Source organism: Macaca mulatta, chromosome 14 (genome assembly GCF_049350105.2).
Source record: "Macaca mulatta isolate MMU2019108-1 chromosome 14, T2T-MMU8v2.0, whole genome shotgun sequence".
Taxonomy (NCBI): domain Eukaryota; kingdom Metazoa; phylum Chordata; class Mammalia; order Primates; family Cercopithecidae; genus Macaca; species Macaca mulatta.
In genome coordinates, this window is record NC_133419.1 from 90587738 (window position 1) to 90731916 (window position 144179).

The 144179-nt window shown below is 38.4% G+C and overlaps 5 protein-coding genes and 2 pseudogenes across 5 annotated transcripts; 4 read left to right on the forward strand and 3 right to left on the reverse strand.

Annotated features, from left to right (window-relative positions):
• The first annotated feature begins 12619 nt into the window (after positions 1-12619).
• On the forward strand, positions 12620-19686 carry LOC144334541 (tripartite motif-containing protein 51-like). Its single transcript, XM_077964784.1, has 6 exons — positions 12620-13742; positions 14024-14119; positions 15922-16152; positions 16865-16887; positions 17835-17932; positions 19009-19686. The coding sequence occupies exons 1-6, from the start codon at positions 13302-13304 to the stop codon at positions 19506-19508; spliced, it is 1389 nt and encodes a 462-aa protein (XP_077820910.1). The 5' UTR covers positions 12620-13301; the 3' UTR covers positions 19509-19686.
• A 10122-nt stretch (positions 19687-29808) lies between these two features.
• Positions 29809-35237, reverse strand: LOC144334542 (tripartite motif-containing protein 64C-like). The gene is made up of 6 exons (XM_077964786.1): positions 34830-35237; positions 34196-34291; positions 33270-33500; positions 32473-32495; positions 31396-31493; positions 29809-30302 (listed from the first exon to the last, which is right to left on the reverse strand). The coding sequence occupies exons 1-6, from the start codon at positions 35235-35237 to the stop codon at positions 29809-29811; spliced, it is 1350 nt and encodes a 449-aa protein (XP_077820912.1).
• A 24749-nt stretch (positions 35238-59986) lies between these two features.
• Positions 59987-61914, forward strand: LOC718749 (tripartite motif-containing protein 43B). The gene is made up of 2 exons (XM_015115519.3): positions 59987-60117; positions 61227-61914. The coding sequence occupies exons 1-2, from the start codon at positions 60042-60044 to the stop codon at positions 61706-61708; spliced, it is 558 nt and encodes a 185-aa protein (XP_014971005.3). The 5' UTR covers positions 59987-60041; the 3' UTR covers positions 61709-61914.
• Positions 61915-72688: 10774 nt separating this feature from the next.
• LOC693283 (putative tripartite motif-containing protein 49B) lies at positions 72689-82968 on the forward strand. The gene is made up of 9 exons (XM_001081987.5): positions 72689-72821; positions 73074-73078; positions 73986-74171; positions 76753-77167; positions 77436-77531; positions 79250-79480; positions 79929-79951; positions 80810-80907; positions 81990-82968. Exons 4-9 carry the CDS (start codon positions 76757-76759, stop codon positions 82487-82489), a joined length of 1359 nt encoding a protein of 452 aa, XP_001081987.3. The 5' UTR covers positions 72689-72821; positions 73074-73078; positions 73986-74171; positions 76753-76756; the 3' UTR covers positions 82490-82968.
• A 19854-nt stretch (positions 82969-102822) lies between these two features.
• LOC100423662 (ankyrin repeat domain-containing protein 33B pseudogene) lies at positions 102823-106613 on the reverse strand (annotated as a pseudogene).
• Positions 106614-108139: 1526 nt separating this feature from the next.
• LOC693602 (tripartite motif-containing protein 64B-like) lies at positions 108140-113842 on the reverse strand. Its single transcript, XM_001082316.4, has 6 exons — positions 113435-113842; positions 112800-112895; positions 111868-112098; positions 111070-111092; positions 109726-109823; positions 108140-108633 (listed from the first exon to the last, which is right to left on the reverse strand). The coding sequence occupies exons 1-6, from the start codon at positions 113840-113842 to the stop codon at positions 108140-108142; spliced, it is 1350 nt and encodes a 449-aa protein (XP_001082316.3).
• Positions 113843-134609: 20767 nt separating this feature from the next.
• On the forward strand, positions 134610-137055 carry LOC106993439 (tripartite motif-containing protein 43-like; annotated as a pseudogene).
• The last annotated feature ends 7124 nt before the right edge of the window (positions 137056-144179 follow it).

The window sequence follows — 144179 nt, forward strand, 5'->3', positions numbered from 1 at the left end:
CAGTTGCTTAAGGAGTTTAGCTGATAAATAAATTTTCGTGGGTTTGAATTCTACCAATCTAGTAAGGGCTTAGTTTAATTCAAGTGGTTGATTTGCGTTCAATTGATGCAGAATAGAGTCTTGCAGTCGTTAGATCTGTTACAGAAATTGGGCGTAATTTATTTAGTAAGGGCTTTGAAGGCTCTTGGTCTTATTTAAACTAAATTTCTAGATGATATTTAGTATTAATGGAGACATGGGTAAGAGGAGGATGGAAAAAATGGTAAGTGGAGGGAGGAGTAGCGTGGGTTTTGCTTTTTTCAACTGTCATTTTATTTTCATGTTATTCAATGTGGGGAATATTGTCACTGAGATGGAATAAATTAAGCATATATAAAAGTATAGGTTGAGTAGAGTTATAATAGCAATAATGGTTGGGGCAATAAGACTATTGTTTTTTGTAGATTCTTGAATAATTAGTCATTAGGCTGGAAACCTGTTAATGGAGGTAAACTTCCTAGGGATAGTAGAATTAGTGGGATTATGGGTGTTAATCATGTTCATTTCTTTCAGGCATGAGACAGTGACAGGGAAGTGGTGCTGATATTCAGTTTGAGTGCTAGAAATGCTGTAATTATTAAATTAAGTAATCAGGTTTAGTATAGTAATATTTGGATTACAAATTAACACCGCTATTATTCAACCTATGTGAGTAATTGAGGAGTAGGCTAGAATTTTTTGGAGTTGTGTTTAAGTCCTCCCCAATGGCCCACTATAATGGATAGGAATGTGATAGATAGGAGGATGTTTGGGTTTATTGATGGAGAAATTTGAAACATAATTGAGAGAGGGGCTAGTTTTTGTCATGTGAGGAGAAGTATACCAGACATTAGGGAGGTTCCCTGAGTTACCTCTAGGATTCAAAAGTGAAAGGAGTTACTCCTAGTTTTATCACTAGGGCCATTATCATTATTAAGGAAGAAAACTGATTAATAATGTTTATTATTGTTCATTGCCCAGAGAACAGATTATTGAAGAGAACACCTATTATGAGAACTATAGATGTAATTGCTTGTGTAAGCAAATATTTGATGGCTGCTTCTGTAGAGTGGGGATTTATTTTGTTTTAATTAAAATCAGGGGAAAGAGCTAACATATTTATTTCCAAGCATGTTCAGATGAGAAATCAGTGTGAGCCTAGCATTGCGATAAGAGTTCCTGTGAAAATAGTGGTTCTAGAGTAGGTAGAACCATAAGAGGCGCTAGTCTTACTTTCTGCTCTATTCCTGAAACTTTTTAAACCCAACACTCATTAGTTCATAACCTGGAATCCAATGGAGGGAAACGGGTAAGATTATGAGCCGTTTTAGAATATCTACGGTTAGATTGGCAGAGGCTAGGAAATAAGATGGGAACTCTACTTCACATTACTCATTACACTATTCTGTGCTATGAAACATAACAGTTAAATTGAAAACAAGCATTCAAATTTAGCAGTAGGCTGTGTAAGAAAGGGGTACTAAGTCAGATATGGGAAGAAAAAAAGACATTAATCTTCTGCCTACTGAATTTAGACATTAGCATAGAAGAAAATGTTCTGTTAAATCTGCTATGAAAATATTTTGGGCCGGAAATGTTGGATTACAGCTGTAATCCCACTGCTTTGGGAGGTAAAGTCGGGAAGATGTTTTGAATCTAGGAGTTGGAGACCAGCCTGGGTGGCATAGGAAGGCCATGTCTCTACAAAAAATAGAAATAAATAAAAATAAACAAAAACAAAAACAAAAACAAAAAAACAGAGTGGTAGTTCCTGCCAGTTGTTCTTTCTACTCAGGAGGCAGAGATGGAGGATGGCTTGACCCCAGGAAGTTGAGGCTGTTGTGAGCTAGGAACCACCCACTGCACTATAGCCTGGGTGACACAGCCAGACCATGTCTCTAAGAAAATAAATAAGAAAAGAAAAAAAAAGTCTTTCAAATCGAACATCTATGGTACTGTTTGCAATTGCTGCCTTCATTATTTCCTTAAGGAATATAATCTATTTGATTCTGATTTATTTTATAATAATAAATTTAATACATTCTTACATTTAAAGGCATAACACTTGTAGCATAAAAGCTATGGTAGCATAAAGGAAGACATGTTGAATTGTTGTGTTATTTGATTCTGATTTTTACAGGCTTCTATCATGTTAAAGTGTTCAACAACTGAATGCTTTATTCATAAGATAAATAAACCTCGAAATGTAGGCTGAAAATCAGATGGACAAACACAAAAGGAATCCTACATGTTTCTGTGGTTCTAGATAAGGCAATACATTGAAATATTTGAGGATTTATGGAGTTGGTGACATGAGACTGATTCCTGACTCCCTCCCCTACGAGAAACAGGACAGAAAAGAGATTGCTTACCCTTCATGTGTTCGTATATGAAGTTGGGACAATGGGATACATATTCTACATTTCCTGTTGGGATTATGGAAGGTGTGTTTAGGGAAATAGCAAAGTATGTGGTACATCAAAGCCCATGGAGTACATTGTTCCCTTCCTTATTCTAACATATTTATCTTAACAGAAATAAATAAGGGGTTTGAAGAGAATATGACTGGGGTTTCCAGAAGAATATCTAATAAACGGGGATTTCAAAGAAAGAAATTTAAAAGATTTTTTAAAAGTCTTGGACATTCAGAGTTCACAAAGCAAAATATAATTTATTATTAAATTAATGAATTTTCATTAGCATGGATAAAATTGTGCACAGGTTTCTCCATGTGAGCAAATAAAACAAAGTAGCAATTACAATTTCAATGGAATTATAACTGTTGAATTTTGAATAATATGCTATAATAGAATTTATTGAATTTTCATTAAAAAATTAACATTTCCAAAGTAAAATAAATTCAGGTTTCTATGCATATTGAGAAAGCAGAAATAGATCCCCAACTCCTGTATGAAAATTTTGTAATGAGTTATGAAACCCAGATGAGGAAGAGAGTCTCTTACTGGTTCTCAAAATTAGAATGGTAAATCAATAGAAATCTTTGTTGTAGAGGAAGGTTTCAGATGCTAGAATGGAAACAGACTCTCAGGTCCGAAAAAGAGGCTTTTGTATTGAAAGGGGATGTAGTGGAAAATGAGGAAGTGTACAAAATTGGTTCGAGTGCTCTTTGTCCACATCATATATTGTTCTTGCCCATACACACATCTCTAATGCCCACACCCATCTCTAATCCCGCTTCTGGCTTGGTTAGGACTTTTAGAACCTACAAAATGTCAACTCTAAAGGGTCTTACATTCTCATATTTGTTTCATGGTTTGAAATTCATGTAGGAAAATAAGTTGTTTCATTAATAAGGCCAGAGTAGACAGAAATAGGTCTAGAATTGAGAGCTCCTGATTTCCAGGGCTCTAGACTTCATCTGCCTAAAGTTGACTGTTGTGATGAGTAAGTTATGTGTTGCAAAAAGTTGTTGAAATTAAATTAGAAGTTACCCTTTTTCCTTTCTCTCCTTGCCCCAACTCTTTCCTGATACACATAGTCATCAGACCTTGTGATGGAATACCAGAGCCCCACCAGGAAGCCACTGAATCTCAGCAGAGAATGTCTGCAGGGTCCAGTCCATGAACTGAGGTCTCAAAGGCTTCCCACTCTTGAGTGCAGGGCTGAGCCTCCAGTACCCTCCATGCACCCGGGGCTGATCTCATCTCTGTGTGGACACTTGGATTACCTCAATGTATTGAGTCACAGAATGTATAACTCAGGGTTTTCAGTCTGTTGGTGGTCTTCACAGTAAACTTAGGAACATGGAATCTTATTTTCTCTTTCTTAAATTTATGGCATATAACCTCTTAATGATTTGCTCCATGTGTCAAGTTGGCTAGCTTTAACTACAAGGAGGGAAATGACAGCAGCAACCATTTTGTAGCATATGCACACCTCCTTCTTATTCAATGAAATGCTAACCTAGGCCCGGCTGGGAAAGCAGTTTTCAGATGTAAATAAAAGTTCTAATTCTGGGACTAGGAAGTTTACCCCAGTAAGTCTGACTTTACCAGTGAAAGTCCTCTGAAGGAAGACTTAGACATTCCTTGGACAAGACTAAAGTGTGAAGGATCTCTGTTGTTTCGGTTGCTCCCAAATGCCAGCTTTATTCCATCACCATTGGGATCCAAACAGCAGATTGTTTTTTCCTGATTGACTGTACCAGAGACCTTATACTTCCTGCATCAGCCCCCCAATTGAGTAACCCAATTCCATGTACTAAGTCCATATATGAATCTCCCTAAGTGTACATATATCTTAAGAGTTCTGCTTTTGTCTTTGAACCTTGACTGATATAAGGCTGATAGATATGTTTTCACAGTTCTGTCAGTCTTGACCATAAATCTTGTGAGTCACTGGCAAATAATTCCTCTGTAAGAAGATATTTGGGTGTCCCCTTCTGGAATCTTTTCCTTCTTTTGGAGTTTCATCTCACAAAACAAACTTTGGAATAGAAAAAAGCCTACATAGTCTTTCCCCATCATCTGGATTCTGTAATCGTGAATTTGCCCACATCCTAATAGATATTTATAATCCCAAAATCAATACTCATGGTACTTTTCTAGCCATTCTAGGATATTATGCACTATGTGGAGGAAAGTAGTTAAAAGAATAACTCGTGTTTTACCCACTAGATTGGCAAAACTTTTGAAAATTTGACAAGAGGCTAAATTATTATTTGGGGTTATTTGATTAATTAGTGAATACTCTTAGAGTGCTAAAAAACAAAAATGGAAATTTTACTTCCTTTTGGCCTACTCTGAGAATACCATGTAGATAAAGGAGGCTTTATGACTGGGTGATGTGGCTCATCTTGTATTATCATCGTTTGGGGAGGCTGAAGTCAGAGGATAACTTGAAGGCGGGAATTAGAGACGAGACTGGGCAACATAGCCATATCCTATCTCTAAGAAAATGAATAAATAAAAAATTAGCTATGTGCAATGGCATAAAACTCTAGTCCTTATTACTTTGAACGCTAAAGTGAGAGGATTACTTGAGCCCTGGAATTCAAGGCTGCAGTGAGCTAAGATTGTACCACTGCACACCACAAGGAGAACCTTTCTCTAGAATAAACATGAATTAAGTGCTCTTAGAGGAAAGCCTGTGCCATGGAAGAAACTCAAGAAACAGTATAAATTAATCTTAGTTAATTTCTGGCATATGTTTACCCTGATAAGATTGATGATAGGTATGCCTCATTCAAGCAGTGGTTTTTACAATGATAGTGTGATGCTAATTTAATCAGTGATGAAAAGGTGTGTACTAAATATTGCATAAACCTAATCAACTCTGTCTCCACCTTTCTTTTTTTTTTATTATTATTATTATTATACTTTAAGTTCCAGGGTACATGTGCATAACGTGCAGGTTTGTTACATATGTATACTTGTGCCATGTTGCTGTGCTGCACCCATCAACTCGTCAGCACCCAACTACTCGTCATTTACATCAGGTATAACTCCCAATGCAATCCCTCCCCCCTCCCGCCTCCCCATAATAGGCCCCAGTGTGTGATGTCCCCCTTCCCGAGTCCAAGTGATCTCATTGTTCAGTTGCCACCTATGAGTGAGAACATGTGGTGTTTGGTTTTCTGTTCTTGTGATAGTTTGCTAAGAATGATGGTTTCCAGCTGCATCCATGTCCCTACAAAGGACACAAACTCATCCTTTTTGATGGCTGCATAGTATTCCATGGTGTATATGTGCCACATTTTCTTAATCCAGTCTGTCACTGATGGACATTTGGGTTGATTCCAAGTCTTTGCTATTGTGAATAGTGCCGCAATGAACATACGTGTGCATGTGTCTTTATAGCAGCATGATTTATAATCCTTTGGGTATATACCCAGTAATGGGATGGCTGGGTCATATGGTACATCTAGTTCTAGATCCTTGAGGAATCGCCATACTGTTTTCCATAATGGTTGAACTAGTTTACAATCCCACCAACAGTGTAAAAGTGTTCCTATTTCTCCACATCCTCTCCAGCACCTGTTGTTTCCTGACTTTTTAATGATTGCCATTCTAACTGGTGTGAGATGGTATCTCATTGTGGTTTTGATTTGCATTTCTCTGATGGCCAGTGATGATGAGCATTTTTTCATGTGTCTGTTGGCTGTATGAATGTCTTCTTTTGAGAAATGTCTGTTCATATCCTTTGCCCACTTTTTGATGGGGTTGTTTGTTTTTTTCTTGTAAATTTGTTTGAGTTCTTTGTAAGTTCTGGATATTAGCCCTTTGTCAGATGAGTAGATTGCAAAAATTTCCTCCCATTCTGTAGGTTGCCTGTTCACTCTGATGGTAGTTTCTTTTGCTGTGCAGAAGCTTTTTAGTTTAATGAGATCCCATTTGTCAATTTTGGCTTTTGCTGCCATTGCTTTTGGTGTTTTAGACATGAAGTCTTTGCCCATGCCTATGTCCTGAATGGTACTACCTAGGTTTTCCTCTAGGGTTTTTATGGTATTAGGTCTAACATTTAAGTCTCTAATCCATCTTGAATTAATTTTCATATAAGGAGTAAGGAAAGGATCCAGTTTCAGCTTTCTACTTATGGCTAGCCAATTTTCCCAGCACCATTTATTAAATAGGGAATCCTTTCCCCATTTCTTGTTTCTCTCAGGTTTGTCAAAGATCAGATGGCTGTAGATGTGTGGTATGATTTCTGAGGACTCTGTTCTGTTCCATTGGTCTATATCTCTGTTTTGGTTCCAGTACCATGCTGTTTTGGTTACTGTAGCCTTGTAGTATAGTTTGAAGTCAGGTAGTGTGATGCCTCCAGCTTTGTTCTTTTGACTTAGGATTGTCTTGGCAATGCGGGGTCTTTTTTTTTTTGGTCCCATATGAACTTTAAAGCAGTTCTTTCCAATTCTGTGAAGAAACTCATTGGTAGCTTGATGGGGATGGCATTGAATCTATAAATAACCTTGGGCAGTATGGCCATTTTCACGATATTGATTCTTCCTATCCATGAGCATGGTATGTTCTTCCACTTGTTTGTGTCCTCTTTAATTTCACTGAGCAGTGGTTTGTAGTTCTCCTTGAAGAGGTCCTTTACATCCCTTGTAAGTTGGATTCCTAGGTATTTTCTTCTCTTTGAAGCAATTGTGAATGGAAGTTCATTCCTGATTTGGCTCTCTGTTTGTCTGTTACTGGTGTATAAGAATGCTTGTGATTTTTGCACATTAATTTTGTATCCTGAGACTTTGCTGAAGTTGCTTATCAGCTTAAGGAGATTTTGGGCTGAGACGATGGGGTTTTCTAAATATACAATCATGTCATCTGCAAAGAGGGACAATTTGACTTCTTCTTTCCCTAACTGAATACCCTTGATTTCTTTCTCTTGCCTGATTGCCCTAGCCAGAACTTCCAACACTATGTTGAATAGGAGTGGTGAGAGAGGGCATCCCTGTCTTGTGCCAGTTTTCAAAGGGAATTTTTCCAGTTTTTGCCCATTCAATATGATATTGGCTGTGGGTTTGTCATAAATAGCTCTCATTATTTTGAGGTACGTTCCATCAATACCGAATTTATTGAGCGTTTTTAGCATGAAGGGCTGTTGAATTTTGTCAAAAGCCTTTTCTGCATCTATTGAGATAATCATGTGGTTCTTGTCTTTGGTTCTGTTTATATGCTGGATTATGTTTATTGATTTGCGAATGTTGAACCAGCCTTGCATCCCAGGGATGAAGCCCACTTGATCATGGTGGATAAGCTTTTGGATGTGTTGCTGAATCCGGTTTGCCAGTATTTTATTGAGGATTTTTGCATGGATGTTCATCAGGGATATTGGTCTAAAATTCTCTTTTTTTGTTGTGTCTCTGCCAGGCTTTGGTATCAGGATGATGTTGGCCTCATAAAATGAGTTAGGGAGGATTCCCTCTTTTTCTATTGATTGGAATAGTTTCAGAAGGAATGGTACCAGCTCCTCCTTATACCTCTGGTAGAATTCAGCTGTGAATCCATCTGGTCCTGGACTTTTTTTCGTTGGTAGGCTATTAATTATTGCCTCAATTTCAGAGCCTGCTATTGGTCTATTCAGGGATTCAGCTTCTTTCTGGTTTAGTCTTGGAAGAGTGTAAGTGTCCAGGAAATTATCCATTTCTTCTAGATTTTCCAGTTTATTTGCGTAGACGTGTTTATAGTATTCTCTGATGATAGTTTGTATTTCTGTGGGGTCGGTGGTGATATCCCCTTTATCATTTTTTATTGCGTCTATTTGATTCTTCTCTCTTTTCTTCTTTATTAGTCTTGCTAGCGGTCTGTCAATTTTGTTGATCTTTTCAAAAAACCAACTCCTGTATTCATTGATTTTTTGGAGGGTTTTTTGTGTCTCTATCTCCTTCAGTTCTGCTCTGATCTTAGTTATTTCTTGCCTTCTGCTAGCTTTGGAATGTGTTTGCTCTTGCTTCTCTAGTTCTTTTAATTGTGATGTTAGAGTGTCAATTTTAGATCTTTCCTGCTTTCTCTTGTGGGCATTTAGTGCTATAAATTTCCCCCTACACACTGCTTTAAATGTGTCCCAGAGATTCTGGTATGTTGTATCTTTGTTCTCATTGGTTTCAAAGAACATCTTTATTTCTGCCTTCATTTCGTTATGTACCCAGTAGTCATTCAGGAGCAGGTTGTTCAGTTTCCATGTAGTTGAGTGGTTTTGATTGAGTTTCTTAGTCCTGAGTTCTAGTTTGATTGCACTGTGGTCTGAGAGACAGTTTGTTATAATTTCTGTTCTTGTACATTTGCTGAGGAGTGCTTTACTTCCAATTACGTGGTCAATTTTGGAATAAGTGCGATGTGGTGCTGAGAAGAATGTATATTCTGTTGATTTGGGGTGGAGAGTTCTATAGATGTCTATTAGGTCTGCTTGCTGCAGAGATGAGTTCAATTCCTGGATATCCTTGTTAACTTTCTGTCTCGTTGATCTGTCTAATGTTGACAGTGGAGTGCTGAAGTCTCCCATTATTATTGTATGGGAGTCTAAGTCTCTTTGTAAGTCTCTAAGGACTTGCTTTATGAATCTGGGTGCTCCTGTATTGGGTGCATATATATTTAGGATAGTTAGTTCTTCCTGTTGAATTGATCCCTTTACCATTATGTAATGGCCTTCTTTGTCTCTTTTGATCTTTGATGGTTTAAAGTCTATTTTATCAGAGACTAGTATTGCAACCCCTGCTTTCTTTTGTTCTCCATTTGCTTGGTAAATCTTCCTCCATCCCTTTATTTTGAGCCTATGTATGTCTCTGCATGTGAGATGGGTCTCCTGAATACAGCAGACTGATGGGTCTTGACACTTTATCCAGTTTGCCAGTCTATGTCTTTTATTTGGAGCATTTAGTCCATTTACATTTAAGGTTAAGATTGTTATGTGTGAACTTGATCCTGCCATTATGATATTAACTGGTTATTTTGCTCGTTAGTTGATGCAGTTTCTTCCTAGCCTCAACGGTCTTTACATTTTGGCATGTTTTTGCAATGGCTGGTACTGGTTGTTCCTTTCCATGTTGAGTGCTTCCTTCAGGGTCTCTTGTAAGGCAGGCCTAGTGGTGACAAAATCTCTAAGCATTTGCTTATCTGTAAAGGATTTTATTTCTCCTTCACTTATGAAACTTAGTTTGGCTGGATATGAAATTCTGGGTTGAAAATTCTTTTCTTTAAGAATGTTGAATATTGGCCCCCACTCTCTTCTGGCTTGGAGAGTTTCTGCCGAGAGATCTGCTGTTAGTGTGATGGGCTTCCCTTTGTGGGTAACCCGACCTTTCTCTCTGGCTGCCCTTACGATTTTTTCCTTCATTTCAACTTTGGTGAATCTGGCAATTATGTGTCTTGGAGTTGCTCTTCTCGAGGAGTATCTTTGTGGCGTTCTCTGTATTTCCTGGATTTGAATGTTGGCCTGCCCTACTAGGTTGGGGAAGTTCTCCTGGATGATATCCTGAAGAGTGTTTTCCAACTTGGTTCCATTTTCTCCCTCACTTTCAGGCACCCCAATCAGACGTAGATTTGGTCTTTTCACATAATCCCATACTTCTTGCAGGCTTTGTTCATTTCTTTTTCTTCTTTTTTCTTTTGGTTTCTCTTCTCGCTTCATTTCATTCATTTGATCCTCAATCGCTGATACTCTTTCTTCCAGTTGATCGAGTCGGTTACTGAAGCTTGTGCATTTGTCACGTATTTCTCGTGTCATGGTTTTCATCTCTTTCATTTCGTTTATGACCTTCTCTGCATTAATTACTCTAGCCATCAATTCTTCCACTGTTTTTTCAAGATTTTTAGTTTCTTTGCGCTGGGTACGTAATTCCTCCTTTAGCTCTGAGAAGTTTGATGGACTGAAGCCTTCTTCTCTCATCTCGTCGAAGTCATTCTCCATCAAGCTTTGATCTGTTGCTGGCGATGAGCTGCGCTCCTTTGCCGGGGGAGATGCACTCTTATTTTTTGAATTTCCAGCTTTTCTGCCCTGCTTTTTCCCCATCTTTGTGGTTTTATCTGCCTCTGGTCTTTGATGATGGTGATGTACTGATGGGGTTTTGGTGTAGGTGTCCTTCCTGTTTGATAGTTTTCCTTCTAACAGTCAGGACCCTCAGCTGTAGGTCTGTTGGAGATTGCTTGAGGTCCACTCCAGACCCTGTTTGCCTGGGTGTCAGCAGCAGAGGCTGCAGAAGATAGAATATTGCTGAACAGCGAGTGTACCTGTCTGATTCTTGCTTTGGAGGCTTCCTCTCAGGGGTATACTCCACCCTGTGAGGTGTGGGGTGTCAGACTGCCCCTAGTGGGGGATGTCTCCCAGTTAGGCTACTCAGGGGTCAGGGACCCACTTGAGCAGGCAGTCTGTCCCTTCTCAGATCTCAACCTCCGTTTTGGGAGATCCACTGCTCTCTTCAAAGCTGTCAGACAGAGTCGTTTGCGTCTCCAGAGGTTTCTGCTGCTTTTGTTGTTATCTGTGCCCTGTCCCCAGAGGTGTAGTCTACAGAGACAGGCAGGTTTCCTTGAGCTGCTGTGAGCTCCACCCAGTTCTAGCTTCCCAGCTGGTTTGTTTACCTACTTAAGCCTCAGCAATGGCGGGCGCCCCTCCCCCAGCCTGGCTGCTGCCTTGCCACGAGATCACAGACTGCTGTGCTAGCAATGAGGGAGGCTCTGTGGGTGTGGGACCCTCCCGGCCAGGTGTGGGATATTATCTCCAGGTGTGCCTGTTTGCTTAAAGCACAGTATTGGGGTGGGAGTTACCCGATTTAGCAGGTGTTGTGTGTCTCAGTTCCCCTGGCTAGGAAAAGGGATTCCCTTTCCCCTTGCGCTTCCCAGGTGAGGCGATGCCTCGCCCTGCTTCAGCTCTCCCTGGTCGGGCTGCAGCAGCTGACCAGCACTGATTGTCCGGCACACCCTAGTGAGATGAACCCAGTACCTCAGTTGAAAATGCAGAAATCACCGGTCTTCTGTGTCGCTCGCGGTGGGAATTGGAGACTGGAGCTGTTCCTATTCGGCCATCTTGCTCCGCACCCCCTCCACCTTCCTTAATATGCTAAATACCACTAAAGAGGTGGGTGTGGTCTTCAAAGATTCATATAAAAGGATGTAGAAGAGAGAAGCTCATTTTGCTCCAGAGGAGGACAGCACTTAGAGTTACCTGCATTCAGGCGGCCTCAGAAAGTCAGCTCTGCAGGGAAGGAGCTCCTGATCTTGGCGAGTACTTAAAAGAACTTTTTTTTGGAAAAATAACTGCAGAAAACATTCTTAGAGCCCTGGGGTGAGTGCAACTTATTACCAAATAGTAAATTACAATGATAAAAATATCTACCTGTCTTAAACCTACTTAATGTTATTATATGTAACTCATAATATTACTACTCATTTTATGACATGAGGTATTAATTGTTGTTATTGGCTCAGATGACCTCTGAAAAATATTTGCATTTTTTGCTTTTTTTTTTTTTTTTTTTTTGGAGATGGAATCTTGCTCTGCCGCCCAGGCTGGAGTGCAATGGCATGATCTTGGCTCTTGGCTCACTGCAACCACCACCACCTGGATTCAAGTGATTCTACTGTCTCAGCCTCCCGAGTAGTGGGGATTACAGGCGCCCATCACTATACCCGGCTAAATTTTGTATTTTTAGTAGAGACGGGGTTTCAGCATATTAGTCAGGCTGGTCTCGAACTCCTGACCTCAGATGGTCCACCTGTCTCAGCCTCCCAAAGTGCTGGCATCACAGGCGTGAGCCACCGTGCCAGGCCTAAATATTTGCAATTCTAAAATTTTCACTTTTGGCACTTAAATTCAACACTGCTTAGTAAAAGACAGTAAGGTAAATGCCTTCAAACTGCCAAAGCAAAGATTTGGAGGTCAGGGATCTCCAGAGAGACAGAACCGTAGGATGTATACATAACTATAACTATAACTATATATAAATTGTGTGTGTGAAAGCAAATGGCCTTCTCTCTGCCCTTTTTTTCGGTCTGAGCTCCCAGCTGATTGGATGGTGTCCACTCACATTGAGGGCTGCTGTTCCCCACTCAGATCACCAACTCACATGTCACTCTGGAAACACCTTCACAGACTCACCCAGAAATAATGCTTCACCAATTCTCCATATATTACTTAATCCAGTCAAGTCAACACCTAAATATAACAATAATGCCATAGTAATATAATTGTACATATTTCAGTTTTAAAAAAACTGATAATATTTGAGTTCATAGTTTGAGTAGCCCAAGGAGGAAGTTAATTTAAGCCACAAGAAAAATAACTCAATATCTTTCATTATTTATTTTCTCTCTTAGTGAACATAGACTGGTTTAGTTGTTGTCTTTTTGTTTATCTGGTCGGTTGGTTGGTTTTGGGGTTGCTTTTGTTTCAAAGAGCCGGGCTTCTGGGTCCCTCTTTCTGAAAATATGCCATAGAGCCCTCTGACCATCTTCTCGTGTTTTCTTACCCAGTGTAGGTTTTCTACTCCTCTCCCATAGTCATTCAGTAGTTACTTGAAAGAGGAATAGGGACAAACATGATTTATTCTAGACCACTTAAGACTAAAACCCAAGTTTCGTATCAATCCCAGGGAATAGGTTATTGAATAGATTTGCATTATGTTATGGGCAGGAACTAGGAGTGGAAAAGGTTGTGAGTCATCTAGTTAGTGGTGTCTGCTCTAAAGCCTGAAGACTCTCCTTGTGTATGAATTTTTCATTTTTGTTGCAGAGGAAATAGTTTGTTTCACTTTAATGAGCACTGTTGAGAAGAAAATATTCCTATCACATATCACCACATGTTGACAGATTTTCACCAACCCAGACCCCAAAATGACGTGCTGCTCTTTCTTCCTCAGAAACATGAATTCTGGAATCCTGCAAGTTTTCCAGAGGGAACTCACCTGCCCCATCTGCATGAACTACTTCATAGACCCAGTCACCATAGACTGTGGGCACAGCTTTTGCAGGCCCTGTTTCTACCTCAACTGGCAAGACATCACGGTTCTTGCTCAGTGCTCTAAATGCAAGAAGACAACACGGCAGAGAAACCTGAAAACTAACATTCGCTTGAAGAATATGGCTTCCATTGCCAGAGAAGCCAGTCTCAGGCAATTCCTTAGCTCTGAGGAGCAGATATGTGGGACTCACAGAGAGATAAAGAAGATGTTCTGTGAAGTGGACAAGAGCCTGCTCTGTTTGCTGTGCTCCAACTCTCAGGAGCACCGAGACCACAAACACTGTCCCGTTGAGTGGGCTGCTGAGGAACACCGGGTAAGTGATGCCTCTGAAGATCTATTTCTATAAAGGACACATGAAATTCTTGTAAGTCTATTTCCTTGGAGATTGGATGATGCCATCTCTGTGTCCCTTTAAGCATGTCTGTTATGAGCTTCCTTGGCTTCACGCCTGTCACATTTGACAAACATTTGGAGAAACAAAGCAAACTATTTTCTATGGACCAATTTGTCTCTCATTTGGGGTCCTTCGTATATCAGAGAGTGAATGATACTTTAGTGTCTTCATTTGTGCTTCAATTCATGGCTCTTTTGCAGGAGAAACTCCTGAAGAAAATGCAGTCTTTATGGGAAAAAGCTTGTGAAAATCACAGAAACCTGAACATGGAAACCACCAGAACCAGATGCTGGAAGGTTAGTACCATGTTACTCTACCTTCTCCAGTAACTTATGGTGAACAAATGGGTGACTCTTAAAATAGGAACTTGATCTCAATCCATAATATTTCTGGAATTCAATAAAAAAGGAAAACATACTTGAGAAAAAAATACCCTAATTTTTTATATAAGATAGTGTGACACTTTGGTAGGATTTCTAACCAGACGACAGATGTTACCCACGCATGCTCATCTGTCTCCATACAAACCTATAGCAATACACCAGCAAATACAAGAAACTGGGCCATTTCACAGCATTCTCAATGGGCTGCCTGGATAACTTCTGGGCACAAGCGTTATTTGGCCATCATGGAAATTTCAAGTAAACCTTCTAAGGCTGAGTCAGCATGAATTTGAATCCTGGTGGGCAAATATATTTGAAATGTGAGTTAAATATCAGGCAGAAGGAGCGAGAGTGCAAATTTAGAGGAAGCATGAAATTAAGTATCAGAATTAATTAATATTGAATAAGTCATAACACGTAATGGAAAAAGGGGTGAGAAATGTACACTCATGTCTTGAAGACACAAATATGTGAGAAATATGGGAACTAGTGTTTAATATAAGGAGAACTTTAAGGACTTGAGAAGAATTCTAGAAATGATTTTGTCTTTGTGGACGTTTATCTTGAGGGTATGATATCTAATATTAATTCATTAATTCATTCTAATATAAATTCATTGAAAAATATTTTATGAATACCTAGTGTATGTCAAATATCAACTTAGAAAATTAAGTAGTAAAGAAGAAAGAAAACACAAAAATCTTGCAATTGAAATGAGAGAAGCAAATGGTCACCATGCAGATATGTGAAGTACATGATGTGTTAGAGTGTAGTAGTGTCTTTGGAGAATAATCAAGCAGGAAAGTAGAAAAGAAGCACAGAGGTTAGGGACTGGGGATGAGGGTTTGGGTTTTAATTAGTGTGGTCAGAAAAAAGGCTCATGGAAAAATTCACACTGAAACAAAATATCAATCAAGAGGAAATATAGATATCCTCCTGTTTGCCTTCCCCTTCCTCATAAATGTAGGAATATATATGAGTACCTGGGTGAGGGTGTGTGTATATATATATGTGGATATATATGAGGAATATATATACACACACAGATACACATAGATATTCCTCATATATCCATATATAGCTATATATGAGAAATATATATATGAGTACATATATGAGAAATATGTATATATATGAAAATAATTCTAGATATAGGAAACAGCATGTGCAGTAATATTTCATTTGCATTTATTTGGGGGGTTGAGGAACCACAAAGAAATCCATGTTGCAGATTAGGGTGAGTTTGGATGAGAATAAATGAAACCTAATTAGACTATGTGGTGCTGGGTGAAATGCATTGAGTTGACAATGCTAGTCTGTGGTCATTGCATAATTTCTCATATAATGGGTTTACATAAATTGCCCCAATTCTCCAAAATAGAAAGAATGGTTTCCTATCTAGCCAATATTGCTTGATAGTTTAATTCTTAAGCAAGAACTGTGTTTTCTTTCTATAAATGTGTGTTGGAAGAGAGAAATCCATTTTTATATAACGATCTTGGAAAACATTTTATCATTAATCAAGTAAACATAACTGGGCAGAAACACCTATGTTGATATTAATGCAGAAAAAAGGAGAGGAATAAAATGTTGTGGAATCTGAGAATTGACAAGACTGAGGGTTAAAATATTGGATGTTCAGAATGCTAAGAGGAATCAGTGAACTTCAAGAGAAGATGGATACAACATTTCTATTTTGACTCTTGTCACTGCAGGATTATGTGAGTTTAAGGAGAGAAGCAATCAGAGCTGAATATCAGAAGATGCCTGCATTTCTCCATGAAGAAGAGCAACATCACTTGGAGAGGCTGCAAAAGGAGGGCGAGGACATTTTTCAGCAACTCAATGACAGCAAAGCCAGAATGGAACATTCGAGGGAGCTTTTAAGAGGAATGTATGAGGATCTGAAGCAAATGTGCCATAAAGCAGATGTGGAGCTACTCCAGGTACGGGCTGACCATGGGGTATCAGGATGTAGAACTTTCACATACATGGGTGTTTTTCCTCTCTCCTGAAATCCAACCCCACTTTACTTCCATGATTTGTTTCTAAAAACACGTTTCTATAACTAATGCTACTCAGTTGGGAGGTTATAGCCTCTCCTATGGATTCTACCAACCGAAGGTCCCTCCTACTTTATCCACCAGCAACAAAACTTTGTGGAATGACCAAGGTAACAGCCCCAAGGAATATTTCCCATCAAAAGTCAATGATATATTTAGGATTTTTGAAAGTGGATAAAATGAGAAGTGATTCATTTGCACTTAGGTTAATTTGGAGACACGGCATGATGGAGAAGTTGGGGAATCTAGGATCACATTAATATTATTTTGGGATGCACTCATTTTGGTAACAGGGCTTAGGGAAGATGACTGAGTAGCTTCTTTATGGTTACAGCAGAGCACAGACTCTGGGGGCCTCCTCTTCCTTCACTTGGAAAGAGAATGTCTTCAAGACTGAGACTTTATAAGGACATTAATTCATGACATATGACAGACTGGGATTTTCATGAGAAAAGAAACAAAAAATGCTTTCCAGGAGGGAAAATTGTAGGAAAATAATATCTTCAGAAACTGCCTCCAAATCTCACAGTGAACTTAGTGGAAATCGCATCATGTGGAAAGCACTAAGCCTTTCTTTTTCTTTTTTATCTTACAGGCTTTTGAAGACATATTACACAGGTGAGTGCATACCAAGATTTTAGGAGCTGCTCTATCAGTTTCCACAAAAACCAAGCAGGAACTTTGACACTGAAGGAATAATTGATTCAGATATTGACGTTACCTTGTGCTGGTTGTACTTTCTCCATCCCCCACCCCATGTTGTCTTCTATTTTGTGGCTATACTCAGTGATTTTATTAGGCAGTTCAATGAAAGTCATGCAAAACCAAAAAACAGACAAAATATAAAAATAAAAAAGAAAGAAAACAAAAAATCGGTGAAAGAAGAATAAGAATGTGAGCATCTCTATTACTAATTTCCTTTTTATTGCTCAAAAACCTGCATATTTGAAAGAGAAAATGTTACATTTACTACATGGCTACAAAGTCAACCAGGGGAAGCCAGGGAGAAAAAGGGAAAGTATTTTAGCAGTGAAAAGTGTTGATGATTTCTAGTTCATATTTAAATATATAATTCTGAAAAACAGATGAGACGAACTATTTGGAATGTTTGAACTCTGTAGGCCTCCAGAGAACCTCAGTTATAAAAGGCAGATTTCCCTGCCTGGAGCATATTTCAACACCCTGGCCTTGAGAAGGAAGCAACAGATGCAGCAGTCTTAAAAATAAACCCACCTTTCCAGATGGTGATATCAGGAAATTCTGGTGAAGTCTGGAACCCAGAATTTTATTTTTGAATATTCCCTTGGTCTTAAGATTAATGATCCTTACTAATTTGGAAAATGAGAAGAAAGACCCAAATGAATTCTCACTCAGACAGATTTTTCTATCATGCTTGAAAATCAGGAACTGTGAATAAGAATGAATCTGAAACAGAAAATGATAATTTTGGAATTAGCAAATGTGTGGGTTAAAGGGAGTCTCATGAAATGTCTTTTAAATAAAAGTAGTTGATTTTTATGTACCTTTTGGCTGTAGATGTGGTAACTGCATCTTTCTCCTTGCAGGTATGAGTCCCTGCTGCTGCAAGTGCCCGAGCCTGCGAATCCAGAGCTCAGTGCAGGGCCCATCACTGGACTGCTGGACAGGCTCAATGGATTCAGAGGTGAGTGTCAGCCCATTGGCAGAATTCCCACAGTGTATCACTTCTTGTTAGAATCATGGGGGTAATATTTTACCCTTCATCAAATCGTTATTTCATTTCAGAAGGAAGTGAGCGATATGACTATGCAACCCTATTATATCTGTGTTTCTATTTATAGTCCAATTTATAACATGAAGAGTAAAACATAGTGAAAAACAAATACGTTCTGGACTCACATGGATAGAGCTATGTTTTGGGTAAATGGAATGACATAAGAAATAAAAAATTGAATAAATGGAACAATGCTCAGAAGGAAGCTTAATAATCCAAAGTTACATAAAAATTTTACATTTCTTTACTGTATTTCACTTGCATTGTTAAAAAACAGTTTTTTGGGGAATAGAGTTCACAGCAGTTTGTTGGAGTATTTGTATTTTCTTACAGTAGATGTGTATTATTGATACAATGTGAAAATTTGACTTACTATGTAAAAAGAAAGAAGAAATTATTTTGTAAATAGAAAGTCAAAATAGAAATGATAATTTCAGTTCAGTTACAACATGAAGACCTACGTGTAAAATCTAAAATTCAGTTTCAATCTAGAGCTAGCAGGGAAGTCCACAGAGTGACTGGTGAAATATTTTGCAAAAATCTGCATTAAGTTACCACTTATAATGTGAACATATGGACTTTTATCCAGTTATCTAGAGCAGTGCTTGAATAAACTAAAATCTTCCCATTCTTGTCAAAAGTATATCACTAGTATTTAAGAACAAGAAATATTTTAATAATGACCTTGATAGCTGAAGGGCATTCGGGGCATATAACATTTCACTTTCACATTGGAAATTGGATTAAAACAGGCTGGTTTTATATTCAACTCTCAATTTTTGAGTTTTCAATACATTTTCAATGTCTGTTTTTAGGATGTTGTTTTTCCTATAGAGAATATTAATCATCCTTATACTTGATTAACTGTTGTAATCAAAATTCTCCTGTCCTTGTAACTTCAAATTTCTTGGTAGAACAAATTTTCCCTCAAGAATTCTAATTTCTATTATTTACATGTAGCTATACTTTTTTTGTTATTTCTGCAGTTGATTTTACTCTGCAGCCTGAAAGAGCCAATAGTCATATCTTCCTGTATGGAGATTTGAGAAGCATGAATGTTGGATGTGACCCTCAGGATGATCCCCACATCACTGCAAAATCTGAATGTTTTCTTGTATGGGGTGCTCAGACTTTCACATCTGGCAAATATTATTGGGAGGTTCATGTGGGGGACTCTTGGAATTGGGCTGTTGGTGTCTATAACAATTATTGGAAAGAGAAGAGACAGAATGATAAGATAGATGGAGAGGAGGGACTCTTTCTTCTTGGATGTGTTAAGGAGGACGCTCACAGCAGTCTCTTTACCACCTCCCCACTTGTGGTGCAATATGTTCCAAGACCTACCAGTCGGGTAGGATTATTCCTGGATTGTGAAGGTAGAACCATGACCTTTGTTGATGTTGATCAAAGTTCCCTGATATACACCATCCCTAATTGCTCCTTCTCACCTCCTCTCAGGCCTATCTTTTGCTGTAGTCACTTCTGATCAGAGACAAGTCAGAAATGTGTCTATATGCTGTGGGAACCCATTTGTCACAGAAAGCCCTCATTTCTGCACCTCATCAAACAGGACAAATAAGTTATATTCAATGTCTTTAGTTGCATTCTAATGTCATCAAACCTCATTTATAGTGTTTCTATTAAATATGGTGAAAACTTTAAAACCACGTGTATTGGTTCTTTGTTTAATCGTTTTTGGAAAATCATTACCCATGATGTATGGAATAGAATATATACTCTGGTTTTTCATTATTTCTGAATGTCACAAAGTGAAATAATAGATGACAGAGTTGTCTAAACGAAGTTAAAATCAAAGGAACAAAGTAGGGATCTTGGGCTTCATGAAAAAACTTGGAGGCAAAAGACTCAATGGTAACCTGGCAATATTTTCTGCCTCTTCATCTAATATTTTCTGTCTCTTCATACTTATCCATGTGTTTTATTTATGAATCTATACTTTGAGGTCATCTTATTTGACCTCCTATGCTGTGCTGATCTTTCTAAATCTCATATACACAAATGCTCATACATTATTAGAGTGTTTTTCTACAGTGAAATTTACAAGGTGATCAGGACAATGCTGGATCAATTAAATATTCAAATGGACATAACTGAATACGGACCCCTACCTCAAACCATACACAGTTCATTTCCACATGGATTCACGTTCTGAAGGTGAAGGGAACACAATAAAATATTCTCACAGAGAAAGATTTCCTAACCAAGACAAAAATGTAACAATTAAGAAGGAAAATTTAGTGAGTTTATATCAAAAATGATGACTTCTGCGTTTCAAAATATACCACCCAAGAATTAAAATGCAAAGGAAGAGTGGAGAAAAATATTTAACCCAACATATATGCAATAAAATACAATACATGTGATTAAGGAATGTAATCAATAAAAGAAAATGAACCCAATATAAAATTGGGAAAATATTTGAACAGGCACTTCATAAAATTGGAGGCATAAATAACTGGACAAATATGTAAAAGGGATTACTTGTATTAGTCCTCAGAATAATAAAAATTAATCCAGAAGTTGAACTACAGGCGTCCATAAAAATTAGCAAAATTTAAAGACACATAATATTGTGTTGTTGTGAAAGACAAAGAATCAGTGAAAGTTATTCATGGCTGGAGGGATGTAAACTGAAATACTTCTCGGCAAACTGACTATGAGCATTCCTTATCGGCTAGATATTCTAACTCTAAAATAGATTCCACAGGTTGCCTATGTGTATTTCAAGATAAACACAGTGTTGATCATTGCATCAATTTTTATAGTAGCTCCAAATTGGAGACAAAATAAATACTAATCAACAGTAGAATTGCTAAATAAATTGTGATCTCATCATAAAAAATAATTCTGTAAAACAAAGATAAGATGAAAATGCAATAAATTAATGAATCTCAATGAGAAGAAGAAGAATTGAAACACACAAATGTTATATTATAAATAAATATATTTAGATAAATTGTGAACTCCATTAATTGATACTAGAAGTTAGAATATTGAATAATATTTTGGGAGGTAATCGTTAGGAAACTTAAAAATTAACCAGGATGAGATACAGGAATCATTTCAATCAAAGAGAGAAACTAAGTATTTTTCAGGCAGAAGAAAATTATATACATATATAAAATATTTTAATGTATAAAATAAGAAGCTTGAAATAAATGAATTTGATGTTATGCCTAATTTTTCAAATGCATATATATGTATATATATATACACACACACATAATTTAATTTATGGTAAGTTAACATTAAGACATAAACTTTTTTTATTATTATACTTTAAGTTCTGGGGACATGTGCAGAACCTTCAGGTTTGTTACATAGGTATACCTGTGCCATGGTGGTTTGCTGCACCCATCAACCCATCATCTGCATTAGGTATTTAGCCCTGTGATATCCCTGCCCTGCCCCCCACCCCCCAACAGGCCCTGGTGTGTGATGTTCCCCTCGCTGTGTACATGTGTTCTCAGTGTTCAACTCCCACTTATGAGTGAGAACATGCAGTGTTCACTTTTCTATTCTTGTGTTAGCTTCCTGAGAATAATGGTTTCCAGCTTCATCCATGTCCCTGCAAAGGACAAGAACTCATCCTTTTTTATGGCTGCATAGTTTTCCATGGTGTATATGTGCCACATACATTTGTTTTACAGTCTGTGAAGAGATTCACAGAATATCACATTTTAAGATCTGTATTTACCTCCCCATCTCTCCCGTGTGACACTGCCCAGAGCAGTGCCTTGAGAACTTTTGCAGCAGGGAAAGCGGCTTGGAGAAGCGTGCCTGGGAGACGATGTGGCACTGCCTAGCTGGGTCCTCGGCTGACATAGGTGAGGGTAGGGCTCATGGGGACTTGGTAATGCTGTGAATTATGTATGTGTGGCAGGAAGGTGCCACAATGCCAAGGTCCCACGTCTTTGAAATTCCATGAGGTCCGCATGAAGTTGAAATAAACACCAAGGGCAGTCCTCAAGGGAAAAATAAAAGAAACACCCACATAATGGACTCTTTGGAACTGAGTCTGGAAGACAGGGGTGCCTGGTCCACTCCAGGAGAATTTGCCTAAAAGAAGTTTGCTTCCCATTGCATTCTCTTTGCTTGTTCTAAATATCACCTCCTCCCCATTCCTGTAATTTGCATCATTCTGGGCTCCTTACTTTTGCTGCATCCTTTTTTTACATTTTAAGGACGCCTGGATTCGATTTACTTAGGAGCACATAAAGGCTTAATTTTGTATTTCTGGTAATCATTTATTATATTTCCCCCATTTTATCAAATGACACGTTTTTCTCATGTCTATTTTTAATATGTTAAAAATTTTGTATCCAGTTTATCTAAAACTCCTTGCTTAAAATGAGTTTAATTCTAGCAAGCTATACATGCTTATCGCTGCATTGTTTTATAATTTGATGATAAATGTTTTCCCCCAATATATGACTGTATGGATACTTTTTAAAAAGATACAATAAAATCCGATCTCTCTGTCTCACTTGATTAAGTGGCTGAACGAGTCAATCCCTCCATCAAATAGAAATATCCGGCATCACTTAACCTAATTAATAAGAACATCCAGTGTGCACGTGCACCCACGATGAGAAGACCAAAGCAAACAGCCAAAGAGGAGAGAATCCCATGATTTCTGTGTAAACTCCTACAGATAACATAAATATTTATTGCTAGAAACAGTATTTTAAATAAAAGGTTTTCAGGCAAGTGTATTAAAACTGCCTTGGATACAAGGGCCCTATCACTTGTAAAACTTAGCAAATCGGATGACGATTAAAAATACAAAATTACACAGAAAATACCCTTCAATAAATTGATTTTTTTTTTTTTTTTTAATTGAGACGGAGTTTGCCTCTTGTTGCCCAGGCTGGAGTGTAATGGCGTGATCTTGGCTCACTGCCACTTCTTCCTCCGGGTTCAAGCGACTCTCCTGACTCAGCCTCCGGAGTAGCTGGGATTACAGGCATGTGCCACCATTCTCTGCTAATTTTGTATTTTTAGTAGAGATGGGGTTTCTCAATTTTGTTCAGGCTAGTCTCAAACTCCCAACCTCAGGTCATCCGCCAGCCTCGGCCTCCCAGAGGGCTGGGATTACAGGCGTGAGCCACCGCGCCCGGCCTAATAAATCGATCTTTAAAAAAATCTTCATTGAGGTATTCTAAAGGGAGTCTTTAAGGCCACATGCCCGCTAGGTGTACTGATTCCTAGGGTGGTTGGTGTCAGGCGAATCAATGTGGCTCCCCCAGCCCCTTCCTGGGAGCATCCTAGAGAGACAGCGTGGAAACGCACGCGGCCGGGTGGTCCCGGGAGCGGCCATGGTGCCCAGCCCCGCGGCCTCCCCCTGCCCTCGAACCCCACGTCAAGCACCCGCGGACTCTCACGTCCTCTTCTTACAGGGCGGCGGGCGCTTTTCCTGCACCTTGGTCTAGCACTTCTTCTAGGCCTCCTCCGCTTCTCGTTTCTCCTCCTTGGTCACCTTGTAAGGCCACTTTGGTATCCGCAGGTGGCTGCTGTCCTTTGTGCTGCCCTTCCGCGCCGACCTCTCGGGGCTGGAAGGTGGGCGCCGGCTCCATGCTGAGGCTGACCTGGGGCACCACCACGCCGGCCACAAGCTGCTCCGCTGAAAGCCCTGCAGGGGCAGAGGCTGGCCTTCAGCGGGGCGGGGGTAGCGGAGCCCCAGGACCCCTGTAGCGGGGCAGGTGGGAGGCCGGCTCTTGCGGAGCCCTCCTGGGAGCCCGCGGCCGCTGGGCCGGGCCGCTTGGGCTGCTCTGCGCCCTCCGCTTCCCTGCCTCCTGCGCCCGCCCCCTCCCCCAACCCCTCGCCGCGCGGCCAGAATTTCCTGCAGAGCCAGGATTTCCTGCAGAGCCAGGATTTCCTGCAGCGCCAGCCGCCTCTTCCGCACGCACAGATTGCTCTCGGGGGACAGTGTCTGGCACGCGATGGCCACGGCGGGGCTGTTAGAGGCTCGTGGTCATCCTGACCATGTGATCCAGGGCGCCCAGATCCTCCTGGCCGCGCACGGAGCGCAGCGTCAGCGCGGACAGCTAGCAGTCCTTGAGCTTCTGCAGGCGGTTCTTGGAGAACTCGGGCTTCCGCGCCCTCTAGAGGAGCGGAGACAGCTGAAGCTGCTACTTTTCCCTGAACTGCTACCCGCAGGGGCGCTCCTGGAGCCTCTGCATGAAGCCAACTTGTAAATGGCCACTCCTCTGGCGACATCCCACGACGGGGGCCCTCGGGTGGAAACTCGCCCCTGCCAGCTCAGGGCTGGGATGCGATCGACCAGGCATGGCGGCTTTCAACCCGAGCGCGTCCCTCCTTCAAGGTCAAGACCCGGGACATAGTTCAACAAGTAGTTGGTGATTGATGATAGCGTGCCCTGACTGGGCCAGAACAGCCCCTTTAGTAAAACAGCGCAGGAAAGTGATGAAACAGATGCTCAGCTCCTTTCTTGATTTTCACTTTAATTCCGTGATGCCTCTGTGTCCCTCTGACGACATTTCTCCTGGGATCTGTGACTCTGCGGGTCTTCAGTGCCTACCAGGAAGGGTTCCTGGCCCTCATCAGGCATGAAAACCTTAAAGCCCTCTGTCCTCAACGTGGGATCCCTGGGCCAGCGGCATCAGCCTCACCAGGAAACCTGTTCTTCTGCTCATTCTTGGGCCCCACCCCAGGCCCATTCAAAGAAAGACTCCAGGGGCAGGGCCTGGCAGCCTGTGTTTCCACCAGATCTGTGTTAAAGCGCAAATGAACCCGCCCAGGTGATGCTGACGCAAGAAGCCCAGGCTGAGAGGCAGTGTCTAAGGCAACTGTGCCCATGGGGCCAGGGGCAGCTCCTGCCTGTGCAGCTATGATTAGGGCTGTGTTCCCCTCCCTGTCCTGTCAGTTGACCTCAATGTGGGAGCACTCAGCTAAGGCCACCAGGGTCTACCCACAAAGCCGTGATAGCAGGCGACATTAAGGCCGGTCCAGCCATTGTGGTCAGTCTCCTGCGCCTTCTCAACGGTCACCCCACGCTGCACCAGCGTCCACAGCAGCCCCACGCCTCCGGGACGACCTCCGGGGCGCTCACCACGCTCTCGACGCCGTGCTCCTACCCCTCCTGGAAAGGATAATTGTCCGACCAGGCGCGGTGGCTCACGCCTGTAATCCCAGCACTTTGGAAGGCCAAGGCGGGCGGATCACGAGGTCAGGCGAGCATCCTGGCTAACACAGTGAAACCCTGTCTCTACTAAAAATACAAAAAATTAGCCAGGCGTGGTGGCGGGCCCCTGTAGTCCCAGCTACTAGGGAGGCTAAGGCAGGAGAATGGCATGAACCCAGGAGGCAGAGCTTGCAGTGAGCAGAGATCATGCCACTGCACTACAGACTGGGTGACAGAGCAAGACTCCCTCAAAAAAAAAAAAAATGTCCTCAGAGGCGATGCTGCGGGTGGGTGTCGGGCAGACTGGAGAAGTCCTGGAACTCTTTGTAGTAAGCCCGATCCTCCTCGACCTGTGCGCCTAGGGGTGGGGACGGCATGCAGAGCGCCTTACCACCCTGCGGCCAGGTCCCAGCCAGCAGCACCATGCAGGCTGCGGGAGGCGTGGGAGGGGGTCCAGGGCAACATCAGGGAGAGCCAGTCGAGCACGCCAAGCTCCCTGCTTCTGGCTTCTGCATCCCCAGAGAAGCCCTAGCTCTACCTCATATAGCTGGCCTAGACATATGCAGATTTATTAATTGTAGAAGAAGGAAGTATACCTTTCAGGTAAAATGGCTACATAAAATAATGAGTTGCTGTTTTTGAGACAAATTCTCACTCTGTCACCCAGGCTGGAGTGCAATAGCACAATCAGAACTCACTGCAGTCTTATACTCCTGGACTCAAGCTATCGTCCCAACTCAGCCTCCTGAGTAGCTGGGACAACTGGTGCACACCACCATGAAAGGCTAATTTTCTTTTTACTTTTTGGTAGAGATAAGGTCTTACTATGTTGCCCAGACTGATCTCAAACTTCTGGCCTCAAGTGATTTTTCTGTCCTGGCCTTCCAAAGCCCTGGGATTATAAGTATGGCCACTGTCACAAGCCTTATATCAATTTTTATTTTTTTTATTACAGATAACTTCAAAACGAAAAGTATTTTATTAGACTTCTCTTAAGTTAGCAAAGCAGTGTTATTACTGACCCAGTCTTCCCTTATTTTCAGCTTACGTACAATAACAAAATTACCTTTATTTTTTAATTTGTTTTATTTTATATTTTCAAGGTGCACAATATGTTGTTTTGAGATACATATACATAATGAAATGATTACTATAATGAAGAAAATTAACAAATCTATCATATCACTTAGCTGTGATTCTTTTTTATGATAAGAACATCAAAAATCTAGTCCCTTAGACTATTTCCCTAAAACAATACAAGATTATCGAATATACCTACAGGTTGTGCATCAGATTCATTTATTCTACATTACTGCGCCTTTACAACTTTTGCCCTTCGTTTACTTATTTTATTCCCATCAATGTAACCACCTTTTTTAAAGTATTGAGCTTTTAAAAATGGATTTCAAATATGAGTGGGGCCATGAAGTGTTTTTCTCTGTGTGTCTGTCTTATTTCACTGAAGAAAACTGCCATTTACATGTCTCCTAAATTTAGTACAGAAATAGAGTGCTAATCAAGAATGTGTCTCAGTTTTGTTAGATTTTTTCCAAGTTATCCTCTTCATCAATTTTTACTTTTTGTACTAGAAAAGAGTCAAAATTATTGTATTAAAAAACTCTGTAACCAGGCTATTGATAAATAACTTTTTTTTTTTTTTTTTGAGACAGTGTCTTTCTCTGTGGCCCAGGCTGGTGTGCAGTGGCATGATCTCTGCTCACTGCAAGCTCCACCTACCAGGTTCGTGCCATTCTCCTGCCTCAGCCTACCCAGTAGCTGGGACTACAGGCACCTGCCACCAGGCCTGGCTAATTTTTTTGTATTTTTAGTAGACATGGGGTTTCACCATGTTGGCCAGGATGGTCTCGATCTCCTGACCTCATGATCCGTCTACCTTGGCTTCCCAAAGTGCTGGAATTACAGGCGTGAGGCACCGCGCCTGGCAGATAAATAACTTCTTTTAGGGATAAACAACTCAGGAAGTTCAAGATTTCTGGATTAATGATTGACAATGATCTTAGTGGTCTCTCTTTGATTTATTTCAATTGTAAGTAATTCTTGGTGATAGTCTAACATAAATTCTGACAGGTGAAGAGAATAAATAAAGTATTTCTGGGAGAATCAATAGAATAAGATTATCTTGGTTAAATGTCTAAGAAAATATGCTAAATAGACACAAACACTTTTTCGTCTTCCAAAATCAGAGTCAAATACTAAACGATCGTAAAGTAGCTAATTCTGTCTTTTTGCAAAAGTGAATCTGAGCTAAATTAGAAGAATGTCGGGAATAAATTTTTCCTTGAAAACTAGGAACAACTAATGTAATTAAATTATGAGGCATTGACTGTAGCGTAGAGTTTTAGCATCAACAGAAAAGCTCACAAACATACGTGAAAATAAAAAAGGAGTGCTGGGTTGGAGCCCTAAGGTGAATAATTTTATCTTCTCAGATCACTTGGAAAAAAGCAGTGAGTCCAAAAGATGCGGGTGAGAAGCTTTCTCTTTGCTAACCCCTAATGTTCTGCAATAAACATGTGGAGGCAGAAGAGAGAGAGATTATTACAGAGTCTGTGTGGTATAGAGTGAAGAAATAAGAGAACATTTCTGATAAGTATTTTCAAAATTTGGAGAATCATTCCTATCTAAATCATTCATTTGAGGGACTAAAATACAAGTAAGATGTTTCTTGCCACATAACCCTCAGCTAGCCAGGCTCTAAAAAGGACAACACTGGACACTTTGACAGTGGTAAAAAGCAGGGTTTACTCACTCTGGAATACTAAGGACTGGTGATAACCTTAGGCAGCACCTTATCTCTTTGGTTGAGGTTCTGCTTTGTTTCATTGAACAAATCTCTTGGGTTATTTTCTGTTGTGCCAGTCATTTAATTTGTTTTCTGAATCAAATGATAAGAATAAATATTGTTTTGAATGTTAACAGCATTACCAGATATATCTTACATCTTGGTGTGCCATCTGCCTAATTTTGAACCTATAGGATGGGAATCAAAGCATTGTGAAGAACACCAGGTGATTTCCTTATAGCCAAATACTCTTGTCCCTCCTACTTTTCTTTTGGCTTTCCTGCTGCATGGGTCATGGCAATAAATGGGAGTTTTCTGCACACAGAGAAAAAATTCACTTGTTGAAGATGTTAGTCTTCTTCTTGACCAACTCTTATATTGGTACAAACATCTGAGAGCAATGCACCTTCTGAATCATGTCAAATGTATGGTCTTTGTTAAAGCAGGTAAGCTGGTGCCTTAGGAGACGTAGCTATCACATTCTACTATAGAATTTTCCATTCTGTATCATCTGGATTCTTATTTAAAATTTAAACTAATTTTGTTCTTCCTACTGCATAAGAATGTTTATACCACTTTATGCTTAGTAAGTGATTAAAAGTATATGTCAGTTAAAATCAGGACAGTCTCCTTTATTCTAAGTCCTGTTCCTGTTCCCCATCATCTTATATAGGAACCTTCCTCTTTCAATGGTTTATATTAAAAAACCAAAGACAATTGAAATCAACCCTATAAAAAATTATGCTACAATTATCTTAAACCCTAACATAACAGTATTGTCTTTGATATGAATCTGAAAATCAATGTATTTCTTACTTTTTGATTAGATATTCATTAGTATGTTCTATCTTATTTTGCTACTTATATTTTGGAAAGTTTCTTAATGTTAGAATAGTATTACATAACTCCTCTACTTATCCATTTATTCATTTTATTTATTGTGTAATCTATTCTAAAAATTGCATTAGCAAAGAAGACAAATAGTGCCATTACCCCCTTGGAATTTTCAATCTGGTAGAAATAAGAGTTTTCAGAATATTATAATCTGATATAATATACTCAGAGAATATGTAATAGCAGAGCAACCCAGCACTGAGAAACTGTTGTATGAGCTGAAATGTGATTAATAACTAGGATGCTGATAAATAATAAAGTCTGTGAGGTCAACTTAACTTGGTCAGACTTAAATAAAATAAGCACTCTTTATTCTTTGTAAGATAAGATATATACCACTTCATTTTTCTACCCCAACCTGTTCAAATATACAAGTAAAACAAATGGTTTACAGTGTGTAAAAACTGAAAACATAATCTCTGAAAAAGAAATCAGATTTAAAAAAACTTATATTGTATGATTTTATTTACCTGAATGCAAAAACATAAAAAGTAGATTAAGTGTTGTGAAGGAATGGGGGAGGGTGAATGGAGAATAAATGTTAATGGGTATTGGGATTCTTCTGGAAATGATAAAAGTGCCCAGGCAGTAGAGAGTTCTGATGGCTGCACACGTGTGATATACTAACATTCTCTGAATTAAATACATTAGAACATGACTTTCACGGTAAGTGAATGAATCTCAACAAAACTTGCACAAGAAAAGCCATTATTGATGTTCTAGTAAAGATTCCACAATAATTTATTATTTAAAATAACTTAATTAACAAATGTACACATTCAAGGTGGTTATACCATGTATAACCACAAAGTAGTTACATTCCATGAAGTTACAAGGAGCTCACAGGCTCTCACACATAAGGTCTCAGGACACTATTTACATCATATATGGGAGGTCACAATAAATCATCATGAAACCAACTTTTCATGTACAACCAAAGCAAAAGAAAGGTCTCAGAGGGGAAGAGAAGGAGGAAAGAGGAAAACCATAGATAATAGAACCTTTAGAAACATCAAAAAAACTCACAGATCCATTATCATAATCCAGAAACACCCCAACCCGACCCAGAGGCCTTTGCACATGCTGAATCAAAGGTGGAGAGTTGGTGGAGAGACTATAACCATTGCTCCTCTTTGAGGAAATTAACAAAAATGTTTCATCAGAATCAATAAGGATACCGCTATCTGCTGTCGTGGAATCTCTACAGACTCCCAGAATCCAGGTGGAGGAGTGGGTCACATCCACTTCCCAGTAATGCCTGCCAGAGTTGAACGCTTGCGCTCCCCACACAGCAAAGCTCTCCACTCCCTGGGGATCCATGGGTGCACTGCGATGGTCGTCTCCAAATATCACACGTCTCACATCCTCAGAAAGGCTTATATAGCAAGGAGTCATTTCCGTGCTCAGAGCATTATCCACTGACAAGGAAAAAGTACTATATTAGCGAGTGCTATGAGGGACAGAGGCTCTGTGGCCCAATTATTCACTTCAGTTGCTTTTCTTCCAAGAAAATACAGAAAAGAGGAAGCCAAGAGAGTTCAGCGCCATGCATCCATGAAGATGAAATGTCATTAAAACTCTACAGCACATACAATTATATACTATTCCTTAAATAATAGAGAAAAAATGTGACCATATCACTGGGCGAAGTAATGATTTAATGTCTACCTCTGCATAGTTTTTTTCAGGACATATATAAAATGGTTTTTTTTTTCTTTAATAGAAAATCTTCTTGTATTATTTGTCTTTAAGATCATCAACAGGTAGACATCACTTTGCCATGATGTGAGTATTTATTGGAATGTAAGTTATGCCTGTTATAGTCTCAAACCTCAAAACTTTGGTAGAAATTGACACATGTAAAGTTTATAAGTTTCTGAAAGGAATACTCTGGCTTTACAATATCTCTTTAGCTCCTGATTCAATCTACTCTGCATTCCTGCCCTCTGCTACCTAGACCTGCCCTCTTGAATGGAGGTAACATGCTTAGGCCATGTTCACAGATCCCTCACCTTTCAGTTGTTACGTATATGATGGCATTAAAATTGTCCTGATTATGGATATTTTAGTCATTTTTTTATCAAAATGCTCTGATTTTGTAACTAATAAAGGTTACTTGAAGAATGCATGTAAATGCACATGGAATAGAGCCAATTAAAAACCATTATGCCAAATCTAACCCTCAAAATTGAATTAAATTGAACTAACACGAAATACTGATGCCACCGTGACAACTAGTGTCTTCATAACTACATGACCTGAATACTCTTTGTCCTCTTATTCTGCAGACAAAGTATGTACCTTGCTTTACATTTTCATCAAACTCTAGCTCAGGAAATTGAGTTTTGATCTTTGTAGTATTACTATGCAGGTAGAGAAGATGCACATGCTTTGGAAAACTATGTATTACCTACATGTCAAAAATAATACAACTTAAATGGGAAAAGCCTCGACCAAGGGACGCAATAAGCAAATGATTTGAGGCTGGACTGCTAAGCAGCTGGATCTTACCTCTGAAGTTGTTGAGCATGTCTAGGACTCCAGTTATGCGCCATGAAGTAAGCTCTGGGTACACTGGCTGGGGCTTTTGCATCTGTGCCAAATCAGCCCTGCAAAAAAAATGGCCTCAGCTATATGTCCAGGCCCAGAGCTAATCATACCATCATACAAAGATATCATATTTTCATATAACATGTTTCCTCAGAATTCTGAAAACATGAATTCTGAGGAATTCATGTTTTGGTTAACTGCATGCACATTTTATTCCACACTCCAAGGGCCAGAAGAGGTTGCTTTTTCTGATTTTTTTTTTTTTTGCATAAAAACCCAATTTCCCCACATATGTTGTTTTCAGACATTACACAACTTCTAAAGTCATTAAAAGACATTGCGTCCCTCTCCGCATCATACCCCCTGAGGGTATGCAAAAATCTTGGAAACATTTCAGAGAGCAAAAAACTCAAACAAAAATCTTTGGGACCTGAGCCTGTAGCTGTCACTAATGCTAGTCACTGTCTAACATAGAATATTCACTGAGACAAAAAGCTTTCATCTTTTGTGCAAAACAAAAGAGAATAATTCCAGCCTGAACACCCTGCTGCTGAGGGTCCCGAGGCAACCATTTTCCTGAGGTCTTTCCTAGAACTGGGTGTATTGTGATGGAGTAGGTCTAGGTCATTGACACTTTTAGGAACAAAACCTTCCTCCTCAGGACACCCAGAGGGAATCTCTCTCCTCCCTCAGTCTTTTTTTTTTTTTTTTTTTAATCTCCTACCCCTCCAGAGTAGAAGACACCTCTATGATTCCTCAAAGTAATTTTGTATTAAGATCTGTGGGGTAGGGCTGGACAGGATGGATGGACTGGGAAGAACAAACTTCAGAATGGCAAACTGTTTTTACATATATTTGAATTCATACAAATTTTAAGATGAAAACTTTCCAGACCAAAGAGAAGACCTCAGGCTCTCTTTTCAAACAAAAATGGAAATAGCCACTGAGAATGATATTAGTACCTCAAAATGTATACACCCCGTTCATTCACAAGAGAATGAACTTCTCAGAAAAAGCATTTTTTTAGTGTAAACTCACCTTGCTGATACATTTTCCACATCCTGCAAAAAATAAAAGACAATGTTAATTATGAGAGATTTTTCCTTCTGCATCTTTTCTCATACTCTTTTTTCTTTCTGTTTTAGTGTTTTAAAAATGTGTATCTCTCTTCATTCCCCTCTAAGTAATCATTCAAGGCTACGTTAATAACAGAACCTCAACTAAATAATGGAAAGCATCATCAGTGGGCATGAAGAAGAAAGGAGCTGAGCAAGAGATGGTAGAGTAAAGCAAAGATATCTAGGTTTCCAGTGTCATTAATTTCCTAATCTTATTTCCAAGGAAAGGTCTGACCACTCATGACAACTGGTAAAAAACAGAGCAGAACCATATGAGAAACAGAGTACACGGACATTGATGAGCAACTTTCACAAACCTCGCCCAGGCAAGGGGAAACCCCTCAATGGCTTTAGCAAATCACTGTTGTATGGGACATCAGAGAGTGAGGAGGAACTAGGGCATATAAATGGAGTATTACTAACCTTCCCCTAGCCTCAAGTTCTAATGATTTTAGATGATCTCTCTGTGTGGATAGTACTCTAAATTATGTTGAAGAGAATTTTGTTATATGTGATCTCCTAAAATGGCAAAAATTTCCCAAAGATTACCAAAGTATCCAGTAATAAGTGACTGGACAGATGTACTATAATGGTGGGAGTCAGACAGCATGTGTCACTTAGCTTAGAGCAGTGACATATGCAGGTGACATTTGCATGTCCTGGCAGCAATGTCCAGCAAGGACTTCCTGTCTCTGAGGATGGACCCTCCCTCCTCACCTGGAGCAGCTCCACGACAGGCATATGGCACGTCTCCCACAGCTCTCTGTACATGTCTTTCATCCTTTCTAAATGTTGGGTCATTCTCACTTGACTGTCTTGTAGTTGTTGGAAAAGCTCTTTTGCTTCTCTTTCCAGTGCCTGCAGATGCAGTTGCTCCTCCTCATCGAGAAGTAGATGCATCTTTTGATATTGAATAGTGGTTATCACCTTCCTTATTGACACATAGTCCTGCAGAGATGTTTGGTTAAAAGAATTACATGTTCTCATTCTCAATAGAAAAGTTCAAATAATTATATGCTGGGTGTAATCAAGCAATTTGTAAACTTTCTGCCTCACTCTTGCAAAGAGTCTTGAATATTTGGTGTTTTTTTCTGTCCATCTTTTTCAATATTCCTATTCTCTCTCCCTTTTTAAATTAAAACCTATATAAAGACTCCTGGTTTCTGTCACTGTGATCCTTTTTTACAGTTCTTACTGAGTCAATTATTGCCTCTATTAATCTCTCTTTTAGGATTTTTCCATGTCTGATTTGCTAAATGTTAAAGAACAATTAGCCATACATCATATTATACGGTTTTTTTTTTTTTACTTTTACTTACTCTATATACTATTCTATTTCTTTCCTTTTCCTCACACCCAATCTTAGTGAAATGTTGCCTCATCTCCAGTGTCAGAAAAAGTTTATATTAACCTTCAAATTTGAACTAGAATACATATCATGCCATTTATCCAATATACTAGAATTAATTTGGCTAGCTTGTGTGGGCTTCTGTATTTGCGATTCCTATTGTATCAGTTGAAATCACTACATTTTCTTGGGATGAAATCACTATCTTTTAACTGGTAATTTGAATTTAGCTAAAAAGTATAAGCCAACATTGTCTTTATTTGCGTAAAAATAAAGGAAATATTTTCATTCTTACCACTAACGAACGAAATTTTCTAGTTTCCTGATTTAGATGGTTTTGTGTCTCTTGATTGATTCTCCACAAATAGTCCATCTCTTTTATAAGTTTCTCCTGCAAAAGAAGCAAGAAGCTTAGCAAAAATGGAGACAGTATACTAGATTTCATCCCCTTATCAATCAAATAAAAAGGCTGTAATTGAAAGAAACACAAATTCAAGTTAGAGTGGAGTGGTCAGATTTTTCCAAGTTAAACAAATTTGGTTCTATTAATTTGGATATGAAAAGTCATAGAAATATAATAGAGAGTTTTAAGGGACCCTTCAGATAATATCATCAATTTTCTGAGAAACTGGCTTTTATATAACATGACTTTGAAAAGTGTTCTTGGTGCTGGTCACCTGTTCCACAGCTCCATTCTACACGTTTGAACAATGTTTCTAAGGAAACCTCCTTTAGTGAAGTCTCAACACAGCTATGATTAGAGTGCTAAATTAGTCAGCAACATTGAAAGGACACGTTTATGTGTTATGATTGACATGGAATAATCACCACCTCCACCATCTGCATTCTCATCACCATCGTTGCATTGGCCCTCACCATTCTTATTTGGGACTCTATACATATCAAACTGCCTTAGAGGCATCACATACCCTGCATTCCTCAGCAGCCCATCCTATTGGACTGTGGCTGTGAGCCATGTGCTCTGGTGACTCAGAGCAGGGCCCACAGAGCAATCTCTTGTCAACCTCACAGAAGAGCTCCTTAGTCTCTTCATGGAGCACACAGATACTGTGTGAGTTGTTGATGTTCTGAGGTCTGGTCTGTCTGGCTAGGGAAGCCAGCTTTTTCAGTACAACATTGGTGTTGAAGTCGGGCTTCACTGAGATTTCTCTGCACTCAGGGCAGCGCATTGGTGCTCTGCCTTCTTCCCAGCAGAAGTAGAGGCAGGGCCTGCAAAAGCTGTGCCCACAGTCAATGGTGACCGGGTCTATGAAGTAGTTCATGCAAATGGAGCAAATGAGCTGATTCTGGAAGGCTTGCAGGGTGTCTGAATCCATATCTCTGAAAATTTAAAAAAAAAGTGAGAATTTCTTTCTCTTATTTTTATTTGCCCCGATGAAAAGGAAAAAAAAAAGCCAGTGGACAATTTTCCTTGTCTACTTGAGTCTGTCCAATATGTCTAATAAGTTAGCTCCAGTGTAAACTGAGACATAGTAAATGCAAACATGCTGTATTTATAAAGTTTTCCCTCAATAGCCATTGAAAATTGGGGTCCAGGAATCCCTGAGATACCAAGATCCTTAGATGTTCCAGGCTCTTATTAGTAAATGGTGTGGGATTTGCATGTAACCTAAACCTATCCTCCTGAATACTTTATGTCTAGATTACTTTGAATGTCTAATACAATGTAAATGCTGTATAAATACTTGTAATGCCATACTGTTTAGGAACAGCAAGAAGATTGTTAAAAATATGTATATGTTTGGCAGGACGCAGTTGCCCACACCTGTAATCCCAGCACTTCGGAAGGCCGAGATGGGAAGATCACGAGGTCAGGAGACCCAGACCATCCTGGCTAACATGGTGAAACCCTGTTTCTATTAAAAATAGAAAAAATTAGCCGGGGGTGGTGGCATGTGCCTGTAGTCCCAGCTATTCAGGAGGCTGAGGCAGGAGAATTGCCTGAACCCAGGAGGTGGAGGTTGTAGTGAGCCGAGATGATGCCACTGCACTCCAGCATGGGTAATAGAGTGAGACTCTGTCTCAAAAAAAAAAAAAAAAAAAAAAAAAGGACATGTTCAGTACAGTTGCTTTTTCCTTCTTCCTGTACATATTTTTTTCTGAGATTAGTTGAATCCACAGTTCTGAAACTTATGAATATGAACAAGCACCTGTGATTCAAATGAGAAAATGAGATGAGAGCCCTCATGATATTTTTGTTAAACAAGCCATATTCTCAATCAATCCCAGTTACTTAGCAAGCTTAAAGCCTGGGTAGACGGTAAAAGCTGAGGCGATTTCTCAGTCACTTATATAAGCTGATTCTTAATTCTTAGTCTCATTCTTAACCACATTCTTAATCTCGTTCTATGTCTGTCATTCTCTCTCAACGATTCCATGATGATAATATATGAAAGACACTTAGTATCTATGCTATTATTCTGTACTCCCTGCCTCCAAACTCACCTATGAAGTTTGCTCACACAATTATAAATGAAGTAGGTTTTATCTAAGATTGATTAATCAGAGTGGACTATCAACTCCTAAAATTATCAATCATTAAATTTGTCCTTTTAACTTTAATATCAAAACTTTTCCTTTCACTACATTAATCATAAATCATATCTATTATTTTTAATTTAGAAAATTTTTTCCCATATTCAATTCAGATGATTAGAGAGAACACTTTCACATTCTGAAATAGTGAATATTTAAACTATAATAATTTACAAGAATTAATCAACAATTAATTATCTTCTAAAATAACAATAAAAGTGAAGATATGTATTAGGTTTTCCACTCTACACTAGAAAATCCAGAAATGCAGTTAATGGAAGCATGGCCACCAATTCACCATTCCTTTTAGTGACTTGGGATTTGCAGCCTCTTGGGAGTCCTTGTCAGAGGGTTACATCTATTTTTTTTACTTCTTTCTTTCTTTCCCTTTTATTTATTTATTTATTTATTTATTTATTTATTTATTTATTGTTGTTGTTGAGATGCAGTCTCACTCTGTCACCCGGGCTGGAATGCAGTGGCGTGATCTCAGCTTACTGCAACATCCGCCTCCCAGGTTCAAGCAATTCTCCTGCCACAGCCTCCCGAGTAGCTGATACTACAGGCACCCGCCACCATGCTATGATAATTTTTTTGTATTTTAAGTAAAAACGTGGTTTCGCCATGTTTGTCAGGCTGGTTTCTAACTCTAGACCTCAAGCGATCTGCCTGCCTTGGCCTCTCAAAGTGCTAGGCTGCAAACATGAGCCATCGTGCCTGGCCAATTAAAACTATTTTCAACAGCTTTCAAATCTAGTCTACAAACTGCAAATTTTGAAGACACAGCAAATAAGACCTTTGCAATAAGAAGTTACAAAGTAATTCAACATTTTTAACATTGACTTTGGTGTACATTATAACCATTACTACATGCCAACATTCTAGGGAACATTTTAGGTATTTTATGGGTTCTATCATTGCATGAAACTATCGAAATATACCTTTTCACACTTAAAAAAAAATCTAACAATACAGAAAATAGTCACATAAGAAGAATCAAATAGCAAGGCACACAAACCAGATGTTACAAATTGAAGATACTTTACATTGATTTTCTGTAAAATCATGAAGACAGTTACTTGTTTGCTTAGAAAAGACCCAAGCATGCTGCTGGGTAAATTTAAAGTATTTTTAAGAGAAAAAGTGAGCATGATGAGTTTACTGCAGATTTTATACTCACAAGGCTATTATGAATGGTCTCAGTCTAGAAGCTCTGTAGATATCGAGATTAGAAGTAACTCCTGGTGCTCCAAAGCCCAGCAGTCACAAATGCAGTGGGTCCTCACTGAAGGAGAGAGAAGTCTCTGGACAAGCATCTTTTTAAAGGGTATGGGCCCAGGAAAGACCACACCCACTTCTTGAGATTGATTAGATTGCACAGAAAGGGGTAAATTGACTGATTAGGTTTATTAAGTATTAAAAACCACACTTGGGGGCCCAAAGCTCAACAGACAAGTTTGGAATGAGAGGCAAGAAAGTTGACTTAACACAGGTTACTCAAAGAAATATTTTAACTGTAACAATTATTTCATTAAATATTGTCACATGCTAATTGCTTTTTTTTGTTTTTTGTTTTCTTTTGAGATGGTATCTCACTCTGTAGCCCAGGCTGGAGTGGAATGGCTCGGTCTCAGCTCACTGCAACCTCTGCCTCTTGAGTTCAAGTGATTCTCCTGCCTCAGCCTCCCAAGTAGCTGGGATTACAGGCACCCACCACTAAACCCAGCTAATTTTTGTACTTTTAGTAGAGACGGGGTTTCACCATGTTGCTCAGGCTGATCTTGAACTCCTGACCTCAGGTGATCTGCCCACCTCTGCCTCCCAAAGTGCTGGGATGACAAGCGTGAGCCACTGCACCGGGCCACATGCTAACTTTAAAATTTTGTTTCTCACTGTTTTAAAATTATAATTCCTTAAGTGCCTAGCCGTTATTTATCTGAATATGTTCAAAGATAAAACATTAACTGGGATTACCAGCACATCTGTACTGTGTAACTCTCTTGTTTAAAAATGTACAGCAAGGAACTCAATTGTGTTTCACATAATTGTATATATAATGGTTGATGGAATTAGTTGTAGCAGCCTGTTTTTCTTATTTTTACTATTTTATGACTATTTCTGTGTTATATGAAAATAAAATCTGTTTTTTATTAATTCACCTTTTTCAATAATTTTAAAACTGATAATTTACACATATATGTACATAACTATCTATATCAATGTTATGTATTCATATTTTTAAAATTATGTAGTAATTATTGACACAATAATAATAATTATTATTACTTTTTTTTGAGATGTTGTCTCCCTCTGTCACCTAGGCTGGAGTGCAATGGCATGATCTTGGCTCACTGCAACCTCTGTCTCCCAGGTTCAAATGATTCTCCTGCCTCAGACTCCCGAGTAGCTGGGATGACAGGTGTCTGCCACCATGACTGGCTAATTTGGGTATTTTTAGTCAAGATAAGGTTTCACCAAGTTGGCCAGGCTGGCCTCAAACTCCGGACATGAGGTGATCCGCCCATCTCAGCCTCCCAAAGTGCTGATATTACAGGCATGCGCCTTGGCACCTGGCTGCTATTTACACAATAATGATGTGCATAATTATCTTTAACAGTGCATGAAAGTTATTTTTAACACAGTTGCCATGCTAATAGATTTTGTTGTCGTTTACCATGATTTAATAAATTCACAAATTATCTAATGTTTGGGGATTTAGGTCATTTCTATAAACTGAAAATTACAAACCTTGCTAGAAGTTGAAAAAGTAAAAATCTATATGAAAATCACCATTTATCTATTAATGGACATTTAAAAAATTATAAAATTTATAAAAACCAACATATCCTAGGAAAAGATGAAGTGGCTGTCTTTTTCATCAGTCCATGGCATTGCAAATTAGTATGTTTTCTGAAGTGTCATTTGATCAGCATTATGCTTCAAAAAATACATCCAATAAAGTTAAGAAAAGGTAATCATAGATACTTACGTACAGACTTTTCCAGAAATGTCGTTCTTTGAAAACTGCTTCAAACACTTCTTAAAATGTTGCATATTATCTAGCTAAGTGTAGAGAAGAAAGACTTTCTAGCATTCTCACTTCTCAGTAAAAATTCAATTCTATATTTTGTAGACTGCCCTGTATTAGACAGAAATAAACAATAAGCAACTTATGAGATGCAAATAAAAGAATACAAAATAATTGCAAATTTTAGTGTTAGTAACTGAAAAAGTTATTATGTATTTTACTACAACTGTGTTACCATGCAGGATAGGTAAGAGGGAAAAAGCAGTATTTCCTTGCCTAATTAAAAAATACCCTGTCATTCAAGTGAAAATATCAGACATTTATTGATTACCAACTCTGTGATAAAAACTGTTCTGAGTGCTTTACATGTTCTAACTTACTTAATTCCTACAACAACCCCATGAGATAAATAATATGTTATACTGATTTAAAGATTAAGAAATGTGAGAACAGGAAACTTCAATAATTTGCCCAAAGACATATTCTAATGAAGTAGGAGAGCTAGGGTTTGAAACCAGGCAGTCTCTGAAAACAGCTTTCCTTTCAGTGACATGACATACGTTGCCAAAGTATGTTCCTAAGCCACCAAATTACATACAATATTTTTGGGGGATGCTTCTTGCATGCTGGCAGAATTGATTAAAAGTTCACAAATCTTTCAAGCATTGTGCAGGTTTTAGTCCTTTCTTTTGAATACTAATATGCACACTGTCCTACATCTACCATATTGTCCAACTCTCTATCAATGACATGACAAAAAGCCTGTGAGCATGCTCAGCTAAACCCCATAACAAAGGCATTGTGGAAATCCTAGTGTGCAGTGCAACTCTTCTTTTCAAAGCACAGAATGTCTCAGAGGGTCTCTTATGTGCACTATTCTGATCACTCACAAAATGAGTGTCTACTGTGAACTCTCCTTACTGGTAAGGATTCGAGCCAAAATAGTAACAAACCTGCACATTCTGCATATGTATCCTGAAAATTAAAGTAAATTTTTAAAAAGTGTAAATAAAAAACAAGACTAAGTCCTTAAGGAGCTCATGGTCTAGTAGTTGATGGAAAGGAAGGGACAGTCATCCTAAAAGTCTTCCTAAAAGAAACAATACCTAAGCTAAAAGCCAAAGGATGAGCGTAGTCTTATCTTTTCTGATAGTAAAGTCTATGTGAGAGCAGTGGTCATGAGAAAAGATTTCGGGACGTGGCATGGTGGCTCATGCCTGTAATCCCAGCACTTTGGGAGGCCTAGGTGGTTTGACCAGTCAAGCTGAGAAGTTTAAGGTCAGCCTAGGCAACATTGGAAACTCCATCTCCACAAAAAATAGAAAAATTAGACAGGCATGATGGTGCACGCCTGTAATCTCAGCTACTTGGGAATCTTAGTCTGGACGATTGCCTGAGCCCAGCAGGCAGAATTTGCATTGAGCCGGGCTTGTGCCACTGACTCTCGCCTGGGGGACAGAGTGAGATCCTGTCTCATACACACGAGAGAATATTAGTTCTGTCCTCTTGCTGGTGATATCCTCCAATTGCATCTAGGCCAGAATGCTTGCTGAAATGCAAATGTGCCTATATTCCTACCTGCTTAACCTCATTATGGGATTTTGATAAACTACAAGAAAGTAGTTACACTCCTCTCGATGTCTTCCAAAATGTACTTAATGTATTTGGTGCTCAGTGTACAAATTGTTCTTCCCACAAATGCCTTGGATTCTATTAAGGGTGAGTTCTTTGTATTTCTTTAACTTGCCACAATCATCCATACTTCTATTATTTTGTATAACATGATTACCTTGTCAGTGGAAATATAAATAAGTGAAAGTAGTTTGAATCGCTGTGGCATTGCCCAGTAGAATTGATGATCCACAAATTATATAACCCAGACATTCCACCTATCAGAAGATACTGTCAGGAATGAGAATCTATTGAGTGTTTGCATTAGGAGACATGTTCACAAAAATCAATATACAAAAATCATTCCAAATGTACAACAGTAGAAAATGAATAAATACATTTTGTGATGCACCGTTTATCCAACTTTGGGTTATCCACTACAAACTCACTCTTGCTTGTTTACATAAATAGATCTGGATCCTTCAAATACTTTTCCTTTGCCATGTGTTATGATGTCAGTCTTTGTGAGTAGAAAGCTTTGGAGAGAAATAACAAAAAAGTGCTTCCAATCTGCTTTGGAAATGACACCTCCAGTGTCTGGCCTGGAGGACATACAGGGATACACCAATGCCCAGATTGTGTATTTCAGGCTGCTGCTATAGCACCCACTTCCTGAAGTTCACTGGGGCCCATGAGAACTCAGCAGCCACGAGCTTCTCCTGATACTACCCTTTTCCATATTTGCAGTGGAGCCCGTCTGGCATGACATTTCTTCCTAAACAGCTTCACCAGTGGCCCAGAAGGCAAGTCTCTGGGGAGCTCTGAAGTGTGGATTTAAAGCAAGTTTTTCAAGAGCAACAATACAGCAACTTCTAAACATTCAGTGAGGCCAAGGGGTGAGAGGACTCTCCATTGACTACTCCAGCTTCACCCTGGAAACAACGGCAATTCCTTATATGTGTCATCACGTATTATTTAGACTTCTCCTTACATTCTACTAGACAATATTTCCTTGCTCAGCTGCTGTTATAATTAATCATTCTATACATTAACTTTCCCTATTCACATTATTATATGTTTTCTCTTTCGTGACGGACCATGAATCTTACTTTCATTTGAATAAATGCTATCCATCTATCTATCTACTTACCTATCTATCTATCTGAACACTTAAAGACCAGTGAAAAAAAATCAAGTACCATAAAACTATACATGGTATGATTTTATTTAAAAATTTCAAAACTACCTAAAGTCAAGCCATGAAACATGTAAATAATATAGCCTTGTGTGATAAAATTATAAAGAATACCACAGGAAATAAAGGTAAACAGAAAATTCAAGAAAGTGAAAAAACACAACTGTCATTAGTGCATGGGGAACCCAAAGATATTGGAAATGTTATTTTCTTAATATGGTTAGTAAGTTCACAGATATTCATTTCATTATTATTTTTCTCTATACTTCTATGTTCCATGATAGTCTTTTATATAAATAAAATATTTTCAATTAAAAAATAATGCTATCCTATGCTATAGAAAGATTACATTTACTAAAAGTGTAATTTAACCAGTGTCCCAACTAGTGTGCTGAGATCGTGATCCTCTCAGCCTTGGGGGCCCCAGGCAGGGCGTGAGAACTCTGGCTTGGAGTAGTTGTGCATATTCTGCACTGTGCTGTATGACAAACTGATGTTTTCCCATGTATGAAGAGACATGAACACGTTAGACTTGATTCCCCGATAATGCCAGATGAGAGTTTTATGATATTTGTCTATTCCCCTTGGATTTAATACTGAGTTTGATTCTTCCACTTCAGAATAACCTTGTATGATTATAAATTTTAATTTTTAAATTTTTTAATCCATTACAAGACAATAAAAGAAAACACATATGCAAACATATATATGGACACTCACATAACTGTATATAATATCCAGCTTTATGTCTAATATGCTAATTTAAAAATTCATCAGTAAAACCTATCATGGTTCTTTCTGAGTGATATACCACACAAATTCTATATAGGTTCTCTAAAGAATCCCCATAGGCTACTTGTTTCAAAGACTCTGAAACTGCCTGCACTGTGAAGGCTGCAACAGAAATTTTTCTCTTCACTTCTCCCCTAGCCTTGCAAGGGTCCACTTTGCTTTTCATTTCAAACAGAGCATTAGAAATTCCTGGAAATGACTCCCCTGAATACTTGCTGTGGCTGCTTGGAGCATAGGTGACATGCCTGTTGATAAAACAACATGCTGTTTACTAGTTTCCCAAATTATATAGAGGAGAAACGCAAGAGCACTCTACAATTCTAACATTGACTATTTCTAATTTAACAATTTGAATCAGCCACTTGTCAACAGAACTTCCACATTCAATCATCTCTAAAGACTCCTGTGGCCGAGTGCAGTGGCTCAAGCCTGCATGCCCAGCAATTTGGGAGGCCGAGGTGGGCGGATCGTGAGGTCAAGAGTTCAGGACTAGCCTGGACAGCATGGTGAAACCGCGTCTCTACTAAAAATACAAAATAATTAGCCAGGCACAGTGGCACGTGCCTGTAATCCCAGCTACTCAGGAGGCTGAGGCAGGAGAATTGCTTGAACCTGGCAGGCGAAGGTTGCAGTGAGCCGAGATGGTGCCACTGCACTCGAGCCTGGGCTCCAGAGCGAGACTCTGTCTCAAAAACAAAACAAAACAAAACAAACAAAAACAACCAACAAAACAAACAAAAATGTAAAGTGGTAAGTGGTTCTATGCTACAATAGTAGCAACGATATAGTAACCACAGCAATCACGCTCGGTATTAAAGTGATTACTGACGATTTTTCTAATTCTTTAAAATAAGCTACATACAGTTGATATTAGTATTTCACAGAGGAGGAAACTGAGGTCTGAGAAATCAAGTGACTAAATGATTTGTCCCAAGGCACATTACAAGTAAGTGCTGAATTTTTATTATATTACAATAAATTATAGCACAACTGTGATCATCAAAGTCTTGTGATTAGCCAAACTTCTATTGTGTTTTTTGTCCTTTTTAAAAACATCACAGTACTATGTTAGAATATTTAACATAAAACATGAAGAATCATCAAAAACAATTTTGTATTGTTTCACATGACCACGGCAGAAGAATGTTTATAGAATGGGGGCTAAGACGGTTCACACAACAGACCTAGAAAGGAAGGACAAATGAAAGTAAAGAGAGAAGGCCAGGAGCTGTGGCTCATGCCTGTAATCTCATAAATTTGGGAGGCTGGGCTGGGAGGATTGCTTGAGGCCTGGAATTGTAGACCATCCTGGGCAACATAGGGATACTCTGTCTCGACAAATCTAAGAACAAATATTAGTTGGGCATTGTGGCACGTGACTGTAGTCCTAGTGATTTTGGAGGTTGAGGTGGAAAGATTGATCAAGCTCAGGAGTTTGAGGCTGCAGTGAGCTGAGATTGCACCACTGAACTCCAGTTTGGGAGACAGTGTGAGACCCTGTCTCTTAAGAACAACAACAACATAAGTGGGGGCGATGGGTAAGTTAAAAAATATGTTGCCATTGGACAACCAATCAAACTGTTTCAAACATGCTCTTACTCCCGATCCTGACCCTTTGATAATCCCTGGACAGAAAGATGGAGCCTTTTCTGGCTGTCCAATGACCTAACACCTTCGACAATATATATAAGATCAACCTGGGGATAGTCAATGTTTGGCAGAAAAAAATTGCAATAGTCAACATTTAGGGGGGATAAAAACCTCTAAATATAAAAAATGGGAAAAAGAATAAATAAATATATATTTCTTATATAAATTATATGTGGAGAGATTTACTCAGTTTTCTGTATACATAAACAAAAATATATTTAAAATAGTAAAGGGACTAGAATTATACACACAAGAATATAACCATGACTTTATATTTTTCTGATGGAATTAGGGAGATATTTCTTTTCTGTTGTTGCTTTCTTGATCTTTACATTTTCTAAAATAAACATATATTCTTTTAAAAGAAGAAACAAAAAGATACTGAAAATAAAGCTATGCAAAATTATATTACATTGTTTGAGAAAATATGATATTTATCATTTACTACATATATTTTGAAATTTTCTATTGGATTGTAAGAAATCAACTATGATATTTATCCACAGTCCAAAGAAAAAGAAAAAGTGATATTATAAGAGGGAGTCATTTTTTATTTTCCTACCTATAAAAATCCCTATCTGGTAACCCTAAGGATCAATAAATGCTCGTTACAGAAATATCGGTTGATCATTCATAATTCTTAATAATATTGGAATGAGAAATGAACATAGTTATAACTTCATGGAAATGTATCTCTACACACAAAATAAAAATTTCAGAATAAAACTGAATTTAATCAGTCATCTCTGGGAATTGGTTCCAAGACCCTGATAGATATCAAAATTTGTGCATACTTAAGTCCTGCAGAAAAGACACGTATATATGAAAAGTTAACCCTTCTCTTCTGTGGAATTAACAAGCTGAATGTGTACAAACAACTAAACAAATCAAATTGATCTATCAGAATAATAATCCAGATTTTAGTATAAATTATTTACTATTTCATCTTTTCAAGTGATTTTCAGAATAATGTAAGTACAGCATTCTCAGAGTCTGATAAGACTTTCTGGATTACCTTGCTCTGCCTCAGTGAGGAAAGGTAGCTGTGTATGTGGGATCTGAAGTCACATCTGACCTCCCTTGCATTAACTGGCCATAATGTAACTCTCACCACATGCTTAATGCCCTTTGACATCCTGGTCTTCATATTGTTAAGACAGTGAAGTAGGCAATAATATAAAACAGAAAATATTTCTGAAATACATGGTTAAGAGTCCAAATGGAATGTAACAGTTTTGTTTTATTTACTTTTGTTTTTTAGAAAAGCATTCATAATTCTCTTACTTTACATTATTCATTAGTTCTTTATTAGCCACATCTGAGGTTCTCAGATTCAAGCTCATGTAATGAGTGTCATTCTTTGATAAAAGTTCTAATATATCAAAGCTAAAGGAAAAATAATTGTTGAGATTTATTCCATAGAAATAAATTTATTCGCTTAAAAGCCTTTTTTCTGGATTTATGTCCTTCCTACTTTGTGATATTTTTAACAAAATCATTTACTGTATGCAATACTAATATTTGAAAATATAAGTTTGAAAACAAAAAAAAATTTGGCAAAATAAAGTTTATCATCTTTAAAAATAAAAAGTTGGCCCCCATATGTGTGGGTTTCTTTCCTTCAGTACTGTATTTTATTTCATTTTCTGAAGAAATGGAGTCTCACTCTTTCATCGGGCTGGAGTGCAGTGGCTTGATCATACCTCACTAAAGCCTCAAACTCCAGGGCTCAAGCAATCCTCCTTTCTCAGCTTCCTAAGTACCTGGGATTACAGTGAATAAAACTGTATTTTCTATCCACCTTTGCCTGCTGATGTGAAATCTACAGATAGAAAGGGCTGACTATATTTTTTTTTAAAAAATTGTGGCACGGGCGTGGTGGCTCACTCCTGTAATTCCGGTATTTTGGGAGGCCAAGGCGGGCAGATCACTTGAGGTCTGGAGTTTGAGACCAGTCTGACCAACATGGAGAAACCCCGTCTCTACTAAAAATACAAAAAATTAGCCAGGCATGGTGGCGCATGCCTGTAATCCCAGCTACTTGGGAGGCTGAGGCAGAAGAATCGCTTGAACCCGGGAGGCAGAGGTTGCAGTGAGCCGAGATTGCACCACTGCACTGCAGCCTGAAACTCCGTCTCAAAAAACAAAAACAAACAAACAAAAAAATTGTTCTTAAGTAGACCTGTGCATTTCAAATCAGTTTTGTTGAAGCATGAAATGCCTATTTTAAATTTCTATAATATGCAAATTAAAAACAATAGCATACATAGCTACCATATTTTTAAATCTTATAAAATACATTCTGCTGAGGCTTACGAAAGCACAGAAACAGCTGCATGTGCCAATGGGAAAAATGGTAGTGATTTTTATTTACATTGGAAAAATAATTCACTGATAAACCCAGATATATAAATATAGGCAAGACTTTCTTCACCTTAGGTATCCTAGTAATCTACTCACAGAAGTAATATCAACATTAAAATAAGATAATCTACTAATGTTTAGCAAGATGCCTGGCAAATTATAAATATTTGCCAAGTAATAACTAACAATATTCTTATTTTTAAAGCTAAACCTATTAGGAAAACAAAACATGGTGTTTATTTCAGTCTTTCTACAATATCTGAATGCCTGCTATATATCAGACACTCCCGGCTTTCACAGAACTTACATTCCAAAAGGAGTGATGAGGTTGCTATTGCAATAAGAATGATTCAATCTAATTGAAAGTGTATCATGTATCCATAAGCTATGAGTAGAAGAATAATGAGTCACTGAATTCAATATACCAATTCTGTCACAATGTAGTTAACTAATGAGAAACAATTATTACATTAAGAAAGCATTAATTATTATATTCATTACTTTATCTCTACTTTTTTATAATTTGGTTTTACTATCAGTTAGCATTTAGAACTGGCTGATGGCTTCCTATGTGCCAATTGCTGTTTTGTATGTCTATACAATAACGTGATTTTTAATCTTCAGAGCAATTCTGCAAGTTGGACAGGGTAGTGGCCCCATTTCACAGATGAGATAACGATGGGTCGGGAGTTAAATAACTTGCCTAAATTCACACTGAAATGGGAGGCCCATATTGTTCTTTCCACTGCACCCCGTTGACAAAAGAAAAACAGGAATAACATATAATAGGAAAACTTCTATAATTTGGATTTCAGTTGTATTCAACATTTATGAATTTAACATCATGAACTCAGATTTTGTAATAGTGTATGATAAGTGAAACCCAGAATACCTGTTAGCAGCTCCCATAAACAGATAAGACAATCAAATGAAACATAATTTCAATAAAATGCTATGGGTTTCTGAATCAAATTCACAAGGCATTTCTACAAATACAAAAATTGATGTGGCTACACATACGTAAATGCACACACACACACACACACAAACACACACTTCTCTTTCTCTGTATCCTGTGTTAACACCCTGTGTCCTTTGATACAGGGGAAAGAAGTCACACAAGAAAAGCAAGATGAAGACATGTCTCTTCATTAGATTTCAAAGTTTTGGTTGAGAAATTCAACATTCAGCTGAATTTACTTAGTGAGAAATTACTATTATTATGTCCAACGCACTGCTTAGGTGTTTCAGGAATTGTTAACATCATATAGAGACACAGACGTAATCTTTACTATCATTTGGAGAAAACGAACCAAATATAGAGAAATTCAAGGAAGAAAAAGCTGTGTGTCCTTAACAAACCATGATTCAAATGATGAGGCATTTTTCAGGGAGAGAAAACATCACTTTTCTTTTAAAGATAGAAAAGCAGCTTCATGGAATATGCCGTGTTTGAAGTCTGCTTAAATTTTCGTACTCATTGCTGACTTTTTACCCACATAAAAAAATTGGAAAGAATTGTTAAGCATAAGAAAACAATTCTGCCAATATTTATCTGAAGATAACACAATTATTATACTAATTGATTAACTCCCTTTAAGTTGTTCCTATATTTGTTAAATGAAATTAATCAAATTATATTTACAATTTTACATCCTTTCTACTTACTTCATATTTTGTTATAAATATCTTCTTATATTGTATTTTTGATAATCTTTTTTTTTTTTTTTTTTGAGACAGAATCTCACTATGTAGCTCAGGCTGGAGTGCAGTGGCGGGACCTTAGCTCCCTTCAACCTCTGCCTCTAGAGCTTAAGCCATTCTCTTATCTCAGCCTCCTGAGTAGCTGGGATTACAGGTGCCTGCCACTGCACCCAGCTAGTTTTTAATTTTTGTTTGTTTATTTGTTTATTTATTGTATTTTTTAGTAGAGATGGGGTTTCGCCATGCTTGCTAGACCGGTTTCAAACTCCTGACCTCGGGTGATCTGCCCACCTCGGCCTCCCAAAGTGCTGGGATTACAGGCATGAGTCACCGTGCCAGGCCTCTAATGAATCAATTCTAATGATTATAAAATGTTCAAATTGGTGAATATCAACTTATTTAATATGTCTGTCTCTTAGGAATAGGTTATTTTGAAATACTTGCTATTATTTTACAACTCAAATCTTTTTCAAAGCACTCTTTCTTTTCCAAAATTGAGACTTTTTCTTAAGAAATAATTCAAGAAATGAAAATACTACAATAAAGTACAGAATTTGTGACAGCTCTTGCACACTTTAGCAATACATAACTATCACTTTCAGAAAGGTTAATATAATTCACAATATTATCAGAAAAACCTGGGTACCAAGCCTGGGTATCATGCTTCAGTGTACCAACTAGAGCAATGGGCACTACCAAGGTACAAATTATTATGCTACTGTGAGCAGCAGAACGATAGCAAAAGGGTTCCATCTAATCATTTCAACATGGAAGCAAACTTTTCATTGGGATTTATTGCTAATATCAACATATTCAGCTAAAATATTTTTCGTTTCCTGGGGAATGATATAAAATATTAATAGGTATGAGAAAATACACTACCACTATGGAATGCAATAATTATTGCATGAGATAAACACAGGGTTTCACAGAAAGATAAAGTCTTTGAGTGTTCACAAAGAGATTCTCAGATTATCTGAATGATAAAAAAAAAATTTAATAAACTTAGAGTTGACCCTTGAACAACTTGGTGGTTGGAGTGCCACGATCCCATGAAGTCAGAAATCAGCATGTAACGTTTGACTTCCTCAAAACTTTGGTATCAATAGCCTTCTGTTGACTAGAAGCCTTACTGATAATGTTAACAGTTGATTAATGCATAATTTATATGTTATATGTATACTGTATTTTTACAATAAGGATAGCTAAAGGAAAGAAAATGTTATCAAGAAAATCAAAAGAAAAATATATTTACTATTCATTAATGCAACAGTGAATACAATTAGTAGAAGCGTATCATTATAAAGGTTTTCATCTTCATCATCTTAATATTGAGTAAGCTGACAAGGAGGAGAAAAAGGAGGGGTTTCTGTCTCAGGGGTGGCAAAAACAGAAGAAACTCCAATTATAAGTGACTCACATAGTTCCAACCAGTGTTATTCAAGGATCAAGAGTATATGTAAGTCTAAAGTTTTAAAACTATATTCTCTTTCGTTTTCTAAATAAAATTAAACTACATTACAAAAAAAAAAAAAAAAAAAGGAAATTCCTGAGAATTTCAGGCAGGTAAACTGGGGAGGAGGGGTTGGCAACTATATACACAATCCATCATAGTATTGGAATTCCATAGAGTTCACGTATGCGATTTACAGATATATCATGAGAGAGGCAGTGCTTAGAGATGTAGCAGAAAATAGGGTAGTTCAAGATGGGGCCTAAATGCATGGCTGAAGAATTTGTATTGATTATTTATTGATTCAAACATAAAATGAATACTGCTAAGAGAAAAGATGAAATGAAAGTACATATGCATTCTGAAAGGAGTACAGATTTCCTGATGGAAAAGTAAAAACAAACAATGTATTTTTTTTTTGAAAGGAGTCTCACTCTGTCGCCCAGGCTGGAGTGCAGTGGCGTGATCCCGGCTCACTGCAAGCTCCGCCTCCCGGGTACACGCCATTCTCCTGCCTCAGCTTCCTGAGTAGCTGAGACTACAGGCGCCCCACACCCTGACTGGCTAATTTTTTGTATTTTTTTTTTAGTAGAGACGGGGTTTCACCATGTTAGCCAGGATGGTCTCGATCTCCTGACCTTGCAATCTGCCCGCCTGAGTCTCCCAAAGTGCTGGGATTACAGGCATGAACCATCGTGCCTGGACAAAAACAAATGCTATTAAAGAGTCTTCTAAGCACTAAGAAAGAAATCCAGTGGCTCTTTGTGAACACTTCTAAGTACTAAGAAATAAATCAAATAGCTCTGTCTGAAAGACAGAGAGAGAGATCATCAGCTTAATTATTCGTAAGTCATCCTGATTATTTAAAGGTGGTATCTTTAAGGATATTACTTACTTTTTTCTTCAATATATCAAGTGCCTACTGTGTCTTAATAAGCATTCTAAGCCAATGCAGAAATGAAAAAAGGAGACAGATTTTCTTGCACCTAAAGAGCTAGTGAGGTTGTAGGGTGAGAAACACAAGTCAACAAGTCAAAATATAACATTCAAAAAGTGAAGCTGGCACAGTGACTCTGGCATGTAATACCAGCACTTCAGGATTCTGAAGCAGTAGGATCATTTGTGCTTAGGAGTTAGTTAGAGACCAGCCTCAGCAACAAAGTGAGAGCCCATCTCTAAGAAAAGATAAATAAAATTAGCTGGGTGTTTTGGCAAGTTCTGTGGTCTCCAATACCGGTTTAGGTGAAAGGATTGCTTGAACCTGGGAAGTCAAGGCTGCAGTGAGCTGATATTTCACCACACTTAGGCCTGGGTGATAGAGCAAGACCCCGTCTAGAAAAAAACAAAAAAACAAACAAACAAAAAAATTTTTTTAATAAATTGGCACATTGTGATAAGTGCTTTAGGGAAAAATACAGCAGGAAAGGAAAAGAAAGAAAGTAGCATAGACAAAACTGAACTTTTAATATCTTATTCAGAAAAGATATAATATAGAATACCTGTCGGCAGATACCGAAGGGATACTAGAAACTAAAGCAGGTGGCTATTTCATGTATTTTGGCTTTTTCCTAGCTTTTTAGGAAGTGATAACTACATTAAAAATATCTAAATCCAAACTGATTATTTCTCCACACCATATTTGTCCCCATTGTCTATTATGAAGCTTCTGATATGAAGGAGAAGGAATGAGAATAGAGAAAATTTAAGCCAGGCCTCAAGGCTGAGAGTAACTTATTTATGATCAGTAAAGTCTCATTATATGTATGGCAATTTAAACATGGTAGGTGAGTTTTATTCTGTGTGAAATGAATCAAAATCTTACTCTTAATACTGCAAGTAAATATGACAAGTGTATATGGAGACCAGAGACAAGTGCTCTGCTGCCTTTGGCACAGAACACAAGCAACACTTTTAAGTTTCATTTCTTGTTTCTGAATATAAGAGGAGGGGAGAATGTCTGTCTATTGACTTTGACAGTGCCCTCCTGCAAATACTCATCCCTCATTTCCCTTGTCTTAGAATTCTCTTGACCTGCCCCTCCTTCATTTGATTGGCTCTGTGTACTTATGTTAGAATGAGAAGATCTGGGGGAACTATGGCTTCTAAACATGTACACTAGACTCTACCCATATGCAGTCCTGTGACCTTATAAACCTGCTCAACTGAATTTTCCTCCCTTGGAAACTCTCTTCCCACTGAGTTTCTCTCCTCTGCTCCTAGAACCAAATGGCATCTCCTGTCCTATCCCTGGATGGTTTAACCCAGGAAAACTCCTGGATGCCAGAAGAGTCAGACAAAGAAACAGGAGCCTTGTGGGTCCTGAGATTCTCAAAGATATAAAGGGGACATCCTGAAATCTAGAGTTTCTTCCTTGCCTTTTCCCTCCCTTACAGCTTCTGCTGCTCCTGAGAGCTTTACTCTATCTCTCATCCAGCTCAGACTGTTGCTGGACCTGATAGTTTTTGCATAGCCAAGGTGGTTCTAGAAGAACTCTTGTCTGCATGAGGTCTGAGCTGCTTTTCTGCAATCTGAAGCATGGTTTTCCACGACTACATGAAGATCTGGAGCCACTGGTAACTAGGCAGAGAATGTTCTCATGTGTCCAAATGGCATGTCACTCCTCTCCATAAGCAGTGGAATAAACGCATTCAGATGAAGCCCTGTCATCATTACTTTGTCAAGTAGAAATACATTTCTATTTGTAGCAGGACGAGCCGCAGACAAAACTCCTCAGACACCGGATTAAAGAAGGAAGAGGTTTTTTATTTGGTCGGGAGCATCGGCAGACTCGCGTCTTAAGAGCCGAGCTCCTCGAGAAAGAAATACTTGGCCTTTTTAAAGGCTTACAACTTTAAGGGGTCCACATGAAAGGGTCGTGATAAATCGAGCAAGCGTGGGAAACGTGACTGGGGGCTACATGCCTCAGCTAACACAAAGTTTTACAATGCTTTTTTCATACAGTGTCTGGAATTTACAGATAACACAAGTAGTTTAGGCCAGGGGTTGATGTTATTATTATTACTTTGTTTAACTCCTAGGGCCGCGTGGTGGTGCCAAGGTTGTCTGGCTATTTATCTTACTTTTGTTTCTTTCTCACTTTCCTCCTGTCTTGTGAACTAGGCAAGGTAGGGGGAGGAGGGCAGCAGGAGTAGTAGTGGTCTCCTTCCTTAAATTTACCTTGGAGCAACATGTCCTACACTATCTTGGCCCAGGGACGTCCCTGAGATGGAGCTTTCTAGACTTTCACTCCATTACCCCTTGAGTTGAGTTGGGCAGTGCCAGGTAATATAGGAGGGAATCCTCCATCCTGTGGTTGTTGAGAGACCCTTGGAAGGCTTCATCCGGAGCATGAGGAGCAGGAGAAATATCCCTTCTGGAATGGAGGCCAACGGTGTTCTTAGATTAAATTTTTACGTTACAATAAAAAATCAATTGGCTGGGTGTGGTGGCTCACGCCTGTAATCCCAGCACTTTTGTAGGCTGAGGCGGGCGGATCACTTGAGGTCAGGAGTTCCAGACGCATCTGGCAAACATGGTGAAACCCCCTCTCGACTAAAACTGAAAAAACAAACAAACAAACAAACAAACAAAAAATTAGCCAGTAACAGAGCCAGAATCCTTTCAAAATATATATATATAAATAAAAATAAAATTTCTATTTTGAAGAAACTTAATCATCTATGTTAATACCCACCTACGCCCTGTGAAATGCAATCAATTGGAAGAAAGGGGTGTGGTCTTCAGAGATTCATAAAAGGATACTTCAGGAGCCAAGCTCATTCTTCTCCAGAGCCCACAGAGCAACTTTGCAACTGGCCTTGGAGACTTCCAAAAGCTACCGACTCTGCACTGTGAGACTCTCATCCCTGAGTGGAATCCATCATATTCGACAGCAAGCTTTGGTGAGAACATAGATACATTTCTGAGGTAAGTACACAAATTCCAGAGTAGGAGCTACTATTAGCTTACAAACCAAAACAAAATTTGGGGACTTTATCTGCAAACTTAGATTATTTTTAATGCAATGATCTCATTTTCTGAGTTTTAAAAATGGTTCCATTTCTTTTTTAAAATTATATTAAACATAATCCATAGGTTTATGGATTAAACGTGGGCCACCATGTTCAGCTATTTATCTATTTTAATTAATTAATTAATTAATCTATTTTGAGATGGAATCATGCTCTATTGCCAGGCTGGAGTGCAGTGGCGCCATCTCGGCTCACTGCAACCTCTGCCTTCCAGGTTCAAATGATTCTTCAGCCTCAGCCTCCAGAGTAGCTGGGACTCTAGGCGCCTGCCACCACGCCCATCTAATTTTTGTATTTTTTTTAGTAGAGACGGGGTTTCTTTATGTTGGCCAGGATGGTCTCGATCTCTTGATCTTGTGATCTGCCCACCTCTGCCTTCTAAAGTGCTAGGGTTACAGGCGTGAGCGACGGCGCTGGGCCTATTTTTTAAAATTTATATAAGTATTTTTAGAGACAGAATGATCTAGACATTTTGCTTTGTCGCCAGTCTAGAGCTCCTGAGCTCAAAAAACCTGCCTGACTTGGCCTCCCAAAATTCTGGGATTACAGGCTGGAGTCACTTTGCCTGGCCTAGGTTTTTATTTTTATTTTAGCAAAACATACATTCATTTAAAACGCTGAGTTATTGTCTAGTGCCAATGTTTTATTGTTATTATTTTCTTTTTGGAGACGGAGTCTTGCTCTGTCGCCCAGGCTGGAGTGCTGTGGCGCCACCTTGGCTCACTGCAAGCTCCGCCTCCCGGGTTCACGCCATTCTCCCTCCTCAGCCTCCTGAGTAGCTGGGACTACAGCTACTGGTGCCCGCTACCACTCCTGGCTAATTTTTTGTATTTTTTAGAAGAGACAGGATTTCACCATGTGAGCCTGGATGGTCTCCATCTCCTGATCTCGTGATCTACCCGCCTCGGCCGTCTCGGCCTCCCAAAGTGCTCGGAATACAGGCGTGAGCCACCGTGCCGGGCCTCTAGCGCCTATTATTATTGCATGATACTTACTGTTTTTCTGACTGTGTGAAAGAATAATGATAATGCTTCAATTATCATTATCTTTCTGTAAATTTAATTATCTGTCTTTTAAGGATGTTGTAATATTAACCAGTATATCCCCAAATTAACAGACAGTGCAGGAACAGTAAACATGCCAGAAAGTTTTTGTTGATTGAATTAACATAGCAGCCTAGAAGAACAATGATTCTTAGCTTTAGATTGGAGAGGTACCTTACCTTGATTTGACTGTTTTACCTTGGAGAGTAAAGGCTAGCTTTTTCTGATTTGGAGAAAGGTGTGAGTTCTGCTCTAACATTTTCAAGCAGGGTCCTTCTGGAAAAGTCATTATAGATGGTTGTTGTAGTTAAAGAAAATAATGAGAGTAGAAGAGCTTAGTGAGCTTTCCTTCTCTAAACCAATCACTGGCAATTAAGAGTGTTACTGATTTTCAGATTATTCAGACTCACCTCTTGAGAGTATAGGTTAATGAAACCCTTGAACCCTAAGCAATTTGGTGGACACTAACACCTCAGAAAATCTGACATTCTTCTATGCAAGAAAGTAGAGTTTGGAAAGCTGGACATGTGTCGATTGGAGAACAGTTGTTTTTTCTAGAGGTTGATGTCTCTTTGTGCCTTAGTTTTCCATTTTTCCTATTTCTGTCATTGCAAATTAAAGCCTATACTTCTCTAGAAAAAAAGGATATTATTCAATCACAACCTGATTCAAACTTTGCTTGGATCTTTGTCTCTTCAGGGTAGGAGAATAAATTCTTGTGGTTTTCTTTCCTTAGGAAAATGGACTCAGACTTCTCACATGCCTTCCAGAAGGAACTCATCTGTGTCATCTGTTCGAACTACCTGGTAGACCCTGTCACCATCTGCTGTGGGCACAGCTTCTGTAGGCCCTGTCTCTGCATTTCCTGGGAAGAAGCCCAAAGTCCTGCCAACTGCCCTGCATGCCGCGAACCATCACGGAAACAGGACTTCAAAACCAATATTCTTCTGAAGAATTTAGTGACCATCGCGAGAAAAGCCAGTCTCTGGCAATTCCTGAGCTCTGAGAAACAAATATGTGGGACCCATAGGGAAACAAAGAAGATGTTCTGTGACGTGGAAAAGAGTCTGCTCTGTTTGCTGTGCTCCAACTCTCAGGAGCACGGGGCTCACAATCACTATCCCATTGAAGGGGCCGCTGAGGAACACCGGGTAAGAGATAGCTCTGCAATCACCTGAAAGCTGGAGGGTGGCAGAGTTAAAGAGATTAGAAGGACGATGAGAATCATCATGGTGATTACTCTCTTCTTTACTGAGTGCCAGGTGCTGTTCTTGGTATCAATTATGACATTTGGATAAAACGTGCAACTCTACGTTCCTTCATGGAGCTTGCACCCAAAAAGAGACTGATTAAGTAAATGTTCTTATTATTGACTCTACAGTTCAATGCTAAAGGCATTGAAAAGCAACCAAAACTACAAGTGCAAAGAAACGTATTTTTGAAATATATTTATATTACTGGACAAACGAGTATGGGGATAGCACACTAGAAAATCAGGGGGCTAGCATAGTGGGTTCTGAAGCAGGATGTTTCACTGAATTTAGCCAGGTTACAGGAAATCTTGACTCTTCAGTTTTCTAAACTGTTCTATATTCTGAAACCTCAGAACTGAAAATATCAATTGAGGATGAGCAGTGAAAAAATTGTTTTTTTCCCTTCTCTCTAATGTATTTATAGATTACATCCCTTGCCTGCGTATATCATTCAGAGTGTGGAATCTATGGTATTTGACTTTCTGTTTTTTAACCTCATAATTCTTTTGCAGGAGAAGCTCTTAGAGCAAATGAGGATTTTATGGAAAAAGATTCAAGAAAATCAGAGAAATCTAAATGAGGAGAGAAGAACAGCCCTCCTCTGGAGGGTAAGTATGAGACCGTGAGTCCTCACAACCAGCTTGAGATAAGCATGCTGACAACATTTATATTAGCAACTTGAGTTGAAATTCTCATATGCCAGATTTTGTCCTGTGTTTATTCATAGGCTGGAAAACAACCAGACTCTTCAATATAATGCTTGTTCAGGTTTTTTGGAAATGTTCTTCAGATAAGTAAAAAATAAATATAAATTCTGAAGGGCAAGTATGTGCTTAAAATTAATAAATATTTCAGGCAGAGTTTTCTGAATAAGTTGAATTATATAATATTAATTACATAGTACATAATTGAGAAATAAAGTTATTTAATGTTGAATATGATGTTGGCCAGGGGGAAGAAATCAGATAGGAACAGTCATTTTAAGAAATGTGCCTGTGCTGGTGAAGTCTGATAGCAAAGGACCCAGATGATGCCAGTTCATGTAGGAGAAAATGTAACATGATGAAAAGCTGAGGAGAAGGGGTAAAAAATGACTGGGGGAGTGAGAGAATAACTATGTCAATATTGAGAGGAGAGACACAATGGAATGGAGATTCATGTTCTTAGAATGGCAGGGCAATACAGAGCCTATGGCTTTTGACAGAAGAAAGATAGGAGACAGAAAAGAGGTAGTCGGTTTGAGAGATGGGGGTTAAATTTTTTACTAAGATCCTTTTTGTGTGATGGCTTCTGATTCTGATTATAATATACTAAAATCATTTCTACTGACAGTGATTCTTTAGTCTGTGAAGTACAGAGATTTGAAACAACAAACTAATTGAGTAACAAAGATTATATATATTATCCATGACAATTTGACAATCAATCATAAATTTTACTTGTTTTCTAATGGTATTTCAGATTTAAGAGGACATATATTTAAACATTTAAATCTGAAGGGCTAATTTGCAGGTGTTTGGGAATTGATGAATTACTTAAATTTGGAAGGAAGGTCTTGTTTAACTCATCAGACTGTTTGTAAATGATGGAAAATAAAAGAAGGAATGAGGAGGATGAATTTGTGGGTTCTGTGAGGTGGAAGTAGGCCTGGGTATGTAACCTACAAAATCCATGTCCCTACAGGGCGATGTGGTTTTACGGGCACAGATGATCAGGAATGAGTATAGGAAGCTGCATCCAGTTCTCCATACGGAAGAAAAACAACATCTAGAGAGACTGAACAAGGAGTACCAAGAGATTTTTCAGCAACTCCAGAGAAGTTGGGTCAACATGGATCAAAAGAGTAAACACTTGAAAGAAATGTATCAGGAACTAATGAAAATGTGTCATAAACCAGATGTGGAGCTGCTCCAGGTAAGAATGGAGGATGCCCCTTGAGATACTTTGTATTAGCTGCCCTTTACATCTTTGCCTTCCATTGGGTACCCAAGACATTATTTCTTCTTCTCCCACATTGATGGTGAGAGCCATATAGAGATAAACGATAACTGCTAACCTAATCTTCGAAATAAACCTTTATGAAATTGTGCAACTAGATTTCCATAGAACATTTTCTACCACAAGCTTCCTCCTCCAGCACATTTCATTAAAACTGTGGAAGAAAAAATTTCATGTGAAAATTCTACTTTTGTCTCCAGTGGATAATCCATAGAAATTATGGAAAAACTAACATTTCCTTCTTCCTCCTTTTGGGAAGTCCTAGGTTTGAAATGCTCTTAATTTCAGCCATATTAACCTTTGGGGGCTAGCCCTGAAAAAGACTACATTGTAGACAGCTGCAGCAATGCGCAGTCACTACTCACACCTTTCTCTCTCATGCAAATTTAGGGTCCTGAATTTATCAGAAATTGATTCTGTCAATAGGTCTTACTGGTATAATTGCTAGAGATGAGAACACATTTTAAAAGAGTTGCAGTGATAGTATATGGCAATTCTAAAGTTTTCAAAGCTAAAGACCAGATAGGCAGAATAACAACTTTTTTGTTTGTGTGTTTGGAGAAAGAGTCTTCTTCTGTCACCCAGACTGAAGTCAGTGGCCCAATCTCAGTTCACTGCAACTTCTGCCTCCTTGGTTCAAGTAATTCTCCTGCTTCAGCCTCCCGAGTAGCTGGAACTACAGGCATGCACCACCACATCCAGCTAATTTGTTTGTATTTTTAGTAGAGATGGGTTTTTGCTATGTTGTCCAGGCTAGTCTGGAAATCCTGACCTCAGGTGATCCACCCACCTTGGCCTCCCAAAGTGCTGGGATTACAGGTGTGAGCCACCTCACCCAACAAGAATAACAACTTTCTAAAGAAGTCATTTTTTCTTTCTCTCTCCCTCTCTACAGGATTTGGGAGACATCGTGGCAAGGTATGTCTTTGGTCATCAGTGCAAGCTGGAGCACAAGGCATGCTATGAAAACATCAAGCTGTTTCCAACAAAATGAAAACATAATTTACTAACACCATAATGTGCCAGTGTGATGGTGTGTGTATGCGCGTGTACTCATGTGTTTGTGTGGTGTGTTGAATGTTACCTATGCCTTTTATCAGACATTAACCTTTTCTTAGTTTCCCAAGTGACTCAGGGGGTTATGTTTTGAATAGTTCAATGCAGAAGTTGCTAGAATACAATTGCCTGTTTTTAGGATTCAGAATCCTAATTAGAGATAAACTATTTGGTGGCAGATAGGGAGAGAGGCATTTATCTTTCAGTGGCAGTAGGTTAGAAATGGAGTGAATAGTTAGAAAGATTCCCTAAGAGCCACAAACCCATCCTAGGATTGTGAAGGTACATTACCATATCAGAAGTGGATTTGAATGAAGCATTTTCTGTTGGAATCTATTAAACACAGACATGGGAAACTTAACCAACTCAACCAACTTCCTTCCAGGAGTGAGTCTGTGCTGCTGCACATGCCGCAGCCTGTCAATCCAGAGCTCACTGTAGGGCCCATCACTGGACTGGTGGACAGGCTCAACCGCTTCCGAGGTGAGTGTCGCCCTCTTGGTGGGATCAACATGCAATGCCTTCATTTATGGTTTTCTATGGGCAGCTTTACCAGTGTAATCATCTTTCATCTAGAAGAAGTGAATAGTCTGTGAATAGGTATTTCTATTTATAGTTTCACTATCATCAAACTGACCAGAATAAATAAAATCTGGTGAAATGTAATAGGAATCAGCCACATAACAAATTTCTTAGAAAAATAAAACATGCAGAAGGGCTCTTTAGGACTTTAGGAAGCATTCCCTGATACAATTTCATGTATACAATTATTACATGAAATATACAGAACTAAATTAATTTAGGACATTTCAATTTCAAATTTAGTGCAGTTAACAACTGATTTGAGTGACAGTGTTTTTTAAAATACATTTCAGGTGAAGTTTCACAGCATTTATAATTTTAGTCACGTTTTTAATCAACAAAAGCATACATGAGTATCTTATATAACAGCGCAAAAACAGAATCTGTGAAGCATAGAAACGTGATTTAGTGGTTGATGAGGCCTTAGATAGAACTCCAGGATAGATGATGATAAATCTAGCAGACGAAAGAAGCCTGTGTCTGAATCTGACATGAAAGTCAGATAATTCTTGCAAGGAATCTGCACTTTTCAGAAGGCAGATTCAGATTTTCTCTTTAAGTATGAATTTGCTAGCTTCAGTGACAGATTATAATATTTCTGGCAAAATGGTAACTTTTTATTTGGGTCTAGGAATGCTCCCCACCTCATCTCCCGTCCCCAGCCTCCTGCTCTGCCCTGACAGAGAAGAGGCAATGGAGGTTAATTTTATTGCTATGGACTTGGCTGCAGGGCAAGAGCTTCCAGTTTTTCAGTTGTTACGAAAGGTCGCTCAACTAGACATAGACATGACCTTCCTCCCCTTTATACTTTTTGAGTTTATAGAAATTGTGATCATTGTAGTTTAGCTAATTACTTGTACAGATATACTAACACCCTTTGATTCCAACATTTTTCCAGACAGAAGTTTCTTTCTAATCTTGACCTGTGTTTTCTAGTGAGAGTCTCTTTCTTATCTGAACATGAGAATTGATAAACTACTTTTCACTTGAACATTCTCTTTTTTCTACAGTGGAAATTGCCTTCACTTGGGAAGTCACCAATCACAATATCAGGCTGTTTGGGGATGTGAGAAGATTGATGTTTAGACGTGGATCTTTGAATTCTGACAGATCTGACTATTTTGCTGCATGGGGAACCTGGGTCTTCTCCTCTGGGAAACACTACTGGGAGCTGGATGTGGACAGCTCTTGGGACTGGGCTCTGGGAGTCTGTAAGGACTCCTGGATGAGGAAGAATAGCACAATGGTTACATCTAAGGACATATTTCTTCTTTTGTGCGTGAAGGTGGATAATCGTTTCAGTCTCTTGACCACCTCCCCATTGTTTCCTCACTATGTAGAGAAACCTCTGGGCCGGGTTGGTGTGTTTCTTGATTTTGAAGGTGGAAGTGTGAGTTTTTTGAATGTCACCAGGAGTTCCCTCATATGGAGTTACCCGGCTGGCTCCTTAAATTTTCCTGTCAGGCCTTTCTTTTCCACTGGCCACAGATGATCAGGATTAAGAACCCTGACTGTTTGGTAACTCCATATACAAGGGATCCCTTCACTGTTGATACAAAGAAATCATACTGTTCAGGCTTTTATCTATGTTAGTGTCACTTCATTTTGTTGCTATTAAATAGAAAATATGTAAAATGCAAAACCTTTTTGTACATTTTCTTACAATTAAAATAATCTCCTATGGCCAATTTCCTAAAATATGTATTGTGATTTTCAAGTGTTTGTGAATTTATTGGATGCAATTCTGGAAATATGTGGGTGTATGTTTCCAACTTAATGATCTCATGCAGGAGCTAAATTTGCACATCACGGACAGACAGGATTTTGTACAATGCACTTTAAGTGTGAAAGTTCCCTCCTATTAATACAGTAAATTCTATACCTCATCACTTTAGGGGGAAAGATGTACTTTACACAGAAGTTTTCACTGAATCTTTGGGCTAGAATAGGAACTTAACAGTCATACATCCTATGGAGACAAAATACATTCTGAGAAATGCATTATTAGGCGATTTTATCATTGTGTGAACATCAGAACACACTACAAAAACCTACATAGAATATCCACCTACAGACATAGGCTAATGGTACAGCTTATTGCTTCTCTGAGAAGTTGCTAGCAATGTCTGAGCAAGAACCAAAAGAGTTTAACCCACATGGAATTCTGGAGCTATTTATTAAAGCAAACAGCATCACCCAGGGAAAAATAGACAGATGAGCAGACTGTCTGTATTAAATGTGTTAATACTTCCAATTCACACAGACTGAATCCTCATTGATAATCTAGAGACCTGAGACATAACCATTACCTCATGTTACAGTGGAAACATATTAGTATCAGGGAAAAAAAACACAACTAACTAAATTAAACCAAATCAAAAAACAAAACAAACATAACCCAGTTCTGATGAAAACCCAGTTTATAGTGAGTCCATTGAGTCTGTCTGCCCACCAAATGGTCATTTTCATGATCACTGATTAAATAATGGAAACAAACATTCTACTTCCAGTCCAGCAGATGATCCTGGCTGATGTCTGGGGTTCTTTGGTTGGGGCTGTTACCTAGAATATATTCAAACGGCCTCTCCAGGTAGTCGCTTGGCCTTGCTCACAGCATGGTAGATAATTTTCCACAGTGAAGATTCCCATAGAGTCAGGAGAAGTCTATACTACCATTATGCTACAGAGTAAAACATCAGCTGCAGTCACAACCCTACACAAAGTAAAGGAACTAGAACACACACAGCAGTAGCAGTCTTGAAGTTACATCACAGAAAGACAATGGGGGACTGAATATATATTTTAGCACTTTTTAGAGAGAATGGGGGAGGAATATAACCTACTACACCTACTCTTCCTAAGAAGTGGACCTTGAGGATCTATATCCAGAGACTCAGGGTCCTGTAAAACATGAGATCCAACGAGCCCCTTACAGAAACACCATTCAAGTTCCAGATTCCTGTAAAGGGGCAATCAACAATTAACCACGTTAATATTCTTTTGGAAATTTTCTTCAAGATTTGGTATCAACTGGACAATCATTATGAACACAACACAGCAAAATCACTGAGGTAGATGCACACGATACTGGAGTAGAGGGGTGGAAGGGGTGGTCCATCTCCTTCAAGATGACCACGTACAGACACAGTAATTCTAGGACAGTGAGATAAAGAAGGTCAGTGAATCCTTGTCAGGAACCCCCTTCTGATGTCTATATGTGGCTGCAAGCTATTCATGTAAGCCTTTAGAATACCTTGTGCTTCCCAAGATTTCTTGATATTAAGAGCCACTGTCTGGGGTTCCTAATACATAGAATACTTTCAGCATAGAGGGTGACAAAGTCTTTCCCTCAAAAGCCAGAAGTTCAGAAACCTGTAGCCGAGTCATCCACTGGACCTTACCAGTAAGTGTGGACTGAAGAGAGAGACATTGGTTTTAAACTCAGATAAAAGCTGTTCCATTGTAGACTCTCATACTCAAAAGGGAAGGTGAGGCTAGGTCCTGTGACTCTTCATTCTTCCAGACTGTGGAAGTTTTTGATGCTGACTCAGAGATATGTTCTCTGTTTACTAAAATCTAATGTCTATTAACATTCTGCTGCAAAAGAGATAGGCCGCGTCCTGTCACAGGCCTCTCACCCTGTGCCCATATGTTCCACTCCTCTGGCCCTTACTGAACCATGATGCCTGCCAGAATCACTCTGAAATTCTTCTGTGCCTCTGTCAGTCTTCTGGCCCAGTTCTCAGAACACAGGTCCCTGTCTATCCGCTTTCCAATGATCTGCCCTTGCCCTTCAAATTCACAACATAAGAAAAGTTGGTCATTAAAATATCCCAGAATGGGAAATAGGGGTTGCCTGTTTTGTCTGAGACCAGTAATGCAGATGCAGGACCCGAAAGGAGAAGGAGAAAGCAAAAGTTGATGCCTTTGAAACTGCTCAGTCACACCCTTATGACATCTAAAAGGGTAAAAGGTATTTGGGGTTAACTAATGGCAACAGAAAGAGGACAGTCAAGTTCAGGCATATATGGAGAAAGAGAGTTTCTATCAGTGTCTAACACAAAGTAAAACTCTCTTTCTTTACCGGAATGCACCCATAAATGTGTCAGAAAAGTAAAGTTTGGTGAGGAAAAGCAAAGTTGTAGAGAACAAGGGATACTGATAAAGAAGACAAGAAGCAACATTTCCTGCACATGTCAAAATAATTCTTGAGTCCTTACATTTCCTGGAATTGGCATGAGGTTTCCACTGTGTATTTTCCACTGTGAAAAAGTCAGGCGAGAGTAATATGGTATCATGGTTAAGAGCGATGTCTTGAAGCTAAATTGCCTGGGTTTGACTCCCAAACTCACTGCTCATAATCCTCATTCCCAGAGCTCATACCCAGAGCAAAGTGCCTTTCTCAATGCCTTATGTGTGGGTGTGGGATATACATTTTTTGTTCGCATTGTCTTAAATACATTTCAAAAGTTTTTTGTTTTGTGTTTTGAATATTATTTAATTAAACATATTTTCTTCATTGTTTTTCTTTAGTGCATGTATTTGCAGGGAAACTATAAAAGAGAGGGGAGGGAATACATTTTTCTAATGATATTTAAAAGAACTAGTAACAATTGAAATTAATTTTAATAACACTTTCTAACCCAATATATCCAAAATGTTTTCAACATAATAAACATGACAAATATTAGTGAGATATTTTATATTCTTTTTTTGAGACAGAGTCTGGCTTTGTCACCCAGGCTGGAGTGTAGTGACCAGATCCTGTCTAGCTGCAGTGTCAACCTCCCGGGCTATAGCAATCTTCCCACCTCAGCCTCCCCAGTACCTGGGACTACAGGTTCATGCCACCATGCTCCACTAATTTTTATTGTTTTGGAGAGACGAGGTTTTGCAATGTTACCTATGCTTGTCTCAAACTCCTTTCCTGTGTCCACCTCTCAATGCGCTGGGATGACAGGCTTGAACAATAATGTTTATACATTTTAGGAAGAAATTCCTAAGCCTACTTCAGTTTTAAAAAGAAGGGTAGATTAGAATTTACTTTCTTTAAACTCAATCGTTTCTAAAACTCTAAATTAGATTCAAGTATTAAATGCCCCAGGAAGACAATTTTAGAAGACAAGTTTTCAAAGTGAGCCAGGCTAGACGCTTTATAATTGAGCATTCACTGGATATATCTTGGCATCCTGATGGCCAATACTGAGGGTGTCTATTTTTTTAAATAATGTGAAAGACAGAACCTTGTTCCATATACACTGTGTAGAATTTCCAGAGTTAGAAACTATTCTTAAAACCCTTCCCTACGTTCTTTTTATGTATGTATTTTTTGAAAAATTAAACTATACATGGATACACTCTTTTTTTTTTTTCTCTTTTCTTTTTTTATTTCTTTATTATTATTATACTTTAAGTTCTAGGGTACATATGCATAACATGCAGGTTTGTTACATATGTATACTTGTGCCATGTTGGTGTGCAGCACCCATCAACTCGTCATTTACATCAGGTATAACTCCCAATGCAATCCCTCCCCCCTCCCCCCTCCCCATGATAGGCCCCGGTGTGTGATGTTCCTCTTCCCGGGTCCAAGTGATCTCATTGTTCAGTTCCCACCTATGAGTGAGAACATGCGGTGTTTGGTTTTCTGTTCTTGCGATAGTTTGCTGAGAATGATGGTTTCCAGCTGCATCCATGTCCCTACAAAGGACACAAACTCATCCTTTTTGATGGCTGCATAGTATTCCATGGTGTATATGTGCCACATTTTCTTAATCCAGTCTGTCAATGATGGACATTTGGGATGGTTCCAAGCCTTTGCTATTGTGAATAGCGCCGCAATAAACATACATGTGCATGTGTCTTTATAGCAGCATGATTTATAATCCTTTAATAGAAGATTAGGTTTCTTCAGTTTCAAAGGCAAAACCTAGTCCTTTGGATTGGCTCTATTTAATTTTATAATTGCTTTATCAATTAAAATTAAAAAATAACTTCAACAAATACATTCCAATGATAGATGAGTAAATCAGATGTCTGATGTCATTATACAATGTTACTTTTTTTTTTTTTCTTTTGACATGGAGTCTGGCTCTTTCACCCAGGCTGGAGTGAAGTGGCAGGATCTTGGCTCACTGTAACCTCCACCCCCGGGGTTCAAGCAAATCTCCTGCTGGGATTACAGGTGCCTGCCACCATGCCCAGCTAATTTTTTTATTTTGAGAAGAGGGGGGGTTTCTCCATGCTTGCCAGGCTGGTCTTGAACTCCTGATCTCAGGTAATTCGCCAACCTCGGCCTCCCAAAGTGCTGGGATTATAGGTGTGAGCCACCACAGTGGCCTGATGTTACCTTTATGAGTCCACATAAAGCGACTTTATAATTACTTTTTAATAACTCTTTATTAAATCCTAACATATGTGAACAACAATTTTGTTTTCTACTTTTATATACAATACTATATTTTCCATGATTTTTAAAGAGTAGAAGACTTTTTTTTTTTTTGGAAATGTTGTCTCGCTCTCTTGCGCAGGCTGAATTGCAGTGGCACAATCTGGGTTCACTTCATCCTCTGCCTCCCAGGTTCAGGAGATTCTCCTGCCACAGCCTCCTGGGTAGCTGGGACTACAGGTCAGTGCAACTATGCCAGCCTAATTTTTGTATTTTTATTAGTTACAGGGTTTTGCCATGTTGGTCAGACGTGTCTCCAACTCCTGACCTCAAGGGATCTGTCCACCTCAACTTCCCCAAGTGTTGAGGTTAAGTCACCACGCCCAGCCTGGATTGGTTTTTAAGAACTTGATTTATACTTGCTTTGTTTTAAAGAATAGTTTTTTGTGTTTTTAAACTTTTTAAAGTTAAAAATACTTCACAAGAAACTGGTGAACTTAAATGACATTGAAGATAATTTACTGTTACTTAACGGCGGGGTGATCTTTGGGGACTGGTTTATGGGTATAAAATTGAAAAATTAATTTGTAACCTGAGATTAGTATTCTGGCTCTATCTCAAGTGACTTAGAGAAATTCTCAAATCACCAAATACAATAAATAAATGAATATAAAAGTATAGTGGCTCATTCACTTCTCTAAAGCATTTTCTAAACTCCCAGAATTATGAAAACCACGGAAGATTCAAATATTTTGCTGAACTGGATCAGAATGGGAGGTATCTACTTAGCCTATGGGTGCTTTCAACTTTGACTCAGCAAATTATTGGTATTCACTTTCTCCGGGGCCTACTCCTCACACCCTCCTAACCCATTCTTGCTCAATATTCTCCTTAACTCTGCATCTAGGCTTGCTATCATATTACCAACGAAATAATAATTGATTTGGATGTATTTACGTAATACAACGTTCTTAAGTAACTAATAACATTTATTAGCATTAATTGGTCCCCTTCTATGTACGAAGCACTGTTGTACTTGCTGACACCTACAATATTTTTCACATACTTTAAAATACATCAGCATACACAGTGTGAAATCATTTTTGTGTGTGCTTGTTATTTAGGCCACAATATAAAGTACGTACTGCTAGAATTCTAATAAAAACGTACAGCACAGGAATGGTGAGATAGCATTTAAATCGGGAAAGTTCAGCTTGACAGTGTACTATTACCAGTGCATCCTGTTAGCCTAACAACTTTCAACATCATCAGTAGCACATCAGTAACAAGATCTTAACTGGGACGAGGAATGTTAGAAATGGGTACTTTCATTTTATAAATAATCTCTGAAAAAGATAGTCTTCTTAAGCACAAATGTCATTAATTATGGTATGCTCAGTCTTTTTCAATTTTTTACTTTCAAACAATATTCTCAAATATATTTAGAAAAAGGTTTTTAAGGCATACTATTTCTTTTTTTTTTTTTTTTTTTTTTTTTGAGACGGAGTCTTGCTCTGTCACCCAGGCTGGAGTGCAGTGGCCGGATCTCAGCTCACTGCAAGCTCCGCCTCCCGGGTTTACGCCATTCTCCTGCCTCAGCCTCCCGAGTAGCTGGGACTACAGGCGCCCGCCACCGCGCCCGGCTAGTTTTTTGTATTTTTTTTTTAGTAGAGACGGGGTTTCACCGTTTTAGCCAGGATGGTCTCGATCTCCTGACCTCGTGATCCGCCCGCCTCGGCCTCCCAAAGTGCTGGGATTACAGGCTTGAGCCACCGCGCCCGGCCCAAGGCATACTATTTCATTAATGCTCATCATTTGGAAAAAAAAAAAACCCAATTCTAATACATGAACATGAATTTATGTTTATTTTTTAACTGTGGATTATCATGGTATTTAATCAATTTGTTATAAAAATTTTTTGAAAATAATAATTGATATAATGAGAATTTTCATCAAAATTTGAAGAGATCTAACTAATATGCATAATGAATTTGAGTTGGAAAAAAAATGCATAATACAAGTGAAAACAAAAATGCAAATTCCATTCCTACTTAGAGAAGAAAAAAATGAAATACCATACAGGTTGAGCACCACTAATCAAAAAATCTAAAACTCCAAAATACTCCAAAATCTCAAATGTTTTGAGCTCTGAAATGTCACCGAAAGTGAAATATCCCACACATGACCTCATGTGAGCAGTTACGGTCAAAACTGTTCTCAGTGGACCAAAGTCTCTCCCAGCCCCTTCAGTTGTAATATATCTTTCTGTGTCCACCCAGATGTCCCCAAGGAAGGGCACTCACAAAAGGAAATAAAACGGCATGTGTACACCCACTTTGCTTCATGAATAAAATTATTTAAAATATTGTCTAAAATTATCTTCAGCCTATCTGAATAAGGTGTACATGAAACATAAATTTTGTGTTTACACTTGGGTTGATACACAAGATATCTTATTATGCATATGCAAATATTCCGTAATCCACAAATATCCAAAACCTGAAATTCTTCTGCTCTAACATTGTGAGTAACAGTCAACTTGTATTACATGGTTTTATAATGCATTTATTTGAAAATGTGACTGAAATCTGTGAATGAAATTTTACAAACATCATTTTTAGCCAAATATTAACATTTTGTATAGCAGAAGGGGATACACTGGGTTTATTTCTCCACAGCATCCAAGTAGAATGTGACAGGGTTAAGGAGGAAAGATTTCTATATGTAGTACTCATGATCCTTTGGGCTTAGGGTAGGTAAAAGCACAAGACATGCTAACCTTACATTCTGCCCTGTTCCTTGGAAATTTAATAAACAACCCTTACTCTTGTTTATAAACAACAATGGATTCCAGGCCGGGCGCGGTGGCTCAAGCCTGTAATCCCAGCACTTTGGGAGGCCGAGACGGGCGGATCACGAGGTCAGGAGTTCGAGACCATCCTGGCTAACACGGTGAAACCCGGTCTCTACTAAAAAATACAAAAAACTAGCCGGGCGAGGTGGTGGGCGCCTGTAGTCCCGGCTACTCGGGAGGCTGAGGCAGGAGAATGGCGTAAAAACCCGGGAGGCGGAGCTTGCAGTGAGCTGAGATCCGGCCACTGCACTCCACCCTGGGCGACATAGCGAGACTCTGTCTCAAAAAAAAAAAAAAAAAAAAAAAAAAGAAACAATGGATTCCAGTGAAGGGTAATGGCTAAGTCCATGAGCCCCATTAGAACTGGCAGGGGTCAGGAAAGAATGTGAAAACTCTACTCCACAGTACTCATTTTTCTATACTATGCTGGAAAGATGACTGGAAAACAAATTTGGCAATGTAATGTCTGAGAATAGGATACTCAGCCAGATATGGGAAGAATAAAAGACAAGAATCTTGTGTCTACTGCATCTAGAGAAGAAAATATTCTGTTAACTCTTTGCCATGAAAATACTTTGAGGCTGGGAACAGTGGGTCACACGTGTAATCCCAGTGCCTTGGAAGGTTGAAGCAGGAGGATTGTTTGAGTCCAGGAGTTTGAGACCAGATGGAACAGCCTGAGAAGACAATATCTCCACAAACAATTTAAAAACTGACCTGGAGTGGGGGTACCTGCCTGTATTCAGAGCTACTCAGGAGGCCGAGGTTGATGATCGCTTAGGCTAGGTGGTTGACACTGCAGTAATTACGATCCAGCAACTGCACTATAGTCTGGGTGACAGAGTGAGACTCTCTCTCTAAGAAAAGAAAAAAAGAATAGAAAAAGAAAAAACATGACTGAAATCTACCCCCTACGCTGCTGTGTGTAATTGCTGCATCCATTATTTTCTTAAGGAAGAAAATCTATTTGATTCTGATTTTTATAGGCTACTGATAATGTAGCAATATTCAAGAACTCAATGTTTCATTCATCAGAGAAAGAAACTTCAGAATGTAGACTGAACCTCACCTGAACACACAAGCACAGAAGAAATCATATGTGTTTCTGTGGCTCTAGGTGAGACAATACCTTGAGAGATTTGAGGATTTCTGGAGTTGAGGACATGAGATTGATTCCTGAATCCATCCCGTACAGGAAATAGGACCATAAAAAGATTGCTTACGGCCAGGGGCGGTGGTTCACGCCTGTAATCCCAGCACTTTGGGAGGCCGAGGCGGGCAGATCATGAAGTCAGGAGATCGAGACCATCCTGGCTAACACGGTGAAAACCCGTCTCTACTAAAAATACAAAAAATTAGCCGGGTGTGGTGGCGGGCACTTGCAGTCCCAGCTACTGAGGAGGGTGAGGCAGGAGAATGTAGTGAACCCAGGAGGAGGAGCTTGCAGTGAGCAGAGATCTCGCCACTGCACTCCACTCTGGGCAACAGAGCAAGACTCAGTGTCCAAAAAAAAAAAAAAAAAAAAAGGGAAGACTGCTTACCTTTTATGTGCTCCTATGTAAACTTGGGACATATTGCATATTTTCGGTGGATTAGGAACAATGTGTGCATAGAGACAGCACAATATCTAGTACATCAGCCCATGTACCACATTGTCCCCTTCCTTTTTCTAACATATTTCTCTCCACTCTAGTAGATAAGAGGTTTCAACAGAAAATGACTGGGGTTTGTAGAAAAATAGACAATAAACGGGTAAAACAATTGAGAAGCAATTAAAAAAAAAGGGGGGGTTAAAGAAAAGATAGCCCTGGATATTCAGAGTCCAGAAAGAAAAATGTAACTTGTTGGAAAATTACTAAATTTTGTTAACATTGGAAAATATATGCAGAATTCTCTCCATGTGAGCAAATAAAACAAACAAAATGTCAAAGGAGTTATATTTACTCGGTTTTAAATGGTATTTATCATAGAATGGCATTTTTATAAAAACTTTAAAATTTCCAGAATTAAATAAAGTCAGATTTCTACATATGTTAAGGAAGCAGAAATAGATCACCAAATTTCATACAAAGATTTTGCAATAAGTTTTAGAACTCAGATGAAAAAAACACTCTATTACCAGATTCTGAAAAATAGATTTGTAATTCAACAGAAAACTTTGTGGTAGACGTAGGTTTCAGATGCCAGAATGAAAACAGTCTTATGTACAAAAAACTATCTTTTTTATTAAAAGGAGAAGCACTGGAAAATGAAGAAGTATTCCAAATTCGCTGGAGTGTCCATTATTTACATCATGGATTGTTCCTGCCTATACCCATCTCTACTCTCTCTTCTGGATTGGTTAGGACTTTTGGAACCTACAAAATGCCAATCTAAAGGGAATTACTTTCTTGTGTTTGTTTCATGGTCTGAGACTCAAGTAGGAAAACAGGTTGTTTCCTTAATAATGCCACAGTAGACAGAGATAGGTCTGTAATGGAAACCTCCTAATTTGCAGTGCTCTAGGCTTCACCTGCCTAAAGCTGAGTGTTTGAATGAATAAGTGAATGATGTGGTGCAAAAAGTGGTTGAAATAAAAGCAGAAGCTACCCTCCCTTCCCTTCTCTCCTTGCCCCAATTCCTTCCTGATAAACAGCGTCATCAGACCTTGTAATGGAGAACCAGGGCCCCGCCACGGAGCTCCAGAATCTCAGCAGAGAATGTCGGCAGGATCCAGTCCATAACCTGAGGGTTTCACAAGTTTCCCACTCGGGAGTCCAGGACTGAGCCAACAGGGCCCCCACACACAACCAGCGCAGATCTTACTTCTGTGTGGACACGTCGATTAGTTACTTAGATTTATTGAGGTACAGAATGGATATAGAGGGTGGTCAGTCAGTTGGTGGTCTTGGACAGTAAGCTCACAATAGAACAAGAAAATCTGCTGTTCAATTTCTTGCATTTAATGAAATATAAACTCTGGATGATTTTATGATGGGTCAACTTGAGTACATGCACGTACAAAGATGGAAATGAGGGCAGTAGCCATTTTGTGGCATAGACATACCTTCTTATTCTTCAACAAAACACTTACTTAGGAAACTGCTGGGAAGGCATTTCGCAGATGCAAGCAAAGGTCCTAATCCTGTGACTAGGAAGTGTGCCCAAGCAAGCCTGACTTCATCTGTGAAAGTCCTTTAAAGAAAGACATGGGCATCTCTTGAAAAACATTTTAAACAGCAAATGGGACTCTAATCTTCCAATTGCCCCCTATTGACTTTAAACCAAAGCTTTGATTCATGACCACTGGGATCAAGGCAGCGGGGATTTCTTTTCCTGACGGACTGTACCAAGGATCTCACATTTGCTTAAACAGCCCCCACTGTTTGTAAGCCAATTCCTTGCACTTAATTCATATGTGAATCTCCCTAACTATACACATATCTTATGGCTTCTGCTTTTGTCTTTGAACCTTGGCAGTCATGGGTCTGATAGATTTGTCTTCACAGTTTTGATAGTCTTGACCATAAATCTTCTGGACCATTGACAAAGAATTCCTCTGTCAGAAGGTATTTGAGTAGTCACTTCCGAAATCTTTCTTTAAAAAAAAAATAATTTTCATATAACTACAAAAAGATTTGGTACAGAAAGAAAAATATAGTTCATGCCTATCTTTTGGATTCTGTATTTGTGAATTTGCCTATATCCTAAAAGTTATTTATAATCCCCAAAATAATTCCTGTGGTGCACTCATAGTCATTGCAGGACATCATGCACTATGTAGAGAAAAGCGTTAAAATAATAACTCATCTTTCACCCGTGACACTGGCGAAGTTTTGTAAATTCAATGAGAGACCCCAAGTTAGTGGGTTTATTTGGTTAATCAGTGATTTCTTTTAGAGTCGTAGAAAACAGAAAACAAAAAGGAAAGTTTTATCTTCTGTTGGACTTCTCTGGAAATATCCTATAAATGTACTAAAGCAGTATTTAAGCTGGATGAGGTGGTTTATACCTGTACTCCTAGCACTTCGGAAGGCTGTGACTGGAGGACCACTTGAAACCCGCAGTTGGAGAACAGCCTGTGCTACAGAGTCATACACTGACTTTACCAAAAATTTCAAAAAAAAAAAAAAAAAATTAGCCAGGTTATATAGTGTCAGCCTAAAGTCTTAGCTACTTGGGAGGCTGAAGCAGAAGGATTACTTGGAATTCAAGGCTGCAGGGAGCTGCGATTATGCCACTGCACTCCAGAAGGAGACCCTTTCTCTAGAATAAGTAAATGTGCAGTTAGAGGAATGCCTATATCATGGAAGAAACCCAATAAACAGTATAAAATGCATCTTAATTTATTTCTAGCCTAGGTCTACTCTGACAGGATTTATGTTACATATGATTCATTCAGGCACTGGTTTTCAGAATAAAAGTGTGACAATAATTTAATCAGAGCTGCAAAGGTGTGTTCTAAATGCTGCATAAACCTAATCATCTTTGTCTCCACCTTTCGGAATGCTCTAAATACCCTTAAAGAGGTGGGTGTGGTCTTCACAGATTCTTATAAAAGGAGGCAGAAGAGACAAGTTCAGTTTTCTCCGAAGGAGAAGGACAGCACTTAGAACTGCATTTTGGTGACCTCTGAAACTCAGTACTGCGGTGAATGAGCTTCTGACCTGGAGGAGTACTTAACAAAATTATTTTTGGAAGAATCGTTGTGGGAACCATTAAAAGAACTCCAGGGTGAGTGAAACATATTGATAAAATTATATCATCTTTCCTTTACACAATAATAAATGAGTGTTAAAATATCTCATTTTCTTAAATCTACACAATGATACCATTTGTAACTCCTGTTGTTACCATAGATTTTATCAATTGTGAGGATATTAATTGTTATTTTGTGTTTTCTATGATTGTCTAATATAGTTTTGAAAAACTTTAACTAATGTTTACTGCAACAGATATGTATGCATAATGAATATATGTAATTGATACATATATGTACACATAGGTGTTTGTATATGTTTGTAATAAGTGTATTAATATTGTTGAATTCAATTGAGAATACACTAATGAATGATGTAAGTTATCTGCTTTCATAACATTCAGGTTTTAGACATGACTTTTAATTAGTAAGGTAATGATGAGCGATGCAAAATAGTGAAACCAAGACAATGAGAAAGCTCCCCAAAATATCCTACTTTAGAAATCAAAACACAATTTTCCGACCAAATAAATTTATGAGACCTAATTTGATATGTGATTGTGATTGTCATCTCACTTGAGTCTTAATCTTATCAAACTGTGAAAAATTTCTTAAAATGTCTTAGATGAGCTCTGGAAAATATTTGCAATTCTAAGATTTTTCATTTCTTTCACTTAAATTCAGAAGTGATATCAAACAAAGCAGCGTAAAGGACTTAAAATTGCCAAAACAAAGATTATAGTTTTTATACTAGTCAGGGTTCTCCAGACAGAACCATAGGATGTTTATATATATGTGTGCAGATATATTAATAGGCCATTTGAGTCAACCACAAACCACATATGGCGGTCCCATAAGATTATAATACCAATATGTTTACTGTACTTTTTCTGTATTTAAATATGTTTGGATACACAAATAGTTATCATTGTGTTACAATTGCCTACCGTATGCAATACAGAACATACTGTACAGGTTTGTAGCCTATTGTAGGAACTATAAGCTATAGTGTATACCATAGGTGTGTAGTAGGCTATAGCGTCTAGGTTTGTGTAGTATATTCTATCATATTAAAACAATAAAACCGCCTGGCTGGGCACTGTGGCTCATGCCTGTAATTCCAGCACTTTGGAAGGCCAAGGCAGACAGATCACTTGAGACCAAGAGTTCAAGTGCAGCCTGGCCAAGATGGCAAAACCCCGTCTCTACTAAAAAATTACAAAAATTAGTCAGGCCTAGTATCACGTTCCTGTAATCCCAGGTGCTCGGGAACTTGAGGCAGGAGAATCACTTTGACCCTGGAGGTGGAGGTTGCAATGAGCCGACATCATGGCACTGAACTTCAGCCTGTGTGACAGAGGGAAACACTGTCAAAAAAAAAAAAAAAACTAAAATCACCTGACACATTTCTCAGAACATACATCGTGCACAAGCTATACATGATTCTACATGGGGTAGAATTCATCAGGAAAATTAATTTGCTTGATTATGGAGTCTGGGAGTTCCAATATAGGCTGTCTTTAAGCTGGCGTCCTGAGGATACTGGTATACTGGCTAAGCTCAAGTCTGAAAGCCTCAGGACCAGTTTCAGGAGAGAGACGGAGGAAATTGCCTTTTCTCCGCTTTTTTCTTTATATCTGAGCTACCAGCCTATTAGATGGTGCCTACACACATTGAGGGATGAGGTTCCCACTCAACTCACCAACTCACATGTCTCTCTCCTCTAGAAACACCTTCACAGACTCACCCAGAAACAGTGCTTCACCTGTTCTATAGGTATTGGTTAATCCAGTCAGACTGATACCTAAAATTCACCATCACACCATGGAAATATAATTACACCTCTCTGAGTCTAACAAAAAGCTCCTATATGTTAGTTCAGAGTTTCTGCAGCCCTAGGGGAAGTTAATTTAATCCGCAGGAAAAGAAAAAGACCAGATATCTTTAATAATGTTTCTTTCCTCTACTAGTAAACCTTGATTGGTTTAATTGTAGTCTTTTCCTTTATTTGGTTGGTTGGTTGGATTTTTTTTTTTATTTTGTTTTGATTTGGGTTTTTGTTTTTAATGTAATTTAATTTAATTTTAAGTCCTGGGATAACTGTGCAGGACATACAGACTTGTTACCTAGGTAAACTTGTGCCATAGTGGTTTACTGCCCGGCTTTTGCGTCCCTCTCTAAAAATATGTCACAGAACACTCTGGCTATCTTCTCATATTCTTGGGCCCAGGTAGTTTTTTCCCACTCTTTCATAGTCATTCATCAGTTATTTGAAAGAAGAATAGGGAAAACTACGATTTATTCTGACCACTTAGAATCAAAACCCAATTTCCAGATCCACATTCAGAAAATTGGTAATTGAATAGATTAGTATTATGTTACAGACAGGAACTAGGAGCAGAAGCGACTGTGAGTCATCTAGTTAGTAATATCTACTCTAAAGCTGGGAGAATCCCTCTGTGTGTGAATTTTTAAGTTTGTAACAGAAGAAAGAGTTTGTGGTATTTTAATGAACATTGACAAGAGAAGAAACTAGAGCTATCACATATCTCCACATGTTTAGAAGCCTTTCATCAACCCAGGCCCCAAAATGACACGTTTCTCTTTCTTCCCCAGAAACATGAGTTCTGGAATCTTGCAAGTCTTCCAGAGGGAGCTCACCTGCCCCATCTGCATGAACTACTTCATAGACCCAGTCACCATAGACTGTGGGCACAGCTTTTGCAGGCCCTGTTTCTACCTCAACTGGCAAGATATCCCACTTCTTGTTCAGTGCTCTGAATGCAGAAAGTCAACAAGGCAGAGAAACCTTGAAACCAACATTCATTTGAAGAAGATGGCTTCCCTTGCCAGAAAAGCCAGTCTCTGGCAATTCCTGAGCTCTGAGGAGCAAATGTGTGGCATTCACAGGGAGACAAAGAAGATGTTCTGTGAAGTGGACAGGAGCCTGCTCTGTTTGCTGTGCTCCAGCTCTCAGAAGCACCGGGATCATAAACACTGTCCCATTGAGTGGGCTGCTGAGGAACACCGGGTAAGTGATGCCTCTGAACATCTACTTCTATAAAGGACACATGAAATTCCTGTGGGTCTATTTTCTTGGAGATTGGATCAAGCCAACTCCTCCTCCCTTTAAGCAGCTCTGTTTGGGCTTTCTTAGCTTCAAACCTCTGGGCTTTGACAAACATGAAGGGAAACGAAGGAAATGCCATTTACTACTAGGAGCTTATTTGTCTCTTATTCTGAGCCCCCTCCCTGTGTCACAGTCTGCACTGGTGCTTCAGTTTATGGCTCTTTTGCAGGAGAAGCTTTTAAAGAAAATGCAGTCTTTATGGGAAGAAGCTTGTGAAAATCACAGAAACCTGAACATGGAAACCACCAGAACCAAATACTGGAAGGTTAGTCCTTTACTACTCTCCCTTCTCCAGGAGCTTATGGTGGGCAAATGGGTGACTCTCAAAATAGGAACTTGATAGCAAACTGTATTGTTTCTGGGATTCAGAAAAAAAAAAAAGAAAAGAAAAAAGAAAACGTTGAGAAAAAGTGGCCTCATTTCTTATATAGAACAGTATGCTTATTAGGTAGGATTTCTAAGAAAACCACTGATGTCACCCAAAGCATGCTGGTTTGTTTCCTTACAAACCTGTAGCTATACACCAAGAGATACAAGAAACCGAGATACATCTCACAGCATTCTATAGGTGCTGGTTGGATAAATGCTGGGCACAAGATTTATTTGGCAGTCATAGAAAGCTCAAGTGAACCTTCTGAGGCTGGGTCAGCATTAATCTGAATGCTGGTGAACAAGTAGTATGTGGAATTGTATGGAAAATTTTAGGCAGAAAGTGACAGGGGAAATCTAGGGAAACCATGAAATTAGGAATCTCAACTAATTAATATTGAATAATACATAACATATGATGAGAAAAGTGGTGAGAAACACAGATTTGTGTCTTGAGGGAACCAGTATCTAAATATACGGAGAACTCTGAGGACTTCAGAAAAATATTATAAATAATTTTCTCTTTGTGGATATATACTTTGAGGGTATGATAGCTAATATTAGTTTGTTGAAAAGGATTTCATGAGAACGTAGTCTATGTTGAATATTAAATTAGAAAATATACTAGCAAAGAAGAAAAGAAGTACTTTTGTACTCACAGATCATACAATCCAAATAAGAGAGTCAAATGGTCAATATGCAAATATATGCAATGCATGATGTACTTGAGCGTTGTAGGTTTTTTGTTGGAGAATAATCAAACAGGGAAGTAGAAAAGGACAATACAGGCCAGAAACTGGAGATGAGTGTCTGAATTTTAAAAAGGGTGGTCAGAAAAATGCCTCACTGAAAAATTCAAATTGAAACAAAGTTTTGAAGAGGAGAGGGAACAGAGATGTGTGTAGGGATATATATGTGGACCATGAGTGTGTATATATGTATATGTATGTATGTGTGTGTGTGTTTGTGTGTATCTATATAATCCTAGTTGGAGAGAAGAGCATATGCAGTAATTTGGAGTCTGTGTATATTTGGAGGCCTGAGGAACCACAGAGAAGTCTATGTTTCAGATTGGGATGAGTTAGAGAAAGAATGGAAGGAAATTAATTCAGAGAGACAAAAATGGCCAAATCATAAACGCAACCTTATTAGGATAGGTTTCGCTGGGTGAAATGCATGTAGCTGGACATGCTAGTCTAAGGTCATTTCACATAGACTGAGTTTAAGCAACTTGCAAGTGTCAATGAGACAGAAAATAATTATTTCCTTTCTAGTAACAATAGCTGTATACTCCAACTCTTAAGCATGAACTGTTCTTACTTTTCCATAATATGGGCTGGAATAGCAAAATTCAAATTGTGTGTGTGTATGTGTGTTTATTTCCAACTATCTTAGAAAACACATTATCTTGAATAAATTTAATGTAATTGGGCAGATACATCTATGTTGATCTTTATGCAGAAAGAAAGGAAAGGAGCAAAATTTTGTGGATTCTAAGAACTGGCAAGACTCAGGTTTAAACTCTTGGATGTTCGAGAGACAAAAGGAATCACTGAGATTTCATAGGAGATAGATAAATACATTTCTCTTTTGATTAACCCATTATCATTGCAGGATTATGTGAATTTAAGGCTAGAAGCAGTTAGAGCTGAGTATCAGAAGATGCCTGCACTTCACCATGAAGAAGAAAAACATAATTTGGAGATGCTGAAAAAGAAGGGGAAAGATATTTTTCATCAACTTCATTTAAGTAAAGCCAAAATGGCTCATAGGAGGGAGATTTTAAGAGGAATATATGAGGAGCTGAAGGAAATGTGTCATAAACCAGATGTGGAGCTACTTCAGGTACGAACCCACAATGTGGTTCAGGTTTTTGAATATTCACATATATAAGTATTTTCCTCAAGGCTGAAATCCATCTCCCTACCTTTATTTCCATGATATGTTTCCAAAAACACATTCCACTCATTTGGGTAACTGGCTCAGCTAAAGATGACTGAGTAGGTTTTTCGAGGTTACCACAGAGCATGGACCCTCTGGGCCTCTTCTCCCTTCACTTATTTATAGAATGTCTTCAAGACTCAGACTTTCCCAGGACGTGAATTAATGACAATACAACTGACTGGGTTTTTCATTACAGAAAAAACAGAAAATGCTTTCCAGAAGCATATGGTAGGAGAATGCTATCTTCAGAAACTGAATACAAATACAAATCTGAATACAAATCTCACATTGAAGTTAGTGAAAGATGCATCTTGTGAAATGCACTGAATCTTTCTTATTTTTTTTACAGGGTTTTGGAGACATATTACGCAGGTGAGGATGTACCTACATTATAGCATATGTTCTTTCAGATTCCACAAATATCAAAGAAGGCTCTAGTAAGGTCATGGCATAAATAATTAAGATATTGATATTACTTTTTTTTGCAGCTACTTTTGTTCCCACAACTTAAAAGACAAGGCCAAAGAGTAAATAAATGAATACAAGAAGAGTGAACTAAAACAAACATTTTTATTCCTGATTTTGTTTTATTGCTTAAAATCCTGCATAGGTGAAAGATAGAGTTTTGTTTCGTGGATGGTAAGAAAGTCACCAGAGGAAGCAGGAGAGAAGAGGGGGAAGTATTTTAGCAGTGAAAATGTGTTGATGTGTTGTTTTTTATACATATATACAAATCAGTTAAGAGTTCTGAAAAATAGATTGAAAAAAACTGTGGAGTGTTAGAAGTGTGTAAGTCTCTAGGGAAGCTCTTTGCTAAAAGGCAGATCTCCCTGCCTAGAACAAGTTTCACAGCCTTTATGTTGAAAAGGAAGCAGTGGATGCAGCAGTCTCCCCAGAACCCTGCTGTTTCAAAGATGTCCGGGGAGTCTGCCAAGAAGTGGAACTCGGAATTTCAATTCTAAATATTATTAAGGCCATAAGGCTGAGGGCAACTTACACATTTGGGGCGAAAAAAGAAGGATCAGATTGAATTCTGACTTAGACTCTTCCATCGTGCTTTAAAATTTAGGAACTCTAAATAAGAATTAATTTCAAAAAAGGAAGTAATAATTTTTGAATTACCAAATGTGTAGATTCAAAGGATTCTCATGAAATGTCTTTTACATACAAATAGTGATTCTTATTTATTTTATGGTTGTAGATGTTGTAACTGCAGGTTTTTCCTTGCAGGAGTGAGTCCGTGCTGCTGCATAAGCCCCAGCCTCTGAATCTAGAGCTAAGCTCAGGGCCCATCGCTGGACTGATGGACAGGCTCAACCAATTCCGAGGTAAGTCTCCACCCACAGGCAGCACTCCCACTTTATCTAAATATTATTATTGTTAGGATCACATAGGTAATATTTCATCCCTTACCAAATATTTTACTTCTTTTAAGACATAAGTGAACAATATAACCATGCACCCCTTTGGTGTCTGTGTCTATTTATAGTCACATTTATAGCATTAAGTTTGAAAGATAGTGAAAAGCAATACTCTCTGGCATAATATGTATTGAGTTATGTAATGGGAAAAAGGTGTAGGGTAGCAAATTTCAAAAAGGAGCAAAAGAAATAATACTCAGAATGCAGGTGAATTATTTAATGTTAAATAAAAAGTTGTACATTTCTTTAGTGTATTTGTTGGAACTGCTAAGACTGTTCTTTGGGGGAATATAGTTTACTGGAGATTCTTGGGGGTTTTGTATTTTTTAAATGGGTATATATTCATATATTGCAAACATTTGAATTAATGGGTAAAAATAAAAGGAGGAAATCATTTTGTGAATACAAGTAAAATTACAAATGAAAATAAGTTCAATTTAATTGCAATATGAGGAGCTACACGTTAATTCTAAAATCCAGCTTCAGTCCAGAGCTAGCATGGAGGACCACAGAGAGACTGGTCAAAGATTTTGCAGAAATCTGCTTTAAATTATCACTTATAACATGCACATATACATTTTTATCCAGATATCTAGAGCAGTTCTTGAGTAAGTGAAAATCTTCACATTCTTTCCAAAGTGATAGCATTAGCTTTTAAGAATAAGGAACATTTCTAAATAAAAATCTTGATAACAGTACAGCATTTAGGGCATATAATGTGTACATTTTACTTTGAAAATTGGATTGAAAGAAGTTGGTCTCACATTTGGCTCTCAATATAGAAGTTTTCAAAAAAATTTCATATCTGTGGTTAGGGTTTGGTTTGTCCTGTATATAATATTAATCATCTCTATACTTTACTGGAAGTTACAAGCAAAACTGTCTTTCTGACTTTACATTTCCTGGTAAAGTAACTTCTTGATAGAACAATTATTTTTTTCTAATTTACACGTGTCTATGCATGTTTTTTCTTTTTTTATTTTTTGCAGTGCATATTACTCTGCATCATGAAGAGGCCAACAGTCATATCTTTCGATATGAAATTTTGAGAAGCATGTGTATTGAATGTGACCATCAAGATGTGCCCTATATCACTGCAACACCTAGAAGTTTTCTTGCATGGGGTGCTCAGACTTTCACCTCCGGCAAATATTACTGGGAGTTCCATGTGGGGGACTCTTGGAACTGGGCTTTTGGTGTCTGTAATACATATTGGAAAGAGAAGAATCAGAATGAGAAGATAGATGGAGAGGAGGGACTCTTTCTTCTTGGGTGTGTTAAGAATGACATTCAATGCCGTCTCTTTACCACCTCCCCACTTATGCTGCAATATATCCCAAGACCTACCAGCCAAGTAGGATTATTCCTGGATTATGAGGCTAAGACTGTGAGCTTTGTTGATGTTAATCAAAGCTCCCTAATATACACCATCCCCAATTGCTCTTTCTCACCTCCTCTCAGACCTATCTTTTGCTGTATTCACTTCTGATCAGAGACAAATCTGGAACGTGTTCACATGCTGTGGGAATCCCTTTATTCCACGAAATCCTCTTCCTTGTGCCTTAACATACACGACAAATAGGCTCTATTTTATGTCTTGAACTACCTTCTAATGTTATCAAAACTCATTTATTGTGTTACTATTAAATATGCTGAGAACACTAAAAGTATATGTATTGGTTCTTTATTAACTAATTTTTGAAAAATCATTATTCATGACCATGGCATACAGTATATTCTCTTTTTTTTTTTCTTTATTTCTGACTGTCACTGAGTGAAATAATAGATGACAAACATGTCTGAATGAAGTAGAAATCAATGGAAGACAGTCAGGATCTTGTGCTTCATGCAAAGAAACTTGGAGTGAAGTCTGAATGATAACTGGGATATGTTTTTCTTCCTTTTTATCTGACTATATTACACTTATCCATCATGATTCATTGTATTAATCTATCCTTTGAGATACTATTATTTGACCTTCTATGTTCGGCTTCATTTTGCAATTCTCACTACAGATGTAAATAATCCTTCATTATTAGTGTGCTCTTCTACATTGAAATACCCAAGGTGATCAGACCAATGCTGGATTAATTAAATATTGGAAAAATGTGACTAAATATTGACCCCTACCTCAAAGCATACACACTCATTTCCAGATAGATTCAAGTCCTGAAAGGAAGGGGAATCTGATACAATATTCTCATAAGGATTTCTTAACCAGGGCACAAATTAATAATTAAAACAATTCATTCATTTATATTGATAATGATGACTTCTGTGTTTCAAAAAACATTACGCAAACTAGTAGTGGAGAAAGATATTCACCCCAACATACATAAAATAAAATATAATACATATGCATGATGAATACTTAAAATGTAATAAATAAAAGACAGTGAACTCAATAGAAGATGGGGTAAAATATCTGAACAGACCCATTACAGAACTGGATACATAAATAACTAGCCAAATATAAAAAAGTGCTCACTTTCATTAGTCTTACAAAATTAAGAATTAATCCACCAGTTGTAACACAGGCCCCCATAAAAAAAATACCAAAATTTGAAGTCACATAATATTGTGTGTAGTCAAAGATGCAGAATAAATGAAATTTATTCATGACTGGGGAGACGTAAATGGAAATTCTTTTTGGGAAACTGACTATTAGCATTTCTTATGGGCTAGATATTCTAATTCTAAAATATAGTCAACTGATTGCCTACATGTACTTCAGCATACACAATATCGTTCACTGCATGAATTTTTATAGTAGCTCCAAGTTAGAGCCAAAATATTCTTCAACAGTAGAATAGCTAAATAAATTTGGTGTATTTATTATTATTGGTGCAAAATAATCCTGTAACACTGAATGCAACAAAATTGATGAATCTCAGAAACAAGTTAATATATATATGCCAATTTAAATAATAAAATTGAAGTTAAGAAAGGACTCTTCCATGTATATAATATATTGGCAATTGTAAGCTCTTTGTGGGTTCCATAATTACATGAACACTATGGAATTAGAACTCTTAAGACCCAAAATGTCAAATAATGCATAAGATAGTAGAATACAAAAGGAGCCCAGGCATGGTGGCCCACACCTCTAATCCCAGCACATGGGGAGACTAAGGTGTAAGAATGGTGCCGGGCGCGGTGGCTTAAGCCTGTAATCCCAGCACTTTGGGAGGCCGAGACGGGCGGATCACGAGGTCAGGAGATCGAGACCATCCTGGCTAACACGGTGAAACCCCATCTCTACTAAAAAAAATACAAAAAAAAAAACTAGCCGGGCGAGGTGACGGGCTCCTGTAGTCCCAGCTACTAGGGAGGCTGAGGCAGGAGAATGGCGTAAACCCGGGAGGCGGAGCTTTCAGTGAGCTGAGATCCGGCCACTGCACTCCAGCCTGGGCGACAAAGCGAAACGAAACTCCGTCTCAAAAAAAAAAAAAAAAAAAAAAAAGAATGGCTTGTGGCCAGGAGTTCCAGACCAGTGTAGGCAACATAGTGAGACCTCGTGTCTACTAAACTTTCTTTTAGAAATCAGCCTGGCATAACGGCACATGCTATATTCCCAGCTACTCAGGGGGCTGATGCAGCAGGATGGTTCGAGTCCAGAAGATCCAGGCTGCAGTGAGCCATGGTGGTGCCGTGCGGTCCAGCCTGTGACAGAATGACAGTCTGTCTCAATAATAAAACAAACCATAATTACTTGATGTAACACAAACCAACATATTATAAATGCTCGAATTATAGATATTTTAAATATTGATGTTATTTTAAATAACTGAGAAAGCTGGGATAGCTATGTGTTTGTATAGACAAAAGTGCCCTGGGAAGTAAGTTTAAAGTATTTTTATTAGAGTAAGTGAGGAGGAAGTGCTTTATTGTAACTGTGATACACACTAGAATCTGCTATGAATAGTCTCATATCTGGAGGATTTGCAGATATCCAGGTAAGCAGTAATTCTTGGGTGCCTGAAGCCTAGCAGCTGCATATTCAGTGTGTCTTCTCTGGAGATGTCTTCTCTGGAAAGTTTGATTTTTTTTTTTTAATTTTACTTTAAGTTCTAGGGTACATGTGCACAACATAAAGGTTTGTTACATATGTATACATGTGCCTTGTTGGTGTGCTGCACCCATTAACTCGTCATTTACATTAGGTATATCTCCTAATGCTATCCCTCCCCGCTCCCCCCACCCCACGACAGGCCCCAGTGTGTGATGTTCCCCTTCTGTGTCCAAGTGATCTCATTGTTAAATTCCCACCTATGAGAGAGTACATGTGGTGTTTGGTTTTTTGTCCTTGTGATAGTTTGCTGAGAATGATGGTTCCCAGCTTCCTCCATGTCCCTACAAAGGACAGGAACTCATCCTTTTTTATGGCTGCATAATATTCCATGGTGTTTATGTGCCACATTTTCTTGATTCAATCTATCATTGATGGACATTTGGGTTGGTTCCAAGTCTTTGCTGTTGTGACTAGTGCCACAATAAACATACGTGTGCATGTGTCCTTATAGCAGCATGATTTATAATCCTCTGGGTATATCCCCAGTAATGGGATGGCTGTGTCAAATGGTATTTCTAGTTCTAGATCCTTGAGGAATCGCCACACTGTCTTCCACAATGGTTGAACTAGTTTACAGTCTCACCAACAGTGTAAAAATGTTCCTATTTCTCCACATCCTCTCCAGCACCTGCTGTTTTTTTACTTTTAATGATCACCATTCTAACGGGTGTGAGATGGTATCTCATTGTGGTTTTGATTTGCATTTCTCTGATGGCCAGTGATGATGAGCATTTTTTCATGTGTCTGTTTGTTGCATAAATGTCGTCTTTTGAGAAGTTTCCGTTCATCTCCTTTGCCCACTTTTTGATGGGGTTGTTTGTTTTTTTCTTGCAAATTTGTTTGTGTTCTTTGTAGATTCTGGAAATTAGCCCTTTGTCAGATGAGCAGATTGCAAAAATGTTCTCCCATTCTGTAGGGTGCCTGTTCACTCTGATGATATGTTTCTTTTGATGTGCAGAAGCACTTTAGTTTAGTTTAGTTAGAACCCATTTGTCAATTTTGGCTTTTGTTGCCATTACTTTTGATGTTTTAGACATGAAATACTTGCCAATGCCTATGTCCTGAATGCTACTGCCTAGGTGTTCTTCTACGGTTTTCAGGGTTTTAGGTCTAACATTTAAGTCTTTAATCCATCTTGATTTAATTTTTGTATAAGGTTTAAGGAAGGGATCCAGTTTCAGCTTTCTACATATGGCTAGCCAGTTTTCCCCGCACCATTTATTAAATAGGGAATCCTTTCCCCATTTCTTGTTCGTGGCATTCTCTGTATTTGAATGTTGGCCTTCAAATTGGCCATCAAATTGGCCAAGCCAATTTGAATGTTGGCCTGGTTTGCTAGGTTGGGGAAGTTCTCCGGGATAATATTCTGCAGAGTGTTTTCCAGCTTGGTTCCTTCTCCCCATCACTTTCATCACCAATCAGACGTAGATCTGGTTTTTTCACATAGTCCCATATTTCTGGGAGGCTTTGTTCGTTTCTTTTTATTCTTTTTTCTCTAAACTTCTCTTCTCACTTCATTTCATTCATTTGATCTTCAATCACTGATGCCCTTTCTTCAAGTTGATCGAATCGGCTACTGAAGCTTGTGCATTCATCACGTAGTTCTTGTGCCATGGTTTTCAGCTCCATCAGGTCATTTAAGGGCTTCTCTACACTGATTATTCTAGTTAGCCATTTATCTAATCTTTTTTCAAGGTTTTTAGCTTCTTTGCGATGGATTCGAAATTTCTCCTTTAGCTCGGAGAAGTTTGATTGTCTGAAGACTTCTTCTCTCAACTCGTCAAAGTCATTCTCCATTCAGCTTTGTGCCTTTGCTGGCGAGGAGCTGTGTTCTTTTGGAGGGTGAGAGGTGCTCTGATTTTTTAAATTTTCAGCTTTTCTGCTCTGTTTTTTGCCCATCTTTGTGGATTGATCTACCTTTGGTCTTTGATGATGATGACATATAGATGGGGTTTTGATATGGATGTCCTTTCTGTTAGTTTTCATTCTAACAGTCAGGACCCTCAGCTGCAGGTCTGTTGGAGTTTGTTGGAGATCCACTCCAGACCCTGTTTGCCTGGGTATCAGCAGTGGAGGCTGCAGAACAGCGAATATTGCTGAACAGCAAATGTTGCTGCCTGATCATTCCTATGGAAGCTTCGTTTCAGAGGGGTACCTGACCATTGAGGTGTCAATCTGCCCCTTCTGGGGGGTCCCTCCCAGTTAGGCTACTAGGGGGTCAGGAACCCACTTGAGGAGGCAGTCTGTCCCTTCTCAGATCACAAACTACATGCTGGGAGAACCACTACTCTCTTCAAAGCTGTCAGACAGGGACATTCAAGTCTGCAGAGGTTTCTGCTGCCTTTTGTTCGGCTATGCCCAGCCCCCAGAGGTGGGGTCTACAAAGGCAAGCAGGCCTTCTTGAGCTGCGGTGGGCTCCACCCAGTTCCAGTTGGAGGGTCCCAGCTGCATTGTTTACCTACTCAAGCCTCAGTAATGGCAGGCGCCCCTCCCCCAGCCTCACTGCTGCCTTGCAGTTCCATCTCAGACTGCTGTGCTAGGAATGAGCCAGGCTCTGTGGTGTGGCAGCCTCTGAGCCAGGCACGGGATATAATCTCCTGGTGAGCCATTTGCTAAGACCATTGGAAAAGCACAGTATTAGGGTGGGAGTGACCCAATTATCCTGTCTGCCACAGTTTCCCTTGGCTAGGAAAGGGAATTCCCTGACCCCTTGCACTTTCCAGGTGAGGCGATGCCTCGCCGTGCTTAGGTTCACACTTGGTGGGCTGAACCCACTGTACTGCACCCACTGTCTGACAAGCCCCAGTGAGATGAACCTGGTACCTCATTCAGAAATGCAGAAATCACCTGTCTTCTGCGTTGCTCATGCTGGGAGCTGTAGATTGGAGCTGTTCCTATTGGGCCATCTTGGAAGACAAGTTTGATTTTTAAATGATTAGACTCACCTAAGACCACAACCACTTCATGAGATTAGCTACTTTCTGGAGAGAGAAGTGGAAATGGAAGATTAGGTGACACAGAAGGGTGTAACATTGGCTGACTGCAATTATAAAGTATAGACAATGGGGGCTTACAGCCCAAGAGAATCTAGATGACTCTGGAGTGAAATGTAAGAACCTTGGCCTGACATACCTTGCTCAGAGACATTACATCTGAAATAATTATTTCATTAAGTAATGTTTTATTCCACAAACAATTCCCTCACAATTTTAAAAGTTTGCTTTACTGCTCCATTTTTAAACTCTGAAATTTCAGATATGGTTTCCCACTATTTATTATTATTATTATTATTATTTTGACACAGAATCTCACTCTGTCATGCCAGCTGGAGTACAATGGCATGACCTTGACTCACTGCAACTTCCGCTTCTTTGGTTCAAGCAATTATCTGCCTCAGCCTCCTGAATAGCTGGGATTGCAGGCACCCGCCACCACGCCTGGCTAATTTTTTTGTATTTTTTAGGAGAAACGGGGTTTCGCCATCTTGGCCAGGTTGGTATTGAACTCCTGACCTCGTGATCCACCCTCCTCGGCCTCCCAAAGTGCTGGGATTATAGGCATGAGGCACTGCATGCAGCCATTCTAGATTTGTCATTCTTTCTTCAAAAAATGTTTACTGATGACAGTAGAGCAGAAATAGGAAACAAATTACAGTGAACAATAATAAACACTTTCAGTCCTACTAGAATACCCAGATTAGTGAATGAAATGTATCATAATGGAAGAATCACACAAGTACATATATAATTAGAATTAGAGTATAAGCTCAATGAAAGAGCAATACATGCTCTGAGGGTCTGTAATGGGAGAGAGGTGCTGAATGTTAGATCACACAGGGCTTTCATGAGGATATGACAGAACTGAGATCTGAGGGATAGGAATACATTAACTTGGCAAAGTGAGATAGAGAAAAAGTTTCCTTGCAGTGACAGTGCAGATGCAAAAGCTTCCTGGGTGGAAGAAGCCCAATGTAGTTGAGCTCAGGGCCACTGAAGCTAAAGTAACAAGAATGACAGCAGTCTGATGGGAAATGAGGCTGCAGGGGCAGGTTCAGGTTTCAGAACATGGAAAGCAGGAGTTCTGTATCTAGAAACTATGAGAAGCCAGTAAAGTCTCACTCCCCTTTTAAAATATATCATTGCTAAATAACCATCCAGCCATTATTTATCTGAATATGTACAACCATAAAATTTTAAATGAAATAAACAACCCATCTTTGGAACTCTCTCATAAAAAATGCACCTAGCGTTTAGCAGTGTTTCAAAGAATTTAATATACAATCATTGGTGTAATTACTTGTATAAAATTGTTTTCTTCCATTCGCTATTTTATGACTATTTTTAATGGTTGATTTATGCAAAAATAAAATGTTTTTGGACTATTATACCATAATGAAAATACTTTACATTAGATACTTCATCTAAATACACATATATGAACACAATGCTTCCCATCCCAAACCATAGGAAAAAAACCCTTGAAAGATTGATTAAAAAGGCTTCCATTTCTGTTATGGCACCACTAATCTGACCAAATAGAAGTATGCGTGTATCCTTCTGCCATGTGCTAATTCTAGAACATTTGCTAGACCTAGGTAAATTCACCCAAGCATATGGATTTAGTTTGATACAAACCTCTTGTAAACATAAATACAAAATTTGATGTTAAAAAATATCTTGTATTAGGCAAAGTAAATTCTAACAGCACAAATAGCAGGTAATTTGAAAACAAAATACAGATGTACCAAATCCTATTTTCAGAAGAACAGTAATGATCTATTAGACCTAGAGATGCTCGTGAAAGATCAGCTTGCATCAACCAGATTACAAAAATATGCACTTCATTCATCTCATATCACAAGGCCTGACACATATGGAGGATCTCAGAAAGCCAGGACATAAACAGTGACCCACCCATCTAGATGGCTACATGGATTTTGCATGTGTCAGGCTGGTGTCAAGCACCCTTCAGATTTTGGCGTCTCAAAATTCTGAGTGGTGCAGAGTAAGTTTCCTACTACCAAACAATGGTGAAGTCCAGATTCACATTGTGGCTGGTGGAATACAGTTGCTGAGTCTTTTCACCAAAATTGCTATAAGGGCTACTTGAACATCTAGAAATAGATATGAACACTGCCTTAGGGTAAACAGCCCAAATCAGGCTCACCAGGTCACGTGCTTTTATGAGCAACTTTTTGTTAGAAGATTTGAAAGTCAGTTTTCCACCTGACATTGTCAACACACTGGACGGCAAGTATCTGAATGCAGCAGCCATGAGGTCCTTCAGAATTGAATTTCAAAAGTGCATTTGAAAGTACATTGTAACGTAGCTATCTTCAGAGCATAGTGTGTTTCCTAACATGCCTGAGATGCAGGTACTGCTAACTGTCTTACTAGGGATACCCTTTAATATCATCCAGTTTTCAAGTGAGACTCCTTAAGTGGTGCTCAAGAAACCCAAAGGGAAGAAGATGAAGTGGGGAAGTGGCTGGGCAGGAAAGATCCTGTTGACTTGGTAGAAAATGGTGATTCCTTTACGTTTTCCATGTTCTTGGAGAATTGAAAAGGAGCTCACTACATTTTAAATCTTGAAAGAGTTTCATGTGGTCTGTGACGAGTAATGCATAAGCTTGTGACTTCCTGTGAATATGAGTCTACTGCACAATAGAAGTCCACTATATTCTGAGTGAGCTCAGATGGCCTACTTGCAACAATGCAAAGTTATCAAGGGCTTTTCTAGACAGATATTTATGCTCTGTTTCTACTGGAATGTATCACCTGTCTTGCACAATGTCATCCCCGACAGAATGATGACAATTTTTATCTGTGCCATTCAGATATGAATAGAGGTGATGAGTCTGATAACAGAGTACTAACTCCTCTGTAGTGTTGTGGTCTGACCCTTGCACTCCACAGCTAAAAAATGCTTTCAGAGCCCAAACCACATATATACATTTAAAATCAACTTCTGAATGTTCATACACATGCAAAAAAAAACAAGCAAAACAAAACAAAAACTCATTTTCTTATTTGTTGAATTGGCATTCAAATCCAGAAGCACAGGATAGCTTCAAATCTTACCTTCAAATCCACAAACATAGGATATCTCTTCATTTACTTATATTTTAAACATTTCTTTTAATAGTGTTTTATGGTTTTTATGCACAGACTTGTGCATCTCCCATTAGCTTTATTTCTATGTATTGATTCTTCGTATAATATTTAAATACATTTTAACTTTATTCTCACTTTTAATTGTTGTCTAAGAAGCATGAAAGATTAAATCTCTTTCTCATTTCAATAATATGTCTAGTAGTTTATAGAGTTCAGGTAACTTTTAATGTCACATCATGTTATGCTAATCATGCAATTATCATAGATTTATTTCTATCCAACCCTCACATTATTTGTTTCTTTTCCTTGTCTGGTTGCATTGAAGAGGACATCTTGAAAGGTGTTGAAAACAAGCAGTGACAGCAGAATTCACATCTCATTTCCATTCTTGGGTAGAAGCTTTCAATTCTCCATTAAATATTGAATTGGTTCTAACTTTTTATGTTCTTATTAGATTGTGAAAGTTTCCATCTATTTCAGCTTTTTAATAATATCTTTAAAATCATAAATGACCATTTAATTATATCAAATGTTTCCCTTCTCTATCTACAGGAACAATAACATGTATTTTGTCCTGTTCCTGTGGTGATTCACATTTATTCCACATTCTGATGTTAAATTACTCTACTGTCCTAGAATAAGCTCTACTTGCACATGATGTATTATGCCCTTGTCTGTCACAAGATTTGATTAGTTAATAACTTTTATGAATTTTGGTCCCTATGTTTATGTTAAAGTCTGTATGGCAATTTTCATTTCTCATACTACATGTGTATCAAGATTGGGTATTAAAGTTATACGCTTGGGCTGGGCAAAGTGTCATCCCAGCACATTGGGAGGCCAAGAGAGGAGGAGCACTTAAGACTAGGAGTTTGAGACTGCTGTGAGCTATGATCCTGCCTCTGAACTTCAGCCTGGGAAACAGAGAGAAAAGCTGTCTACAAAAAGAAATAATAATAATAATAAAAGAACAACATCATGAATTGAGAAGTATAACTTTTTTTTCTGTTCTCTAGAAGGGTTGTCTAAGTGTGCTATTTCTTTCTTAAATGTTTTCAAGATTTCACTGAAAGGTATCACTGGAGTTTTCTTTGTGAGGTTTTTTTCAATAATAGGGCAAACTTTTATAATCCAAATCATATATTTCAATTTTCTATGCTTTCTTTTGTTAGGTTTTGTCAGTTGGTTTTTCAAGAATTTTCTCATTTCATTGAAATTGTCAAATGTGTAGATATAAAGTTGTTCTTAAAATCTTATTGACTATTTAATGTGTGGATGACCTGCATTTCTGCCTGTTAACTCATGATTTGAACTCCCTTTTTCTGTTATTAAATGAGTCTTGCTGGAAATTTATCAATTTATTTTTCCTATTTAAAGAGCCTGCTTTTGACTTTATTGATTTTATCTATTTTATGCTTTTTAACTAATTTTCTGCAATTATTTTTTCAATTTTTCTTTGTTTTCTTTGCATGAAGTTCCTAGTATTTGTCTGGTTGTTTGGAATAGACCTTTCCTTGTTAATGACAGATGGATTTAATGATATACATTTCCTTCTTAGCATTATCTTAATTATATTTCAAATGTTTTAGGTATCTTGAATATTATTCAAGTAGACATATTTTCATCATTGGTTCATGGATTTGCAAGGGAACTATAAAGGAGAGGAAGGGAATAAATTTTTCTGGAGATATTATAAAACAATTAGAAACAACTGAAATTAATTTTAATAATATACTTTAACTGAATATATCCAAAATATTTACAACATAATAAACATTGCATATATTAGTGAGTCGTTTTACATTTTTGTTCTTCTTATTATTATTTTGTCACAGAGTCTCACTCTATTGCCCAATGTGGAGGGCAGTGATGGTATCCCGAATAACTGCAGCCTCAACCTCGTGTGTTCCAGCAAACCTCCGACCTCAGCTTCCCTAATCGTTGGGATTACAGACTTAAGCTGCAAGGTACCTTTCTGTGTCCACCTAGATTTCCCCAAGCAAGTACACTCATAAAAGGTAATAAAATGATATGTGCACACAAATGTTGTTTTATGAACATAATTATTTAAAATATTGTCTAAAATTATTGTCAGCCTATCTGCGTACATGTATATGAAACATAAATGAATTTTGTGTTTAGACCTGGGTCAAACACAAAAATCTTATCTTATTATGTATAGGCAAATATTCCACAATCCAAAAATATCCAAAAACTGAAACTCTTCTGTTCCCCACATTGTGGACAATGGATATTTATCCTGGATTATATAGTTTTATAGTGCATGTATTAAAAAATATGATTGAAGTCTGTTGATAAAATTATGAAAATATCAGTTTAAGCTAAATCCTGTTATTCTGTATATCAGAAGGGGACACACAGTGTTTATGTCCCACCACCTCCAAGTAGAATATGACAGGTATAAGGAATAAATAGCTGAATATAAGTATTCATAATCCTGAATTTATTTTTATTAATTGTTTCACTTATGCTAATTTCTACTGTCATGAGACATTTCCTATATTTGACTTAAGGAGTAACCTGTAGATGCTGGTGCTAAATCCAAGATTTTATAATTGTAAATATGTTTATTTACATTTATATCTTTTGTACTATTCTGTAAACTTCAAACTGCAGCATTGCAGTAAATTCATAAGTTTTCAAAAAATTCCTCCACTCCTGCTCTTCCTCCTCTCTCTTGATTTCTTCTTTCTTCTTTTTGTTAGAAGCACAAGTCACGTAGCTTTGCTGACTGATGTTTGGGATGCTGAGAGCAGAAAGTAGTAGAGCCACAGGAAGGAAGACGGAGAGAAGAGCTGAGGGCTCTCAATGCAGGTCACCTGCCAAAACACTAAGAAATACAATGTATTAAAATCCTGAAGTTACATGATTCAATCATTGTGAAACAAAGAAACAGGAAACAAGGTTTTTTATCTGCTGCATGTGGCATATGTATTATTTGAAGCATAGACAGAAATACTTGAGGCTAGAATTGATATTTGCCTGCTGCTGTCCAGTGAAGATTTTAGAACCCTTTCCTAGTACTAGAATTGCTGGGCCAGAGGCAAACTTATGTGTAAGGATTTTAATGCATTTTCCCAATAACATTCTCCATGAAATGTATACAAACATATCAAATGGTAGCTGATGGTACCTACTTTACACTGTCAGAATATTAGATAATATCACATATTAATTCTGTCCAATTTTAGATTTTAGTAACAAAAGCTCACTTATGACAACAGCTTGTCATTGAAACTTGGGAATTACCTATTTTCAAATGTGGAGGATGGTACATCAGACATGATTATGGGAATATTGATCTTATATTCTAAACATTAGATACACATTACATTACAAATTGCTTGGTAAACATATAATTGTTTGTCTATGTGTATATAATCACTTTTCTCAAATTTTCCTATTAGTGGGTGTCTGTCGCCCAATCTGAAGTGCAGTGGCACGATCTCTGCTCACTGCAACTTCCACCTACTGGTTTCAAGCAATTCTTCTGCCTCAGGCTCCTGAGCAGCTGGGATTGCAGGCGTGTACTGCCAATGCATTTTTGTATTTTTAGTAGAGACGGGATTTCACCATGTTGGCCAGACAGGTCTCAAACTCCTGACCTCAGGTGATCTGCCTGCCTTGGCCTCCCAAAGTGCTGGGATTACAGGCATGAGCCTCTGCTTCTGGCCTTATTTACATAAACATATCTTTACAAATAAGAAAGAAAACAAAGTGCTTTGAGGAATAGTCTGTCTTCGTATTTCTGTTTATAGCTCTGATACTTTAAGTTTTTCTTTTAAATTTATGAATTTTTGACTTTAATAGTCTCAGAAAAATCAAGGTTGTAGTAAACCTCTGATTTATCAAAATTATTTGCACCTATATTGTTTACTCAATTTTCAGTTTCCAAACTGGGAAAATAGGACTCAAAACATTAATAAATTTTGGTTATTAACCACAAGAAAGGATTTTCCCATCTTTCTTTTGCAGCCATTCTTTGCACAAGGAAGGGTTTGTGAATCTTGTCTGACCTAAATAAAATTTAAAGATTCCTTAAAGAAATAGGCAGAAGCTACTACGATTAGAGTGTATAAAACCACATAGCTGCTGCTGTATTTTCCTTTTGTCATAAGGATCATTGGCATGGATCCACAATAATCTTGGATTTTGCTCTTCGGAATCTGCAGGTTGGTTAAATCATTAATGCTTTCAAAAAAAATTATTTTTAATAAAAGTCTCCGCGACAATTGTCTTTCAAAAGTTACGGCTTCAAAATAATTTTAAAATAAGTTTCCTTCAATGTCTGAAAAATGACTAAGTGGACCTGGAGGTGGCTACATAAGACAACAGCTGCAGTGCAAGGATGAAGGCCCCAGTAGAGCTGGGGTAGCATGGGGACCCGGAAGATGTCTGCACATGCTCCTTGTGCTGCTTCTTGCGTGTGGAACCTTAGAGGTGATGCGTGCGTAGCTGTGGTCGGTCCCTATATATCCTGGTCCCCAAATCCCAAAAGCCCTGTCATCCACTGTTTTATTTAGGTGGAAAAGTGAAATCGATCAGAATTGATTTTTCAAGATTTTTCCAGATTGGCATAGAATAAACTTGGATGGCAGAGTCAATGATGAGATTAGCTGTGGAAATGGGAAACCGTTTTTTTGGAGGACAGTAGTAATGATGTGAAATTTTGAAAACAACCAAGTATTCAGTAGCAACTAAACTGTGTCTCCATAACATTATTTTGCAGATGTGTATCTGAAATCTGAAATTTGGGAGAACATTCTACTAGTGTTCTCTAGTGAAAAAACACAGCTGGAAGGAAGAAGGGAAGGAAGATGAAGGAGAGAGAAACAATGAATTTGAGAGAAAATGCTACGTAGACTAAAATAGAATGCTGCAGATACCAAGATAAAGTGGTTAAGGTGTGTGTTATGGAGCAGAAATGGCAGAAAATACCACAGTAAAGAAATTTACAGTTGGATTCTTAGGTCTGTCTTTTACTCTGTCAATGTTGTGGCTTCTAAACATATCAGTGCTCTCCTTTGATCCAGGTGCTAATTAACAGCCAACACTCTGCTCCCTCTCCCCAATTCTTTCATCATTTTTAACCCAATCTATTTCTAATCCAGCTAGTCACTGTAACAAATGTAATCATCCAAGAATTTTAAACATATTTTTGATGAACTAGTGAATATACCTCATTCTCCACAAAAATAGTGTTTGAGAGGAAAATTCGATGGTATTTATAATCATGTAAGTGCATCCACACATGCAGATATATACATATGTAATGTATGTGTGTGTGTGTGTGTATATATATATGTACCTGAGTTAATTGCATTAATTAGGGTGGCTACCTGAATTAGGATTACACTGGGCTTTGCTGATGAAAGAATTCGGAATGTTGTTTGGTTACCCTGTAATACCTGTATGAATATATTAACTCTGTAATGTTATTACTGCAGAAACTCCCTTAGATGTAATCAAGGATGATTGCATAGGGATGTATAGTGTTGCACTCTTTCCAATCATGAAAGAGAGAAAAATATATATATTGTAAAGTGGAAATCGTTTAGAAAATTGGAATGCCTTTTACTAAACCCTGTAAAAACAAACACCATCTATATGTATTAATATATCGATACTAACAGATTTTCTTTTACCTCTTATGTGATTATAGTTCCTATTTTTCACTAGTATTTTTATTATGGACATAGTATTTTATTATGGATGGACATAGAAACAAAGATAATTCTCTCTACAGAGGGTATAAAATTAATATATAATTTTATATATAATGTATAAAATATAATGTATAAATATTTATAGATTTATATTTTAAATAATCTATATTTCTATATAATATAAAATATATATATATGTATAATATAGGGACTCAATTAGTTTCTGCTAGTGTGGAGACGAGTCATATCATCAAGAGGGGCCATGATGGTAGGAACAGTCAGAGGAATTCTTGTGTTGTGATGAGTGCATGTAAGTTAAATGAGTCTCTTATCAGTAGAATTGATAGCAGGATAATGGCTAGGTTACTTCCTGTGAACTTGTTTGGCCTACAACTTGTAATGTGCCAATTTGAATTTGAATGCTCATCCTGATCACAGAATAGAGTTGATGGCTAGGCTTGATATGGTTAGTAAAAATAGGAGGCCTATATTCAAATTAATTAGAGGATCTCCTATAGGGAGGGGAGTTCACAATAGGAGAGAGATAGAAAAGGCCAGGCTTGGAGCAATAATGTAAAGGGTAATAGTAGATATTGAGGGCCATAGGGGTTCTTTGGTGAAAAGTTTTATTGCATCAGTAAATGGTTGAAGCAGTCCATAAGGGCTTACAATGTTAGGCTCTTTGGCTAGTTGTATGTAGCCTGAGTTTTCGCTCATTGAGTGTAAGGAATGCTATGGTGATTAGAGTGGGAATAATAAGTAGGAGAAGATTAATTATGGGCATATTGTTAAGAAGAGGAGTTGAACTTCTGATTATAAAGTTTTAAGTTTTATGCAATCCCCAGGTTCTGTCATCTTTACAAACCCTGTTCTTGGGTAAGGTATATAATGATTTGTTAAATTGAGATAACGTCATTTATGAGGCAAGGGTACTTTTTGAGTGGGCCCTATTTCTCTTGTCCTTTCATTCTGGGAGAAATCTTAAATAGACAGAAACAGACTTGGATTGCTCTGATCTGAACTCAGATCACCTAGGACTGTAACCGTTGAACAAACGAACTCTTAATAGCAGCAGCTGCATGATTAGGATGTCCTGATCAAACATCAAGGTCATAAACTCTATTGTTGTTATGGAAATCTAGAATAGGATTGCACTGTTATCCCTAGGGTAAATTATTCCATTGATCAAATTACTGGATCAATATATATTGATTCCTTTAGAATAGCACAGTCTTAGTTAGGTCGAGTCATGCTCCGAGGTCACCCCAACCAAAATTTTTAATGCAGGGATACTGGCTAGGGCCTGTAGGCTTTTTGAGTTTTTATTTGCATTAATAAAATGAAGCTCCATAGGGTCTTCTCGTTTTATTTATCTATATCCGCTTCTTCCCAGATAGGTCAATTTCACTGATGAAAAGTAAGAGACAGCTGAACCCTCATGTGGCCATTCATACAAGTCCCAATTTGGGGAACAAGGGATTATGCTACCTTTGCACGGTCAGGATACTGAGGCCATTCCTGCATGAAAGTGCATTAAAAGCTTACCCACATGCATATAAACACGTATTAGAAATCCCTCCATCAACCTACTAATATTAACAGTACAATACAAATTTTATCCAATTAGTATTATAAATCCTTAATATTACATAGTACATATATTCGTTCATTGGCCACAGCAAGTACCAGTCAAGAAATTTCTCATCAGTATGGATATCCCCCACCAAATTTTGGTCTCTTAACCTGCAACCTCTGAGAAATCATCATCCTGCTCACGAGTGCTACCCTCCTCGCTCTGGGCCCATTACACTTGGGGGAGACTATATTGAAACTATACCCGGCATCTGGTTCTTACCTCAGGGCCATAAAATTAAGATCGCCCACACTTCCCCCTTATATAAGACATCTCTATGGACTAATGACTATCACCCTATTAACCAGTCATGGGAGCACTGCCATGCATTTGGTATTTTTAACTTTGGGGGTGCTATCACTCACCATCACAGAAGACCTGGTCCCCTCTAAATAAGCTGTCAATGAACTTGGATTTTATTTCTGCCAAATCAATTGTAGAAGCTGAACTTATATTGAATATTCTGAACTGGCATTCCAATCATGAGGTGCTTATTAATTCATGCTTGATGGACATAATAATTAATCAATAGGTGCGTACGACCACTCATGTACACTCACTTCCAAGAACTACTTCCGATTAAATTGGCAAACCCTCCATCCCCTCATCTCGGAACTTATCACCAACCCAGGTCAATGTGCCCTTGCCAAACCCCAAAAACAAAAGACTAAATGCAACCCAGTCAGAGCCCAAAAACCATATTTTAACCATGAATATCCCAACAGCTACCTTTCAATTGATGTAATTTTCCTAAAATATTCTTAAGACGCTCCTACTAAATTAAGGTTCCATTTCATATAATAAATATAATAACTAAACTTTCACCCTAATACTAGTATAATACGTTGAACATACCCCTCTGAAAGTGACATCCCACATATTATACCCTAAATCAGTTATACCCTAATTAGAAATATTCTCTCAGTCAAGCCTCTGTCAATTCAACTTTAAAGACTAAATTTTCAGAACTGAAAATTACTATTCTTACTTACTTTTTCCCTTCACATTTTAATCTTACACTTAAGTATTTTTGCAGCTAATGTTGCTTAATTATTAAAATCAGGACACTGAAAATGTCTAGATGGGTCTTCACAACCCCATAAACAAATAGGTTCAGTCCTGGCCTTTCTATTAACTCTTAGTAAGATTACACATGCAAGCATCCCCACCCCAGTGGAAATGCCCTCTAGATCCCCCAGATCAAAAGGAGCAGATACCAAGCACACACAAAGACAACTCAAAACAGTTTGCTCAATCACACCCCCACGGGAAAGAGGAGTGATAAATCTTTAGTAATAAGCAAAAGGTTAACTGTGGTCTACGGATGTCGAGGGTTGGTCAATTTCGTGCCAGCCACCGCGGCCATACTCAGCCCTAGCTAACCTAATAGCACTTGGCGTAAAGAGTGTTTAAGGTCCCTAAATAAAGCTAAACTCTAAGTCATTAGAAAAAAAATGAACTCCAGATGAAAGAAAATATACTATGAAAGTGGCTTTAATAGCCTAAAGACACAATAGCTAAGACCCAAACTGGGATTAGATACCCCACTCTTCTTAGCCCTAAGCTCTAATAGTTACATTAACAAAACGATTCCCCAGAATACTACAAGAAATAGCTTAAAACTCGAAGGACTTGGAGGTGCTTTATATCTCTCTAAAGGAACCTGTTTTATAATCAACAAACCCCGATATACCTCACCACCTCTTGCCCCCAGCCTATATACCACCATCTTCAGCAAACCCTAAAAAGGTTATGGAGTAAGCACACGTATTTTCATTAAAATGTTATGTCAAGGTGTAGCTCATGAGGTGACAAGAAATGGGCTACATTTTCTGTATCCAGAAAAACTTACAACAACCTTTAGGAAATTTAAAGGTCCAAGGTGGATTTAGTAGGAAACCAAGAGCAGAGTGCTTAGTTGAATACGGCCATGAAGCATGGACACACTGCTCATCATCATCCTCAAATATTGCTCTAGAAACTATTATCACTAAAAACTCTCTATGCACATATAGAGGAGCTAAGTCAGAACATGGTAAGGATACTGGAAGCTGCACTTGGACAAAACAAAGTGTAGCTTAAATCAAAGCATCCACTTACATCCAGAAGATTTCATCACTACCTGATCACATTGAGCCAACTCAAGCCCCAAACCTCACTAAAGTGCATAGTGTGGGACCTGGGGAAATCTCCAGTTGTTTGCTGTCCTGCCATGGCTGTTCTACACATCCCTGGAGACTATGAGCATGGGTTGTGGTGCAGTAGTGGCTGGGCAGGACCAGAAGTGTCCATTTCTGACTTGGAAGCAGAAGGAACCCAAGGCTTAGGGCAGAAAGGGGGCTCCAGCTCCATACCATTCCCAGTGCCAGCTTCCCATGGCAGAAACAGGAAGGAATGTCTGGCAACCCACCAAGGGTCAGACTCCATGTCAGCCCTAGCAGAAGCTGCCTAACCCTGGCTGTTCCAATGACAATTAGACACTCTTGGGAAGGTTTAGCCCTTTGTGGGAGCTCAGGATGGGTGTCCTGGAAGTGCCACTTAAAGACCACTGAGGCCTCTCAAAATCCCTGTGTTAGAGCTGCAGCTCTCCATGTGGGCTGCAGTACAGTCACCTATGGAGCTTTAGGACAAGCCCAGGGCTCAGCTGCCCAGACCAGTGCCTTGAGAACTTTCGCAGCAGGGATAGCTGGCTTGGAGAAGCGTGCCTGGGAGATCACGTGGCACTGCCTGGGTGGGTCCTCGGCTGACAGAGGTGAGGGTAGGGCTCATGGGGACTTGATAATGCTGTGAATTATGTGTGTGTGGCAGGAAGGTGCCACAATGCCAAGGCTCCACGTCTTGGAAATTCCATGAGGTCCGCATGAGGATGAACTAAACACCAAGTGCAGTCCTCAAAGGAGTAACAAAAGAAATACCCACACAGGGAACTCTTTGAAACTGAGTCTGGAAGAAGGGCTTGCCTGTTGCACTTCAGGAGAATTTGCTGAAAATAACTTTGCTTCCCATTTCATTCTCTTCGCTTGTTCTAAACATCACCTCCTCCCCATTCCTGTAATTTGCATCATTCTGGGCTCCTTACTCTTGTTGCATCTGTTTTTACATTTTATGGATACCTGGATTTGATTTACTTAAGAGCACATATGGCTTAATTTTGTATTTGTGGTAGTCATTTATTACATTTGCCCCCATTTTATCAAATGACAGTTTTTTTCTCGTATTTATTTTTAATATGTTAAAGATTTTGTATCCAGTTTATCTAAAACTCCTTGCTTAAAATGAGTTTAATTCTAGTAATACATACATATTTATCTCTGGATTGTTTTATACTTCGATGTTAAATGTTTTTCTCCAATATGTGACTGCATGGATAAGACTTTTTAAAAGATACAATAAAATCTGATCTCTCTGTCTCACTTGATCATGTGGCTAAACGAGTCAATCCTTCCATCAAATAGAAATATCCGGTATCACTTAATCTGATTAATAAGAACATCCAGTGTGCACATGCACCCAAGATGAGAAGACCAAAAAAAAGCCAAAAAAGAGAGAATCCCATGATTTCTGTGTAAACTCTTACAGATACTATAAATATTTTTTTGCTAGAAAGAGTATTTTAAACAAAAGGTCTTCAGGCAAGTGTATTAAAATTGCCTTGGGTACGAGGGGCCCTATCACTTGCAAAACTTGGCAAATTGGATAAATAGTGATTAAAAATACAAATTACACAGAAAACTCTTTTAATAAATTGTTTTAATTAAATTAAGTAAGTAAGTAATTTGAAATGTAGTTTCATTTTTGTTGCCCATGCCGGAGTGCAATGGCATGATCTTGGCTCACCACGACCTCCGCCTCTGGGGTTCAAGCGATTCTCCTGCATCAGCCCCCGAATAGATGGGATTACAAGCATGTGCCACCAGGCCCTGCTACTTTTGCATTTTTAGTAGAGAAGGGTTTCTCCACGTTGGTCAGGCTGGTCTCAAACTCCCGACCCCAGGTAATCCACCCGCCTCGTGCTCTCAAAGTGCTGAGATTACAGGCGTGAGCCAGAGCGCCCAGCGGAATAAATTGATCTTTTAAAAAAATCTTAATTGAGGTTCTCTAAGGGAGCCTTTTAGGCAACATGCCCGCTAGGTGTACTGATTGGTAGAGGAGCTAAAGTCAGACGAATCGATGTGGCTCCTCCATCCCCCCTGCTGGGAGCATCCTAGAGAGACAGCCTGGAACCCCGCGAGGCCCCCAGGTCCAGGGAGCAGCCATGGCGTTCAGTCCCTCGGTCCTACCCTGACCTCGAAGCCCGCGCCAGGCACTCGCGGGCCCTCACTTGCTCTTCTTCCAGGGCGGCAGGATCCTCTCCTGCGCCTTGACGTGGCGCTTCTCCTTGGCCTCCTTGTACCTCCACTTGGGGGAGCCGCAGGTGGCCGCTGTCCTTGGTGCTGCCCTTCCGCGCCGGCCGCGGGTACTAGAAGGTGGGCGCGGGCGCCTTGCTGTCGCCGACCCCGGGCACAACCACGCCAGGCCACACGCTCCTCTGTTGCATGCGCTGCAGGATCAGGTAGCTGGCATTCCGCGAGGCGGGCGCGGCGGGGCCCCAGGACCCCGGCAGCACTGCAGGTCGGAGTCCTGCTCTCAGGGAGCCCTCCCGCTAGCCCACCGACGCCCGGACGAGCCTCCTACGCTGTCCTTGGCCCTCCCCCTCGCCCGCCTCCTGCACCTGCATCCCCTCTCCCCGCGCCGCCAGGATTTCCTGCACCGCCAGCCGCCTCTTCCCCACGCACGGAGTGCTCTCGGGGCACACGGTCTGGCACGCTATGGCCACCGCAGAGCTGTTAGAGGCTCGTGGTCATCCTGACCATGTGATCCAGGGCGCCAAGGTCCTCCGGACCCCGCACGGAGCGCGGCGTCAGCGCGGACAACTCCAGTACCTGAGCATCTGGAGGCGATTCTTGGAGCCCTAGGGCTTCTGCGCCCTCTCTGGGAGCGGAGGCAGCTCAAGCTGGTACTTTTCCCTGAACCGCTCCCAGTAGGGGCGCTCCAGGAGCCACTGCATGAAGCGGACATGTAAGTGCTCACTCCTGTGGCAGCATCCCATGGCGGGGGCCCTCTCATGAACACCCGCCCCTGCTAGCTAAGGGGTTGGATGCGATCCGTTCGACCCTCCCTGGCCCCTTTCATCAGGGCGGTGAACGCGAACGCGTCTTTCCTTTCCAGGTCAAGACCCGGGACATAAGTTCAACAAGTAGTTGGTGATGATAGTGTGCCCTGATAGGGACCGAACGGCCTCTTTAGTAAAACAGCGCGGGGAAGTCCTGAACAGATGCTCAGCAGCTTTCCTCATTTTCTTTTTAATTCCGTGATGCCTCTGTGTCAGTATGACAACATCTCTCCTGGGGTCTGTGACTCTGCTGGTCTTCAGTGCCTACTGAGAGGGGTCGCTGACCGTCATCAGACATGAAAACTTCAAAGTCCTCCATCCTCAGTGTGGGGGCCCTGGGCCAGCTGCATCAGCCTCACCAGGAAACCTGTTGATCTGCTCATTCTTGGGCCCCACCCCAGGCCTATTCAAAGAAAGACTCCAGGGGCAGGACCTGGTAGTCTGTTTCCACCACATCTGGGCTAAAACTGAGATGAACCAGCCCAGGTGTTGCTGATGCAGGAAGCGCCAGGCTGAGAGCTGTGCCCATGGGGCCAAGGACAGCCGCTGCCTGTGCAGCTGTGATTAGGGCTGTGTTCCCCTCCCTGTCCTACCAGTTGATGTCAATGTGGGGGCACTCAGCTAAGGCCACCAGGGTATATCCACAAAGCTATGGTAGCAGGCGGCAATACCGCCGATCCAGCCATTGTGGTCAGTCTCCTGCGCTTCCTTGACGTTCAGCCCCCGACGCACCAGCGTCCCCAGCAGCCCCACGCCTCCGGGACGCTCTCCTCGCCCTCGAGGCCGTGCTCCTCCTTCTCCTCTAAAGGGTAGAAAGAGTTGTCCGAGGCGATGCTGCGTGTATTAGGCGGACTCAAGAAGTCCTGGAACTCTTCATAATAAGCGCGGTCCTCCTGGACCTGTGATCCCCGGGGTGGGGACGACGGTGGCGGGATCATGCAGCGCGCCCCGCCGCCCTCCCTCCCAGTGCCAGTCAGAAGCACCCTGCTGGCGAGTGGAGGCGCGGGCAGGGTCCCGGGGGGCGGCCAAGGGAGTGAGGCGTGGGGCAAGTGCCAAGGTCCCTACTTCTCGCTTCTGCGTCCCCAGAGAAGCCAAAGCTCCCGCGCTCCACCCCGGCAGAAAACTGCCTTCTTTTACATTATTAAGTTTGTTTTCATTTTAATTTTTTTGGACATTGATAAAATCACTTTCTGATTTTTGAATAATTTTCAAATTTACCTTTTTAAAATGTTTTTTACAATTTATTTTAATGTTTTTATTCTTTTGTGAATTATAATTATTGTAATTTATATCTTCAATTATTATGGAAGAATTTTATAAAAGTCTTTTTCACATAATAAAGTCTAATATATGAACTATTATTTATTCTCTCTATCTCAAAAATGAAATTTAATTAAAGTTTTAGAACACTTTATGTTTTGAGACTTTTGTTACTTATGTGACGTTATAACTATTATTCTCACTCTTCTAGTGAATTTTTAATGTCGTTCAAAGGGTATATCTTGATTTACTAATAATTAAACATGTTTCTCAAAACTATTCTTATAAGATATTTAGAATTTCACCTTCCACTGGCATGTTAAGTATGTTCTCCTTCCCTTTTAATGCATATTTTCCCTCCAAGGCCCCGTGTTATACTCCTTATTCACCCTCCATTCAAGATGTGAGGTTTTTTTATTATTTATCTTTTGAGTCAGAGTCTCACTAAGTCTGTCACCCACGCTAGACTGCAGTGGCATGATTTTGGCTCACTGCAATCTTTGCCTCCTGGATTCAAGTGATTCTCCTGCTTCAGCCTCCTGAGTAGCTGGGATTGTAAGTGTGCGCCACCATACCCCACTAATTTTTGTATTTTAAGTAGAGACAAAGTTTTTCCATGTTGGCCAGGCCAGTCTTGAATTCCTGACCTCAAGTGATCTGTCTGCCTAGGCCTCCGAAAATGCTTGGTTTACAAAAACAGCAATTAAATGCTGGAATAATGACTGGGAACTTGTCTAGAGTCTCCAATGATTATTCTCCCTATAATAAGGCAGAAAGCCTTCCTCAGAATTATCTGGACTGACATCACTCATTGTCCAGACCTGTTAACAGACTCCTGCAACCCAGTGCTATGAGTTTCAAATGTGCCCCTCCAATAATGCAGTAGAAGGCCTGAGTTTCCCCATAATAGTATCCTTGAATGCCTGGAGGCTTTTAAGGCACACGAATGTATTGATCCTATGAACTTTATGTTTTGTAAAAATCTCAGACTAGGTGAGGTGTTCGGACAAATTAAGATTCAGGGTGATATCCACCATTGAGACAGAAAATCAGTCTAAAAAATTATAACCTCAAAGTCCAGAATGAGAAAAAAAGCTTTCCTTAGACCCTCCTTATAATTGTCTTTTTATATATAGATGTAACTACTAAAAGACAAGCTCTGCCTGATGTAGCTGGCCTAGATATATACAGATTTATTAATCGTAGAAGAAACAATTATAATTTTCAGGTAAAATGGCTACATAAAATATTTACTTGCTGTTTTTGAGACAAGTTCTCACTCTGTCACCCAGGCCCAGTGCGATGGCACAATGGGAGCTCACCGAAGTCTCAAAATTCTGGATTCAAGCAATCCTCCCAACTCAGCCTCCTGAGTAGCAGGGACAACAGGTGCACACCACCACTCAAGGCTAATTTTCTTTTTATTTGTGGTAGAGATGTTGCCCAGGCTGATCTCAAACTCCTGACCTCAAGTGATTTTTCTGCCTTGGCCTCCCAAAGCCCTGGGATTATAAGTGTGGCCACTATAACCAGCCTTAGATCAATTTTTTTTAAATACAGATAGCTTCCCAACTAAAAATATTTTATTAGAATTCTCTTAATTCAGCAAAGCAATGTTATTACTGACCCAGTCTTCACTTATTTTCAGCTTATATGCAAGAACAGTCTCATTATTCTAAGCCTTGTACCTCTTCATCATGATTTTACATAGGAATCTTCCTCTTTCAATGGTTTATATTAAAAAACCCAAGGCAACTGAAATCAATCCCATAAAAATTATGCTACAATTATTTTAAACCATAACATTATAGTATTATCTTTGATATGAATCTGAAAATCGATTTATTTCTTATCTGTTGATAGATATTCATTAGTATATTCTATCCTATTTTATTACATTGTGGAAAAGTATTTTAATGTTAGAATAATATTTGTACATATTAACTCCTCTACTTATCCATTTATTCATCTTATTTATGGTGTACTGTATTCTAAAAATTGCACTGGATAATGGTAATATCTTAACAAAGAAGACAAATACTGCCTTTGCCCCCTTGGAATTTTCAATCTGGTAGTAATACATATAAGAGTTTTCTGAATATTATAATCTGATATAATATACTCAGAGAGAATGTAATAACAGAGCAATGCAGCACTGAAAAACTGTTGCATAAGCTGAAATGTGATTAATAACTAGGACGTTGAGAAATAATAAAGTCTGTGAGGTCAACTTAACTTGGTCAGACTTAAAAAGAAAATAAGCACTCGTCTTTATTCTTTGTAAAGATAAGATATCCACCACTTCATTTTTCTACCCCAGCCTGTTCAAATATACAAGTAAGACAAATGGTTTACAGTGTGTACAAACTCTGAAAACATACTCTCAGAAAAATAAATCAGATTAAAAAAATTTATATTGTATGATTTTATTTACCTAAATGCATAAACATAAAAAGTAGATTAAGTGTTGTGAAGGAATGGGGAAGGTGAATGGAGAATAAATGTTAATGGGCATTGGGATTCTTCTTGAAGTGATAAAAGTGCCCAAGCAGTAAAGAGTTCTGATGGCTGCACAAGTGTGATATACTAACCATCTCTGAATTAAATACATTAGAACATGACTTTCACAGTAAGTGAATGAATCTCAACAAACCTTGTACCATAAAAAAAATAAATAAATAAATAAATAATAAAAAAAATCATTATCTATATTCTAGTGAAGATTCCAGGCCGGGCGCGGTGGCTCAAGCCTGTAATCCCAGCACTTTGGGAGGCCGAGACGGGCGGATCACGAGGTCAGGAGATCGAGACCATCCTGGCTAACACAATGAAACCCCGTCTCTACTAAAAATACAAAAAAATTAGCCGGGCGAGGTGGCGGGTGCCTGTAGTCCCAGCTACTCGGGAGGCTGAGGCAGGAGAATGGCGTAAACCCGGGAGGCGGAGCTTGCAGTGAGCCGAGATAGCGCCACTGCACTCCAGCCTGGGCGACAGAGCGAGACTCCGTCTCAAAAAAAAAAAAAAAGATTCCACAATAACTTATTAATTAAAATAACTTAATTAACAAATATACACATTCAAGGTGGTTATCCCATGTATAACCATAAAGTAATTACATTCCATGAAGTTACAAGGAGCTCACAGGCTCTCACATATTGGGTCTCAGAACACTATTTGTCTCATATATGGGAGGTCACAATAAATCATCATGAAACCAAATTTTCATTTACAACCAAAGCAAAAGAAAGGCCTCAGAGGGGAAGAGAAGGAGGAAGGAGGAAAATCATAGATAAGAGAACTTTTAGAAACATCAAAAAAACTCACAGATCCATTTTCATAATCCAGAAACACCCCAACCCGACCCAGAGGCCTTTGCACATGCTGAATTAAAGGTGGAGAGATGGTGGAGAGACTATAGTGATTGTTCCTCTTTGAGGAAATTAACAAAAATGTTTCATCAGAATCAATAACAATATTGGTATCGGCTGTCCTGGAATCTCTACAGACTCCCAGAATCCAGGTGGAGGAGTGGGTCACATCCACTTCCCAGTAATGCCTGCCAGAAGTGAACGCTTGCGCTCCCCACACAGCAAAGCTCTCCACTCCCTGGGGATCCATGGGTGCACTGCGAAGGTCATCTCCAAATATCACATGTCTCACATCCTCAGAAAGGCTTATATAGCAAGGAGTCATTTCCGTGCTCAGAGCATTATCCACTGACAAGGAAAAAATACTATATTAGTGAGTGCTATGAGGGACAGAGGCTCTGTGGCCCAATTATTCACTTCATTTGCCCTTCTTCCAAGAAAATACAGAAAAAAGGAAGCCAAGAGAGTTCAGCGCCATGCATCCATGAAGATGAAATGTCATTACAACTCTACAGCACATACAATTATATATTGTTCCTTAAATAATAGAGAAAAAAGTGACCATATCCCTGGGCAAAGTAATGATTTAATGTCTACCTCTGCACAGTTTGTTTCAGGACATATCAACAATTTTTTTCTTTAATAGAAAAACTTTCTCATATTATTTGTCTTTAAGATCATCAATAGGTAGACATCACCTTGCTGTGATGTATTTATTGGAATGTAAGTTATGCCTGTTACAGTCTCAAACATCAAAACTTTGGTAGAAATTAACACATGTAAAGTTTATAAGTTTCTGAAAGCATACTCTGGCTTTAAACTATCTGTTTAGCCCCCGATTCAATCTGCTGTGGGTTCCTGCCCTCTGCTACCTAGACCTGCTCTCTAGAATGAGCCTAACATGGTTAGGCCGTGTTCACAGATCCCTCAGCTTTCAGTTGTTACGAGATGTATCTGACGGCATTAGAATTATCCTGATTATGGACATTTTAGTCATTTTCTTTGTTGATCAAAAAGTTCTGAATTTATAAATAGTAAAGTTTACTTGTAAAATGAATGTAAATGCACATAGAATAGAACCAATTAAAAACCATTATGCCAAATCTAAGCCTTCAAAATTGAATTAAATTGAATACACACAAAATACTGATGCCACCATGAGAATTAGTGTCTTCATAACTACATGACATGAATATTCTTTGTCCTCTTATTCTGAAGATAAAGTATGTATCTTGCTTCACATTTTCATCAAACTCTAACTCAGGAAATTGAGTTTTGATCATTGTAGTATTACTATGCAGGTAGAGAAGATGCACATGTTTTGGAAAACTATGTATTACCTACACGTCAAAAATAATAAAACTTAATGGGAAAAGCCTCGACCAATGGACCAAATAAAGAAATGATTTGAGGCTGGACTGCCAAGCAGCTGGCTCTTACCTCTGAAGTTGTTGAGCATGTCTAGGACTCCAGTTATGCGCCATGAAGTGAGCTCTGGGTTCACTGGCTGGGGCTTTTGCATCTCTGCCAAGTCAGCCCTGCAAAAAAATGGTCTCAGTTATATTTCCAGGTCCAAAGCTAATCACACAGTCATACAAAGATATCATATTTTCATATAAGATGTTTCCTCAGAATTCTGTCAGTTTTGGTTAACTGCATGTGCATTTTATTCCACACCATGGGCCATACAAATGTTACTTTTTCTGAATTTTATCGTATAAAAACCCAATTTCGCCAGATATGCTGTTTTCAGATATTACACAACTTCTAAACTCATTAAAAGTCATTACCTCCCTCTGCCCATCACACCTCCTGAGGGAATTAAGAAATCCTGGAGGCCGGGCGCGGTGGCTCAAGCCTGTAATCCCAGCACTTTGGGAGGCCGAGGCGGGCGGATCACAAGGTCAGGAGATCGAGACCACAGTGAAACCCCGTCTCTACTAAAAATACAAAAAATTAGCCGGGCGCGGTGGCGGGCGCCTGTAGTCCCAGCTACTCAGGAGGCTGAGGCAGGAGAATGGCGGGAACCCGGGAGGCGGAGCTTGCAGTGAGCCGAGATCGCGCCACTGCACCCCAGCCTGGGCAACAGCGTGAGACTCCGTCTCAAAAAAAAAAAAAAAAAAAGAAATCCTGGAAATATTTCAGAGAGCAGAAAACTCAGACAAAAGCATTTGGGACCACAGCCTGCAGTTGTCACTAATGTTAGTCAGTGTCTAACAGAGAATGTTCACTGACAAAAAAGGCTTTAATCTTTTGAGCAAAACAAAGGAGTCTAATTCCAGCCTGAGAACCCTGCTGCTGAGGGTCCTGAGGCAACCATTTTCCTGAGGTCTTTCCTAGAAATGGATGTATTGTGATGGAGCAGGTCCTGGTCATTGATGCTTTTAGGAACAAAACCTTCCTCCTCAGCCCACCCAGAGGGAATCTCTCTCCTCCCTCTGTCTTTTTGTTTTTTTCAAACCTTCCACCCCTCTAGAGTAGAATCCAACACTATGATTCCTCAGAGAAATTTTGTATTAAGATTTGTGGAGTAGGGCTGGACAGGATGGATGGACTGGAAAGAACAAACTTCAGAATGGCAAATTGTTTTTACGTATATATGAATTCATACAAATTTTCAGATGAAAACTTTCCAGACCAAAGAGAAGAAGACCTCAGGCCCTCTTTTGAAAAAAAAATGGAAATAGCCACTCAGAATGATATTAGTACCTCAAAATGTGTACACCCCGTTCATTCACAAGAGAATGAACTTTTCAGAAATAGCATTTTTTAGTGTAAACTCACCTTGCCGACACATTTCTCACATCCTGCAAAAAATAAAAGATAACGTTAATTGTGAGAGATTTTTCCTTCTGTATCTTTTCTCATACTCTTGTTTCTTTCTGTTTTAGTGTTTTTAAAATGTTTATCTTTCTATTCCCCTCTAGGGAATCATTCAAGGCTACGTTAATAACAGAACCTCAACTAAATAATGAATAGCTTCATCAGTGGGCATGAAGAAGAAAGGAGCTGAGCAAGAGATGGTGGAGCAAAGCAAAGATGTCTAGGTTTCCAGTGTCATTAATTTCCTAATCTTATTTCCAAGGAAAGGTCTGACCACGCATGATAACTATTAAAACAAAACAGAACCATTTGAGAAACAGAGTACACGGAGATTGATGAGCAACTTTCATAAACCTCGCCCCAGAAAGGGGAAAACCCTCAATGTCTTCAGCAAATCACTGTTGTGTGGGACATCAGAGAGTGAGGAGGAACTAGGGCATATAAATGGAGTATTACTATCCTTCCCCTAGCCTCAAGTTCTAATGATTTTAGATTATCTCTATGTGTGGATAGTACTCTAAATTAGATTGAAGAGAATTTTGTTATATGTGATCTGCTAAAATGATAAAAATTTCCCAAAGATTGGTATACCGAAGTATGCAGTAATAAGTGACTGGACAAATGTAATGTAATGGTGGGAGTCAGACAGCATGTGTCACTTAGCTTAGAGCAGTGACATATGCAGGTGACATGTGCATGTCCTGGCAGCAATGTCCAGCAAGGGTTTCCTGTCTCTGAAGATGGACCCTCCCTCCTCACCTGGAGCAGCTCCACGGCAGGCATGTGGCACGTCTCCCACAGCACTCTGTACATGTCTTTCATCCTTTCTAAATGTTGGGTCATTCTCACTTGACTGTCTTGTAGTTGTTGGAAAAGCTCTTCTGCTTCTCTTTCCAGTGCCTGCAGATGCAGCTGCTCTTCCTCATGGAGAAGTAGATGCATCTTTTGATATTGAATAGTGATTATCACCTTCCTTAATGAGACATAGTCCTGCAGAGATGTTTGGTTAAAAGAATTACATGTTCTCATTCTCAATAGAAAAGTTCAAATAATTATATGCTGGGTGTAATCAAGCAATTTGTAAACTTTCTGCCTTGCTCTTGCAAAGAGTCTTGAATATTTGGTGTTTTTTTTCTGTCCATCTTTTTCAATATTCTTATTCTCTCTCCCCTTTTAAATCAAAACCTATATAAAGACTTCTGGTTTCTGTCACTGTGATGCTTCTTTACAGTTCTTACTGAGTCCATTATTTCTTCTATTATTCTCTCTTTTAGGATTTTTCCATGTCTAATTCACCTAAATGTTAAAGAACATTTAGCCATACATCATATTATGTGTGTTTTTTTTTACTTTTACTATATTTTTACTCTATATAGTATTCTATTTCTTTCCTCTTCCTCACACCCAGTCTTAGTGAAATGTTGTCTCATCTGCAGTGTCTGAAAAATTGTATACCAACCTTCAAATTTGAACTAGAATACATAACATGCCATTTATCCAATATACTAGAATTAATTTGGCTAGCTTGTGTGGGCTTCTCTATTTGCGATTCCTATTATATCAATTGAAATCACTATATTTTCTTGGGATGAAATCACTATCTTTTAACTGGTAGTTTGAATTTAGCTAAAAAGTGTAAACCAACATTGTGTTTATTTGAGTAAAAATAAAGGAAATATTTTCATTCTTACCGCTAACGAACGAAATTTGCTAGTTTCCTGGTTTAGATTATTTTGTGTCTCTTGATTAATCTTCCACAAATAGTTCATTTTCTTTATAAGTTTCTCCTGAAAAAGAAGCAAGAAGCTTAGCAATAATGAAGACAGTATACTAGATTTCATCCCCTTATCAATTAAATAAAAAGTCTGTAATTGAAAGAAACATAAATTCAAGTTAGAGTGGAGTGGTCAGATTTTACCATGTTAAACAAATTTGGTCCTAATAATTTGGATGTGAGAAATGATAGAAATATAATAGAGAGTTTTAAGGGACCCTTTGGATAATATCATCAATTTTCGGAGGAACCGGCTTTTATATAAAATGACTTTGAAAAGTGTTCTTGGTGCTGGTCACCTGTTCCACAGCTCCATTCTACACGTTCGAACAATGTTTCTAAGGAAACCTCCTTTAGTGAAGTCTCAATACAGCTATGATTAGAGTGCCAAATTAGTCAGCAACATTGAAAAGACACATTTATGTGTTATGATTGACATGGAATAATCACCACCTCCACCATCTGCATTCTCATCACCATCATTGTCATAGGCCCTCATCATTCTTATTTGGGATTATATACATATCAAACTGCCTTAGAGGCATCACATACCCTGCATTCCTCAGCAGCCCATCCTATTAGACTGTGGCTGTGAGCCATGTGCTCTGGTGACTCAGAGCAGGGCCCACAGAGCAATCTCTTGTCAGCCTCACAGAAGAGCTCCTTAGTTTCCTTATGGAGCACACAGATATTGTGTGAGTTGTTGATGTTCTGAGGTCTGGTCTGTCTGGCTAGGGAAGCCAGCTTTTTGAGTGCAGCATTGGTGTTGAAGTCGGACTTCGCTGAGATTTTTCTGCACTGAGGGCAGCGCATTGGTGCTCTGCCTTCTTCCCAGCAGAGGCAGAGGCAGGGCTTGCAAAAGCTGTGCCCACAGTCAATGGTGACCGGGTCTATGAAGTAGTTCATGCAAATGGAGCAAATGAGCTCATTCTGGAAGGCTTGCAGGCTGTCTGAATCCATATCTCTGAAAATGAAGAAAAAGGTGAGAATTTCTTTTTCTTATTTTTATTTGCCTTGATGCAAAGGAAAAAAGGGCCAGTGGACAATTTTCCTTGTCTACTTGAGGTCTGTCCAATATGTCTAATAAGTTAGCTCCAGTACAAACTGAGACATAGTAAATGCAAACGTGCTGGATTTATAAAGTTTCCCCTCAATAGCCATTGAAGATTGGGTCCAGGACTCCCTGAGATACCAAGATCCTAAGATGTTCCAGGCTCTTATTAGTAAATGGTGTGGGATTTGCATGTAACCTAAACCTATCCTCCTGAATACTTTATGTCTAGATTACTTTGAATGCCTAATACAATGTAAATGCTGTATAAATACTTGTAATGCCATACTGTTCAGGAACAGAAAGAAGATTATTAAAAATATGTACATGTTTGGCAGGGCGCGGTTGCTCACGCCTGTAATCCCAGCGCTTCGGAAGGCTGAGGTGGGAAGATCACGAGGTCAGGAGACCGAGACCATCCTGGCTAACATGGTGAAACCCAGTTTCTATTAAAAATACAAAAAATTAGCCGGGCGTGGTGGCACGTGCCTGTAGTCCCAGCTATTCAGGAGGCTGAGGCAGGAGAATCGCCTGAACCCAGGAGGTGGAGGTTGTAGTGAGCCGAGATGATGCCACTGCACTCCAGCATGGGTAATAGAGTGAGACTCTGTCTCACAAAAAAAAAAAAAAAAAAAAAAAGGACATGTTCAGTACAGCTGCTTTTTTCTTCCTGTAAATATTTTTTTCTGAGTTTAGTTGAATCCACGGGTATGAAACTTATGGATATGAACAACCAACTGTGATTCAAATGAGAAAATTAGACGAGAGTCCTCATGGTATTTTTGTTAAACAGGCCGTGCTCTCAATCATTCCCAGTTACTTAGCAAGCTTAAAGCCTGGGCAGAGGGTAAAAGCTGAGATGATTTCTCAGTCACTTATATAAGCTGATTCTTAATTCTTAATCTCGTTCTTAAGCACATTCTTAATCTCGTTCTGTCTCTGTCATTCTCTCTCAATGATTCCATGATGATAATATATGAAAGACACTTAGTATCTATGCTATTATTCTATACTCCCTGCCTCCAAACTCACCTATGAAGTTTGCTCACACAATTTTGAAGTAGGTTTTATCTAAGATTGATTAATCAGAGTGGACTATCAACTCCTAAAATTATCAGTCATTAAATTTATCCTTTTAACTTTAATATCAAAACTCTTCCTTTCACTACATTAATTGTAAATAATATATATTATTTTTAATTTAGAAAATTTTTTTCCCATAGTCAATTCAGATTAGAGACAACACTTTCACATTCTGAAATAATGAATATTTAAAATATAATAATTTATAAGAATTAATCAACAATTAATTATCTTCTAAAATAACAATAAAAGTGAAGTTATGTATTAGGTTTTCCACTCTACACTATGAAATCCAGAAATGCAGTTAATGGAAGCATGGCCACCAATTCACCATTCCTCTTAGTAAATTGGGAGTTTCTGCCACTTGGAAGCCCTTGTCAGAGGGTTACATCTGCTTGCTTTCTCTTTCTTTCTTTACCTTTTTGTTGTTGTTGTTGTTGTTGAGACGCAGTCTCACTCTGTCACCCGGGCTGGAGTGCAGTGGCACTTACTGCAAACTCCGCCTCCCAGGTTCAAGCAATTCTCCGGCCACAGCCTCCCGAGTAGCTGGTATTACAGACACCTGCCACCACGCTAGGATAATTTTTTTATGTTTTAAGTAAAAACGTGGTTTCACCATGTTTGCCAGGCTGGTTTCTAACTCTAGACCTCAAGCGATCTGCCTGCCTTGGCCTCTCAAAGTGCTAGGCTGCAAACATGAGCCATCTAAACATGGCCAATTAAAACTATTTTCAACAGCTTTCAAATCTAGTCTGCAAACTGCAAATTTTGAAGAGGCAGCAAATAAGACCTTTGCAACAAGAATTTTCAAAGTAATTCAACTTTTTTTAACATTGACTTTGGTGTACATTATAACCATTACTACATGCCCACATTCTAGTGAACATTTTATCTATTTTATGGGTTCTATCATTGCATGAAACTATGGAAATATATCTTTTCACACTTAAAATTATCTAACAATACAGAAAATAGTCACATAAGATGAATCAAATAGCAAGGGAACACAAACCATATGTTACAAATTGAAGATACTTTATATGGATTTTCTGTAAAATCACGAAGACAGTTACTTGTTTGCTTAGAAAAGACCCAAGTGTGCTGTCAGGTAAATTTAAAGTATTTTTAAGAGAAAAAGTGAGCATGCTGGGTTAACTGCAAATTTTATACTCACAAGGCTACTATGAATGGTCTCAGTCTAGAAGTTCTGTAGATATCCAGATTACAAGTAACCTCTGGTGCTCCAAAGCCCAGCAGCCACAAATCTGGTGGGTCCTCACTGAAGGAGAGAGAAGTCTCTGGACAAGCATCCTTTTAAAGGGTATGGGCCCATGAAAGACCACACCTACTTCCTGAGGTTGATTAGATTGCACAGAAAGGGGTAAATTGGCTGATTAGGTTTATAAAGTATGGAAAACCACACTTGGGGGCTCAAAGCTCAACAGACAAGTTTGGAATGAGATGTAAGAAAGCTGACTTAACACAGGTTATTGAAAGAAATATTTTAAGTATAAGAATTATTTCATTAAATATCACATGCCAATTTTTGTTTTTGTTTTTGTTTTTGTTTTTGAGACGGTATCTCACTTTGTCGTCCAGGCTGCAGTGCAATGGCTTGGTCTTGGCTCACTGCAACCTCTGCCTCTCGAGTTCAAGCAATTCTCCTGCCTCAGCCTCCCGAGTAGCTTGGATTACAGGCACCCACCACTAAGCCTAGCTAATTTTTGTGCTTTTAGTAGAGACGGAGTTTCACCATGATGCTCAGATTGATCTTGAACTCCTGACCTCAGGTGATCTGCCCACCTTGGCCTCCCAAAGTGCTGGGATTACAAGCGTGAGCCACTGCACTGGGCCACATGCTAATTTTAAAATTTTCTCACTCTGTTTTAAAATAATAATTGCTCAAGTGCCCAGCAGTTATGTAACTGAATATGTTCAAAGATAAAACATTAACTGGGATTACCAACACATCTGTACTGTGTAACTCTCTTGTTTAAAAAAGTACAAGGAACTCAATTGTGTTTCACATAATTGTATATATGATGGTTGATCGAATTAGTTGTAGCAACCTGTTTTTCTTATATTTACTATTTTGACTATTTCCTAATGATTGTTTTGACTATTTCCTAATGGATTTACTGCAGATTTTATACTCACAAGGCTACTATGAATGGTCTCAGTCTAGAAGCTCTGTAGATATCCAGACTACAAGTAACTCCTGGTGCTCCAAAGCCCAGCAGCCACAAATCCGGTGGGTCCTCCCTGAAGGAGAGAGAAATCTCTGGACAAGTGTCCTTTTAAACTGTATGGGACCATGAAAGGCCACACGCACTTCCTGAGATTGATTAGATTGCACAGAAATGGGTAAATTGACTGATTAGGTTTATAAAGTATTAAAAACCACACTTGGGTGCCCAAAGCTCAACAGACAAGTCTAGAATGAGATGCAAGAAAGTTGACTTAACACAGGTTATTGAAAGAAATATTTTAACTATAACAATTATTTCATTAAATATTATCACATGCTAATTATGATTTTTTTTGTTTTTTGTTTTTTGTTTTGTTTTGTTTTGTTTGTTTTTTGTTGTTGTTGTTGAGACGGAGTCTCGCTCTGTCGCCCAGGCTGGAGTGGAATGACTCGGTCTCGGCTCACTGCAACCACTGCCTCTCGAGTTCAAGTGATTCTCCTGCCTCAGCCTCCCAAGTAGCTGGGATTACAGGCACCCACCACTACGTCCACCTAATTTTTGTATTTTTAGTAGAGACAGAGGGTTTCACCATGTTGCTCAGGCTGATCTTGAACTCCTGACCTCAGGTGATCTGCCCACCTCTGCCTCACAAAGTGCTGGGATTACAAGCGTGAGTCACTGCACCGGGTGACATGCTAACTTTAAAATTTTGTTTCTCACTCTTTTTTAAAGTTATAATTGCTTAAGTGCCTAACCATTATTTATCTGAATATGTTCAAAGATAAAACATTAACTGGGGTTACCAACACATCTGTACTGTGTAACCCTCTTGTTTAAAAAAGTACAGCAAGGAATTCAATTGTGTTTCACATAATTGTATATATGATGGTTGATAGAATTAGTTGTATCAGCCTGTTTTTCTTATTTTTACTATTTTATAACTATTTCATAATGATTGTGTTATATGAAAATAAAATTTGTTTTTTTATTCATCCACCTTTTTCAATAATTTTAAAACTGATACTTTACATATATATGTACATAACTATCTATATCAGTTATGTATTCATATTTTTAAAATTATATAATAATTATTTACACAATAATAATAATTATTATTTCTTTTTTTTGAGACGCAGTCTCCTTCTGTCACCCAGGCTGGAGTGCAATGGCATGATCTTGGCTCACTGCAACCTCTGTCTCCCAGGTCCAAGTGATTCTCCTGCCTCACCCTCCCGAGTAGCTGGGGTTATAGGTATCTGCCACCATGGCCGGCTAATTTGGGTATTTTTAGTCGAGATAAGGTTTCACCAAGTTGGCCAGGCTGGTCTCCAACTCCTGACCTCAGGTGATCCGCCCATCTCAGCCTCCCAAATTGCTGGTATTACAGGCATGAGCCATGGCACCTGGCTGCTATTTTCACAACAATTATGTGCATAATTATGTTTAATAGTGCATGAAAGTTATTTTTAACACAGTTGCCATACTAATAGATTTTGTTGCCGTTCACCATGATTTAATAAATCACCAATGTTTACACATAGTTGTATTCATAAATTATCTAATGTTTGGGGATTTTGTTCATTTCTATAAACTTAAAATTAACAAAACCTTGCTAGAAGTTGAAAAAGTAAAAATCTATATAAAAGTCACCATTTATATATTAATAGACATTTAAAAAATTATAAAATTTATAAAAGTCAGCATATCCTAGGAAAAGATGAAGTGGCTGTTTTTTTAATCGGTCCATGGCATTGCAAATTAGTGGGTTTTTTGAAGTGTCATTTGATCAGCATTATGCTTCAAAAAAATATCCAACAAAGTTAAGAAAAGGTAATCATAGATACTTATATGCAGACTTTCCCAGAAATGCTGTTCTTTGAAAACTGCTTCAAACAATTCTTAAAACGTTGCATATTATCTACCTAACTGTAGAGAAGAAAGACTTTCTAGTATTCTCACTTCTCAGGAAAAATTCATTTCTGTATTTTGTAGACTGCCCTGTATTAGACAGAAATAAATAATAAGCAACTTATGAGATGTATATAAAAGAATTTTAAAAAGTTGAAAATTATAGGGTTAGTAGCTGAAAAAGTTATTATCTATTTTACTACAACCGCGTTACCATGCAGGATAGGTAAGAGAGACAAAGTAGTATTTCCTTATCTAACTAAAAAATACTCTCAATCAAGTGAAAATGTCAAACATTTATTGATTACCAACTCTGCGCTAAAAACTGTTCTAAGTGCTTCACATGTTCTAGCTTACTTAATTCCTACAACCACCCATGGAATAAATAATATTTAATACTGATTTAAAGATTAAGAAATGTAAGAATAGGAAACTTTAATAATTTGCCCATACGCATACTGTAATGAAGGAGGAGAACTAGGGTTTGAAACCAGGGAGTCTGTCTCTGAAAACTGTTTTCCTTTCAGTGACGTTAAATATGATGTCAAAGTATGTTCCTAAGCCACCAAATTACATACAATATATTGGGGGATGCTTCTTGCATGCTGGCAGAATTGATTGAAAGTTGACAAAGCTTTCAAGTATTGTGCAGGTTTTGGTCCATTTTTTTGAATACTAATATGCACACTGTTTTACATCTACCATACTGTCCAACTCTCTATCAATGACATGACAAAAATCCTGTGAGCATGCTCAGCTAAACCCCATAACAAAGGCATTGTGGAAATCACAGTGGGCGGTGCAGCTCTTCTTTTCAAAGCACAGAATGTCTCAGAGGGTCTCATTTACTCACAAAATGAGTGTCTACTATGGACTCTCCTTACTGGTAGAGATTGGAGCCAAAATAGTAACAAATCTGCATGTTCTGCACATGTATCCTGAACATTAAAGTAAAATTTATAAAAACAGTGTGAAAAAAAAAAAAAAGCAAGACTAAGTCTTTAAGGAGCTCATGGTTTAGTAGTAGATACAAAGGAAGGGACAGTGATCCTAAAAGTCTTCCTAAAAGAAACGACACATGAGCTAAAACCCAAAGGATGAAGGTAGCCTTGTCTTTTCTGATAGTAAAGTCTATGTGACAGCAGTTGTCATGAGAAAAGATTTCGGGACCTGGCATAGTGGCTCATGCCTGTAATACCAGCACTTTGGGAGGCCTAGATGGCTTGACTGGTCAAGCTGAGAAGTTTAAGACAAGCCTAGGCAACATGGTAAAACTCCATCTCCACAAAAAATAGAAAAATTACACAGGCATGATGGTGTACACCTGTAATCTCAACTGCTTGGGAGTCTTAGGCTGGATGATTGTCTGAGCCCAGGAGGCAGAGTTTGCATTAAGCTGGGATTGTACCACTGACTCTAGCCTGGGGGACAGAGTGAGATCCTGTCTTACACACTCAAAAAAACATTAGTTCTGTTCTCTTGCTGGGTTGATGTCCTTCTATTACATCTAGGCCAGAATGCTTTCTGAAATGCAAATGTGCCTATATTCCTACCTGCTTAACCTTATTATGGGATTTTGACAAACTACAACAAAGTAGTTACACTCCTCTCGATGTCTTCCAAAACGTACTTGATGTATTTGATGCTCAATGTATGAATTTTTCTTCCCACAAATGCCTTGGATTCTAGTAAGGGTGAGTTCTTTGTATTTCTTTAGCTTGCCGCAATCATCCATACTTCTATTATTTTGTATAACATGATTACCTTGTCAGTGGAAATATAAATAAATAAAATTACTTTGAATCGCTCTGGCATTGCCCAGTAGAATTGAAGATCCACAAATTTTATAACCCAGATATTCCACCTATCAGAAGATACTGTCAGGAATGAGAATCTATTGAGTGTTTGCATTAGGAGCTATGTTCACAAAAATCAAAATACGAAAATCATTCCAAATATACAACAGCAGAAAATGAATAAATATATTTTGTGATGCACCATTTATCCAACGTTGGGTTATCCACTACAAACTCACTCTTGATTGTTTACATAAATAGATCTGGATCCTTTAAATACTTTTCCTTTGCCACATGTTATGATGTCAATCTTTGTGAGTAGAAAGCTTTGGAGAGAAATAACCAAAAAGTGCTTCCAATCTGCTTTGGAAATGACACCTCCAGTGTCTGGCCCGGAGGGCATACAGGGATACACCAATGCCCAGATTGTGTAGTTCAGGCTGCTGCTGTAGCACCCACTTCCTGAAGTTCACTGGGGCCCATGAGAACTCAGCAGCCACGAGCTTCTCCTGATACTGCCCTTTTCCATATTTGCAGTGGAGCCCGTCTGGCATGACATTTCTTCATAAACAGCTTCACCAGTGGCCCAGAAGGCAAGTTTCTGGGGAACTCTGAAGTGTGTATTTAAAGCAAGTTTTTCAAGCACAACAGTACCACGACGTCTAAACATTCAGTGAGGTCAAGGGGTGAGGGGACTCTCCAATGGCTACTCCAACTTCCCCCTGGAAACAATGGCAATTCCTTATATGTGCTCATCATGTATTATTTAGACTTCTTCTTACCTTCTTCTAGACAATATTTCCTTGTCCAAATGCTGTTATAATTAATCATTCTTTATATTAACTTTCCCTATTCACATTATTATATGTTTTCTCTTTCTTGATGGACCATGAATCTTACTTTCATTTACATAAATGCTATCCATCTATCTACTTACCTATCTATCTGAACACTTGAGGATCAGTGGAAAAAAAATCCAGTACCATAAAACTATACAGTGTATGATTTTATTTAAAAAATTCCAAAACTACCTAAAGCCAAACCTTAAAATATGTAAATAATATAGCCATGTGTGATAAAATTACAAAGAATAACAGAAGAAATAAAGATAAAAATAAAATTCAAGAAAGTGATCAAGCACAACTGTCATAGTGCATGGGGAACCCAAAGATATTGGAAATGTTATTTTCTTACTATGGCTAGTAGGTTCACAAATGTTCACTTCATTACTATTTTTCTCTATACTTGTGTGTTATAGTCTTTTATATAAATAAAATATTTTAATAAAAAATAAAGATTTCTTATGCTATAGAGGTATTACATTTACTAAAAGTGTAATTCAATCACTGTCCCAAGGAGTGTGTTGAGATAGTGATCCTCTCAGTCTTGGGAGGCCAGGCAAGGCGTGAGACCTCTGAAAACTTAACTTTTTATTTTTAATCAATAACAAGAAAATAAAAGAAAAAATATATACACAGACAAATATATGTACACTCACCTAACTGTATATAATATCCATCTTTATTTCTAATATACTAATTTTAAAATTCATCAATTTACCCATCATGATTCTTTCTGAGTGACATACCACACAAATTCATTATCGCTTCTCTAAGGAATCCTCTTAGGCTACTTGTTTCAAAGCCTCTGAAGCTGCCTGCACTGTGAAGGCTGCAACAGAAATCTTTCTCTTCACTTCTCCCCTAGCCTTGCAAGGGTCCACTTTCCTTTCAGTATCAAACAGAGCATTAGAAATGCCTGGAAATGACTCCCCTGAATACTTGCTGTGGCTGGTTGGAGCATAGATGACATGCTTGTTGATAAAATAGTATGCTGTTTACTAGTTACCCAAATGATATGGAAGAGAAGCACAAGAGCACTCTACAATTCTAACACTGAATATTTCTAATTTAACAATTTGAATCAGTCACTTGTCAACTGAACTCCCACATTCGATCAACTCTAAAGACTAGTTTGGCCGGGCGCGGTGGCTCAAGCCTGCTACCCCAGCATTTTGGTAGGCCAGGGTTTGTGGATCACGAGGTTAGGAATTCGAGACTAGCCTGGAAAGCATGGGGAAACACGGTCTCTACTAAAAATACAAAAATTAGCCGGGCATGGTGGCACGTGCCTTTTGTCCCAGGTACTCAGGAGACTGAGGCAGGAGAACTTCTTGAACCCAGCAAGCAGAGGTCACAGTGAGCCGAGATCATGCCACACCACTGCAATCCAGGCTGGGCTACAAAGCGAGGCTCCATCTATTAATAAATAAATAAATAAATAAGACTAGTTTATGAAATGTGTATTAATTAATAATATTTGACTTCAAACAAATAACTTAAAGTGGTAAGTGGTTCAATGCTACAACAGTAACAACGATAAAGTAATCACAGCAATCATGCTTGGTGATAAAGTATTTACTTACAAGTTTTCTAATTCTTCAAATTAAACTACACAGAGTTGATATTAGTATTTTCCAGAGGAGGAAACTGAGGTCTGAGAAACCAAGTTACTAAATGATTTGCCTTAAGGCACATTACAAGTAAGTGCTGATTTTTTTAATATATCATAATAAATTATAGCACAATTGAGATCATTAAAGTCTTGTTTGTGATTAGCCAACCTATTGTGTTTTTTTGTCCTTTTTAAAAAAGCTACACTACCATGTTAGAATACTTAACATAAAGCATGAGGAAACATCAAAAACAATTTTGTAATGTTTCATATGACCACGACAGACGAATGTTTTATAGAATGGGCAAAGACAGTTCATGTCATAGACCTAGAAAGGAAGGACAAACTCTGAAGAGACAAATAAGGCCAGGATTGGTGGCTCATGATGATAATCCCATAAATTTGAGAGGCTTAAGTGGGAGAATTGCTTGAGGCCAAGAGTTTGAGACCATCCTGGGCCACATAGGGACACCCTGTCTCGACAAGTAAAAGTACAAATATTAGCTGGCCATTGTGGCACATGACTGTAGTCCTAGCGATTTTGGACACTGAGGTGGAAAGACTGATTAAGCCCAGGAGTTTGAGGCTGCAGTGAGCTAAGATTGCACACTGAACTCCAGCTTGGGAGACAGTGTGAGAACCTGCCTCTTAAGAACGACAACAAAATAAGCTGGGGCAATGGGTAAGTTAAAAATATGCTGCCATTGACCAACCAATCAAACTGTTTAAAGCATGCTCTTTCTCCCAAGCCAGACACTTTGTCCCTGGACAGAAAGACGGAGCCACTTCTGGTTGTCCAATGACTTAACCCCTTCTGCAATACATATAAGATCAACCTGGGGATGGTCAATGTTTGGCAAAAAAAAAAATTACAATAGTCAAGATTTAGGAAGAAAAAACCTCTAAATATCAAAAATATGAAAAGGACAAATAAATATGTGTTTATTATATACCTTACATATAGAGAGATTTACTGGGTTTTATGTATGCATAAACAAAAATATATTTAAAATAGGAAACAGGCTAGAATTATATACACAAGAATATAATCATGATTTTATATTTTTCTGATGGAATTAGGAAGATATTTATTTTCTGCTGTGTCTTTCTTGATCTTTACAGTTTCTAAAATAAACATTATTTTAAAATAAGAAACAAAAAGATACTGAAAATAAAGACATGCAAAAATTATATTACATTGTATGAGAAAATATTATATTGATCATTTACTACATATATTTTGAAATTTTCTATTGACTTACAAGAAATCAACTATGATATATTTCCACAGTATTAAAAAAAAAAGAAAAAGTGATATTATAATAGGGAGTCATTTTTTCTTTTCCTACCTATAGACACTTCTATCTGGTAACCCTGAGGATCAATAAATGCTCATTACAGAAACCTTGGTTGATTATTCATAATTTTCAATAGTTTTGGAATGAGAAATAAAATGAATATAGTTATAACTTCATGAAAATGTATTTCTACACACAAAGTAAAAAATTCAGAACAAAACTGAACTTAGTCATCTCTGGGAATTGGTTCCAGGACACTGATAGACATCAAAATTTGTGCATACTTAAGTGCTGAAGAAAAGACACATATATATGAAAAGTAGGCCCTCCTCTTCTGTGGAATTAACAAGCTGAATGTGAACAAACCACTAAACAAATCAAATTGATTTATCAGAATAATAAACCAGATTTTAGTATAAATTATTTAATATTTCATCTGTTCAAGTGATTTTCTAAGTAAGTACAGCATTCTCAGAGTCTGAAAAGACTTTCTGGATTGCCTTGCTCTGCCTCAGTGAGGAGAGGTAGCTGTGTATGTGGGATCTGAAGCCACATCTGACCTCCCTTGGGTTAACTGGTCGTAATATAACTCTCACCACATGCGTAATGCCCTTTGACATCCTGGTCTTCATATTGTTAAGACAGTGAAGTAGGCAATAATATAAAACAAAATATTTGTGAAATACATGGCTAAAAGTCCAAATGGGATGTAACAGTTTTGTTTTATTTAGTTTTGTTTTCTAGAAAAACTTTCATAATTTTCTTACTTTACATTTTTCATTAGTTCTTTATTAGCCACATCTGAGGTTCTCAGATTCAAGCTCATGTAATGAGCATCATTCTGTGAAAAAAGCTCTAACATATCAAAGGTAAAGGAAAAATAATCATTGAAGTTTGTTCCATAGAAATAAATTTACTCACTTAAAAGCCTTTTTTCTGGATTTTGTCCTTCCTACTTGGTGATATTTTTAACAAAATCATTTTCTGTATACAAAACTAATATTTAAAAAGATAAATTTGAAAAAAATAATTTGGCAAAATAAAGTTTACCATCTTTAAAAATAAAAAGCTGGCCCTCCATATACGTGGGGATCTTTCCTTCAATACTGTATTTTATTTTGTTTTCTTAAGACATGGAATTTCACTCTTTTGCCAGGCTGGAGTGCAGTGGCTTGATCATACCTCACCACAGCCTCAAACTCCTGGGCTCAAGAAGCAATTCTCCTTTCTCAGTTTCCTAAGTACTTGGGATTACAGTGAACAATACTGTATTTTCTACCCATCTTTGCTTGTTGATGTGAAATCTGCAGATAGAAAGGGCTGACCTTTTTTTTTTTTTTAAATTGTGCTTAAGTAGACCTGTGCAATTCAATTCAGTGTTCTTCAAGTATGAAATGCATATTTTAAATTCCTATAATATGCAAATTAAGAACAATAAAATACATAGCTACCATATTTTTAAATCTTATAAAATACGATTCTGTTAAGGCTTATGAAAGCACATAAACAGCTGCATGTGCCAATGGGAAAAATGTTTACATTGATAACAACTAACTGATAAACCCTGGTATACAAATATAGGCAAGACTTTCTTCACCTTAGGTCTCCTAGTAATCTACTCACAAAAGTAATATCAACATTAAAATAAGATAATCTACTAAAGTTTAGTAAGATGCCTGGCAAATTATAAATATTTGCCAAGTGATAACTAACAATATTCTTATTTTTAAAGCTAAACCTATTAGGAAAACAAAACATGGTGTTTATTTCAGTCTTTCTACAATATCTGATTGCCTGCTATGTATCAGACACTCCTGGCTTTCACAGAACTTACATTCCAAAAGGAGTGATGGGGCTGCTATTGCAATAAGAATGATTTAATCTAATTGAAAGTGTATCAACAAGCTCTGGGTAGAAGAACAATGAGTCACTGAATTCAATATACTAATTCTGTCACACTGTACTTAACTAATGAGAACCATCATTACATTAAGAAAGCAATATTATATTCATTAATTTATCTCTTATTTTTTATAATTTTGCTTTACTCACAGCATTTAGAAATGGCTGATCACCTCCTATGAGCCAATTACTGTTTTGAATGTTTACACAATACATGATTTTTAATCTTCAGAGCAATTCTACAAGTTGGGTAGGGTAGTAGCCTCATTTCATCGATGAAATAATAAAGGATCAGGAGTTAAATAACTTTCCTGAACTCACATTAGATAGTTTTAGAATGAAATCAGAAGTCTATATTGTTTTTTCAACTGCACCCTGTTGACAAAGGAAAAATAGGAATAACTACAACCCCCATAATTTGGATTTCAGCTCTATTCAACATTCATAAATTTAGCATCATGAACTCAGATTTTGTAATAGTATATGGTAAATGAAACACAGACTGTTAGTAGCTCCTGTAAACAGATGAGACAATCAAACCAAGCACAATTCCAATAAAATGCTATGGGTTTCTGAATCAAATTTAGAAGTCATTGCTACAAATACAAAAACTGATGTGGCTAAACACATGTAAATGCACGCGCGCGTGCGCGCGCACACACACACACACACACATTCTCTTTCTCTGTATCCTGTGTTAACACCCTGTGTCCTTTGATACAGGGGAGAGAAATCATACAAGAAAAGCAGGATGAAGACATGTCTCTTCCTTAGATTTCAAAGTTTTGGTTGAGAAATTCAACATTCAGCTTAATTTACTTAGTGAGAAATTACTATTACTATGTGCAATGCACTGCTCAGGTGTTTCAGGAATTGCAAACATCATGTAGAGACATAGACTGAATCTTTACTATCATTTGGAGACAATGAAACAAATATAGATATACTCCAGGAAGAAAAATCTGTGCGTCCTTAACAAACCATAATTCAAATGATGAGGCATTTTTGTCAGGGAGAGAAAACATCATTTTTCTTTTAAAGATAGAAAATCAGCTTCATGGAATCTGTTTAAATTTTCATTCTCATTGTTGACTTTTTACCCACATTAAAAAAACTGGAAAGAATTGTTAACAATAAGGAACAATTCTCCCAATATTCCTCTGAAGATAATGCAATGCTTATACTAACTGATTAACTCCCTTTAAGTTTTACCTATATTTGTTGAATAAAATTAATCAAATTATATTTACAACTTTATATTCTTTCTGCTTACTTCATATTTTGTTTAAAATGTCTTCTTATATTGTGTCTGTAATAACTTTTTTTTTTTTTTTTTTGACGGAAACTTGCTATGTCGTCCAGGCTGGCCACCTCCCGGGCTCAAACGATTCTCCTGCCTCAGTCTCCTGAGTAGCTGGGATTACAAGTGCCTGCCACAGCGCCTGGCTAGTTGTTTTCATTTGTTTTTTGTTTTTTTTTTTTCTGGTTGTTGTTGTTTAGTAGAGATGGAATTTCACCATGTTATCCGGGCCGGTTTCAAACTCCTGACCTCAGGAGTTTTGCCTCACTCACCCAAAGGGCTGGAATTACAGGCATGAGTCACCACACCAGGCCTCTAATCACCAATTCTAATGATTATAAAATGTTCAAGTTGGTGAATATCGACTTCTTTAGTAATTTCTCTTCTCTTAGGCAAGAGGTTATTTTGAAATACTTGCTATTACCATTTTAGAACTCAAGTCTTTTTCAAAGCAATCTTTCTTTTCCAAGTTTGAGACTTTTTCTTAAGAAATAATACAAGAAATGAAAATACTATGACAAAATATAAAACTTTGTAACAGTTCTTGGACACTTTAACAATATATAGCTATTACTTTCAAAAATATTAATGTAATTCACAATATTATCAGAAGTCCATGGAGAGTATATGCTTCAGTGTACCAGATAGAACAATGAGCACAACCGAGATGTAAATTGCTACGCTACTGTGAGCAGCAGAACAACAGCAAAAGGGTTCCATCTAATCATTTCAACAAGGGAGCAAACTTTTCATTAGGATTTCTTGCTAATATGAAAATATTCAGCTAAAAATATTTGTTTCCTGGGGAATGATATAAAGTATCAATAAGCATGATAAAATACACTATCACTATGAAATATAATAATTGCTGCATGAGATGAACACAGAGTTTCACAGAAAGATAAAGTATTTGAATGTTCACAAGGAGATTCTCAGATTTTTTGAATGATATTTAATAAACTTAGAGTTGAGCCTTGAACACTGTGGTGGTTGGGGTGACGAAAACCCACGTAGTCAGAAATCAGCATATAACGTTTGACTTCCTCAAAACTTAGTTATCAATAGCCTATTGTTGACTAGAAGCAGTGATGATAATATTCACAGTTGATTAATGCATATTATATATGTTATATGTATACTGTATTTTTACAATAAAGTTAGTTAAAGGAAAGAAAATATTATTAAGAAAATTAAAAGAAAAATATATTTAATATTCATTAATGGAATACTAAATATAATTAGTGGAAGTGGATCATATTAGGGTTTTCATCCTCTTCATCTTCATGTTGAGTAATCAGAGAAGGAGGAGAAAGAGCAGGGCTTAGTGTTGCTGTCTCAGGAGTGGCAGAAGTGGAAGAAACTCCAATTGTAAGTGACTCACATAGTTGCAACCAGTGTTATTCAAGGGTCAATAGTATATATAGGTCAAAAGCTTTAAAACTGTATTCTCCAATTTTCTAAGTAAATTAAACTACATTACATTAAAAAATTTAATAGGAAATTTCTGGGAATGCGCGGGTGCTGGAAACTATATACTAGATAAACCATTGTACTATCGGATTTCCACATAGTGCACATATGTGATTAACATATATATCATGAGAGAGGCAGTGCCTAGAGATGTAGCAGAAAAGGTAACATAGGGTAGTTCAAGATGGGGCCTAGATGCATGGCTGAAGAATCTGTATTGATCATTTACTGATTTAAACATAAAATGAATATTGTGAAGAGAAGAGATGAAATGAAATTACATACCCATTCCGAAAGAAGTAAAGATTTCCTGATGGAAAAGTAAAAACAAATAATGTTAAAGACACACTAAGAAAGAAATTGGCTCTGTGTGAAAGAGAGAGAGATCATCAGCTTAATTATTTATATTATAAGTCATCTTGATACTTTAAAGGTGATATCCTTAAGGATATAACTTACAATACTTTTTTCTTCAAAATATAAAGTGCCTACTGTGTCTTAATAAGCATTCTAAGCCAAAACGGAAATGAAAAAAAGAGACAGATTTTCTTGCACCTAAAGAGCTAATGAGGTTGTAGGTTGAGAAACACAAATCAAAAAGTCAAAATATAACATTGAAAAAGTGAAGCTGGCACATTGGCTCTGGCCTGTAATACTAGCACTTCAGGATTCTGAAGCAGGAGGATCACTTATGCTTAGCAGTTCAAAACCAGCCAAAGCAACAAAGTGAGAGCCCATCTCTAAGAAAAGATAAACAAAATTAGCTGGGTGTTGTGGTAAGTTACTGTAGTCTCAGATACTGGCTTAAGTGAGAAGGTTGCTTGAAAATGGGAAGTCAAGGCTGCAGTGAACTGGTATTACACCACACTTAAGCCTGGATGACAGAGCAAGACCCTGTCTCAAAAAAAAAAAAAAAAATTGATAGAGTGATGCATTGTGATAAGTTCTTTAGAGAAAAATATAGCAGGAAAGGAAAATAAAGAAAGTATCATAGACACAATTGATTTTTGTTTTGTTTTTGTTTTTGAGACAGAGTCTCGCTTTGTCACCCAGGCTGGAGTGCAGTGGCCTGATCTTGGCTCACTGTAAGCTCTGCCTCCCAGGCTTATGTCATTCTCCTGCCTCAGCCTCCCCAGTAGCTGGGACTACAGGCACCCACCACCACACCCAGCTAATTTTTTTGTATTGTAGAGTCGGAGTTTCACCATGTTAGCCAGGATGGTCTCGATCTCCTGACCTCGTGATCTGCCCTCCTCAGCCTCCCAAAGTGCTGGGATTACAAGCATAAGCCATAGTGCCTGGCCCAAAACTGAATTTTTAAGATCATGGTCAGAAAAGACATAGTATAGAATATATTTGGGCAGATACCTAAAAGAGGCTAGAAACTAAAGCATGTGGCTGTTTCATGTATTTCAGCTTTTTCCTAGCTTTTTAGGAAGAGATAACTAAATTAAAAATATCTAAATCTAAATTGATTATTTCTCCATACCATATTTACCCCTATTGTCTATTACGAAAATTCTGATATAAAGGAGAAGGAATAGAGAAAATTGAGCCAGACCTCAAGGTTGAGAACAACTTATTTGTGATCAGTAAAGTCTCATAATATGTACGGTAATTTTAGCATAGTAGGTGAGTGTTATTCCGTGTGAAATGAATCAAAATCTTACTCAGAATACTGAAAGAAAATATGACAAGTGTATATGAAGACCAGAGACAAGTGCTCTGCTGCCTTTGGCATAGAGCACAAGCAACACTTTTAAGCTTCATTACTTGTTTCTCAATATAAGAGGAGGGGAAAAGTTCTGCCTATTGACCTCGACAGCATCCTCCTGCAGCTAATCATCCTTCATTCCCCTTGTCCCTGAATTCCCTTGACCCGCCCCTCCTTCATTTGATTGGCTCTGTGTACTTAGGTTAGAATCAGAAGATCTGGGGGAACTGTGGCTTCTAAACATGTACGCTAGACTCTACCCATATCCAGCTCTGTGACCCTACAAACCTGCTCAACTGAATTTTCCTCCCATAGAGACACTCTTCCCGCTGAGTTTCTTTCCTCTGCTCCTAGAGCCAAATGGCATCTCCTGTCCTATTCCTGGATGGCTTAACCCAGGAAACCTCCTGGATCCCAGAGGAGTCAGACAAAGGAACGGTGGCCTTGAGGGTGCTGAGATTCTCACAGATATAAAGGGGATATCCTGAAATCTAGGGTTTATTCCTTCCCTTTTCTCTCCCTTACAGCTTCTGCTGCTCCTGGGAGCTCTGCTCTATCACTCACCCAGCTCAGACTGTTGCTGGGCCTGATAGTCTTTGCATAGCCAAGGTGATTCTCGAAGAACTCTTGTCTGCACGAGGTCTGAGCTGCTTCTCCAGAATCTGCAGCATGGTTTTCCATGACTGCATGAAGATCTGGAGCCACTGGTAACTAGGCAGAGAATGTTCTCATGTGTTCAACATGGCATGTCACTCCTCTCCATGAGCAGTGGAATAAATGCATTCAGATGAAGACCTGCCATCATTACTTTGTCAACTAGAAATACATTTCAATTTACCTTAGAGCAACATGTCCTACACTACCTGGGCCCAGGGAGGTCCCTGAGATGGAGCTTTCTAGACTTTCTCTCCATTACCCCTTGAGTTGGGATGAGCAGTGCCAGGTAATATAGGAGGGAATCCTACATCCTGTGGTTGCTGAGAGGCCCTTGGAAGGCTTCATCTGGAGCATGAGGAGCAGGAAAAATGTCCCTTCTGGAGTGGAGGCCAACAGTGTTTTTAGATTAAATTCTTACATTACAATAAAAGTGAATCGCCTGGGCACGGTGGTTCATGCCTGTAATCCCAGCGGTTAACTAAACACTCTTCTAAAATTGCAAAAAAATTAGCCAGGCATGGCAGTGGACACCTGTAAAATCCCAGCTACTTGGGAGGCTGAGGCAGGAGAATTGCTTGAACTTGGGAGGCAGAGGTTGCAGTGAGCTGAGATTACTTCACTGCACTCCAGCCTGGGCACTAGAACAAGATTCCATCCAAACAAAACAAAACAAAAACAAAAACAAACAAACAAACAAAAAAAAAAAACTTCTGTTTTGAAAATACTTAATCATCTATGTTAACACACCCCTATGTCCCCTGAAATGCAATCAATTGGAAGAAAGAGTGTGGTCTTCAAAGATTTATAGAAGGACCCTTCAGGAACCAAGCTCATTCTTCTCCAGAACCCACAGAGTGGCTTTGCAACTGGCCTTGGAGATTTCCAAAAGCTAACAACACTGCACTGTGAGACTCTCATCCCTAAGCGGAATCCATCATATTCGACAGCAAGCTTTGGTGAGAACACAGATATATTTCTGAGGTAAGTACACAATTTCAGAGTAGGAGCTACTATTAGGTTACAAATCCAAACACACACAATTTGGGGAATTTAATTTATCTCCAAACTTAGATTTTTTTTTTTACATGAAATTATCTCATTTTCTGAGTTTTAAAAACAGCACCATTTCTTTTTTAAAATTATTCTAAACATAATCCATAGGTTTACAAGCTCCATTTACTTAACCTATTTACAAATTAACATTTTTGTCATCTGTCTTGCTACATGTTCCTCAAATTAAGATTATGATTAATTTTTTACTTAATGTATTTCTTAGTTGTTTGTATAGATTGTAAGCATTTTGCAATAGTTTCCAAATATCTAGTAATTTTTAAATCTCTGTAGATTCTATAAATGGCTTACGGGTATTGTAATTTATGTGTATGAATGTGTTACATTCTACTGTAGTAGTGGTAATGTGCCTATGTTACAATGTATGGCTATATATAGGTAGAGTGAAGTGAATGATTTGGGCAAACATTTTTTCCTAAAAAATGGTAAAAGTCTCTTCACAAACCTCCGTTCATCTGTCAAAGAAAGCAAGAAATGAGTATTCCTGCAGAAAAGTCTCACTGGCAATCATGCAGAAATATCAGAAATAGAGGGCTCATATATTTATGAAGTGTAGAAACCAGGATTTAGGTTTTCTCATGTCTCTGTTTCTTTGTTTGTTTTAGACAGGGTCACCAAGACTGGAGTGCAGTGGTGGAAATAAGACTCACTACTGCGTCTACTTCCTACTTCAAGCAATCCTTCAGCCTCATCTCCCAAAGTAGCTGGGACTACAGGCATGGGCCATCATGTTCGGCTATCATACATACATTTGTATTTATAGAGATAGGCTGACCTAGACATTTTGCCATGTTGCCAGTCTAGAACTCCTGAGCTCAAAAAACCTGCCTGATTTGGCCTCCCCAAATACTGGGATTATAGGCTTGAGCCACCTTATCTGGCCTAGGTTTTCTTTCTTCTTTCTTTTCTCTTCTATTTTTTCTTTTTTCAAAACATACATTTAAAACTCTGACTTACTGTCTAGTGCCTATTAGTATTGCATAATACTTACTATTTTTCTGACTGTGTGAAAGAGTAATGATAATGCTTCCAAAGAACTTAAAAAATATTTGTATCCTTTGTGTACTCTTCTATAGTTTATCAATCTTTTTGTAATTTTAATTACCTGTCTTTTAAGGAGGTTGATATGTTAACCAGTATTTCCTCAAATTCTCAGACAGTCCGAGAATAGTAAACATTCCAGAATGTTTTTGTTGATTGAATTAGCATAGCAGCCTAGAAAAACAATGATTGTTTGTTTTAACTTGGAGAAGTGCCTTTACCTCAATTTGTCTGTTTTACCTTGAAGAGCAAAGGCTAGCTTTTTCTGATTTTGGTCTAAGTATGAGTTCTGCTCTAACATTTTCAAGCAGGGTCCTTCTGGAAAAGTCATGATGGATGGTTATTACAGTTAAATAAAAAAGTGAGAGTAGAAGAGCTTAGTTAGCTTGCCTTCTCTAAATCAATCACAGGCAATTAAGAGTGTTATTGATTTTCAGACCATTTCAAGACTCAACCCTTGAGTTTACAGGATGATGAAACCTTTGAAGCCCAAGCAGTTTGGTGGACACTAACACCTCAGAAAATCTGACATTTGTCTAAGCAGGAAAGTAGAGTTTGGAAAGTTGGCCGTGTGTTGATTGGAGAACAGTCATGTTTGTCTACAGAAGTCGATATCTCTTAGTGCCTTGGTTTTCTATTTTTCCTAATTCTGTCATTGCAAATTAAAACCTATTCTTCTCTAGAAAAAAAAAAGGATATTATTCAATCACAACCTGATTCAAACTTTGCTTGCATCTTTGTCTCTCCAGGGTAGAAGATTAAATTCTTGTGGTTTTCTTTCCTTAGGAAAATGGACTCAGACTTCCCACATGCCTTCCAGAAGGAACTCACCTGTGTCATCTGTTCGAACTACCTGGTAGACCCTGTCACCATCTGCTATGGGCACAGCTTCTGTAGGCCCTGTCTCTGCCTTTCCTGGGAAGAAGTTCGAAGTCCTACCAACTGCCCTTCATGCAGAGAACCATCACAGAACAAGGACTTCAAAACCAATATTCTTCTGAATAATTTAGTGACCATTGTGAGAAAAGCCAATCTCTGGCAATTCCTGAGCTCTAGAAACAAAAATGTGGGACCCACAGGGAAACAAAGAAGATGTTCTGTGACGTGGAAAAGAGTCTGCTCTGTTTGCTGTGCTCCAACTCTCAGGAGCACGGGGCTCACAAACACTATCCCATTGAAGGGGTAGCTGAGGAACACCGGGTAAGAGATGGCTCTGCGATCACCTGAAGGCTGGAGGCTGCCAGAGGTAAAGAGATTAGAAGGACGATGAGAATCAAAGTGGTGATTACTCCATTCTTTACTGAGTGCCAGGTGCTGTTCTAGGTACCAGTGATGAAATTTTGAATAAAATATGCAATTCTACCTTCCTTCATAGAGCTTGCACCCAAACAGAGGGTGAATAAGTAAATGTCATTATTATTGACTCTACAGTTCAATGCTAAAGGCATTGAAAAGCTACCAAAACTACTACAAGTGCAAAGAAACGTATTTTGGAAATCTATTTAATATTACTGGACAAGAGAGTATGGGAATAGCAGCACACTACAAAATCAGGAGGCTAGCATAGTGGGTTCTGAAGCAGGAAGTTTCACTGAACATTAGCCGGGTTACAGGAAATCTTCACTCTTCAGTTCCCTAAACTGTTCTACATTCTGAAACCTCAGAATTGAAAAATATCAATTGAGGATGAGCAGTGAAATTTTTTTTGCTTCTCTAATGTATTTATATATTATATCCCTTGCCTGTGTATGCCACTCAGAGTGTGGAATCCATAGTATTTGACTTTCTGTTGTTCAACCTCATAATTCTTTTGCAGGAGAAGCTCTTAAAGTAAATGAGGATTTTATGGAAAAGGATTCAAAAAAAAATCAGAGAAATCTAAATGAGGAGAGAAGAACAGCCTTCCTCTGGAGGGTAAGTATGAGACCGTGAGTCCTCACAACCAGCTTGAGACAGGCATGCTGACAACATTTATATTAGCAACTTGAGTTGAAATTCTCACATGCCAGATTTTGTCATGTGTTTATTCATAGGCTGGAAAACAACCAGACTCTTCAATATAACGCTTGTTCGGGTTTTCTGGAAATGTTTTTCAGATAAGAAAAAAATAATTATAAATTCTGAAGGGCCAGTATGTGCTTAAAATTAAGAAGTATTTCAGGCAGTTTTCTGAATAAGATGAATTATGTAATATTAATTACATAGTATATAATTGAAAAATAAATGTATTTAATGGTGAATATGATGTTGTCCAGGGGGAAGAAATCAGGTGGGAACAGTCATTTAAGAAATGTGCCTGTGCTGGTGAAGTCTGATAGCAAAGGACCCAGATGATGCCAGTTCAAGTAGGAGAAAATGTAACATGATGAAAAGCTGAGGAGAAGGGATAAAAAATGACTGGGGGACTGAGAGAATAACTATGTCAATATTGAGAGGAGAGACACAATGGAATGGAGATTCATGTTCTTAGAATGGCAGGGCAATACAGAGCCTATGGCTTTTGACAGAAGAAAGATAGGAGACAGAAAAGAGGTAGTCAGTTTGAGAGATGGGGGTTAAAGTTTTTACTAAGATCCTTTTTGTGTGATGGCTTCTGATCCTGATTATAACATACTAACGACATTTCTACTAAGAGTGATTGTCTAGGCTGTGAAGTACAAAGATTTGAAACAACAAACTAATTGAGTAACAAAGATTATATATATTATTGATGACAATTTAACAATCATAAATTTTAGTTGTTTTCTAATGGTATTTAAGATTTGGGAGGACATATATTTAAACATTTAAATCTAAAGTGCTATTTTACAGGTGTTCGGGAATTGATGAATTACATAAATTTTGAAGGAAGGTCTTGTTTAACCCATCATACTCTTTGTAAATGATGGAAAATAAAAGAAGGAATGAGGAGGATGAATTTGTGGCTTCTGTGCGGTGGAAGTAGGCCTGGGTATGTAACCTACAAAATCCATGTCCCCACAGGGCAATGAGGTTCTATGGGCACAGATGATCGGGAATGAGTATAGGAAGCTGCATCCAGTTCTCCATAAAGAAGAAAAACAACATTTAGAGAGATGAACAAGGAGTACCAAGAGATTTTTCAGCAACTCCAGAGAAGTTGGATCAATATGGATCAAAAGAGTAAACACTTGAAAGAAATGTATCAGGAACTAATGGAAATGTGTCATAAACCAGATGTGGAGCTGCTCTACATAAGAACTGAGGGTGACCCTTGAGGCAATTTATGTTAGCTGGCCTTTATATCTTTGCTTTCCATCAAGTACCAAAGACATTATTTCTTCATCTCCTGCATTGATGATGGAGTCATTCCCATGGATTACAGAGATAAACTATAACTCCTAACCTAATCATGGAAAGAGAGCTTTATGGAATTGTGCAATTAGATTTCCATAGAAACATTTTCTACCACAAGTTTTCTCCTCTAGCACATTTCATTCAAACCCTGGAAGAAAAAAAATCATTTGAAAATTCAATTTTTGTCTCCATTGGATAATACATAGAAATTAGGGAAAAACTAACATTTCCTTCTTCCCCCTTTTGGGAAGGCCTACGTTTGAAATGCTCCTGATTTGAGCCACATTATCCTATGGGGACTAGGCCTGAAAAAGACCACTTTGTAGACAGCTGCAGCAATGCGCAGTCACTACTCACACCTTTCTCTCTCACTCAAATTCAGGGTCCTGAATTTATCAGAAATAGATTCTGTCAACAGGTCTTACTGGTATAATTGTTAGAGATGAGAATACATTTTAAAAGGGTTGCAGTGATAGTATGTGATAATTCTAAAGTTTTCAAAACCTTAAGACTACATGGGCAGAATAACAACTTTTTTGTTTGTTTGTTTGTTTGGTCCTCAACAGTGAAATACTAGCTAATACTGGATGTCTAATTTGCAAGAAGAAGACCAACATACAAAGAAAGAGCCTTTTGACTAAGCATAAGGGGTTATGACAGAAATAAAAAACGTTTCTAGAAATGATGAGACAGAAGCTAACCACCAAAATTACTCATGTGGGGAATATTGCCATAATAACCAACGAATGCATCTTTTACATGCTGGGAAGAGTTTTCTTAGGACTTCTTAATATTCTTAGGACTAGCACCAGAAAAAAGCAAAAACATCTGGATAAGACTGAATAAAAATTCCTTTCAGGTCCAGACACAGAGCCTTATTATGCCTTTAATCCCAGCCTTTCGGAGGCTGATGCAGGAGGAAGGCTTGAATCCAGGAGTCCAAGATGAGCCTGGACAACACTGAGATACCCTATTTCTATAAAAGTAAATTTTTAAAAACTTAGCCAGGCAGGGTGGCACACCTCTGTGGTTCCAGCTACTTAGGAGGTTGAGGCAGGAGGATCACTTGAGCTTAGGAGTTTGATGCTACAGTGAACCATAATTGTTCCACTGCATTCCATTCTGGGCAACAGAGCTAGAACTTTTCTCAAAACCAACCAACAAATAAAAAATAGGTATTTTATTTCAGCATATTTTATTTGTATGCATTTGCATGTGCACATATATATGTGTGAGTGTTGATGTATTTTAGCGTAGAAGACAAGTTTTAAGTCATTAGATGGATGACAGTTTAAGCTTACATCCCCAAACTGTAGCATGTGTTAGAATTATCCAAAGGGCTTGCTTTATAGCTATTTCTAAACCCCATCCTATAAAGCTAATTGTAACTACAGACATCTAAATAATTATTTATGTTAGGTATATAAGAGATACTTATCTGAGAGCATATTCTTATAGAATCAAAGACTTCCTTTTCAATAGAAGCTTATTCTCATTAACAAATGGCCATAAAATGTTTTTTCAAAAGATGATACTTTTAAAAATAATATCAGAGGCTGGGCGTGGTGGCTCAAGCCTGTAATCCCAGCACTTTGGGAGGCCGAGGCGGGCAGATCATGAGGTCAGGAGATCGAGACCATCGTGGCTAACACACTGAAACCCCCATCTCTACTAAAAAATACAAAAAACTAGCCAGGTGAGGTGGTGGACGCGGGTAGTCCCAGCTACTCGGGAGGCTGAGGCAGGAGAATGGCGTGAACCCGGGAGGCAGAGCTTGCAGCGAGCTGAGATCCGGTCACTACACTCCAGCTTGGGCGACAGAGCGAAACTCCATCTCAAAATAAATAAATAAATAAATAAATAAATAAATAAATAAATATAATATCAGCAAGATTTACCATTAAAATCTCCAAGCGATTTAGTCCTTCTGACATTTTTCTGTACATGTTTTTGTCTATATCCACTTTGTTTATACTTTTAAAAAATATTTTCCAAAATAAATCGTATTTATTTATTGTATTTTAAAGCTCAAAATGTATTTAAACATTTTATTAATTTAGGCTTTTTCAAATAATATCTTGTTATTTGATATGTTCAGTTAATTACTAGTTGGTAACTGTAGATATAAAGTTTTTAAATGGCAGAAGTCTACTTTATAAATTATGAAGCCTAAGATTGTCAAACCCTAATTTGATCAATGCACAATTTATATTATATTGTATGTTACAAATATGTGCAATTTTTACATATTTATTAAAAAATAAAAATTTAAAAATTATTTTTCAAATAAGTTGTCATTTAAATAAAGGTTTTATTGGATTAGTTTGAATTTAGTAAAAATGCTTTAAATAAAATCACCTGAATGTTTTTTCTGCACAGTACCGATTTCATTTCCCTACATTTAAAATTAAATCAGCCATAGGTGCCAGACATTGAGGCTCTACTTCTCTTTTTCTAAAACCATCCATCATCATCATTAGCATTTTGATCTTCAAATCTAAAAGGTGGTAGAAATTGATCGGCACTGAAGGGATTTATGTTGATGAGCAAGGTGAGATGGTAGCAGAACCTAGATTTCAGTGAAGGAAGGGCAGAAGTTATCAAAGAATGGAATGATGTATATTCAAATATCATATAAAAATACTATCAGATGTGGGAGCAGAAATGAAAGTAGATTTGGGGCCCCAGAAAATCAAACATGATTTTGCCACGTGGGTTTTGTTTAACAATCAATGACAAAAGCCAGGCATGGTGGCTCTCACAGGTAATCCCAGCGCTTTCGGAGGCCGAGGCAGGCGGATCACTAGATGTCAGGAGTTTGAGACCAGCCTGGCCAACATGGTGAAACCGTGTCTCTACTAAAAATACAAAATCAGCCAGGCATGGTGGCACATGCCTGTAATCTCAACAACTCGGGACTCTGAGACAGGATAGTCATTTGAAACTGGGAGACAGAGGTTGCGTTGAGCCAAGATCATGCCATTGCACTCCAGCCTGGACGACAGAGGGTGACTCCATCTCAAAAAAAAAAAAAAAAAATCAATCAACCAATAACAAGATAAACCAGCACTAACCAGAACTAGAGGGTGTTTGTAGAGGATTATTTATAGAGATTAGACATTGAGTTGATTTAATCAGTGGTGGAAAGATAAATCCTTTCATTGATACTCTGTACCGCAGAAAGCTAATCAGGGAGGGGATTTAAGGATCCTATAATACATTGGCCTCCAAAAAGCAAGGCCTATTATTTATAGAGGCATTTGGAATTTGCTAGACTGTGGACATCTCAAAGAATAGCATCTGTTATCCAGAAAGCCCAGAGGACAGGGAACTCCTGAATCAAACGCATGAATTTTCCTGCAAGCACTTTTCAGACCAGTTATAGAATATTCAGGTGAGTATCTCCTTTAATTTTGGTTCTTTGTTTATACAAATTGTGAACTTCTGGAGGGACAGTCCTAGATATTATACAGTTTTATCTATAGCATGATATCTAGAATTTAATTGGAAACCTTTATTGTAAAATATGAAAAGTTCTATGCTGTCTGTAACTTCAGGGTGCATGCAGCATTGGTCGTCTGCAAAGTTTTCAAAGTGCTCAAAGGCACTTTTTTATTTTCCTAATATTCCATTGAAGTTTTTATTTATGTAATAGTATTTTTAATTTACAAAATCTATTTTCTTGTTTGAATGTTCTTTTCAAAGCCTCTTGTTATTTTTTGATATATATAATGAATATATATAGTCTGATATATTTATATTCTATTTTATGGAATATTACATGTATGACTTTGTGAAGGTTATAAATTTTTATTTTTTTCATTTTTTATTTTTTATGTCACAAAAATTTTTAAAAATTAAGAATTCATATAGCTTCACAAAGTCACAGGAGTCCATACATTATGTTTAAGATCAAAACTTACCCTCAAATGGTTCAAGGATAAAAGGATGTCTTAAACTTCTAAGTATTTCGTAAGTGATGATGACAAAAAGTAAAAAGTAAACAAATAAAAGATGTATTCTAACACAGAAAAGGGGGCAATCACATACAATCCACACGGTTAATTTTTTTGAGACAGGATCTCAGTGTTGCCTAGTCTGAAGTGCCCTGATGCAATCAAGGCTCACTGAAGTCTTGACTTCCTGTGCTCAAGCCGTCCTCTCACCTCAGCCTCCAGAGTAGCTGGGACTATGGGCACTACAAGTGTGGGCCTGGTTAAATTTTTGTTTTTCTAGAGATGGGGTCTCCCTATGTTGCCCAGGCTGGTCTTAAACTCCGCACCTCAAGCAATTTTCCTGCTTCAGCCGCCCAAAGTGTTGAAATTACAGGCGTGAGCCACTGTGCCTGGCCCTATATAAATTCTTAGTTTTCCCAGTTTCTTTCTTTCTGTCTTTTTTTAAGAGATGGGGGTTTCTCACTTGTTGCCCAGGCTTATCTTGAACTCCTGAGTTCAAGTGATCCTCCCAGCTTAGACTCCTAAAGTGCTGGGATTACAGGAATGAGCCTCCATGCCTGGTCACAGTTTCATCATGGAAGTAATGGAACAGCAAGCATAAAATGACCTCATAGAGCTTTAAGGAGAAAAATACGATATTAATAATAAGTGTAAAACATTTGCATATTAGTTTCCCGGAACTGCTGTTGTAGGGGTGGCCTGCCCCTCCACACCTGTGAGTCTATCTTGTCAGGTGCGATGAGAGACTGAGAAAAGAAATAAGACACAGAGACAAAGTATAGAGAAACAGTGGGTCCAGGAGACCGGCACTCAGCATACCAGTGACCTGCACTGGCACCGGTCTCTGAGTTCCCTCCAGTTTTACTGATTATTATTTTCATTATCTCAGCAAGAGGAATGCGGTAGGAGAGCAGGGTGATAATAGGGAGAAGGTCAGGAAGAAAACATGTGAGCCAAAGAATCTGTGTCACAATTAAGTTCAAGGGGAGGTACCATGCCTGGATGTACACGTAGGCCAGATTTATGTTTCTCTCCACTCAAACATCTCAGTGAATAAAGAATAACAAAGCAACATTGCTGCCAACATGTCTCGCCTCCCGCCATGGGGCAGTTATTCTCCTATCTCAGAACTGAACAAATGTACAATTGGGTTTTATACCAAGGCGCTCCGTTCCCCAGGGGCAGGCAGGAGACAGTGGCCTTCCTCCATCTCAACTGCAAGAGGCTTTCCTCTTTTACTAATTCACTTCAGCACAGACCCTTTACGGGTGTCGGGCTGGGGTACGGTCAGGTCTTTTCGATCCCAGGAGGCCATATTTCAGACTATCACATGGGGAGAAACCTTGGACAATACCCGGCTTTCCAAGGCAGAGGTCCCTGCGGCTTTTCGCAGTGCATTGTGCCCTGGTGAGGACTAGAGAATGGCGATGACTTTTACCAAGCATACTGCTCGTAAACATTTTGTTAAGAAGGCACATCCTGCACAGCCCTAGATCCCTTCAACCTTGATTCCATGCAACACATGTTTCTGTAAGCACAAGGTTGGGGCAAAGTGGCTGGGGCAAAGTTACAAATTAACAACATCTCAGCAAAGCAATTGTTTAAGGTACAGATCAAAATGGAATTTCTTATGTCTTTCTTTTCTACGTAGACACAGTAATAGTCTGATCTCCCTTTCTTTTCCCTACAGCTATAATAAACTATCAGAGATAAAACAATAATTTGCTCTTTCACATGCTGAAAGACTAAAATTTAAAATCAACATGTTGACAGAGTTGGTTCCCACTGGGGATTCTGAGGGGAAATCCAGCCACTCCCTGTCTGCTAGCTTCTGGTGGCTGATGGGAACCTTTAGCTTTCATTGGCTTGTGGCAGCCTAGTTCCCCTGAGCTCTGTCTCTGCCTCTGTCTCCACATGTCTGTCTAGGTGTCTAAGACATTCCTTTTATTTCTTCTATAGTGATACCAGTCATTGGACTTAGGCCCCACCCTAAATCCTAAATCCAGACTAATCTCATTGGGAGATTATCGAGGTAATTACATCTGCAAAGATCCTATTTTCCAAAGGTCATATTCACAGGTTTCACGGGTTAGGACTTAGACATATATTTTGGGGGGGCCACTCTTTAACTTGCACTTTTAAAAAAATGCCTGGCTCATAAAAGAGCCACAATAAAACAAAAACACAACTGTATTTTTATTTTCACTGCTGTAGACGCATCATCCTAACCTTTACAATTGGGAAGACAGCACTTCTTTCCCGAAATTCAGATTCTGAATATTCCACATCTCTTTTCTAATGTCAATTCTATGTGACTTACCCTTTTTCTGAGTTAGAATACATCTTATATTTATTTATCTATTGATTTTTTATACTCATCACTTACAATATGTGTGGAAATTTGACATCTTTTAATCCCTGAACCAATTCAGAGTATGTTTTGATGTTAAACACAAAGTATGAAATCAAATATTTTTCAAGTTTTTTTTTACTTTCCTTTGTAAGTGTTACTTTTCTCTTAATTACTCTCCTGTTATATTATTAAGTTTTTTTTAGGAGATTGATGAAATGACTTTTTTTTCTGATTTTTTAGATTAAAAATTCAATAACTTTCAAGTTTACCCTCTTAAGTTTTTCACAGTTTAATTTTTTTTGTAAATTTTAATTTTTATTTATATTTTCATTTATTATGGAACAATTTTCCAAAAGTCTTTTTCACATAATAAATTTGATATATGAGTTATTATTTATTTTATCTTCTACCTCAACTATGGACTTGAATTACTATCCAATATTTTAAAACATTTTAATCTATGTATTGAGGCATTTGTGTTTTGAGGCATGTGACATTATAACTAACATTCTTCATACTTCTAGTGAATTCTTAATGTCATTCAAAGGCTACATCCTTCTATACACTACTGAGAATTAAAAATAGTTCTCAAAAATATTCTCACATACACAGAAACTCATTCTCAGAATTTCAACCTCCACTGGCATCTTAACTCTGTTCTCTTTCCCTTCTAATGCGTATTTTCCCCCGAAGGTCCCATGTTCCACTCTTTATGCACCCTCTATTTAAGATCTGG

Bases quoted from the DNA above. Each gene is read 5' to 3' on its own strand.
- LOC144334541 (XM_077964784.1), top strand. From the start codon at position 13,302: ATGACGTGCTGCTCTTTCTTCCTCAGAAACATGAATTCTGGAATCCTG. The intron at 14,120-15,921 runs GTTAGTACCATG...TTGTCACTGCAG, and splicing joins CCAGAACCAGATGCTGGAAG to GATTATGTGAGTTTAAGGAG. The intron at 16,888-17,834 runs GTGAGTGCATAC...TTCTCCTTGCAG, and splicing joins TTTGAAGACATATTACACAG to GTATGAGTCCCTGCTGCTGC.
- LOC144334542 (XM_077964786.1), bottom strand. From the start codon at position 35,237: ATGGATTCAGACACCCTGCAAGCCTTCCAGAATCAGCTCATTTGCTCC. The intron at 33,501-34,195 runs GTAAGAATGAAA...ACATCTCTGCAG, and splicing joins GAAAATTTCGTTCGTTAGTG to GACTATGTGTCAATAAGGAA. The intron at 30,303-31,395 runs GTAAGATCCAGC...TTTCCTTGTCAG, and splicing joins CATGCTCAACAACTTCAGAG to TGGATAATGCTCTGAGCACG.
- LOC718749 (XM_015115519.3), top strand. From the start codon at position 60,042: ATGCCGCAGCCTGTCAATCCAGAGCTCACTGTAGGGCCCATCACTGGA. The intron at 60,118-61,226 runs GTGAGTGTCGCC...TTTTTTCTACAG, and splicing joins CAGGCTCAACCGCTTCCGAG to TGGAAATTGCCTTCACTTGG.
- LOC693283 (XM_001081987.5), top strand. From the start codon at position 76,757: ATGAGTTCTGGAATCTTGCAAGTCTTCCAGAGGGAGCTCACCTGCCCC. The intron at 77,532-79,249 runs GTTAGTCCTTTA...TTATCATTGCAG, and splicing joins CCAGAACCAAATACTGGAAG to GATTATGTGAATTTAAGGCT. The intron at 79,481-79,928 runs GTACGAACCCAC...TTTTTTTTACAG, and splicing joins CAGATGTGGAGCTACTTCAG to GGTTTTGGAGACATATTACG.
- LOC693602 (XM_001082316.4), bottom strand. From the start codon at position 113,842: ATGGATTCAGACAGCCTGCAAGCCTTCCAGAATGAGCTCATTTGCTCC. The intron at 112,896-113,434 runs GTATGTGATGCC...CTTCTTTTTCAG, and splicing joins GGGCTGCTGAGGAATGCAGG to GAGAAACTTATAAAGAAAAT. The intron at 108,634-109,725 runs GTAAGAGCCAGC...TTTCCTTGTCAG, and splicing joins CATGCTCAACAACTTCAGAG to TGGATAATGCTCTGAGCACG.